This window comes from Aulonocara stuartgranti (assembly GCF_965226115.1).
Source record: "Aulonocara stuartgranti genome assembly, chromosome: 4".
Classification (NCBI taxonomy): domain Eukaryota; kingdom Metazoa; phylum Chordata; class Actinopteri; order Cichliformes; family Cichlidae; genus Aulonocara; species Aulonocara stuartgranti.
The window spans coordinates 33,490,743-33,612,638 of record NC_138942.1 but is presented as its reverse complement, the minus strand read 5'-3'; the positions used below and the strand labels follow the sequence as shown (position 1 = coordinate 33,612,638).

Below are 121,896 nucleotides of genomic sequence, written 5' to 3'. Positions count from 1 at the left end.
TGATGTGTTTTTTGCACAATAGAAAGGGGTTTAAAGCCCCGTCGCATTGGTTTGAAAACTGGAATATGTGTCCATCTTTAATATACAGTCTTTCCCTTGCTGCGTAAAAACCCATTCCTCAGCATTTTTATAAAAACTTGCCACAGAAATGGCCTCGTTGAGGCTCTGCAGCCCCAGTCATTAACGCTCTGCATTAATGACTGGAGGAAACATGTATGTTAAAAATTGTTAAAACATAATTAACAAATGAGACAGTTAATGCTGTGCATTGCTGTTAGAGCTTAATATGCCGTGAAACTTTTCCAAGCGCCGTTTCCCAGCGTAGTACTGAGCGCGACCTGTAGAGGGAGACATTGTTCCAACCCTGTGAACGACCTGACCGGAAAACCACCAGCCAAGTGGAGCGGAGGCAGGCAGAGGAAAGATGGCAGCCGCGGCAGTGGCTGAGTTTCAGAGAGCACAGTCTCTTCTTGGAACAGACCGGAATGCCTCTATTGATATCTTACATTCAATAGGTAAATATATTCCGCAAAACGTGGCGCTAGAGAGAAAGTTATTTCACGAGTAGACACAGAGCCTTTTACTTTGCTCCATCAGTCCTGGAGCAGCTCAGTTAGCCAGGCTTGCTCTTTGCTCGCTAGGTAGCGGCTAAGCTAACGCGAGCTAGCTAGCTCAGTGCTGCCCGTGTCTTTTTGCCGACTGCTTTGCACAGTGAGTCAGCAGCAGCGGGCTAGCCGGCTAGCAATATACCGGCTAGCTTATTAGACAAGCTAATGTTAGCTACCCCGCTCATTCATTTGACAGTGACTTGGGTGACAGCTGGCTAGTTAATGTTAGCTAGCAGCCAGCGTTGTTAGCAGCTATCCCTTGTCTAGTCAGATGACAGGCCGACAAAGAAACTTAAGTGAAAATGAGTTTGTTGCCTAATATCACCGTCTTAATCATAACGCATGTCAGTGCGGGGTTGTGATTCTTTCTGTCGTTTGTAAAGGCTTAGCGGTTTAGTCGCCAATGCCGTTTATTGTTTCACTGTGACAGCTCCGGTATTTCGCAGCGTCTGGAGCCTCTTGGCTGCTCGCCACCCACCTCATTCCGCTCATGATAGCTATATCTTGTAGCGTTAAGAGACGGAGTGGTAATGGGACATCTGCATTTTCACTGTTTGTATATCGCGGTGATTCACGTTAACACGGATCAGATGACATCATCATTATGTGTGTTGTAGTGAAGCGGGACGTCCAGGACAGCGATGAGGAGGCGGTGCGTGTCAAAGAACAGAGCATCCTGGAGCTGGGGGGGCTGCTGGCGAAGACGGGACAGGCCGCAGGTAAACACAACGCAGTGTCCTGATTTTTAACACACTGTTTATGATTTGTTTACATACGTTGTGAATGTTGAGCAGCTAGACCAATAGGAAACCAACTTTAACCAACTCTTGTTTGGGCGTCTTGATGAAACCTTTGAGCAAACTCCTGAAAAACCTGATCAAGTACGATTGTTGTGTGTCCTAGGAGTTTGTTCTGGTCTAGGGGTTTGGTTGAATCATCAGGTTTGCTAAGAAAGGTTCATAAGTGAGTGAATGAAGTGAACCAGAAGTTAGGAAAGGTGTTTCATTGCTTCCTTCATTACCCCCTTTAGTTATGGATTCACTGGACCACTGAAAGGCAAAGAGACTGGATGAAAAATTATATTTTTGCCCTCTCAGTGTGAGCAGGACTGGAATGACCAACATGTTTACAGGCTTCCCGGCTGACATGGGCAGATGCCAGATCTCTGGACATAATGGTGTCACACAGGTCACAGCTAGGTTTGATAAAACTCGCTGTTCAGGGAAGCAAATAGGCAACACTACTGAAGCTTGAGTTAGGCTTCTGCGGGAAACAATTGGGTTCGAATTTTAATGTAAGCTGTGATGTAGATCTGATGCAGAAGTATAATATATAAGTGACGAAGACGATCATGTCAATGAGTTCTGTCACTTCCTAGTATACTGACAGGCCTGTGTCTTGAACACCCACAGCTGAATTCTGAACCTTCGTGAAATCAGCTTGCTATGAAATTGTTTGGTATTGTATTAAATATGATGGTGGTGGGCTCTGTAGTGTAAATGTTTACATTCATCTAACACATGACAGGTCCTGGGTTCGAGACCAGGAGGAGTTATAAATACCTGCGAGGGTTGTGTCAGGAAGTGGGAAGAAAATCACGTCAAGGATGTAGATCCAGCTGCTGTGGACGCAGCAACTGAAAGAAACTTCATTTGAAACGATAAAAGTGAAATTTTTGCCATGTTTTAGGGTGATCATTAATTAACTGACTGCTGAGATAATGAAAGCCTTTATAAGAAAAAAGTTCATGTGGCTAATGGTAGCAGAAAAGAGATTACGTGAGCAGCATTTCTTAATACAGCTGTTTGATTTGACTGCTAATGAAGTGGTATGTTTGAGTTTCCTTGTTTGTGTAACCAGAATAAAACACCGACTATGATAATATAGGCATTGAAACTGTGCTTTTTGTAGTTCGACATTGGGACAAAGTAGTTTGAACACTTCAGACCCACAACATCAAAATTCACTGTCCCCTGTGAGGCTTTCTTTGTCTAAAGCCTTTAAGGAGAACCTAAAATCTCCTTCACATCTGTCATTAACTCCATGACGTTTTCACAATGAGGTCAACATAAGGTGACTGATTTTTGCCATGAAATCTGCCATGACTGATCCAGGGAAGAACATATGGAAGAGGCAAATGAAAGGAAACGTGCCAGGAGCTAGTAGAGAGGTGGGCTGCAGAGGCTTTGCAGGGTGCTCACTCTGCAAAGTCCTAAACCAACTGGGCCTAACAGGAGTGGCTAGGAAGAGCGCCTTCTGGTCTGTAGGTGAAGCCACAGAGAAGGCCACAAGGTGGCTGTGGATAAAGAGGACTGATCCATGGGTGGCTGCTGCTGGGATGCAGGCTGGGGTCTGATCAACCTTTGCTGGGTCGCCTGGGTGTAGGTGTCCGATGTTGAATGACCTGAAAGACCTGAATGCTGACAACTGCTGAGGACTTTAAAGGATCGAGTTTGTATTTTTATTGGCAGCAGTGAATGACACAGGCCATTCTTTTAAGTTGTCGGTTGAGTCCAAAGACAGAAAACATTGAGGTTTGTGACTTACAGATGAATCATAAGACATGTGGCTTTATTGAAATCTAAAAGTAACAGACTTAGCTTTTTCCTCCATTACTGAGAAAACAGTTTGAAGTTGCCTTTTTCTGAAATTGCAGTTTGTTTTTATTTGCCCAGATAAATAATTTTTTTCTATTTATCCTCTTCTCAGAGCTCGGGGGGCTGCTAAAATATGTCCGGCCCTTCCTCAACTCCATCTCCAAGGCCAAGGCAGCCCGGCTGGTCCGCTCCCTGCTGGACCTGTTCCTGGACATGGAGGCTGCCACGGGTCAGGAGGTAGAGCTCTGCCTTGAATGCATAGAGTGGGCCAAGGCTGAGAAGAGGACCTTCCTCAGACAGGCGCTAGAGGTGAGATGTGCTGCCGTTATGCCTCAACTGCACTGATCACTTTGTTCAGTGGCCGGGTCTTTACCTTTCACGTTTATTTGGGCGAGCAGTAACGCTCTGTGAACAGGCGGATGTGTTTAGTTCCCTTTTTTATTATAGTCTAGTCTTTTCTTGTGGGAAAGAAAAAGTGAGAAGGAAAAACGCCCTTTTAACAGGAAGAAGACCAGGATCAGGATTGGAAGACACCCAGAGAGTAATAATAATAACTTAATTTGTACAGCACTTTATTTTTTTACCCATGGGAACCTAATAATAACATATAGCAGAGCTACAAACTAAATCTCAATAATCTGGATTGTGAGCAGCAAAGGAACCCAGCTCATCACCCTTTACATATCCCAGGATGTTCTTATCAGCAGAAATTAACAGTTTTTCAGGTTTACATTCAGGGGGAGAAATAACCTCTCCTCTCTCCTCAGGCTCGACTCATCTCACTGTACTTCGACACAAAGTGCTACCAGGAGGCTCTGCAGCTTGGTGGGTGAAAATCTCCTCACATTTCAGTTTTTAATTTGCCTGACAAGACAAACCTTGTGTGTACAACTTGCAGAAAACATATTAGTGTTCTATAAAACTATTTTTTAAAACAGTTTTAGTCCTTATTTAAGGACTCCAGGTTTTCCGCCTGTCTGAAGAAGAATCTCACGCTGAGATCTGACTCTACTGCATGTCTTCTTTCTCCAGGCTCCCAGTTGCTGCAGGAGCTCAAGAAGATGGATGATAAGGCCCTGCTAGTGGAGGTTCAGCTGCTGGAGAGTAAGACATACCACGCCCTCAGTAACCTGCCCAAGGCCCGCGCAGCCCTCACGTCTGCTAGGACAACCGCCAACGCCATCTACTGCCCGCCCAAACTACAAGCAGCTTTAGACATGCAGTCAGGTACCCTTCGTAAAAGCAAGAAACAAATCAAAATGCGCGTCTGTGCAGCGTTGCCAGCTTGACATTTGTATGTGCTCACGTGTTTCCAGGGATCATTCATGCAGCGGAGGAGAAAGACTGGAAGACGGCTTACTCCTACTTCTACGAGGCCTTCGAGGGCTACGACTCCATCGACAGCCCCCGAGCCATCACAGCCCTCAAATACATGCTGCTCTGCAAAATCATGCTCAATGCGTAAGTGCTCTACATCACTGGGGCCTTTAGAGGTTAATACAGCTACTGGAAATACAAAACTCTGTTTCCAAAGGGGTCGCCATGCTGTGTCTGACATATCTGCTTCTCTGCCTCAGGCCAGAAGATGTCCAGGCCCTCATTAGCGGCAAGCTAGCTCTGCGGTATGCCGGCAGACAGGTATCACTCTTTGTTTCAACTTTTTATTTTACTTAAAATACAATAGACTTTGCCTGGAACTGTTATTTCTATCCTAGCCAGACTTCAAAAAGGATGTGGAGCTTTGGATTGCTCTGTGCATGGTCCTGTAATCCAGATAAAGATGGACTAAGGTCGTGTCCAAATTCATGGGCTGCATCCTCCTGAGGACCCGGCCTTCGCGGTCTACATGGGCCGGGTCCTCAGAAGGTTGGGTAGGCCGGAAGTAAACGGCCGTGAAATTGGACGGTCTAGCCTTCTGATTGGTGTCTTGGTGGAGTTTAATAAACTCCGCCGCCTGCTCCTTGCTGTCTAAAATATAACGGTACACTGGAGTAAATTCTCGACTGTCTCATACTTCTGTTTAATCAGTTTTCTGTTTGACGTTTAGTCAGCTGTGTAAAAACCAAGGAGGAACCCACCCGGGGGATTAATAAAGTTTTATTTAATCTAATCTAATAACTTTAATCTCAGCCAAACCGATTTACTCACAAACAAACAAAACACTGAAAAAAGCCCAACAATAACATTTTTAGGTTGTCTAAGTGACTTATATATTACATTTAACCCGAGCAGCGATAGTCCGCGATGATCTGAAAATGATGTGCCGGGAGTTGTGCCGTTCTCGGCCGCATCAGTGACCCTCGAGCTCCCGGCTAGCTGTCGAGCTGGTGGGTAGCAGACGCCTCCGAAAACGTCGAAGCACTTTTGCAAATATGGGATATCTTGATAAACCGAGCAGATATTTGATGTTTACACAACTACTTTCTCGCCTGAAAATATGTTAAAAGTTTATTTTGTGACCCAGAAAGATTAGTATGAGTAATTTTAAAACTTAGTAGCGACCGCCATTGTTGGAAACTGGAGTTTGGCTGGGCCGCGCTATGAATTCTGGGATATGGTAGGCCACGAAGGACACACCCGACCCATCCTTCAAATTCGGGGAAAAGGAGGACGCATTTGTCGGCTGCATTCGGAGGAGTCTACGAATTTGGACAGCCTTCGGCGCGTCGCTGTGACGTAATCGGTCTACAAATGCGGCCTCAGGAGGCCTCATGAATTTGGACACGACCTTAGTGATGGGCTAGCATTGCTTAAGTCTGCTTTTGAATTACTTTCTTTTGGAGCCAGAAGTGACCCAGTTAACCGTGTTTGTGGTTGTAGCACAAACACATGTAAATAAGCCTGGTATTTGTAGCATCCACATGTTGCTGCTTAATCTCACCCCAGCTGAACACCTGTTGGAGGTTTTGGACCGATGCGTTTGCACAACAGCAAATGAGGGAATGTGTTTTGGAAGCATGACGTTCCATCCCTCCAGTAGAGTTGCAGAGACGTGATCTTCACTTTGCACCATGAGCTGCATAATATGCTGTGTGAGAATGGGCGGCCGTGGCAACAGTAACCATTTTACCCCAAATGGACGGCTTTCTGCAGGATTTACTGTATATTTGTGAACACTTGGTTGTTTTGTGTCCAGTATCTGTCAGTAAAAGCTGTTCGATCATGTTGACTCTACTGTTATCCATCCCTCTCTTTCTCTCCCACAGACAGACTCGCTGAAATGTGTGGCACAAGCCAGCAAGAACCGGTCGCTGGCAGACTTTGAAAAGGTGAGTGTATGTAGAGTTTGATGACTTTTTCCTTGACATTGTGGTTAGTAGACTGGTTTGTGTGGGTTACATTTTCAGTTGTAATAATATTTGAACCCCCTCCTGTCATTTGCCCTCTACTTCCCCTCCCCAGGCACTAACAGAGTACAAAGCAGAGCTGCGGGATGATCCCATCATCAGCACCCACCTGACCAAGCTGTATGATAACCTGCTGGAGCAGAACCTCATCAGGGTCATCGAGCCATTCTCCAGGGTCCAGGTAATCCTCTCCAGTCACTTCTGACAGATATGAACATGGCTCATATAGAATAACAGCTACCTGTGTAGTGCGCTGATTACTGCTTAGTGTTTATAAGCACTCGTATTCTCTTCTCTGACAGATAGCACACATTTCCTCCCTCATCAAACTCTCTAAGGTAAGGTTTTGCTCTTGCTGGTTAGTATTTCATTTTCATTATGCACCAGTTGCCTGCTTTAAGTATTTCCAAAAGGTTTATATTGTGATCGCTGCACTCATGCTGTGTCTGTCTTGCAGGGAGACGTGGAGAGGAAATTATCACAAATGATCTTGGATTCGAAGTTTCATGGTACGTGTGAGCGTTTTTTGTCAATGAATACTTGGGTTGTGTACATGATATGGGTGGTGTAATGTCTTAGGAATGAAAGGATGCCACATGGTTTGATGGAAATAAAAACGATCAACCTACACAGGGCTGAATTCAAAGACACAAGTAATAAATGATGGAGTGGGCTTGTCCATTTTGCCAAAATGCCACAATAGTAGCTCAGAATGGTACTGTAGATGATGGATGGTGTCCAGTAGAATCTCCTCCCAGATCTGGACCAGGGCATCACTGAGCTCCTGGACAGTCTGAGATGTAACCAGAACATAATGTCCCAGAGGTGTTCTGTTGGATTTAAGTCAGGCCAGGATGGAGGCCAGTCAGTGGTATCAATTCCTTTATCTGTCAGGAACTTCCTGCATCCTCTCACCATATAAGGCTGGGCATTTTCGTGCACCAACAATAACCAAGGACCAGCATGGGAGTAGGGTCTTACACTGGGTCCAAGGATTCTATCCTATTGCCTAACAGCAGTCGGGGTGTCTGTAGAACTATGTGTGTCCCTCCATGGATATGCCTCCCCAGACCATCACTGACCCACCAAACTGGTCATGCTGAACGATGTTACAGACGGGATACGTCTCCATGGCTACTCCAGACCCTTTAACGCCTGTCACAGGTGTTCAGGGTAAACCTGCTCTCACCTGTACAGATTGCTATTGTCAGACCTTCCAATTCTGCTGTTCTACAGCAAATGCAAGTCGGAGTCCAGGGTGTCGGGCAGTGAGCACAGGGAAAACTAGAGGATATCGGGCCCTCAGGTCACCCTGACAAAGTCTGTTTCTGATTGTTTGGTCAAACAAATTCACACCTGTGGCTGCTGGAGTTCACTTTGAAGCTCTGGCAGTGCTCATCCTGTTCCTGCTTGCACAAAGGAGCAGGTATTGATCCTGCTGATGTGTTGAGGATCTTCTACGTCCCTGTCCAGCTCTCCCAGAGTAACTGTCTGTGTCCTGCAGCCTCCACAGTCTCATGTTCTTGAGACTGTCCTGGGAGACACAGCAAACCTTCTGACAATGAGGTGGCTGTAGCTCAGGCGGTAGAGCAGGTCATCTACTGATCGGAAGGTTGGTGGTTCGATTCCTGGCTTCCCCTAGTCTGCATGCCAAATATCCTTGGGCAAGGTAGTAACCCCAAATTTCTCTCCGACGCATCCATCGGAGGGTGAATGCTACTTAGAACAATGTGCTTGTGTGAATGGGTGAATGCACAAGTTGTGTAAAGCGCTTTGAGTGCTCAGAAGAGAAGAAAAGCGCTATATAAGAACCAGTCCATTTACCATTTACCATCCTGGAGTAGTTGGACTACCCGTGCAGGGTTCAGGTATCGCCTCATGCTACCAGTGGTGACGGTCACCTTAGCCAAATGCAAAACTAGTGAAAGATGAGAAAGGATAAAATGTCTTCCAGCTGTAAAACCAGTCCTGTTTTGAACGTTGTCTCATTGTTGCTGTTAATCAGCTGAAACTCTGCTACTTCACATCAATGTCCCACAAGTTTAACTGACTTGATGCTACAAGTGTTCTTTGATTCTTGAGCGAGGTATATAAAGTGGATATCTGATACACTAAGTTTTCTTTGCTTAAGCAAAGTCCTTGGGACAATATTTTAAGCTACAGGTAGAGTAGCTCAATAACTGTTGACCTTTGCATATTTTTGCATATATATAACAACTAAAGCAGTTTTACGAAAGTTTAACAAGAAGCCCGCAAATATTCCGATCAGCTGACGGCTGTCTATTTATGTTCAAACATTAATTGTCCCTGATCAAAGGTCTTTTTTAAAAATAGAATTTAATTGTGCAGTATGGTTTATAACGTTCACTCACAGTCCCAGTCCTGATGCAGGTCTTCTATACATCACTGTGTACGAGTGTTTTCCTCTTTAAATAATGATGTTTTGTGGCTCTTTCCTGCTTTCACTCCTTCCTACTCCACAGGTATTTTGGACCAAGGTGAAGGCGTCCTGATTGTGTTTGATGAGCCGGTGGTGGATAAGACGTACGAGGCGGCACTAGAGACCATTCAGAACATGAGCAAAGTGGTGGACTCTCTCTACAACAAAGCCAAGAAGCTTACATAAGGTGAGTCTGATTGAGATCATTCACATGCACTGTAGAAAGATGCTTTTACTTCATTCCAGCAGTCTTGAGCAGTGATGAAGTAACTACACAATAAAGTGATTTACTCTCCAAAGTATGAATTTTATTTTAATTTCTAAATATTTGGAATCCATGAATCAGTAAAATGTGTGTCTGGCTCTGCAGATTTAAAGGAGGCCAAGACCAATCCTGTAAAAATGAAACCTCGGAGCTTATTTGTGGTGACTCTGACCTGTTTACTGTAAGGTATAGAAAACCTCCGTCAGCCTGTTTGTTACTGAATTAAAGATCAGAACCAGGGGTTCAGTTAGATGCCGCTGCCGTCTCTTTCTGTCACATAACTCGTATTCACCTGCCAACTGTGAGTCTGGGTGTGGTGTTTGCCTTCAGCATGATCATTATTGACTCACAGCGAGTTGAAGGTCCTGTAGTTAGCGGTTTAGTGTGAGTGTTTACTGCTTCACCTCCATCTCATCGCTGTAAACTGAGCCTCTTTGGAGTTTTGGACTGATGGACGACGAGATGAGATTTAAAGGTTTTAAAATGTGTTTTGACAGGTAAGATTGGGAATCGTTTGAGTGAATAGTTCTCCAGGATTTAATGATTTCATCAATTATTCTGGTAGCTGATGAAAATTGATTGAATAATTAATTAATGTTTTGCGGGTTTTTCAGTCAATACAGACTGATATGCGACGCAGCAGGAGAAAACACGGCTAAAGTCAAATATTTTTTGATGATTTCCTTTTTTTATGTTTCCTAAAATGAACAAAAAACCAGGTTTCATTTATGCATTTCAAAACACTTTGTACACGACGATGTCAAAATAGTCCATTCTTTGAGTTATTGTAGTTCAGTAATAATACAAACACGTAAATACACACTTATAGAACGATTGTAAATTTTTAAACTTGTCATTAAAAACTGCTGAAAAAGCAAAAGTCACCAGTGTCACTAACTGCAGATTTATGCTTCAGCAGAAAATCTCTACCTCAAGCACCTTGAGACTACTGTTGTTGTGATTTGGTGCTATATAAATAAAGTTTTGCCTCATTGTGAAAACACACAGCGATGCAGACTACAACTATTGTTGTGTTGATTCCTCGTGTGTATTACCGGCTACTTTTTCACTGCAGTTTTTAAATTTATCACAGAGAGAATAAAAATCACTGTCTCAGTATGAAGAATAAGGATCCTAGCACTCATAAAGAATAACAAATGTCAGCAAATTCCTGGAGGGAGATATATGAAGAAGGTACACGGTGGTGTGGCTGCGCTGAGCCAGGGTTTCCTCCTCATGGCGTACAGGTTTGCTGAACAAGGACCTGGGTTACAAACGTGCTTTGTTTATTTGCAGTTTATTCATCAGAAGCTGTTCAAATGATATTTTCAGACATATTTTTGAGAGATTTTTTGCACACAATGAAGTTAAGATTACAAAATATTTGAAGGTCTGCTTGTTCTTGATTGTGTTTTTTTGTGTGTGTTTGTGCAGCCAGGATTCTGGTTCTGTATCTTTAGCTGAGTTTTTGTGTACTGGGTCACGTGTGTGACAGGTTGAGCACAACTCCTGCTGTAACAGGTCCAGAGGTTTTATAAATGACTTTATCACTGGCACAATAGTATGTAGGTGACAGGTTAAAAAGCGTGTGTCCGTCCTCAATCCTTGTAGGTAGCTGTCTGATCCCTCCATCACCCGACGTGCCCAATCCAATGTTCAGCACGTAGCACAGAAAAAAGAAGAGCGGTTTCTGTCTGCTCTGTAAATCAGAAGCAGCTAGCCTGGTCCCGAGTGCGGTGTGTCCTGCTGCCTGTAAGGCAAACATAAACTAACCTCATCCTGGTGTCTGTTGATCATTTTTTCTGTCTTGTTTGTCTTTATGGTTCTTCTCAGAGTGACACCATCTGTCCTCCTGTCTGGAGTGACGTGGGCCAGTCTGACCTTTGTCGATTGCTTCACTTCAACCCGGGAGGGACGAGGGGAGAAGGATGAGGAGATCACAAAACACTCAACAACCCAGCAAGCAAAACAACCAGCTGCCCCACTGAAGATGACCCAACAGAACAGCAAACTGACAGGGTGGACTGCCCGCTCCTCCTGGCCCTCCCTCAGCCCTCTGCTCTCCCGCCCCTCCTGTCACTGTCTCTTCCTTCCAATCTAATTGGGGTTGATCAGACACAAAGTGCTCCTCCCTATGGACAAATCCAGGCACTGCGCCTTTCTTCTTTTCTCCCACCACTGATTTTTACTGTATGTAAAATTGGATGAGCCTCTTTTCCTTTTCCCTTTTGTTTAGTTTTTATTTTGGTTCCTGTTTCTCTCTGCGCTGGCCATCAGGGAATCTTGTAAAATACCAGTAAAGAATACATATACAGCACTTATACATAAATGTATTATAAACAGACACACACGCACACACACACACACACAAATGTTTGATCTGTTCTCAGAGTGTAAAAAAGGGTGAAGGTGGGTTGGTTGGTAGGTAGATCTGAATTCTACCTGCTCTGTTTAATTTTCCAGCCAACCCTGAAACCGAACATTTGAATTTTATCTGTTGTTGTGAAAAATGGACCCCGTGTTGTCCACAGGACATCAAACAGCCCTTCTTTCCTTACCACAACTTTTGCCACCCTCTCCCTTTAACGTTTTCACCCTAAGTGTGCTCATTCGCTCACTCACAAGGCATTCTGGGATTTGTGGACCATACAGGGAATTGCTCTTCTGTCCACTTGGGACCATGCCACAGGAAAAGGGGAGAACAGTCATCACACCATGCTGGGGTCTCCAATACCCCCTCCTCTCTCCTCCCCTCTGCACTCCCACCTCCTGTTTGTATATAACATTGCCAAGCGCCTCTGTTCATCCCAGGCCTGATGATGTATTCACACTGTTCCCCTTTTTTTATAATCCATAAGAACAGAGTATACCTTGCCACTGAGAGCTCGGTCAGTCACATGAAGAGCTTTTGAGGCTTAAGATATGACTTGATGGTGAACTCTGTGTTCTGAGATATGATGAGTCGGTTGTGCAGAAAAGGGCAGGCTTTGCTGAAGAAAATAAAGCTGTACATTTCTGGGAACTTAATTTTGCAAGGACTCAAAGGTTTACCATATATGACATAGAGAAAGAAAAATGCTAATAAAAAAGTCAAACCTGCAAGCGGTGTGCTTTTACAACACTGGGAATAATCACCCATTCACTCTTTATTGTTCCAGCAACTTTGGTAGTATGTTGAAAATGACATTTAACTTGTTTACTTGCCTGTAGTAAACTAACTGTCAACCAATGATATTGATAAGAACACAGTTGTTCAGTTAATTATAAGGGGAGTCTGCTGAGCATCTTCTGGGTGAGCCATGTAAAAGCTAGCATGTGAAGAAGGCTATACAATCAAAGGCAGTGGTTACAAAATCTGCTTTTACTAATTCCAATAAAGAAATGTATAATTAGCTAAAGGTAGCTGATACATTAATAGCAATGAATATGGAAATGACTACAGTAGCTACAATTCAGGTTGAATGTGTTTATGAGCAGTTAGAGAAAACTCGGTGCAAGCTCAAGTATATTTCTGTTACTAAGGAAAACCAGTAAATGGTTAAGATGTTTTCTTTAAAGCAAAGAATGGTTAACCAAGAAACATACGAATAGATACAGTAACAGTTTCAGGTTGGCAAACATGCATTCTAAAGTCGATAGTTAGCTAAAAGTAAAGACTAACTTGCTAACATAGTTAGCTAAAAAGAAACAAGTATGTGGTTTACATGTGTTCCTAAAAGAGGGAGCTTCACAGTTAAAAGTGTTAAACTTGTGAACAAATCCTGCGGTTATTGGTTAGAGGTAAGAACAGTTCTATTACATCAGGCCGGTTGTGAAAGCGTTTTCATTAAAAACCCCTGTAGTCTCAACAGCGACGCCTGGTGGTGAGATTCAGTGTTATTCGATCAAAGAGCCTGTGAGGGAGATGGTAATTTGTGTATGCAAAAAGCCAAATTAGCATTCAGTTTTTAACAAGCTCCCTCTATTACTGCAAACTATAGCACTTTGTACTGTTTCACTTCAAACTGAGGTACTGCAAGGAAGCTTTACCATTATCCTCCTGTATTGTCTCTCGGGAATGTCACATGCACTCAAAACTTGTAGTAGGTTTGTTGCTGGCCGTTTCTCTCCCCCCATCCCAGGCAGAGCAGAAGCCCGGGGCCCCACATTGACACATGTAAAAGAAGAAAACGACGAGCCTTGATTAACTGTAAATAACTCCCAACGTGTTCTTAAACAGCACCTGGCTCTATTTGCATTTAAATGGGAGGCAGCACTATTACGTTAATGCGTTAACACTCCTTATCGCAACACCATTACGCATAGTTTGGTTAGTAGCTACATATTTTATCTGCTCTGCTCACGGTTCTCTATGTTAACTTGAATATATTTCGAGGTAGATAAAATAAGGACTTTTGAGTAAGTCCTGCCAGCTATTTACGCGCTCTGGTGAAGGCCCTAGGAGAGGCTTACTGGAGGTTTATGTGGGGAAAAGAAGGGAGCCAGACAGGCGACAGCGCTGTCTTGGCCTCAGGGCAGAGGCAGGGAACGAGCAGGCGAGCCAATGAGAAGGAGAAATCCACTCCTCTCTGTCCTGCTCGGCTTGGCTCAGTTCGGCGCGCCCTGTAATTAGGGGCTCTAGTTGGGTTGGGCGCCGCCACGGTGGACAGCCTGGCTGCTGCGTCAAGGGAGTTTGGGAACGCAAGCTTCAGACTGTGTGAGGAGTTTCCAAACAGTGCTGCTTCGGAGCTCAGAGCAAACCCGATCTGAGACGACAACAGCGAGATAAACGCCTGAAAATGAACGGGCAGTCCTCACCTGTCTTCGAGGAGAAGAAGCCCTCCATCCCCGTGGCCGGTGGTTCCATCTCGGCTTCCAAGGATTCCCCGACCATGCCGGAGTCCTCCTCCACAGATATGGGCTTCTATAGCGGTCAGAGCGCGCTCCACGGCTCGCAGGATTTCTACCCGGCACAGCAGCCGTACTCCGCTCAGCACATGAACCCGTACGCATACCACCACTACAGCCTCAACGGAATGGGTCCCGGCGGTGCCTACCCCGTTGGGAAGGCAGAGTACCCTTACCCCCATGCAGCATACAGGGAGCACGGAGCATTCAACAGGGAGGTTCAGCCAAGTCTGCAGGACAGCGGTAAGTTCACCCGTAACGGAAAATTTTTAAAAAAATATGAGCATAAATGTGATAAGCACTGTTGCGTAAGCTGCTCTCCATCTTTGTCAAAGCCACACTGACCACCTGAGGCTGATGTATGGCAAGAGCTCATGTCTCGCCACATGAACCCAATAATTGCGCATGAGTTTTACGCACGAGAAAAAAAAGAAAGTTATTTTTGTTTTTCATTTTTCCACTGCGTCCAACTTTCCACACATCACATTTCATAGATATGTGGAAGCATTCAACGGATTCTCAAATAACTTTCTATTGTTCATCACGAGAAAATGATTAGGCAGGAGCAAAATCCCACACACAATGGTGCTGGGCTCCGGGGAGAGGCGCTGGCTATCACTTTGTTGAGAAATAACCTTGTAACGTGTCTGTGTAAAGAAAGAAAGAAGACTCACAAAGATATTATGAAGAGTAGCTGTTCTTCAACTCTACAAAGTAAAAAAAACAAAACAAAACAGCCATGTTCATATGCAGCTGATGGAGTGCTACAGTTTGTGTTACCTTGTTTTAAAAGTCCCAAACGTTTTAAAAAAGGAAAGACAAGTCTATAAAAATCTAAGCTTTAACGTCGATAAACATATCAATGGGAAGCTTGTCTGGGATATCACAAACAATTAAGGCATCAGTGTAGTTTCTATGAGGCAGGATGACGTGATGGGTATATATTCCTCGAAGAAACGGGGATCATCACCGGTGAGCTTCAGTCACTGCGAGCAGAGCCTCGGTGCAAAACGCTCCTGTTTATCATCACTGCTTTGAACCTGATTCAGATCGTATTTTGATAGGGAAATGACGAGCGGGCCGAAGGCCTTTGGATGGGAGCCACGTTCCAGCTCTAATCAGTGACTTTTCAACCTCACCGGTATCAGCAGCGAACGACTCATTTGTTAACACGCAACCGGTTCACAGTGGGCTCAACGTGCTGATCCCGTGTCGGTATTATAGCACAGCAACGTCAACATTTTCAACAACAACCATAAAGGGAGTTCTCTGTAACTTCCCTTTGAGTGCAAAACAAACAAACAAGAAAGATTTCTCTTTGGGCTCCTTTTTAGAGCTTGGAAGGTGTGCCGGCGCAAACTACAGGGAAAAAACAAGCTTGACAGACTGGTGTACTGTTTTTGGCATTCCAGTTGGGAGTTCACTCCTGGAAACGGCCCCGGGGGACTTTGGCCCACAGCCACGTACATCAGGTGTCACGACTTGTCAGTCAGCCTTGGCCTTTGAATCATTCAACGTGCATGGTTCCTTATCACGCAAAGCCTGTCGCCACGCCCAGAAAAATAAATAAATAAACAAAGGTGCAAATATGTAAACCCTATCATCCGTAACCAAACGATTAATGAATTTGAACACAGCCCAGAAATGTAGACCTTTTTTTAAAGTATAAACTGGTTCTTTAAATACATTTTATTCTCCTTTATAAATCCTTTAAATTCTCTTTCAAAAGTACGGAGTCTAGCACATGACTTTTTAAACAACCACAGTGTGTGGGTTTAATATAGAATATAAAAGTTTAGCATAGAATAACTCCCACTTTGGCTACAAAGCCTGCAAGAAAAACACTGGAGTGGAATGTAATGAGTCTCTTTTGGAACTCTTACACGTGAAAAGCAATTTCAAAATGATGTTTTTAAGCCTATTATAATTAAAATAGCTTGTAAAAAAACTGTCAACATAGACTGCTTTGTAAATAGTTGCCTTTCAGATTCAGGCATGCATGCAGTACTTTACTATTGTTAAAAAGCTGCTTTATTCAATGCACCTGTACAAATCACACACACTGATGATGCAATGGGGATTCATTTAGCATTGATTATTACTACTCACTTGTCGAACACTGCAGACCGGAGGAGCCGAAGATCAATTTGCTGACTTTCTTATTACTAAATAACTCACACTATGTCCTGGACCAGAGCCGCCCAATGCGTTCTTCCAATACAAACAACGAGGGGTTGTATATTTAAAGACAGACCCCCAAAAAAGGATACAAGAATAACAACAGGACAAATGAGCGGCGTTGTATACAGTCAGGCCTCCAGGCTACATGAAAAGCACCTATAAATCTCTGTCTCCCTCCCCAGCTGTGGGAGACACTCAGACCAAAATTATAAGCTCAGAGTGCTGGCGGAATTTCTTTGAAATTTCGGGGTTTGCAGTGGCTCTGGCTATTTTTGTGCTAAAACTTCTCTGCACCAACTGCCCTGTAGTAAAACAATGCAAGTTTAGTTCATTGTATGAGAAACGTAGGCGTGAAAGGGTAATACGTCAGTTAAAATATTGCAGTATTTTTACTTCTTTTTTGTTTTCCCTCGCCGCCACTGCAGTGAAAGAAGAACCAGACGTGGAAGTTAGGCTGGTCAACGGGAAGCCCAAGAAGGTACGCAAGCCCCGGACCATCTACTCCAGCTACCAGCTGGCAGTTCTGCAGAGGAGATTCCAGACAGCCCAGTATCTGGCCCTGCCAGAGCGGGCCGAGCTGGCTGCACAGCTGGGCCTCACACAGACGCAGGTGAGACTTTATGGGTGATAACTTTGCAGTTCAGTCATGACTTGCAGAATTTAAAAGCATCGGAAGTACCGGCCAAGTGGAAGCACGGAAAGGATGTGAAGTGTCCTGTGAAATGGATGCACTGATAGTATTTCACATTCAAATTTGGCTTCCTAAGGTCATTTTATATGTAAGCCAGGGTCTAAACTGAAAAGGCCCTAAAGCAGTGGAACTATCAGAGACGTGAGAAATGAAAGCAGCTGAATGGACAGTGATGCTGGCTTTTTAGCAGCGATGTCAGCTGAATGCAAAGATTCACAGCGCAGAAAGCTGAGGTGTTTGAGGTGTACTCTAAAGTTTCAGAGGTCTCAAAACTTGAAGATAAAGATGCTACAATATATAAAATTTACAAAAAACTGAACTGGAATCACTCCGAAATAAAAATGTGAAATGTATAAAAAAATCACGCTTTAAAACTCCCCCAGATGAAAATAGAGGAGAACACAAATACACTACACTGAACGTCTGACCTTGACTGTAGGCAGCGCTGCGAGTTGTTGCAGTGTGTCAGTCTGGTTTTTGCTGTCGTAATCTCCGTGCCCTGATGATTTACTAGCAGACGTATTATCTGTGCTTGAGTGATAAAAGACAAAACTTGAGGTGTGAGTTGTTTTATCACAGCTGTTGTAAATCATTGCACTGCGTCATGCTCGGGTAACATTCCCAAGCTTTAAGCAAACACAGACATGAGCACAGTTCCCTTCAGCTTGAAAAAGCATGAAATATGATTTGAAGCATTCACTGACAAATAAAAGAATAATAGGGTTAACAATCTCTTTAAAGTCCACATTAAACAAGAATTAATATGCCTCATTCTTTTTTTAAAGCTTATTTATTGTTTAAAAATTAGCTGCATCAAGATTTATTTGGTAACAGCTGTTGAATAGGTGTGTTTTAGAAATGACTTTGAGATGAGATTAAGGCAATGATACAGACATTTAAGTAAGGCAGTGAGTTTTCAAAAAAATTATATAAATCTGTATTTCTTTAAAATACTGGTTAATGAAATATAACAAACATTATAATAGACTTGGAATACTTTGTCTTGGCCACATAATGGATATAACTCAGTTTTTGCCTCCTCGGCAGCTAAATGCTACATAGCGTTTACTAGCTAGCTGCTAAACTTGTCTGTAATTCATACAATTAAGACAAATTGCCTGAAATTAGATTATTTAAGCTTTTTACTGCATGTTTTGGCTAGAAAGCCTGAGAAAACTCACATTTATGCAGAGAAATTCTACTTGATTAGCAAAACAGTGCTAAAAAGAAAGAAGAAAATAGGTACATTAAAAACTGACGGTAAGCTAACTAGGTGCTGGCTTTAGCTATAGAGTTAGCATAGAAAGTTGAAGGAAGAATAAGTTTATCTTCAAACTCTCCCCATTCTGCTTGTGGCTTAGATTAACACTATAATGCACCCATATCTCTGACTAATCTTACCAGTCAATTATGCGTAATATAGGCAGCTGGTTTTGAAAAATATGAATAGAAATTTCTCACATAAGTTTTCCAGTAGTCACGTGGAAACCGGTCATGGAGGAACAATGTGTATTCCACAACTGTCACAAGGTGCATGCACTTAAAACCACCTTGTGATTGCCTTGGTCATGAGCAGATTACCACAGTCGCCTGTAGTTCTTGTGGAAGATGCCGACTTGTCTGCAAACATTCACTGCTAGTCGATTGGAAATACAAGTTTCAACATCAAAAGTTGAACCTCCCCGCTACAGCAAACACAAAAACGGCTATTGAGGCAAACTTCAATAGCTCTGTTTCTGTCGTAGTTATTTTGATGCTTTTTTTAAAAAGCATAAAATAGATGATTTTGCATGTGAAGGCAAAAATATACGAAATTCTAAGATGGAAAAAATCCAAACCAAGGTGACACCTTTATGGTATCAATCCTAGTGAAATTCCAAACAAGAAGCCAAATAAGGATATTTTACTATTTCAGACTTTATAGTTACAAACTATGCTCAAACTATATAGTTACAATATGTCACACACTAGTGGCCAAAAAACAAATCCTAATATTTAAGTTGCTTCAACATTTTATCTTCTTCCTCTCAGGTCAAAATCTGGTTCCAGAACCGTCGCTCCAAGTTTAAGAAGCTCTACAAGAACGGAGAGTTTCCGCTCGGTGATATTCCTCTTGAACACAGTCCAGACGCCAGTGACTCCATGGCCTGCAACTCTCCTCCATCCCCAGCTGTGTGGGAAAACAACAACAGTAGCAATGGTAACAATAACAGCAGCAACCACAGCAGCGGGAGCGGCAACAACCCAAACGTCAGCAACGGTAGCGTCAAAAATAGTGCAATGCTGGATCCTACCAGTAGGGGGCAGGTTCCCCATCAGCCTCCGGTGGATTCTCCACCTGCCTATATGGGGGAGTACACACACCAGAACTGGTACCAACAGCAGGGTGCACACTTAGGTCTCTCACAGTCAGGCCAAGTGCACCACGCACCACCAACTGCTCCGTCGGCCACACAGAGTATGGGAGCCGTCTACTGATGTAGAAAAATGGACAACATTTCGACTGGAGTCCTGGGCTTCACCTGGGGCTTTTTTTTTTTTTTTGGATGATTCTGAGCTGTGCTGTGTGCAGAAACACCTGACAGTGATCATCAAATCCGAGTCATAACTGCAAAAACCCGAAACACATGTTGTCACACAGGCTGCAAATGTGGATTGAAAACAAGTGTCGGCCTCATTTACCCTCCACCGCCCACAAGGTGAACTCACAACACTGTGGGAGACCGGGGTGATTCAAATGGGTTTTTTAGTGCAGAGACTGACATTTATATTCAATATCACTGATAACAGTTCATGTTTTGTTTATAAATATTTGAATTCTGAATATATTTATGCAGAAAAATATAGAAATGCTCAGTATTTCCCTCACACGTTTCTTCTTTCTGTAAGGGGGAGTTAGACAGACTTATTCCACTAAAACTGGTAATACTACTGAAAGTCGCCCATCAAAAGAAAGCCTGCCACACTATTTCAGCGCAGGGCTTGGAATTGATATAGAATAAGAATATGACAGCTTGATGACCATTACACGCATAACATATCAACGCAACAGCGAAACAGAGGAGAATAATTACCAGCATGTAATTTCACATTTGCTGGAATGAAACTTGTTTTCCTCTGTGGAACAACAAAGCGGACTTAGCAACACAAGCAAACAGGTGGTTTTGGTTTGTGTGGAAGTGAAGAGCAAAGCTTGTGCTCTCAGTTTAGAGGTTTGGCTTAGACTAAAAGTGATCCCCCCCCCCTTCAGATAGAGCCGCACCTCTTGTTCCAGTATTTACACCAAGGGTTAGGCAGGTTAACCAGCTGCTGGTTGTAGCTACAAAGTCAGCATCTGAACATGAGTATGAGCAGTGTATTAAACTCACCTCTGGGGGCTAGTGGCTAAAAGCCAGAATAGCTGCTTCTAGCCAATATAGTTAGTTAGAAACAAAGCTAAACTAGCTGAAATATGTTTTAAAAACACTTAAAGATGCTCTTTTAAAAAGTGGCTCATATTCAATCCACCCCATAATTTCAGTGCATGGCATGATGCAGTCTGCCATATTGGTTGTGAAAAATATATAATCCCCATCTGGTTGGCGAATGAGTCCTGGAGGTTGCTTGCAGCCAACGGGTGAAATTGGTCACAAAGGGGGTGTTGCATCAAAAACCACTTTGTAATTGCTCCAATCAAAAGCAGAGTGCCACAGCTGCCTGTAGTTTGCATAGGAGACGTGGACTTGTTTGCAAATCATACATGGGATAAAAGATGAGTCAATTTAAAAAATTAAGACAGAAGAGAAAGTAGCTGGAAGCGCAGAGGAGGAATCGGCAATACTGGTCTCAAGTGTCAGTGCAGGTGGCGCTGATCCGAAACATAGTTGTATTTATAAGGAAGCACACATCAGATTATGGCGTAAGTTGCAGTGTAGGGTTTTAAAAAGTTTATAAGAGCATATAAGTAGAACTAATCTAAGTTAAGATAGGCTAAGCTAACTAGCTGCTAACTGTTGCTACACAGTGAACACACATACTTGAGCAGAGTTTGACTCCTCTGCTGGAATCCTCCACTCCCGGTCACAGAATATGCGTTGCATATCCAAAGACAGACATATTATTCAGTTAATCTTTTTTTTAATAATAAATGCCTCCAACAGAGGTTTGGTGCGCAGCTACAAAAAGTTTAAGGGCAGCTGAGCCTGAGCCAAGCTGTAAAAATGCTAATGCTTAAAATACAACCTACAAGTGCCGTAATTCACCACATTGTAGTATAAATTCCCACATCTTTTAAACATCATAGCCCGGCCTTTCTTTAAATCTTAAACCAAGATAACCCTGATTATATCACTTTAGTTATTTCCTCACACTTTTAAAGCCTTTTGGTGTTTTCGCTAGCTCAGTAATACTTTTTTTATTTTAAAAAACAAAGCAAAACAAAATCCCCTGGCCTTTCACTTCCTAGCAAGTTGGTGCTAAAATATTTTTAAAAACAAGCTGTTTATAATCTTTCAGAAGTGTGCTGTGCTCAGGTTTTTTATTTATAGTGTCAAGTGTAGATATGAAGTAGCACAACAGTTTGTGCCTTTGGAGCTTTTTTTTCTGTAAAGTTGAAAAAGCAAACCGAAAATAAAATGTACTATTTTGTGTATTTCAATCTGCTGCTGGTGTTTTCATTTCTACCCGTGTTTACGCGTGAATACACCAAACACACAAAGGCGTAGTGCTGACGGTGCGCTCTTGGTGTGCCTCTCGGAGTGAGTCAGACAGCAGATCCAGGTTGCGCCCATCTATATATTTTACACACACAAACAGGCAGGGTGCGTGTAAAGGAGGCTGTGGGAGGTGACAGCACAGCAGACACTCTGGAGTCTCTGGATGCTAATAACACACCGCTGACACTGAGAGAGACGGGTGTACGCCGCTTTCATGTGGCACACACTTGAAAAGGGGAGGAGAAATGTTTGTGTGGCAGAGTTAGTGTGTGTGTGTGTGTCTGTGACAAACAAGCTACACTTAACCAACCAAACCCATGGGTTAGCTAACAAAAAGAGGGTGTGACAAGGAAGAAGAACACAGACTTGCATGCTTTCAAACAATGTTACTAGGAAGAGTGAAAACATGACATTGTGACTTTGTCTGAAATACCACGACATTAAAAGGAATGGCAAGGAAAGTTATGCAGAGCAATGTAACCTCCCACGAAATAAAATAATCTTCCTCCATTGTTCAACACCATTAGTTCAAATGCATTTCTAGATTTTATGATGCCTGTCTTGCATTCTGTTGTGCTCAGCATTGGCATCTTCATATTTCTGCACTCCTTCCTGGTTACCAAATGCTTAGATTTTACTACTTCTAAAGTCACATGGAGGAAAATGTTAGAACTATTCTTATAGTCTAAAACAGCTCAGTATACATAAAGCCTCAACATATACATTAGGAGCAACTGTGACTACACAATTTCCTCTGGGATTGATAAAGTATTAAAGCAAGACTGGCGACCTGTCCAGGGCGTACCCCGCCTCTCACCCTATGACAGCTGGGATAGGCTCCAGCGCCCCCCGCGACCCTGAAAAGGATAAGCGGAAGCAAATGGATGGATTAATAAAGTATTCTGACTCTGATTTATCACTAGCACCAAGTGCATTCATCAGGACCTGAAGTGGGAGCCCACCATCACCTCCGTCATTAAGAAAGCCCAGCAGAGGATGTACTTCCTGAGGCAGCTGAAGAAATTCAACCTGCCAACACGGACGATGATGCAATTCTACACCGCAATCATCGAGTCCATCCTCACCTCCTCCATCACCGTGTGGTACGCTGGAGCCACTATCAGGGACAAACAGAGACTGCAGCGTGTTGTGCGCTCTGCTGAGAAGGTGATTGGCTGCAGACTCCCATCTCTGCAGGACCTGTACACCTCCAGGACACTGGGGCGTGCAGCTCGGATCACAGCTGACCCTTCTCACCCTGGACACAGTCTGTTTGACCTGCTCCCCTCAGGCAGGAGGCTCCGGTCCATTCGCACCAGAACCTCTCGCCATAAGAACAGTTTCTTCCCCTCTGCTGTTGGACACATGAACAATAAACGTACGACTGTTCCCATCACTAACACATGACCCTACGCTGTGTCACTGCATCATTCCATGTTTGGCACTGATCACCACCTGCACTCATGTATATATCATGTATATATCTATCCACTTAGCACTTTTAATTCTTATTCTTATTTTTATTTTAATGTCTATTTTAGTGTAATTTATGACAGTATGTTTGCACTGAAGCACCGCAGCAATTTCCTGATGTTGTAAACCTGCTCAACATTTGGCAATAAAACCTTTCTGATTCTGATTCTGCATACAGGCCAACCTAACCAAATACAAAAAGTGCTGACTGAAGTAACACACTGAATATATCTGTGGGCTTACAGTTTTGTGTGTGTGTGCATGTGCTTTTAAGTATGGAAGCCCGTTTCTGCCACAAAAAAACCCTATCCATAACTCGAAATTTCGAGTTAGCTCTGCCAATCTGTAATCTACGTAAATGACGTCATTTTCTTGTTACCCGGAAGGATATGGTGCAGAGGAATGCACACTCAAAACCAGACTGCAACAAACTGACGCTTTCGAGAGTACGTGGCTGATAGTAACGCCATGTGATTCAGCTAATAACACAAGGATTTCAGCATTTGTGAAGCCTCACTGAAAATACTCAGCAATCTGTGCATTCATGACTGGCTGTGATACTGGTAGCTTAGCTGTAGCATTTGTAGCTGAGGGCTTCAGCTTCCGGGTAACAAGGAAATGATCTCATTCACTGATTGGAAGCGCTAACTCGAAATTTTGAGTTATGGATACTTTTTTTTCGTGTGTGGCAGAAACGCTCTTCCATAATTATGCCATGTTTAACACATCCCAACGAGTATGTTGTATGTCATTGCTATGTGGATGCTAATCCTGGACACTAAGTCACAGGCTCGTGTCAGCAGTTTTTGGTTATTCTCAATGCTCAAAAACCGCTAATCTGCCCTTCTGTACTTGCTGTTTGTTCTCTAATGTGAACCATTCAAATTTCATGCATTTTATCACATCTTCATGTAAACATATAATAAATGACGCCTGAATTGCTGTAAAGCAACACTGAAAGCTCAAAAACTTGGATCAGGCATTCCTTTGGCCAATAACGTTTGTTTTCAAGATTTTATCTAAGAAATCTCATACCTTGCTAAGGCAGAGGAAAATGTGAGAACTATACTTAGATGTCTACATTTTCTTGACACGTTCCCCTGAATCCATAAGTGTGCAGGGTGTGGACCCTAAACCATAAATCCACTAAAACACCTTCCATGTTTACTGAGGTGCTTACCTTCCTGTGCTGAGCCCTCGGCTTCCAGGTGTCAGGTAGGAATGTACCTGAACATCACAGGGAGACAGACAGTAAGGGCAAACAGAGACTTGTAGCGACCTGTGACTGGTACTCCATTGTGGGTTTTTGCCTGACAGATTACAGTTTTAACAAATAATCTTCAGCTTATATTCATGCAACCAAAGACAACCATGCCAAGTTATGACTCTTTTTTTTTGTCATGAATGAGTTTTACAAGCATGTTCACTCACTTGGAGAAAATGAACATCTTATTTGCGCAGTGTGTTTGGAGGGTTAGCCGAGGTGGCAGTTAAAAAAATTCTTTAACATTTGCAGGAGGGCTGAAAGGGTGAGATGAGGTGAGAAGAGGTGACGGCATAACCTGATGCAAGCCAAGTTGAAAAAATCCGCAGCAGAAGAAAGGTTTATGACAGCTTCTTGACAGACTGGAAGCTGACATTACTTTCCTTTCCCTGCCTCGAGGTGTAATGTGTGTGCTGACCTTGGAAAAATATGTGATTTTGAAATCTGATACTAAAGCCACCATCTTTATTCCGTCTGTGTCCATTTTGAGATATTGCCTTTTATGTTACAACAAAAATAAAATACACGACAAACCAAATAATAACAGAGGGATGTTCTTTTCTGAAGAATGCACTTGCTGAAGAGTCAGTTGACCCATTTGGGGGGGGCGATCGTGGCTCAAGAGTTGGGAGTTCGCCAACAGGAAGGTTGCCGGTTCGAGCCCCGGAGTCTCGGTCGTTGTGTCCTTGGGCAAGACACTTCACCTACTGCCTACTGGTGTTGGCCAGAGGGGCCGATGGCGCGATATGGCAGCCTCGCTTCTGTCAGTCTGCCCCAGGGCAGCTGTGGCTACAACTGTAGCTGCCTCCACCCGTGTGTGAATGGGTGGATGACTGGGTGTGTAAAGCGCTTTGGGGTCCCTAGGGGAGACTAGTAAAAGCGCTATACAAATACAGGCCATTTACCATTTGAGCCCATCAATTTGTTTAAGCCAATTCAGTTTCATTTATATGGCACCAGTTTATATTATAAGCACAAATCCAGTAATATTATAGACAGAACTATCACACCATCCCCTATAAGCAAGGACAAACAGGAAGGAACATACTATAAGTGCAATTTATGTCTCTCAGTAATAACATAATGTAAACAAATGGGTGCTACAGATAATGCCTAATAATCAAAGCTACATGTATCTGCGTATTTCTATAGTAACTAACTGCTTGTGGTTAACAGCTCACGATTTTGCAAGGAGCAAATCACAACAACAGTTGCCTCGAGGCACTTTATATTGTAAGGTTAAGACCCTACAATAATACAAACAAACAGAACAGCAGCAACAGCAAGAAAGTCCTCGGTTTGAATCTGCTAGCCAGCCTGAGTATACATGTTCTCCGTGCCAGTTTGGCTTCCAACAGGTTTTTCCTCCCACATTACAAAGACATGTTTGTTAGTGTTGTTAATGAATATTAATTGAATGCGACTGTGAGAGTGTGTGGTTGCCTCTTTGTGCTAGCTTTCTGATGGACTTGGGTGAAATTCCTTGAAATAGGATAGGCTGACTTGCTCATGTGCCCAGATAACTATAAGTTTTGGAATTTTGATATGGGCCAATGTATTTGGAGGAAAAAAGTGGATAAAACAGTTCTATAAAAATAGGAAACCAATTTGGTTTCCTATTTTTCATGACCAAAACTAATACTGGTTATTTTGGATCCAAAAAATGCATTTAGACTGAAATAAAATGTGTACACTGTATGACAGTTTGCCCATACCTTTACCCAAGCGAGCCTTATTCCAGTGTATGTCACTCAAACAAAGCATATTTGTATTTGGTGTTGTTGTAACACTGCTTCTTGGCAGTAAGGCTTATACTGTTGGAAAGCCTGTTTTAACACTTACTTGCTGCCACATTTGTAACGAAAATGCATTTTTGTGGGTTGAGCAGCAGAGTTGATTATGTGGGTTGCGCCCATGAAAAACTTGTCAAATCTTTTCTTTCGGTGCCAGACAGGTTATTCTGCTACTGACTTGTTTGTTTTTTGTTTACTGGATTAGATGATTTAAGTCTGAAGAAACAAGACATACTGGCTATTTAACAATTTATTCATTTAACAAACAGGGGCTTCAGGAGCAAGCATTATTATCTTGGAGATCAGAGTTTGGTTGCGAACTGTGTTAATATGCCACTGGTTGCAGAATCTCATCTTAATATCTCTGTGCATTGAGATTGCCACAATAATGACAAGTCTGTCTTTCTAATGAGGGAGATGCTCTGCCACACCATCATGTAGCCTCCACCAAAAGCCGTTACCCTATTGGTGCTGCCATCTCCACATCTTCTGCGCTGAGAACTGCCTTAGGCTAAATCTGACCTCAACACTGAGCATAAAGTTCTTCCACATGTTTAGGTTCTAGTGCGCATGTTGGGCCTAATGGTAAAGGGCAGTCATGACAGGCCAGGGATTTGCTGTGTGCATCCTGTTCCAGATTGTCTGGATAAAGGCCGTATAGTCCTGTAAACCTTGTAGAACACTGCATACAGTACAGAGGAAACGGTCTTCTTGTGGTGTCAGCTCCTGGGGATCTTAACTTTGCAGCTTGTCTTTGACATTCGATTATATGAAACTTGGCCTTCAATTTGGTGATGGTACTAGGGCTCACTCTAAAGAATGTTGTTATTGGTTTTGTGGAACTTGTGCAGCTTGAAGTCAACCTGTGGCATGTCTCCTACTCCCTATGGTGTGCTTTGAGCAGACGCAAGTTCAAAACAAGAGTCAGAATAAGCTGTTTGGTCCAAGTCGTTCATTGGCGCTACCCACATGCTCAACTCTGCTACTCAACCCACTAATGCATTTTTTTTGCATAAATGTGGCACCATTTAAGGGGAAATAAAAAGGCATTCCAATAGTATAAGAATTATTGCTAAGAAGTATTGTTACAACAAAGAAAATATCAACCAAACAGAATTACCTTAGTTTTTGTGCTATGTTATTTTTGGGACATTTTTAATATAAATTCAAAGATATGTACTTCACCAGTGAAATCAGAAAAAAGGGATTCTTAGTTCCAAGTATTGCATATCTGTTGATATATCTCATAAATTGCATTATTATTTTTTTTACTATGTTTCTGTAATGAATATGCACTTAGAATGCAAACAGTAGAAATGGCCAGTGCAGGGTTTTACATTGGTTGATTGTGCATTGACCTATTGGTAATTTCTCCAAAAGGTGGAAAGGTAATTATCATAAACAAACTCCTATGCACTTAACATTTTACTCGTAACTGTTAATTCACGGCTGTTCAATGTGATAGAAAGAGGTGGATTATTGACTCTATTGTGTTTGGGAGTTCCTGTCACTGTCTAAGCTAGTGTTGCTTTTGTCTGAGCATATTGTTGTAGCTATTCTGTAGTATTTGCATTCCAATTAGCCATTGAAAGGTTTATAGTGCTTAGAACTTAATTTCATCAGTTTGAAAAGTCAGTTAATGTGTCAGCTAAAATATATAAGTTAAAAAGATCTATTTAGTTCATGTTACATGTAATGATGAAAGTAATGTCACTCAGACCCAAGTTGACTCTAGTGGACGCGGAAAGTAAAATGTAGACTTGGTAGCAATAACTATAACTCGAAGTGAGCACAGACAAATGTAGTCGAGAGCTGTGTCTTCTCTTTATTCATTTCCCGTCATTTTTTTGTTTTTGTTATGTCACCGTTTAAGGTCACAGCACATTAAACAATTAAATTTCCCATCTAACCCCTTCCAGCCTGTCTTCATTGTGTATCCTGCACTGTAAATACATTGTCCTTATGTAACTGATTTTAGTGTCTGTAATTGTATTATTTTATCTGTACATTTTGCCACATCCTGAGCAGTATAGTAAGTAAAGTATATAACACTAATGGTTACCATCAGACCTTAATTTAGTAGAATTTGTGGTCATTATTTCAATAATTTTATGTTTAGAAATGTAATCCTTGTGTATATGAAAGGAATTTTTTAGTGGTTGTCTGGCAAAGAACAGTTGACACTACATTATTGATACAGGAAATGTAGGAGATGATTGAAACCCCTGGATGACGCGATCGTCTGGTATCGGTCGATATCATTGTGCATCAGTGTCAGGCTTATGCATTAGCGCATTACAGAAACCTTGAGATGTGCACACACACACACGAAGCCACATTCTCATACACTTGGGCAAAAACAACCAAGGTTCTGCAGTATCTCCGTTGCACTTAAAATCTAAGCATGCATGTGTTTCTGCACTGCATGGGTCAACTTTAACAAGCAAATAAAAAGTGACCCCTGCTGCTTATTACTTGTTTTAATTAATGTGTTTTTTTCTCATCTCGCTCCCTCAATATGTCTCATTCATGAATCCCCCTCTTTATTTGCTTTCTACTCTCTAAGGGGTCACATGCTGTCATCTGCCCAGTAGCAAGTTGTGAAGGCTTTAGTTTTATAGTTTTTACTTTTTAGTCCTCACGCAAGAAGGAAAATTTCTCCCCTTTATTTCCTATTCATCCTGCACATGCCTGATGTCTTCTTATACCATAATGTACTGTGGAATACCATGTTGTGAATGTATATGAATATTTGGATGGGAAATTACTTAAATATAAAAAAAAGTTGATGATAAAAAGACTTGATAACAAGTCCAGATAACTTAGTAAGTTGCTTGTTAGGCCTTTAGCATCCAGCTAGGAAGTAGCAGTTTATCTAACTTGCTGCTGGCCCATCTGCTTATTTATGGTTCACTCGGTTACAATATTTTGTAGCCACACAAATGGCTGGTGCTAGTTATTAGCTAGGTGAGTCATATATATCCATTAGTAGATATCTTAAGTTCCAACATTTAAGCTTGTGAGAGGACAAGCATACTGAGAATTTAATTGGTTCTTGCAGTACTGATTGTTTTCTGTTCATTCACTGTAAGGTTGTGCTTTACAAGTATTTGCATTCTATATTTATATTGCATCAAAGTCCACAATATACATGGAAAAATGAACTCACCTAAGTATATTATGTAGTAATCTGCCTATTAGGTTTAATTACTCATGTCAGAATTGCAAATCATTCTAGCTCAATTTAACTCAGAGTATACAGAGTATGTATCTTTTTTCATCTTTAAAAATTGTCCTCCCAGGTCTTGGCAATCAGGGGACAGAAAATAATTATTCTAAATAAAATCAAAAATATCAGAGGCTCCTCTCGTTTCCCCCAAAACATACTTTCTGCTCGGCTTCTAAACAGAGTGTAAAGGTACAGAAGAGGATTAGGGCCACTGGGGAAAAAATTGCCGTTTTTTTAAAATCAAGAATTCCAAGATAAAAGAAAAAGCTTTTTTTTCCTTTTTCCAGTGCCCCGAATCCCCTTCTGTATAAATGTCTTTACACACCAGACGCCCTAAAATTCTTTTTCAGACTCATTTGTTCTTACTGTTCCAGTTCACTGGACAAATTTGCAGCATTAATTTTTTTTTAACCAAGTTCAATTGTTTATTTTTTGAGGTTCCAAATGAACTGATTTGACCAGTCAGACAACCGCATTTGGCAACAAGTGCATTTGTAGCTCAACACATCCTCCAGTACTGAATATACAATGAAATGGAAATAATAAGATACACAGACACACAGCCAGATGCTGCTTTGGGTCAATCGGATCTCTGCAATGATTTCTCTGCCTCCTTAGGTGTGGTCCAGACTCTGCCAACAAGAGCTCAAACTGCCTCACTGACATCCGGAAATATGTATGAAATCGATTGTGATACAACTTCAACTCCAGGATCAAACTATGAACTTCTCCCTTTATTGTGGGTATTTTTCAGTTTTCTAAATGAGCAAGGAGGAAACAAAGAATGTCTTTAGGTGTTCCTCCTCCTTTTTTTCTCCCTGAAGAGTGTATTGAGTTTATGTTGGTCTGGACCTGTGTAAGATTACCGTCCTCAGCCCTCCTTTCCTTATAAATGTGACATACCACATTGTAGCTGAAAGTGCTCAGTCATTTAGTCATACAGAAGGTTTGAATCCTCTTGTGTACTGACTGTATTCAAAAACAATGTGAACATACTTTTTAAACATAATCCTCAAAGTTTTGTCTGTTATTAAGGGAATAAGAAAAGGACTTTAGGAAATATCAGAAATGCTCCTGTGTTTCGGGCTCTGTGTTTTATCAACAGCAGCTGGCAGGCTAAGCCTGGAGGCTTGGAGAATAAAAGGCAAAGTCAGCACACAGGATCTGTACCTACATGTTATGAGCAGATAGCAGTTGTTAGTGGTATTGAGGAGTTAGGAAAACAGCAGCATCTCACTGGACCCAAGTGATATTTGCAGGTATGTGGAAGCAAGGCTTCACATGCAGTGCAGGGAATAGACTAGAATTACCAAAGTGAAACTAAGGGGCATTTTAATTAAAATAATTCAAAGAGTGTATATAAAGATCAATCTTAGTCCTTAAAGTCATCATCATCCCCTCAAAAGTGTTCTCTTAATCAACAACCATCATATCCGCATATCTAAATGGCTGAATAGGTCTCCCTCCAGTGACTTCCAACATACTAAATGAGTGTTTGTAGAAATGACACAAAGTTCAGGGACATCTATTTGGCCACAAATGGTAAAGATCTTTACCACAAACAGCAACATGACTATGAAGTATTACGCTAACTGTCCATTGTTGCAGTCCCAGCAATGAGACAAGCATGGCTATGCTCAGAGCTCTTAATGATTGCACTTTTCTTAAAAAGTCAAGGAAAGGCATCCAGCAAACAATCAGGTATCTTTCGTCATGCTAGCATAATGTTTGTTTTGGAACAAATTTTCAACGTGACTTATAAATACATCTTTATTCAGTCAAAATGTTTTTTGGGTTCGTGCTTGCAAACTTTGACGCAAACCTAAATCACCTTTTTGTTAAAAGGTTTTTGGAAAAACAGTGTTGGAAACGCATAACAAACAAATGACTTTTACCCAGGAAACTGGGATTTGTACCTTATACATGACCATTATTTTAGAGTTAGGTAGCTGATTCATTAGGAGATGTGATCAGTAATAGTGACAGCAGCTCAATATAACCACTTCAGTAAATCTGGCTAGTCTCATGTTCAAGTTGATCTTCTCAGGTATATCCACACAGCTTCCACATAGCTGTCTGTTTTTTAGATCACTTGTTGGTAGTCCCCTTTAAGCAGTTTCAAACACACCCAATTTCATGAGGAGAATTATTCAGTATAAGAACTATGTCTTCAGCTGTGACTAAGCAGTTTTTTGCCATTTTTAATTAAAAAGTGCAGAGTTTCGTAGTTCGAAGGCAGCACACCAGATGAGCAGCTAAACCAGAAGAATGCTTCTCCTGTTCTTTTATCCAGCATTCATGAGGTTTTGCACCATGACATCATTCCCCAGGGATACTGTTAATGGAGAGATCTATCGAAAGGTTATCGACATTCTGAGCAAACAATGAAGACCGAGTTGAAGGAGCATAGTTTTGCTATACTGTACTGGTGCAGGGGGACACAATAGAACTTCAGAGGCCCAAAAACAACAGCTGATTAAAGGCAGAGATTAAAGGCATACAAGGCGAAGATGATGGCCAAATTTAAATCAGGTAAGGCATTTGATAAATACAGAGCATTTCTAATTTTTGTAAACACAGACTTCTCTTCCATTTTTTTGGTTACCATGGTGAACTAATAAATGACTGGTTGCCTGAGGATGAGTGGGTTTTATCGACATCTGGTCTTTTTAAGCCCCTAAAGCAATCAACTGAAACAGACTCTTTTTGAAAAATGTGAATGGTTGTTTATGTGTGTCACGTGGAATGATACTTTTCTTTGTTCCCTGATTGCTAAGAACTGAGAGACCAATTTAATCAAAACAAAAATTAAAAAACTACATTTTGATTGCCAGAGGTGAGAGTTAGTGTTGGAGTTGTCACACTTGATGAATTGGTCCTCGGAGGGTTAAAGGTCTCTGCTCCCGCCCTGCTCTATCTGCTATTGTGTATGTGTGGCCCTTTGGTTCGCTCTCAGTTTTTCTTGCCTCCTTCATTTGCCAACACTTCAGCAGACACCGTTATGTTGCCATGGTTCCTCAGCCTCCAGGAGGCTTCCGTCAGTTCATTAGGACAATCCGACATGTCTGAAGTATTCCATAAAACTCTATGGTGTGAACTCTGCCAGGGGCAACAGGATGCTGCTCTTGGTAGCAGATTAAATCAATTGAGGTCTCCTAAAAATTTCCAGTGCGGGCTTTCTTTTGTTCCAACGGCTGTTTGATGGTTGGGAGAAAACTACACAAGAAAATGCTTGTAACTTCCACTCCTCTTCCATACGAATCGAGGGCTTTTAATGTAAATAAGTCCATTAGACTTCTGGCGTGAACAATGCATAATGCTCAGGTACTCATCTAATATGTGTTTACTGTGAAAAAGACAGCAGTCAACTGTCTTGATTTAAGAGGAAGAGGAAGAAAATTGTCCAGTGGTGTAAAATAATTTACTGTTGCAGTTAAATCGCTTCCTGAAAAATCAAGCCCCTTCATGCTCAGGTGCAAATGACTCCTTTCTCTGCTTCTTCATTTAATGGCACGAAGGGTGCAGTGTCATTAATAACGGATTATATTTTCCTGTCCCAACCCAAAATTACACATTTAGAAGCACTATACGAATGATTTCAAGCGTTTGTTATTATCAACCTTAACTCTTTATATGATGTGATATAAACAGATGGTTTACACTGGACGACTCAGTTTAATTCATTTTAATGATTTGAAAGTATTTCTATTGCCTCATTTCACAACAATGGCACTTCACTGTGTTTTCTACTGTAAAGTAAAGACCCTGGGATATTCTAAGGTCTGATGACAGTCTGTGAGGAACAGTAGAAAGGAAGAGCACAGCTCAGTAGGCAGTTTGAATGTGAGGGGGAAAGAGGACAGGATAAAAAAAAAACAGTGGTGGCCTCCATTATGCCACCTTGGCACAACTTTAAATTTCACAGCTAATGTGTCATTTGAACAGAATCTTTGGTTTACATGATAAAAGAAACGAGTAATTTTCTTCTCTACACTATTTATAAAATCACGTTTAAAACACCGGTCAATCTGAAGAACAATCTTCCTCTGAAGCCGCTGGTCTCACCGTGAGAGACCACAGCATTCAGCTTAACTGGACTTTCACCTTATATAAATGCATAAATGTTAGTTTTAGAAGCAAAGTATTGTTATTGTGTGTCATTAATAAAAACAAAAACAATGTCATATTGTTAAAAATCTAGAGAGAAGAATAATGAAGTTCTTTGAAAATGATTTTACATTCACAAACTGTCATGAATCGCTGTGCGGCAGGCAGGAGTTGGACCCAAAATGCAGGCACTCAGGCACGAGGTTTAAACACAAAGAACTCAGCTTTATTCGCTGGCAGGACAAAGTCATACAAAGCAAACTAACCCACAGAGAGACACAGGGAGATCCACACAGCATGAGGGACGACACGACACTGACTCAGAGAAACACAGGGTTTAAATACACTGGGAAGTAACGAGGGGAATGAGACACAGAAGGAGGGCACAGCTGGGAGAAATCAGGACTGACGAGACAAGCAAAGCAGGACACATTCACATAAGACACGGACCATCAAAGTAAAACAGGAAGGATCACACAGAGACGCGAACTTGACACAGTGGAGACAGCAACTAAGAAACAGAGACATAAACCATAAGGCAGAGGACTCTAAGAACCGAAAGACACAGAGGGAAATACTCAGCTGGGAACACAAGAGACTAGACTAGAGGGAGTAACAAAAGACCAACCATGAGAACATAATGCACAATGCAGAGTGACAGAAAACAAGAAACTCAAACATGCAAAGACACACAATTACACAGAACAGAGGGGGCACAGAGAAACATGAAGGGCAAGGGATCAAAACTAGAAGCCATAGAATAAATCACACACAAGTACAATAATCACAAAGAACTAAAAACGCTGGGTCAGGGGACCCAGGACCGTGACACAAACGTTTTTATTTATGTTTTTAATTTTGAGGTAAAAATTGAATGTAATGCATTTTACAATAAAGCTGTAACATGACAAAATGTGGAAGAAGTGAAGCACTGTGAATACTTTGTGGATGTAGTTGCCTCTTCCTGACATGTCTTCCTGTTAATAAAACGGAGTTCTTCTTTCCCACCATCACCAAGTGATCACAGAGGACTGAGAGCTGATTGGAGTTTTCCTACTATAATAATGTTGGCTCTTTACTATAAAACCGTTGAGAGGATTGTTGTTGTGAACAGGCATTTCATACAGTAAATAAACTTGCACTGGATTGAGTTTCACCAATTACTATATTACAACAATGGAATGTACTACCTTATAATGCCCCTTCCTGACTTCTTGTTTTTTTGCATATTGTTTGCAAAAACATTTTTAGTATTTGACAAAAATAATGTACAGATAAAAAGATAGTAAACACAAAATACCATTTTTAAGTGATAATTTAATTTATGAAAGGATAAAACCGTACCTGGCCTTACTGTATGAAAAAAAAAGTAATTGCCCCTTAAATGTAATAACTGCTTGTGACATCCTTGGCGCCAAAAACTGCAATCAAGTGCTTGCGGTAACTGGCAAGGAGTCACATCTCTGTGGAGGAATTTTGGTCCTCTCTTTCTTAATTCAACCACACTGTTTTTTTTTATTTTTATCATGAACAGCCTGTTTAAGGTTATAACATCAAAGCATCTCAATCTAATTTAAGTCCCAACTTTGACAACCAATCAGAGGTGGACTTACTGGTTTGTTTCAGATCAATATCCTGCTGCATAACCTGCGTGCACTTCAGTTTCAGGGCACAAACTGATGGTCGGACATTTTTCTTCAGGGTTTCTGCTACACAGCAGAATTCATAGTTCCATCAATTACGGAAAGTCATCCAGGCACTAAAGCAGCGAAGCAGCTCGAGACCATCACACTACCACCACCATGCTGACTGTTGCAATGATGTTTTTTTTAATGAAATTCTGTGTTTTACAGCAGATGTAACAGGACTCAAGCTTTCCAGTAAGTGCAGCTTTTCTCTCATCAGTCCACGGAATATTTTGCCCCAAAGTCTTGGGAATCATCAAGACTTTGGTCAGCAGTGTTGTTTCCTTGGATCTCTCCCATGGGTGCCATTTTTGCCGTCTCTTTCTTATTGCAGAATCATGAAAACAGACCTTAACTGGGATAAGTGAGACCTGCAGTTCTTTAGATGTTGTTCTGGGTTCTTTTGTGACCTCCTGGATGAATCACCAATGCGCTCTTGGGACTATTTTGGTCGGCCGGCCACTCCTGCGAAGGTTCAGCACTGTTCCAAGTTTTGTCCATAGTTCATAATGACCATAGTTTACTGGAGTCCAAAAGCCTTAGAAATAGCTTTCCAGCTCCTTCCAGAATGATAGATGACTGGCAGACTTTGTTTCTCAGTCGTTCTTAGGTTTCATCTTCTAGATCGTGGAATGATGAGTTGCTTTATGAAATAGTTTAGCCTTTGTCAGACAGGTTTTATTTAAGAGATTTCTTTATTTAGCATATCTGGCAGTAAATAGTGAGGCTAGTGAAATTAAATTCAGCATTCCAATTTTTTTTTATTAATCTCAGTTAATTAATAATTTAACAGAGAAGGGAAGTTTTTCCACACAGGGCCAGATAAGTTTGTATAGTTTATTTCTCGTCATAAATGAAACTGCTTTTGTATTTATTCATCTTACCTTGTCTAACATTAAAATGTATTTGATGATCTAAAACGTGTGAGAAATATGGAAAAAAACTAAGAAATTAGGGAGTTTATCACGGCACTGTAGGGATTTGCTTTTTCTGGTCCGAAGAAAACATGAAACTCATGTTTTCACGCAAATCTTCAAAAACCGTTCAGCAAATCAATTTGATGCGAAAGGATTAAGCCTCAGTAATCCAGTTTGATGCAATCCACTACTTCCTAGACTTCTCCCTCGAGGGCTGGAGGCAGAAGGATATTCCCTTGACTGACAATTACAGATAATTACAGCGTCAGAGTGAAAGCTTTATTTAACAAGCTGTGTCCTAAATTACCTATAATTGACGTGGTCATTTTATAAAATCATTGACAATGTTTGACGACTCTTTTTGCATTTCCAGATGTTTGCAGGGGTGAAAGACGTGACTTGCTTCTTCTGATTTACGACTTTAAAGAAAATGGCTTTGGGCCACAGGGACGCACAAAGAACTTAAACTGAGGAGGGGATGTGTTATTTTAGCAACAAGTTACTGTTGCCAGAATTCGATATTCTATCAAAGGTGCAAAGACAAATTACATCCACCTACGGATTTAGGTTAAATAAACAAAATCAGCGATAGGTTTGATTTATTTCAGATAACAAAGGCTAACCTAAATCTGCTATTGGCAAACTGATAATTTGGGATTTTAAGAGGTCGTTGAGTTGAAAAAAAAGAAGTTTGGAATTTAAAGTTGAAACTTATGGAGACGGTCTTTGTAATTCATTGGTGAAATAAAATGAAAAGTTCATAAAAATGTAAATCAGCCTATTATTTTCCACCAAACACCCCAATCCCACTAAAGCTTTCTGAGGAAAGAAGTGAACAATGAGTTGAATGGAGAGGAGCATGAAGTCCAATTATTTTAATTTAGTCAATTTTTCACTTATGTGGATTATAAAAATGAAAAAACAGTGAGCCAAAAAAAAAGAAAGAAAGAAAGAAATGAAAGGCTTTTACGAAACACCCTAAAATGACTCTTTATACTGACACTATATACTATATAAGTGCTATTAGTACTTTTTTATATTTGCCTTTTGCACTGGATCCTACACAGAACACAAACACACAAATGTCAGCATCACAAGAAAGTTTGTTTTCATCTGTGTTTTAATTTTATCTGTATTTAACATTAAAAAACCAAACTGTTCATTAAAAAATATTTATGAGGACGCCCTCTTTTTACACATGTACCTGCCCGAGTGTAAACCCAAATAAAAGGCAAAGAAAAAAAGAAGCCTCCGGAAAAGTCCGGAAGCAGTGGTGGCATTAGCTTTGAGTTATAGTGTTAACTTGTAGCTTTATCAAAATGTCTTAGCAGGCAGAGCTGCTCTGGAGGCAGAACTAGGCTTTTTTTTTAACTTAGGTAAGGTTATTTAAAAAAAAATATATTTAAAGCTAAATTCCTCCTCATACAAATGAAAAGCTGAGTTCTACTGCTACTGTAAAGCTACATTTGACATTTACCATATTTATACTGTAACTGAGACTTCCTGGACCCGTGGTCACCAGTACAAATGCAGTCTCGCTTTAAATTGGAGTCGGATACGCACAGTTTGATATTAGGCAACTGGCAAAGTAAACACCAAAAACATGACAGTGAAATACTTCAAACAGGTATACACAGTGCTATGGCTTTGTGTAAGTACCGAACACTTACTGCTCAGCCTGGTAGATCTGATGATTCACTCCTCATAGCTGAGTCTCGGAGAAGTTTATCAATATTCATATCTCGCTAGTTATATTTTACAAATGAGACCTGAGCCACTTTGTCGATCCCTTATTCCAAGGCTTATCAGACATCATCAACACACCGCTAACAGCTAATAGTAAATTCAACTCGTCTGAAAATTGTACTGATTGTAGTATTTCTTTCTGTTATAATATTGTGTATTTTACAGCTATTTTAGCAGTTTCCCCTATATCTGTCCACTTTAGTTTTATTGCATAGCTGCTGCTTATATTTTTGCCTCCAGAGTGGCTCAGACTCTAAAAAATGTCCTTGTCTCTTAGAGCTTCAGTTCAGCCTGCCGGAATAATTCCGCAATTTGTCCCAGAAGCGTCGCATCTCCCCGTCTGTCACATCATCTGAGTTCTTGGCATGGGTTCCTGCTGGTGTCCGGGATACCAGTGTCCAAAATTGTTCACATATCCTCCTGAGTGCACCGGTGCACCTTTGGCAGCCATGCTGATATCCCACAAGGAACACGGCGAGGAGGAGGCTGGTGGTGGAGGGGCAAGGTGTTCTCCCTCGGGTCCACAGGGCCCATTCTTCATGATCTTCTTGTATTTAGATCGTTTATTTTGGAACCATATTTTCACCTAGAAAAAGAAAAAGTACAAGAGTTAAGAGTCATACAGGAAACGCTGTGATTGGATTGAGTGATTTATTACAAGATAAAGACCAAAACTATCATAAAGTGACTGTTTTATTTTAAGGTCATGGGCTCAGTAAATAATTTTATTTAAAAGAATTATGCAGCACCGTGTTCTTATTTTGTCCTCTTTTTTTCTTCCTCGAGTTTTTAAAAAATCAGTAACCAACACAACAGTGGGTGAGTCTTTAACCATAAATATACATCTAAAAACACTTTGTTCACAACTAAAATCAAATCAGGTTAAACTCTCATTGCACCCTTGTGGTTGTATACGAATACCAACAAGTCAAGTTGGAGTTTACAACTGTCTTTACCAAGGCACATATAATATGTGCTTTATTAGCATCGTCAACCCAGCAGCCCAAAAGAACTGTACAATCACCTAAAAATCAAGGTGGGTGTTGTCACAATCTCTCCTATAATTTTGTCATTAACCACAAAACTAATCAGTTTTTCCTTGAGTTCAAATGGAGGGTTTTTTTTACCAAATTTGAAGAAATTCCCTCAATGTGTTGCTAACAGTGGATCACAGTAAAATCTAATCCGATCATCCTTAAGCCTGAGTGAACCCTCCTTCACCACAGTTACTGACAAGAAGAAAAGATTTCGATATAGATGACCTGATAACTGAATCATTATAAAGTCATTGCTATCTAGCACTAACAGCTGTGATGACCAAAGGTAAGTGATGTGCATGAGCAGATTAACATTAGCTTTGGGCTCCTTAAATCTAGGTGCTAGCTTAGGTGCTTCCTTTAAGTTGAACTCAGCGAGGAAGCAGTTTTTCTCTGCACAACTGTTTCTGTTTTTAGTTTTTGGAAACATTAAAAGGTTTAGCACATGTTAGCAATGATACCTAATGATGTAGCGGTGATAATGTGATACCTGCGGCAGGCAAAAACAAAGTAAAACAATAAGGCAGTGTAAGGTTACATAAACCAGGCAACAATAGGCAGCACATGTAAGATGTGCCTATACTTCAATGCGGTACTAACAGAGAGTAAGCTTGGAGTAATATTACAGGGAAACTATAGTTAGCTCCTACAGCTAAAAACACCAGCACATGATAAGGTACTTGAATCACACTGTCACACCCACATTACTCTGCATACAGCTCCTTTAGGGTTTTAAAAACTATCTTGGTGTGACACATAAAGCTGTTTATTGGAACGCCTGCATCTTATAGAACGACGGGTTCAATGGAAACTGATGGTCAGCATATTACCCAATCCTGTGAGTATATTAGCCAGCAGGTTCATACAAAAATATTAATATGTGACTACAGGCATCATATAATTAAAATATCTCAAAGTATTTAGATGAATATCACTTCAATCATTTATCAGTGGTTACAGATGATTTAGTTACGTTGTTAATATAATTGGCATTTCTTTGTTTCCAGCATGCTTGCAAATTGAGCATCAAATTACGCAAATATGCCTGTCGGCCAACCTGTCAGCTTAGCGGGAACGAGTGAATCATGTATAATTGTACAGAGCCAGTGAAGGATACTTTTGTCTGAAATGGGTTTTAACTGTGCTGTAAAGGGGAAAAAACCTGCGCCCATAGCACAGTTCTGGCTAGCAACAAAGGAGAAGAAATATAAAAGAGTGAGCAAAAGAAAAGAAAACACTCTTGGCCCTGAAAGTGTTTTCTTCTCCAGTCCTAGGAATTATTACCCGGGGAGTTTATGGGTATTTATGAAGACTGTTGTGAAGTGGTTTTATGGAAGATATTTTAATCTATAAAAATTCTAATTTCAGAGTGCTGTAATTGATTTGGAATATGTGGAAAAAATTATCCCTTTCCCAGTAATCCCAAAATGTCCAGCTTTCACACCCAGCTTTTGAACTGAAACAGCCAGAAATCATGCCGAGTGAAATTTGACATTTAATTTAAACTCTATTGTTCCAATATATCCACTGACGCCAGTCACCAGCTGTGAAAAGCATAGACTCCATAAATATACGATATAATATATGAAAATTAAAGGCGATAATGCTGCTTTTCAGAAATTAAAACTAATTAAATTGTAAATTATCCACTTTGAATTCTTCAAGCTGCAACATTTAGGAAGGTTTTAAATCATATTAAAGTTCAATTATTAAATTAATATAATATTAATCTTAATATAAAAAGTGATAGTCACACACTGCATTGAATACTATATAATAATCCCCTGCAGTATTACACTGTGGATGAAAACCTGAAGGATTGGAGTGTAGCTTAAGAGGCCAGGAGTCAATCAACAGCATCCTCAGTGAGAGCATGTCATCTGTAATTATTGGTTTCATATTCCAGCAGCAACACGGAGCTGACAGTTTTCTGAGTGTGTGGCTAATGACTCTGACTTTAAGGGAAGACGGTGGCTGAAAGGCAGGCAAAAGACCACTGAGGGACACAGAGTGTGTGAAAATTAACAAACTTAATTGTCTGCATATACTAAAGTCCTTGTCAAAAAAGGTTTTTTTGTCCAGATGTCTTCCATTTGGAAGTTGTATAGATGGCGTGTATGTGTGTGTTGGAGAGATGGACAGAGATAGGGAACGTTTCGAGGAAAAACATTAGAACAGTGCTACGTGCCATTTCTCAGCTGCGTTGGGAACATTATTTTTCGATGGAAAGTGGTCAGTCGCTGGCTGGCAGCCTAATGGCATGATCGCTATCTTCAAGTGTGTGCGAGTGTGTGTGTGCGCGTGCATTTACGTGGCCGTGGGTGAATGCGTGCACATAAACTACGTATGTTTTCCATGAGTGTGCCCGTGATCAGAAAAGCTCACCCGTGTACGTGAGGAATGCACAGCAGACGCAGCGGGCCAACACATATAAGCACACAGGCTAGATGCAGCTGACTGTGGGTTTCAGTAGGACTTGTTCTGTGTCTTCTATTAATTATGTCGTAAAGAAGCCTAAAAATATAAAAAGTTGCTTTTTGTTTAAAATTACTGCACATATTTTACCTGCAATTCTCTATATTTACAGCAATACTGGTTAGCCTAGCCTAAAACATCAGAGGTTTTTATGTTTCAAAATCATTTGACCAAGAAAAAGGAGTGGAAAGTAAACAAAATAGAAAGTATTTATTAGAGAAAATGAAAGAAAATAATAAAATTTCAAGGATCGCAGGGTTTTAGTTCTACATGACCAGTACATTAATAATATACATTATTAATATAAGCCAATATTCATCCTCAGTTCCTGATTCAGATAATTTTTCAGTGTATCGTAGTTCGTGCATGACATGATCTGACATATAAGTACAAGGGGAAACAAAGACAATTATTCTAACTGACACAGCAAAAGCTCTTCACTCTTTTCCAGAAAAGTCATTTTTTTCCTCCCTAAAAATATAGGGCTTGGGTTTGGGTTAACACTGAGGATGACTTTGACCTCAGAGTGTTAAAACATTGTACCTAATCTAGTTAATCTCTTGGTTTGTTTAATATATTTGTTCCCATCTGTCTATTTACTGGCTAGTTGGACCCGTTTCCATTACTGTTGCCACATTCCGAAAAATTAAAGTTAAATTTGCTAATAGAACCAAGAATTGGATGAAAAATAAAAATCAAGGTTGAAACGTACAGGCAAGGCAACTCTTGATTAAAGAAGCGGAAGACTGTGTCAAAGCTGAAGGCAGTAAACCTTTTAATTTATGAGTGTCTTGCCCAAATACTTTTGATCCCCTGAAAATAGTGGGCTGTGTATACAAGATGCTGAAGTTCAACAACGCTTAAGTGCAACATTTTTCCCCAACCACATCACCACATCAACTGTACCGTGTACACCAACTGTACTATCAACTGTAAGCTGGATATGAACATTTCACAAAAGGCACCATCATCTTCAACATGTGGCGTTGTGCATAGGGTGTATTTAACGAATGCTGCTTTTTTCGTTCTATTGTGGAATTTCTGAGTGTGTTATAATGGAAACATTTACACATCAGGAACTGGACATTTAAAAAATCCAGATAAAAGGACAAAAAGTAGTGAGTTATTTTGTACCTAGCCTACAGAAATGCAACAAATGTAACAAATGGTATGTGATACTAATAAAAGTAACTTCAGTAACTTTGTGCCGTGTTTCTGAAATGGGAACTCAAAGAAAGAAGACTCCCACACGCTAAACATCACAATCCAACATACAAATGTGCTGCCATTCCTCAAACTACCATCACATGTGCTCTCATTGTACTCCACAATCAGCTGAATCATACTGTGTTGATCCGTACAAACTGACTGCCTTTGATCCAAAACACCTTGAAGAACAAGGAGCGAGTTCAAAAATGGTGCTTCTCAATGAGCATACATGTGAGTATGACTTGTAGCAGACCACAATAAAAAAGCAAACCACTATACCACTACAAAAGATGAAGACAAATGAATGGATCATCTCTTACTTCTAGTGTAAACATAGCTGCTGCAGTTAATTCATATGGGATTAGGACAATTCAGCTGATGACATCAAATGCTGATGGTTGCTGAGTATGCACACACATGCAGGCGAGCATGGATCGTATTTCAAATATTCCAAAACAGTGTCATCTAATGTTTCCCCAGTCGGACACCTGCTTTCTATTCAAACCTTTATTCTTCACCTTTTGGACAGGCGCAATGTATCTGTGATTATTCTACACAGAGCCTACAGTGTCATAAGCCCATGGAAGTAAGGCACTGCTATAATTTGTTGTTATAGATTCCTGTTATCCATAAATAACAACGACTCTGCTGACTGACAGAGTTGGCCACTTTGTCTACAGTCTACATGTACCAGTTACTCACAGGGACAATACTTCCTGTTTTCCAGCTCTGCACTGGTTCTCCCAAGAGAAACAAAATGTTTAATAATATCACTGTCAGACTCTGTCGTTGTTGGCTGTGCTTATGTGAAACTTCCACTTTTTCAGTTTTCATTAACTAGAAAATAGCTGAAACCAACTTATTTATCATATTTAAGAAACTACAGACAATGACTGACTCTCCTCTTGGTAAGTCAGTTTGCTTAGTGCAGATGAATTTGGTAGTAAATACATCCTACCATGAGCTACCATGATGGCAAAAACACTAGCTCAACTCAAATAATACATCACTAGTTCAAGCACTTTAACAAGCGTTTGGACATCACAGTGTTAAACTAAGTTTTAATTGTATCAATTATATGAAATTATAAACAAAGTTATTATTACTTTATTTTGAATTGATGAATGAATTACATTAAGTTGGCAATAGAGGTGCAACAAAAGAGACGACACAGCCATGCCTCTTACACCCTTCTCTTGCACTGAGTCAGTATTACACTAGCTGACAGCAGTGGATCACTGGAGCTAAATATCAACATAAAATTTGTCAGTAATCTGGATTTTCCAGCGTCACTACCTCGTGACTTCTTGGCACCTCTCAAATGAAGTTTTGTGTTGAACAATATCAGGAAAACTGCCCGACAAAGCAAATCAGAATCAGCAATCAGCTTAAATGAGCACATTGCTAATTTAAGCAGGCCCAGTAGTAAACACAGACACTGACAAAATAAAGCAGTTAGTAAAACACGTTCCACTGTTTTTCTTTGTCAGTTACACAGATATAGAGATTTATGGCTGATGAGCCCCAATGAAAAACACAACAGTTTTTCAGTATCATTAAAAAGGATTTATTCAAAGAAAACACGCTGGAATGGAAAGCATCTCTCTGGTCTATGAGTGTGTTTTCTTCATTAGTTCTGTTACGATTATGTCATTTGCATTGGTAAGTTTTAAAAATGTTCATTATGTCTCATAACGAGACCAACCAGGTGTCACACTTTGTTTTTTATCACTTGTCCCATAAAGTTGAGTCTCACAAAAAACACGTGCCTTATAAAGAAATGTGAATCTACCCTCCCCCCCAAAAAAGTAAATAAATAAAATAAGATATATTTGATCCTAAAATGGTCAGTGCCAAATGTATATAGTGCTACATTTTTTGTATTTGTTAAATAAATACTACAAAATCTACCTTTAATCATTAGCAATGTGTTCCACATTGTACTACACAAGCATGCTCCATTCCCCACAATTAGTTTCATGGGGTCCAGTCATAATACTCAAAGCAGTGCATGATGTTAGGTGAAATAATCAGCCTATACACGAATCATTACAACCAACTACACGTTTCTTTGTGGATTCCAACTGTACATAAAATATTTTTGTATTGAATATATAGTTAGGGCTCCTATTTCTAAAGCAGTCCATGTATTTTGCAAAATGTGTAAGTTACTACATTTCGTATTTTGAAGAAAATGCACCTTCATTCACACATTTGCCTGTTTTTCTAACGCTATGATAAAACTGAGGATCGGGGGATTTGATCTGTAACGTAAAGATTCAGAACAGCAGATATCGAAGTGTTGTTGACTGGATAAAAGCTGGATTGCTGCTGGCTAACGTGGTTCAACCTTTATGGACATTTATAAAAAATGTGAATTATAAATAAATGTTAAAATATCCAATTAAATCATTTTTACCTAGACGCCACAACAACACGATGCAGCTTCACAGACAAAACAGCAGCTGTTGGGATTCGTTTGCTGGTGTCTCCACATGTGTATGAGTGCGCACACACATTTCAAAGAGATGCAAAACAGGCAGAAAGTCCCAGTGAACCAATTTTGAACCTGTTCTGGTGACACGTGGAGACAAATCTGCGCAAACGGTTTCCAGCACACTGCTCTGCATTTTCAAATGTTTTCTCCCATCTCATGCATTTGAAGATTTCATGACAGAGTTTATGCCATATTGCACTTATGTTTGGCTACATCAATGTCTAATTCACAGATGAAGGAATGTTGGCATCAGTCGGCATGAATGTACCAGCGCTCGTCTTGTTTGGGCTTAGCAGAGAACAAAGAAAACAATCAGAGGTGTGATTGAGCTCGGTTAAGAAGTAGCTCTAATTTTGTGTCATGCATACTTTGGAAAATAGGGTGAAATTGCAACTCACACCCTCTATTAGAGTCACTTCACACTGGAAATGTTTTCAAATCTTCACATCATAGGCAATAATGTTTTTACCTTAGACAGGTTAATTATATTCCTAAAAGTGTCATTCCATCCTGCTCACATTTTAATGCCTAACATATTACGAATGTTCAAATTTAGGGACCGTCTACACTGCTTTATTGTGCATGCTTTGTCCATGTGTGAATAGCTCATACCAACCTGTGTCTGCGTGAGGCCCAGTTTGGCGGCCAGGTCGGCCCTCTCGGGCAAGGCGAGGTACTGGGTTTGCTGGAAGCGCTGGTTGAGAGCCTGTAGCTGCAGGCTGGAGTAGATGGTCCGAGGCTTCCTGATCTTTTTCCCTTTTCCATTGAGCCTCACTTCTCCATTTTCTATCACCGCTGTGGGCTTCTCATGCTCTGCGTTAGAAGGGAGGACAGAAGGACGGTGTTCAGAAAAATGTTAACAGTGGGATTTCAAGCTGGGCTCTTCTATGTCACAAAAAGACTGTAGAAAATCATTTTAACATTTAAATGATTACGAGATATAAAATATTCATGTGTGAACACTGAAAATTGATGTTGGACAAAAAAAGTGGTTTATACTATAATGTTTTTGACATAAATTCTTTTTTAACCATTTATTATATTAGAAATTGTACAAAAAGTATAAATAACACTGAAAAGTATTTTGTGAAAACTGTCCCAACATCTACAATTCAAAGATAAAAAAAGAAATCTCTACATGTGTTGATTAAAAAATTGGCATTCAAAGATTTTGGATTCAAAATACTAACAACAATTAATAATAAGCTCCCCTCTAAAATTGGATGGTGCTGTTAAAAATGGATATAGCGCAGAAGCAGTAGTTAACTTCACCCAGTACTCAAGGCTAGAAAAATCCAGGAACCTGAAGTAACACTGGAGGAAAATAACCCGCTGATACTGGCTAAAACTACTACAGCTACAGTAAATCAACCCACAGCAGCTCATTTTTACCCAGTGATATTATGTAATGATTAAAGATCAGGTAGCGTCACAACTATGACATGTGCAATGATAGTGAGTGGTGGTCCTTTTCAAACCATGTTGACTTACAGTTATCCAGACATCAAAGCAGCTCAGCTTTTCTTTGTGTTTTTTGTATTTGTGTATTTTTTTCAGGAAAGCTATATTGTGCGTACGTACACCCCCTCTGATCTTTGTTATGACATGAGCTCACAGCTTGCAGTGGCAGGAAAGAACAGTTGTAGAAAAGCCAAGGCCCCACAAGATGCTTGCATTCTGTATCTGAGCTACGCTCTGAGCTGACGCGCAGCAACACCGGGGGACAGAAGCACAGTGGGTGCTTAGAAACGACCTGACAGGGGAAGGTTTCTTTTAGAAAGAAAACGCGCTAGTGTGTAAAACACTTATTAGCTCAATCTGGCTCACATATCCATATATAATAAAACGTATATGTATGTTTTTAAGGTGTGACCCTTGTTCCAAGAAACTGGACATTTCATAAAGGTGACCAAAGTGTCCAAAAAGAACTCCATGTCAACAAGCCCTGCAGAGTCCCTCACAGACCAAGATTTGTACAACACAGTTAACGTGTAAAGTGATGTTTAACTTGTATGTATTGGGTGAGTTAGAGCGTGGTGTAAAACTCCAACAGCAAAAGTCCAAGAAGACAGGTTTTGGGTGAGCACCAATGAAAATCTGTCGTATTTATTTGTGTTTTTGTAACTGATCATTTTCCCTGCCACTGATTCCAAATCTGCTTTAAAAATGTATAAACTGCAGTTGCTGTGAAGGATTGTGAAATGGGCCTTGAGCTGATCCATCTGTTCGTCTGTCGATGCGCATTTACAGAAGCAGAATTTATTTATAAAACCAGTCGAGTAAACCTGATGAAAGTACTGCGTCATGTTCACCTGCGTCATGTTTATGGAGAACTTCTTAATAGCAATGAACTGGTCTGCATTGGTGCATCATATCTTTATTCTCTTCCCCCTCCTGCCCCCCCCCTCTTTCTTAAATAGATAACTATCATATCTGATATCATATCTCACAGTACAATAATATTGAATGGGGTGCATTGTTGTATTTTGTCATGTTTCTCAGGTCTTTGTCTGAATTTCTACGAACATTATTGCTAAGGATTGTCTTATTGCATTGGAGTCACACTGGGTTAAATATGTACACTTGGGTTTTAAGGGGTATTTATTATTTTCTTCTTTTTTTTGGGTTGTATGGAAGCCCCAAACGCAATTTCATTGTTCTTGACAATGACAATAAATAAATAAATACTAAATACTAAATAACTTTTTTTTCTTTTTGAGAAAACATAAAAACATTGTGTACTTTTTCAGAATTTTATTTTCATTTTTAAGCTTTTCTGCCCTTTTTTATGTGTATCTAATACAAGACGGCTGTTTTCTGTCTCTCTGAGAGTCTCTGTCAGCGTTCCTGTCATCTCAATATTTTGTAAACTGGTGAAATAAGTCACCAGATTTTAAGCTGAATATATGCTGAAATGACCGTAAATACTGCATGTGAGGCAAGGACATTTTCAGTATAGACAAAAAAAATAATCCTATGTAAAGATTTAGTTTAAATGAACGTGTTTTTTATGTAATAGTAAATTCTTTAAATAATAATGATGAAAATAAAAATATAAAATTAAGAGCAATTTTTTTTTTTAAAAAGTGAAAATGTGAAAGAAAAGTGATCTGCACTGGGATATTATTTAAAACAAAAGAAACAGTCGTAATCGTCCCGGTATCTGTTAACTGCTCCTGCTGCCAAATTCTGACGAGACGTTTTCATCTTACGTGGAGTTTTATTTTTATTGGCGTTTATTGTTTTTTTCGTAGCTTTAATCTGTCATATTACACAAAATAACTGCACGTCTTTGTCAATGAAGCAAAGACATAAATAAGAATATGAAGTAAATGTATCAGGTTTTCCCTTTGGGTTGGATTTTAGTTTTGTTACACTTTGAAAAAAAAAAGCTCAAATCTATAAAACACTTTTTTTTCGTTTAAAATGACATTTTCGTTTAATTTCGTCCATTTCGTATTTAGTTAATTCTGTTTATTGTGGTAGTGTGATAAGTCAGATCACAGGCTTTGGTGTCTGCTCAGAGGGAAACGTGACGGCTAATATTTGGAGCATGAGGATGAGGCTTTGGGTTTTGGTGGGGAGCGCGGGACACCACAGGGCCTGTGCCGGAGAGTCACACAATCTGCGCAGGCCTTAAACACATCTCCCGGCCAACCCCAAAATACGCTAAACACAACGCTGTGGCCGACCTGTGTGTGGATCCAATTATTGCGTTCCGCTGCGGCTTATTTTCATGTTTCTGTAGACCCACTTCAAGAATTTTAATGGTCCGAGTTCATCCGCTGTGATTATCCTTATTAGTTTTGCATGTTTTATTCTTTTAATGTCCTCTGTGATTAATTTCAGACTGAATTACTATTAAAAATGACACATCGAACTATTAATAATGTATTTTAGCTTGTTGTCGGATTTATTTATTTATGGCATCTTTCAGCACATTTAAACTGACAAATAAATTAAACTAAAATCCCACGAACATATTTAAAGACCAAAGTGTAGAAACAAGGAAATGAGCAAACATTTATTCATTTCTGTGCGTAAACCTACCCGCATCGTCCAGTCTGGTGTGTCCGAGCGCGCCGCTGTGACCACCGTGCTGATAAGGCAGGTAGGCACCGGGGTGATGCGCGCTCACTGGACTGTGGTAGGGTGGGTATCCCAGCGGGCGACCGTAAGAGGAAGCCCCGGAGGAGAAGGGCCCATCGTGCTGCGAGGGTCCGACAGCGTGCAGTCCGTGGACCGGATAATGGTTGTGGGATAAGCCTGGCGAAGGTTGTTGATGTCCAGGGTGTCCAGGGTAGCTGTGTCCACCGAACTCCAAAAACGCGGATTTGGACGGATCGGACGTTACTAAAGTGTCTGATATGGAGCTCATAGTCATCATTGGGGAGAGGGGCAGCGATGTGCAGGGGAGAGAGGACGACGGGTCGGCTATGACCTACAGATGAGGGTCATGATAAGGCAACTGGTTTAAAAAGAAACAAGAAAAACACCCCACAAGAAAACAGAAGACTTTAAGAAGCAGCTCTTTAAAAACAAAGCGTCTCTGTATTCCCGTGGAGTGACTTTAGGTGGGTCTGCCCTCCGCTACATCCCAGCTGAAAGCTCCACAAACATCACGCTCAGTGTTTAAAAGCATTAAGTCCAACAGTAGAAGACTGGACGAATGGCAGGGAAACACGCAGACCAACAGGGGAAGTCAGCGAACAGAGAAAACAAAACAGGAACTCTTAACCAAGCAGCAGGTTTAATTACGAATATCCTTCGACGTCCTCCTACTCTTGGGCCAAAACAACCAGGTTCCCGCTCGATTCCCCGTTTGTTGTAAAGAGACTCCTGGCAGCGGAGAGAACTGGAGAGTGTTCCGAACCTGAGAGCGCACTGCGCGTCTGCTCTGACCCCCTCTCTGCCTCCATTTGGCACAAGCAGCGCGCTCATTGGCTGCAGGGCTTAACCGTGTCACACAAATCACAACCGGCAGCGGCGGGGCAGCCGGCTCTTCCCGGAGCTTGTGGCGGAGAGAGGGCCTTAAGAATGCCGAAAGAAGCCTTCAAGTTAAGAACGGCCATTAAAACATTTTTCCGCAAGTGTGACAACATGTACAAAAATAAATAAATAAAAAACTGCAGACATATTTTCCTTTCATGAGGTCAACAACTGCTTGGATCACAACAGTTTAACGAAGGCATTTTATTAATACTGACTGACGAGCTTATTTTTGGGTTGATGTGTATTTATTACTGTGAAAACGATTCGCTTCTTTAATCTGCGAGGACCTCTGGTGTTTAACGGAATTGGTGCTAAACTTTTTAAAGTACATTGTATTAACAGGAATGTATTGTACAGGATGTTCGAACCCTCTGGCAGAAATAACAATAAAATGTATACATAACCTATTTTAAAGTCATTAGTAATTCTGAGAGCAGCAGACAGATCGCCTCATTAAACTCCTTCCCAAAATAAAATTCTTCCTGTTTGCCAGAAAGCCAAATAAGGCGGATGAGGATGATTGATATTTATAAGATGCTGGCGAAAAGTTGGTGTTTTTAAATGTTTTTATTTTATAATATTTTTTATTAAACACACTGTCAGAGCAAAAAAAAGTTCTCAAGTTATTGCTCTATTTCTTTCATTTTCATTTAAGCAAAACGTTAATGTAGAAACGACACACACACACACACACACACACACACACACACACACACACACACACACACACACACTGACTGCGGCCCCACACCTGGAGGACAATCATAACAAACACTGCCCTTCCAGAGAAACTCAAAACTTGTGATTTTGGCAGAGCAGAAGCTCGGACACTGTAATTTCGCTGAAGTCATGGTCATTATGCTCATCTGCGGTGGAAATCCCGGACTGTGGGCATGCTGCTAATTAAACGAAAAGAAAAAAGTAGAATGACGTGAGATAAAGTCAGCAGGATCGTTCGATTGTGATCAAATTTTAAAAAAGGGGGAATTAAGCGTAATAATGGAAATTAAGACCTACTACTGTATCATGACGTATAATCACAAATTCCAGCTGTTTGCAAGCTCTGATACAACATGCTTTTAGGTTTGAATGAAATTTACTGATATATTGAGAATCATCACTGTATTGATTACATTCTCTTATGATGCAGAAATGAAAGGAAGCCCACGAAGTGTCAGTGATGACAGTACTGGTAATAACAGTGATGTGTCAGCTAAGGTATTTTAAGTAGCTGATTACTCAGGTCATTTGGAGCGCTTCTTATTTGTAAAGGCAGGTTTATAGGGCAGGGACATTACAGGAGAACAATGGTCTTTATTGGGGTTCTAAACATTTTGACTTTGCGCTAATCCCAGCTTTACTGAAAAGTTAAATTTAAATAATCATTTTGAAATCATCAAACTATTCATTGTGTGTTGTGTCTCTATTTTGACACTCAGGAGGTGGAGCAGGAACAAATGTTTTCAGATGATCTCAGTTGCACAGATTACTTACAGTACATTCATATGTGTATTATAAACATTTCATTTTTGATGCGGCCCCACTACTCTCTTTGAGTTTGGAGTTAGGCCATATTAAATGATTCCAGAGGAAGTACTTGGATATTTTACAGCACTCATATATGAGAAGTAGATGTTTCGCAACATCTGAGGCTCAACATTTGAAACATTGTGTAAAAATATTATTATTGGTGAGCTGAATAAAGAAAATGGTTTTTCAAAAGTCCAACACTTTTCTAAAGGAATGGGTTTCTACAGGTGTCACATAAATACTGTAAAATGAAGTAAAATGTAAAACATTTCCTACTGAATTTAATATAGACTAAAAAGTAGCATAAAATTAAAATACTCAAGTAAAGAATTAATGTATGTTAAGTAAATTTACTGGGTTACCGCCTGTGTATACTTTCATTTTGCCCTCCCAAAGCCTCTGTCTCCAAGACAACCAACATATTATTGGCAAAAATATAGGTCGTTATCTGAACCTTTAAGTCAGGTTGAAATATTGACTGTTACTGTAACAGGCTGATCAATATGCTGACAATGGCAAACTTTCAGATACGTCTCCATCAGTCTGAAAAACAAAGGCCATTTGTTAAAGCAGTTATTAGACACCTAACAGTCGTGTGAAAGTGTGTGCTAGTACTGGCAGCTTTACACAGTGAGGATGTTGCACACACTGAACTTGGAAACTGGAGCTTTCTAATGTGTTAACATCACAAAACACATATTTTACTTGATCGTTTTCCCAACTTTAATCAAAATTAAGAGAAAGCGACAGTAAAGTGAACCGTAAAAGTTGACTTGAAGTCAAGGCTCCAGGTTTATACTTTGGCTGTGACTTGCCTTCCTCCAAATGTCGACTCATCTGCCTTTTTGTGTGCTTTACACCTTTGTGTATTTAGGGAGATATCAACATAAATGTCTCAAGATAATTAAACAAAACAAAACAAATAAACAGGATCAGAACAAGATGATTCATTTGGTATAAGCAATGTTTTAATGTGTCTTTTTTATTTGAATGCCAATACAAATATTAATAAAACAAATCTAATCAAATATATCTGTTCTAAGATAACAATATTTAGATTTCTTTGTAAGTAGCCTTAAAATATAATGAGTATAAGTTGCAAAAACGAGCTTCACCTCGAGCAGTTACTGCAGTAAACACAACAGTGTAGTACATCTGCCAGGTCTCTCTTGAAAATGAGATTTTTTACCTGGATAAATAAAGGACTAATAACAATCATGGGCACATGACATTTTCCTTGCTAAAATATACTTCAGCTGGCTGATAAAACTTAGGTCCTTCTATGGAGTTTAAAATGCTAGAATATCTTGTTTAATACAGTAGATTTACTGACACTGATTCTCTGACGTAACACTTAACAGTTAAAGAACTAGAGAATTAGAACGATACCGATAAAAACAATTGAATTCATTTTCTTTTATTGGAAGTTTTTTGTGATACCAATAAAGTTGGCTGAATTGAATGTGAAACATGAACCAACAAATATCAAATAATGTTGTTGAAAAGCTCCCATTAGAATGAAACTGTACTGTTTTGACAATATAGCCTTTGCCGTGCCAGGTGGAAAACGCAATAATTTGAAGGTACTGCAGACAAATACAGAAAGACAGTAAAGAGGAGGAGGAGAGAATGCATCCAACTGAGAGATGTCTTGGCATGTATCTTTCTCTTTTCTCTTCTACTGCCTCTAGGATCCGGCTTATTATACCAACAGGCTGATATGTGGAGACTTATTACACATCCCAGCCTGTGCTCCAGCTTTCATCTACAGCCAACATTCCTCCCTTCCCTGATTTCACCTCTCCGAGCACCAGGCACACCCACCTTCGCTGTGTCAATGCTGTTATTTAGTCGTACAGTCTTGCTAAGTCGTCAAATTTTCTTTCTTTCTTCTTCTTCTTTTTTCTTTGTAATGCAGACTCAAAGGAAAGGTAATGAGTTGCCAGGACTGGATAGAGGTGCAGTTATCCTTTAAAGTCAGTTGTGCAAGTCTGAAAGATAAAAGTTCTTTTAGTCATCTAGTTGATTTCAGTGGAAGTCTAATGAAAATTTTATCATGTAACCCAAAATTGAGCTATGCTTTATTCTGGCCACACTGTATACTATGAAGTAGATGTGAGATGAATTATAACTGATCTACTCTGCCTGCACCTTTTATTCAACAAATAAGACAGACCGATAACAGCTTTCAAGCACCCACATGGATTTGCTGGCCTGAAGGAAGGTAATTTGTCATCGATTGTCAGGGAGAGATGAGTTGCTGTCCGCCAGACAGACAGAGACTCAAATGAGGCAGCTTGTGGGGACATGAGCAGGTCAGTTTACCCCTTCAGGGAGAAAGAAAATCAAGATGAGTGAGATAAACTGACACTATTTTACTACAGCACATCTTCACATCGAAATACAAAAACTGATTGCTTATGACAGTCTGTGAGTGTTTTCAGATTCACAATACTAATACTTCTGTTGAGAGACTAAAATCAGCAACAAAATCACCACTGGAATATAAAGGGTGGGGTGGAACAAACACATGGCTTTCTTCCTGTGTGAGTAATCAGTTGTAGCCACTTGTGGGCAGCAAAATTTCAAACCAAAAATTTCCATACACTTTCCTCATGAAGTTAATCATTCTGTTTTCCCTGGACTAACATTACTATTCATTTGTAGTTCCAGTCGTCCGTTCACTTTCATTGTAATTGTGGTATGGTCTCCAGCAGCTGCTATAATACTGTAAGGCTTTTGGCATTATCCAAGAGAGGTCAAACATCCCAAAGCACACCACATCATTCAATTCAATTCAATTCAATTCAATTCAATTCAATTCAATTCAATTCAATTCAATTCAATTCAATTCAATTCAATTCTTCTTCTTCTAAAATGCCCCTGATTGAGGTACATCTGTTGTTGAAATATGGCTATGTGACAGACAAGTTGTAGAAAAGCTAGAGGCACAGCACAAATGATGATCTAGTTTGAAATGTTGGGTTAAAACTCATGTAAAAGATGTTTACATGAGTGTAGCCCAGTGTTGGAAGTATTTTTCTTTTCAAAATAAGGTTGTCAGTCACTAGGCAGTACAGTCTTCTTGCTGCTTATAGGGTCTACATCACCTTGAGGCGACTGTTGTGATGATTTGACGCAGTATAAATAAAATTACATTGAATCGAATGCTTAGATAAGAACCAAGACTAACTATGTGCTTCCTATTAAGTGTGTACAAGGACAGTGCAAAGATACAAGTGGCATGGATTGTGTTTTTATGAAGAGTGGCTTTTAAAAAAGACTAAGCTTATTTCAGTTCAAGCACATTATTAATATATTTATATATTTAGCCAAATCTCATATTTTTTCAACTGCAAAACAGATGTGCCAAAAATGTTACACAAATGCCATTGTGTGCTGCTGGCATAGTTTGATGTGCTGTAGTGGCTGAGAAGTAGAAATGTAGAAACAGCTAGAACCAAGTTTGTTTCATTACACACTGGCTGTCCCCATTAAGTTGGTTTAAGATGACATCTTACTACCATGTCACTGTTTCAATGAAGAAACCAGAGATTCAATGGCAGAAATGGCTCAGCATATTTCTCATGCCCCCCTATTTCCTGCTTAAGGCATAGACTTCACCAGTTTAAAAATATCCTTCTCTCCTTTAAGTTTTATTTCTTTGAGTCTTTGCAAAATTATTTGTTTTCTTAACATCCACCAGACTAATTCAGAGTTACATTTTTATTTTGAACTTTGAACTTTCTGAATTTGTTTTTGGAAATTTTTAGCAGTTGTGAAGGTCTTTGACCTCTCATCCTAACAAGGCTGAAGAAGTCTATTGGATATTAGATGAAACATCTTACAAACAAGTCTAATTACCTTCTTTTTTAAAGCTCTCAAGATGAGCCGGATCACTGAGAACCCACAAGCATTCTCCACCATTGTCCTCATTTCTACACCGTGCCAAAAAAGTTAAAGGAATAATTTGAAAACACATCAGATCTCAATGGAAAAATGTCATGCTGAATATCCATACTCATACGGAGAGCGTCATGTGTTAGGAATGAAAGGATGTCATGTTGTTTGATGGAAATAAGAATGATCAACCTACAGAGGGCTGAATTCAAAGACAAACCAGAAATCATAGTGAAAAAAAAGTGGCATTCTGGTCTGTTTTGCTGAACTTTCATTGTATCAACTTAAAATGGTACTCCTGACTGTCAGCCCCCACCTGCTTCTAGAGGCATTCAAACCAGTGACCTGATGGAGGCCTATTGTAGCTCCAGCAGTGCTCATCCTGTTCCTCCTTGTACAAAGGAGCAAATACCGGTCTTGCTGGATGTATTCTCCTCCATGCTCTTGATGTCATATGTGATGTCACTGTCATGTGCCATCCTGGAGGAGAATGACTACCTGTGCAAACCTCTGTAGGGTCCAGGTATTTCCCTAATGCTACCAGTGGTGACAGTGATATTAGCAAAATTTAAAACTAGTCAGGAAATGATCAACTACCCAATCTCCTACTTAACTAACCAGATTAATATCCCAGGCGTTGCTTCACTCTGTTTAAGGCTAGGGGGTGGCTGTAGCTCAGGTGGTAGAGCAGGTCATCTACTGATCGGAAGGTTTGTGGTTCGATTCCTGGCTTCCCCTAGTCTGCATGCCAAGTATCCTTGGGCAAGATAGTAACCCCTAATTGCTCTTCAATGCATGCATCGGAGTATGAATGTATGTGAATGCTACTTAGAACAATGTGCTTGTGGGAATGGGTGAATGCACAAGTTGTGTAAAGCGCTTTGAGCTCAGAAGAGTAGAAAAGCGCTATATAAGAACCAGTCCATTTACCATTAAAAAGCATTCCCTTAATCTTTGCGAGCAGTGTTTACTACACTGTAATAACAACTTTTGAGTGTGATTATCTAGATATGTTTCAGCTTTTAAAAATTATTCTGCTTAAATTATTTTGTTCTTGCCAACGTATTTTGGATTTCAGCAACCATCAGAAAAAAAAAATCTGCTTAAAGGTCAATTTAGGGTCAGTTTTTACCAACTCCAAAAAACCAAGACTTGTGGGATCACTGCAGCTAGATTTTGGATGATGTTCATCATGCAACATACATTATTTAAAGGATGCTCTAATCTCCTGGGGCCTTCTATAACAGGGAACATTTAAAGCTTATGTAGACTTCATATCTTGGTGGAGTTGATTTGGCTGCAAAGAAAATATCAACAACGTTGGCAGGTATAGTGCTAAACTTTTAGTTCATCAGTTTAGGTACAATAGATGTCCAGTTTGAATTACAATTGTGATGCCATCATCGATAAGCCAATCATAAAGACGTATCAAGAAAAGACGTATTAGTGATTAGCGTGCTGAATGTTTGAGTAATTTTATCCTTTCATGCCGTGTGACTTCTTTAAAAGACTGTGAGAAAAAAAAGAGCTGGAACAGGACAAGCCTTAGCATTTTCCAATAAGTAAGTGTGAACACATCTCAGTGACACACAACACAAACGTACTTGTTAACAAGAGTTCACACATAATAGAGGCGTTTAACTGCACGTGCCTGTGTTACCCAGCAAGGTGAGGTGAGGCAAGGGGTAAGGTAGACGGTGCCTGCGTATCTTTTCTGCTAAGACTGTAATTATGGCATGCCATTATGGAGTGCAGAACAAAGGCGAGCCCTGCAGCTCTGCAGCAGCCGGAGAGCTGGGGATGTACTGCCGCCTCTATTCACACTGCAGTTAATAACAATACTCCTGAATGCACTGCAGACAGCCCGGCGTCAACCCTCCCACGTGTGTCTCCTTAGGTGTGTGTGTGTATGAGAGACTGGAAAGGGGGGATGCCGTGTGTGAGACAAGGAAAGAGAAAGAGAGACTGTGATGGGTTTGCATGTTTGTACATTGCGTAGGTTGCACATGTATACAAGAGAGTTTGAAGAAGGGTCAAGGTTTCAAGCACACCTGCATGTATCTGCTACTGTGACCATCCAGGTATGGTTTACTGAGCCAGGCTCACCATCGTGATAAACAGAGATAAAAAGGATACATCTCCTTTGTTCAGGTGTGCCAGGGTGGCTGTATGTTTAGTGTGTATTTTGTTGCTGAGTAAGAGGTGGAATGGGTGGCCAATAGATCATTTTCACAGCAGATGTTTTGACTTGTTGTTGCAGAAAAAGAACAGGTGTTCCTGATAACATTAAGGTAACTCTTGTCTTTGCAGGAGTTCCAGTAACTCATGATGGTGTCACAGCGTACAAGAGTGTATAACATGATGATCATAAAACTGAAGCATGTAAAGCCACCATTATTCATCTATAACTGTGCTTTTCCTATTATCACATGCCAGAAAGGCTTAAGAGTATTCTTGAGAGATGAAGCTGTCTGTAAGGGGTACTCCCTACAAACACATTCATAATGGCAATGTTGCATTAGTTAGAATTTGGCAAAATGTAACATAACTGGTGACATGTGGTTACAGATTTTTATTGTATATTATCTCATTTGATCACTTTTGCTCTAAGTGATCATTCCATCATAACGGTATAGATATGGAGGAATAAAAAGGGGCACATCAAATTTTTTTATTATTATTAACCTTTATTTAACCAGGAAAAGTCCCATTGAGATTAAAAACCTCTTTTGCAAGGGAGTCCTGGCCAAGAGGCGACAACACGTTGAAATTACAAAGTTACATACATATTATAAATAACAATTACATTTTAAAAACATTTTTCTCTGGCTCTCTCAATCTGGACTTAAAAGCATTTAATGAAATAAGATCTGCTATTCAATTCAATTTAGGTCTATTTTTATATATAGTGCCACAACTCAAGTTAAGTTGAAGGTAAGACAACAACAATAATAATATAATAATACAGAGAAAACCCCAGCAATTAGACGGCCCCTATGAGCCACCACTTGGCAGCTGTGGGAAGGAAAAACTCCCTTTTAACAGGAAGAAACCTCAGGGAGGTTGCACTGCTAACTGTTTAAGACAACTGCTTGTTGTTGTCTAAATTTTGTATGACCAACTGAAGTGCCAAAAATTAATTGGAAATATGACCTCATTATTTGAAACTTTGGCTACGTGTTGTGTTAATATCTCTAACAGTAACAGTGTATTTAGCAACATATCATATATAATAACAAAGTATCAACCACAGTGGCACAGAAGTTTCAATAGTTACATTTTACTTGCAGTACAGCATTTCCACAATGCTGCATTGTTTTGTTTACTTAAGCAGAGGAACCTCTTTCACCACTGGTTGTCACATTTAATTACACTGACTGTGATTTGGGTGCTGCCATAATGCTTCCTCATGCACTGTAGAGTGAATGGAGAGAGTTGAGCTCTCCAGCTAAAGAGGGACAGACTGACACAATACACAGTTGAATATTGTTATGGTTGGCATATGGCACATTGTTTATATGTGTTTTGCATATTGTTAAAAAGTACTTTCACAATTCACTCCGGTCACACAACAAACCTGTGTGCTGTTTTTTTTTGCGTACTGTAAACATGATGTTGACACTGAAAGAAGTTATCATAAAATTTCAGAACACAGCAGTGAACCAAAGGAATACAGAATATGTTTAACCATCCAAGTATGTTTTTACTAGACGTTTCACCTAAACCACAGCAACAACAGCCCAGAAAAAAGATCTGCTAGAAATCTGCCAACCGCATGAGCTTACATTAAAACTTTCAAAGACATCATCATTATGACAAAATTTAAAGTGAAAACCCTGTGAGGGATTAGATGCTATTACCGAGGGTTTACTTTGTATAGCTGATACTCTGTTTAGATAGCCGGTTAAATTCTTCTGGCATTTAATCCCGTAGAATTGAAACATGAGCTGATGGTGTTCAGGTGCCAAAACAAGTAAGGGCAGTTTGCAGCGTGAGAAATCCATTCCATCTTGTCAAGTCAAACATTTAGACTCTCCATTTAATTAGAATTTACAGTCTACTGTGTACAAAGCCAAAACCTCTACAGTAAGAAAGAAATCCATGATATTTAGCAAAGTCAGTACTGTGACATTACAGTTACTGTACCAAATTTTCATTTGGACTTTCTGAAACAGTTTGACCATTCAATGAACTTAACAGTGCAGACAAAAAAGAATAAAAAAAATACTGATGAAAGAACATATGATAACAGCCTCAGCAGCTGTGTTCTCAGATCTTGCCCCTATCCCCCAGCTGACCCCTGGGTATTTAGGAACCAATTTAAACTAGTCTACTAAGAGTGTTTCTGAGGGAAAGCATGTCTTAATTGACAAATGGACCAGATGCAGGGACTCTTTCACAGAGAAAAGCAGACTTTTCTGATGAACAGCCAACTTTTAACTGCTAGAAGAGCTGTGTGTTGAGCCGAGTAGCCACAGTTCATCTGTAGCATTAGCCTTACATTAAAAATTGTGGGTAGCTGTATAAAATGGAAATATAAACAAAATTATGTGATTTTCAAATCATTTGGATTTATGATTCATTTAAGTTGACAATTCAAATTCAATTTCAAATGAGCTGAGAAAGCAAAGGACTTGAAGATTTATGTAAAGCTAAAAATGTGAAACATTTCAGGGTTAAGATGAGTAATAACATGATTGGGTAAAACAAGAACATTCCACAGTGGACGAGTCAATTTACAAGTATCATTCTTCAAAGTAAACATTTCAAAGATTTGAGACATTTCATAATAACAGATTCAGAGAATCCAGACAATTTACTGTACGAATGACAGCAATATCAGGAAGAAGGAACACGAGAAGCTGGAGAAATACCAAGGGCTCAGAGAAGAGCTCGAGAGGATGTGGAGGGTGAAGGTAACGGTGGTCCCCGTGGTAATCGGAGCACTAGGTGCGGTGACTCCCAAGCTAGGCGAGTGGCTCCAGCAGATCCCGGGAATAACATTGGAGATCTCTGTCCAGAAGAGTGCAGTCCTGGGAACAGCTAAGATACTGCGCAGGACCCTCAAGCTCCCAGGCCTCTGGTAGAGGACCCGAGCTTGAAGGATAAACCGCCCGCAGGGGCGTGCTGGGTGTTTTTTAAAATTATATATATATATTAGGGGTGCAACGATACTTGTATCGATATTGAACCATTCGATACAGTGCGGTACGCATATGTATCGAACAATACAAAATTTTTAATTTATTTTATCGACTTTCCTTCTGACGATGCTGTCTGTGTTGAGCGCTCAGTGGATCTGCGCTCGACAGTGCAGCCTAGGCGGATTAGTCAAATGCAGATTCACTGAGCGCAGGGCAAGCTAGCCAGACAGAAGTTAAGCTCTCGTTGCAAGTCCGGAGGTCCCATTTTGACCTCCGGACTTCCAGGCCATATTCGGCACAGATGTTCCTGTACACTATGCCGGCCACTTGGTTATGGCGTTCCATGTATGCCTTGTCTGCTAGCATCTTACACCCTGCTGTTATGTGCTGGATTGTCTCTGGGGCATCTTTACACAGCCTGGTGTGATAGACCCCAGCCTCTATGGATCTTGTGCTCAGAGCTTGTACCTGTGCTGTCATGATTAGTGCCTCTGTGCTGTCTTTCATCCAGCTTTGTCCAGCCACTGGTAGGATTTCTGGGTATCAGCCACCTCCGCTATCTGCCGGTGGCACATACTGTGCAGGGGCCTGTCCTTCCATAATGGTTCAAGAAAATAGATTTATTAATCACATGGGACAATAAGGACTACAAGCTAGCTGGGGAAACCAATGAGCATTGGTATGTAGGAGAGTAAACGCAATAACTAAACTAAGCTAAAACAGACCTTTGATGGTCTGTCCCCTGGACCTGTCAAATAATCCAAGAAGACGCTAATATTAAAAAAGATCATAGCAAAACTCCAATTACTTTAAAACTTGAATACATGAAACATTCTTAGTCCTGGCTCTCCACATATTAACACTTGGTGAGGGCAGCTTCTAGTGTGATGATTTGACTTCACTAGAAATAGATGTAAAACCCAACATTTGATCAAAAAATACTGATTGAAATTGTCTGTAAGTATCTTTATGTGAAGAGAATTTAATGATTACACATTAGTCAACAAAATACTTTTGACGTTTTCCATTGTGCACGAGTCCATGTTTGTGCTCGTATCACTCAGAAAAAGTTGCCTGTAATTTACCTCGGTTAAACTGCTTTATCACTTCAAAATGAAATACCTCATGATCATAATTATCACTTTTTTGAAGAGGTACTGGGAACAAAGCCAGAACCGTTTGTTAATACAGAAACCCTCAGGCCGGCCTGTATTTACTGTTTTTCTTAATGACACTTCAGTCGACTCGGTGGTAAGTCCGTATATGTTAACATATGTGGTTCAAATCTGAGTCTCCACAACTGGGTGTACAAATATGAGACCACAAGTAAAGAAAATGTCACATACATTTTGAATCTTGTTAAAAAATCTCATTGAAAAGTCCAATATTCTTGGTGTGTGTTGAGGTGTGTTTGGGCATTTTGAATCCTCCTCTGTAAAAATGCAAATCAGAGAAAATAGGCAGTTGCTTTCACTGGGGCAGAAAGAAAATTCAGGAAACAGACTCAAACCTTTTGTGAAACTTTTATCGAGACATCCACAGTGAAATGCTGGTAGTTCTTTGTCCAAATCAAATGTTTCATCACGTTTTCCCTCTGAGGAAATGGTTTAGAGATGCTATTTGTTCTTTAGCTTTACAAGTTTTAATCGCCTGATTTTTTTTTTACTAATCTTCCTTGGGATAATTTGTTTAAAGAGCCTTTAATTCCTCAGTGGGAACCTTGAATCTTATTCTGCTTCAGGTGCAACAGCACCAGTTTCCACATGAGACAGCAGTGTGGGAGCTGCTATCATGTATGCTTTGGAGAGTATTCTGCCCTCACTGCTACACTGGATACAGTTATGCAGATAGATAAACTCCTCGACAACTGACAGGTGTATCGTCCCTTTTATTGACGCTGCCTTCAATTATCAACAGAGTGAAACTACAAACAGAAGAAATAAGCAATATTCAGCCTATATATTCACACGATAATGCAAATCAGTTGGCTAAACTAGCTAACATTGGAAAGAAAGTAAATCTGAATACAGTACACCTTTAACCATAAAAGTGCATAAATAATAGCAAATATAGTTGCATTAACTCTTGTTCAACTTAAATACTCACAAGCGATGCTTTCTGTAAAACAACGAAGAGGATGGATGCAGATGTTTATCTGAACAACATGCTGAGTCAGTCTTTTCTCAAAGTGTGCTGCATTACTAACTCTACAGCTAATAACAAACAAATCTTGGCATGAAAGAACTGTAGCGACTCTTGCTGGTGGGAAGAAGAACTACACCAGCACACTCCCCGTCTGACATCTATTGGATGTCATCACCATCTTTAAGGATCAATGTCTCTATTAGTATTTCGCAGCAGGAGTACAGTCTCTGTCACTGGTCTTAAGAAGGTTTTAGATATTCCTCCAGAAGTGACCTTTACCTCAATCTTTCTGACATGTCCGTCTTGGCTAGGAAAGGTCTCAACAACCACCCCCATGGGCCAGTGGTTTCTTTTAGCTCGACTGTCCTTTAGAAGAACTAGATCTCCCTTTTGAAGGTTTTGACTCACAGATTGCCATTTTCTTCGCTCTTGGAGTGTCGCCAGAAGACATTTGAAAGATGTTGCACTTGTCTCCATTGGCGTCCGAACATATCTTTATTGTCAAAGTGTCCGGGTGGTGTAGGTGGTAATCCAGTTTTCTGCGAAAGGAGGGTAGCAGGCGTAAGAAGAAGGGGGCAATCTGGATCTGATGAGACTGGTAGTAGCGGTCGAGAGTTTACAATAGCGGTTACCTCTGCTAGAAGGGTAACGAGAACCTCATGGGTCAACAGGCAAACTGAGTTGACAGTTAGCATAGAGTCCAGTATGCGCTTCACGATGCCGATCATGCGCTCCCAACTTCCTCCCATATGAGAACTATGAGGAGGGTTGAAGATCCATGTGCATTCAGTCTTGGATAAAAAGTCTTGAATTTCCTGGTTGCCGCAGTGTTTTGAAGTTATTCCGAGCTCCTTGCACGCTCCCAGAAAGTTGGTCCCACAGTCGGACCTCAGCTGCTTTACTGGTCCTCGGATAGAGATGAATCGTCTCAGAGCATTGATAAAACTAGACGACTCCATCGTCTCGATGACCTCAACATGAATGGCCCTGATGCCCAAGCAGGTGAAGATGACGGCCCAGCGTTTGCTGCTAGCAAGGCCTCCTCTTGTTCTCCGAGAGCTTATTGTCCACGGTCCAAAGACGTCAACTCCGACGTAAGTGAACGGGGGGCAGACTGTCACACGATCGATGGGTAAGTCTAACATTTTTTGCGTTTCTGTGTTCCACCTGAGCTTGCGGCAAATTACACAGTGGTGGATGACTGAACTGATGCTCCGTTTCCCACCAACAATCCAGAAGCCAGCGGATCTCATGGCTCCCTCTGTGAAATGGCGCCCCCGGTGCTGCACCTGTTGGTGGTAGTGTCGGATTAGTAAAGTAGTTAAATGGTGGTTGCCTGGGATGATAATGGGGTGTGCTTCGTCGCTTTCCATGCTGGCTTGTGAAAGGCGACCACCAACCCTGAGACAGTCTGCATTGTCTTTGAAAGGAGAGAGTTTTCTGAGAAGGCTCTGTTTTGGAAGGTCTTTTTGGGCTTGAAGACATGTGAAGATGTCAGGGTAAACCTCGTGTTGAAGACCACTCAGAACAACGCTCTTTGCCTTACTGTAATCTTCTGGACTAAGACTTTTGCAGATATGCCAGCCATGACACCCTTTTGGGGGAGTGCTATTCCTGTAACACCTTGCAATATGAATGAGCCTTGCTATTGCTCTTAACAGTGACCCCCAAGTAGAGAAAGACGCAAATCGTCTCGTTTCGAGGAAAGAAGCCACGACATTGGTTGAAAGTGATGTCACTGTTGGACGGATCTCAGGATCTGATTCAGGATTGACTAGTTCAAAGGTATGTTTAGTCACTTCAGGAGTTGCTCTCAGTAGGTAATCTGGTCCTTTGAGCCATGTGCTTGATGAGAGTGCACTAGCTGGGATTGATCTTGAAGCTATGTCGGCTGGGTTAAGCTCTGTTGGAACGCAGTTCCACTGCTCTGGGTTGGACGATTTTCGAATCCTCTGTACGCGATTGCATACATAGACGTAGAATTGTCTGGATTCATTCTGTATGTATCCAAGTACCACTCTGCTGTCTGTGAAAAATCTTGTAGAATGGAAGGGAACATCAATTTCCTCTGTGATAATGTCAGCAATCTCGACAGCAAGAACAGCTGCACATAGCTCGAGCCTGGGGATTGTTATTTCTTGCTGCGGTGTGAGTTTTGCTTTGCCAAACATGAATCCCAGTTCATTGTTGCCTTCTGAGTCTGTTAGCTTGACATAGGCTACTGCAGCGATTGCTTTTGTAGACGCGTCACAGAATATACAGAGCTCCCTTTTTTCTGCACCATTGAAGGATATAGAGGTGTACATTCTCGGTATTCTGACTTCTTCGAGAAGTTTCAGGGACTCTTTCCATGCACTCCACTCTTGGAGCAACTTTTCTGGGAGTGGATCATCCCATTGACATATGTCTGTGGAAAGTTCTCTAAGGAGAGCTCTGCCTTTGATGCTGACCGGAGCTGCAAACCCGAGAGGGTCAAACAGACTGTTGACAACTGAAAGTACCCCTCTGCGGGTATAGGGCTTCTCAGCAGTGGACACTTGAAACGTGAATTTGTCTGTTGCAATGTCCCAGCTTATTCCAAGGCTTCTTTGCATAGGTGGAATGTCAGCTCTTAGGTCGAGGTCTTTTAGACCTTTGGCTAGATCGTTTTTGTGGAATGCCTTCATTACGTCCATGTCATTGGATGCAATCTTGTGTAGCCTCAGATTAGATGAAGCCATAGTGTCTTGAGCGTTTTGCATAACAACAATGGCATCAGTACTTGATTGGAAGGAGGCAAGACAATCATCTACGTAAAAATGTCGTTCCACCAGATGTTGTGTAGTGATGTCTTGCTTGTCTCGGTCCTCTGATGCCCTTCTGAGTCCGTAAGTTGCAACCGCGGGCGACGGGCTGTTGCCAAAGACATGTACAGTCATTCTGTATTCCACGATCAGTTGATCCATGTCATTGTTTTGGTGCCAGAGGAATCTCAAAAAGTTCCGGTGGTCCTCCCTGACCACGAAGCAATGGAACATTTGTTTGATATCGGCTGTGACTGCCACCTTTTCTTCACGGAGTCGCATCAACACACCCAACAAGCTATTGTTGAGGTTGGGCCCAGTAAGAAGAACATCGTTGAGGGATACTCCATTGTGTTGTGCGCTTGAGTCGAAGACAATGCGTATTTGTTCCGGTTTGCGCGGGTGGTACACGCCGAAGAAGGGGAGGTACCAGCACTCTTCTTCTTTAGTGAGTGGTGGCGCTATCTCAGCGTGGCCATTGTCAAACAAAGTTTGCATAAAGTCTGTAAACTGACCTTTTACCTGAGGGCGTTTGTTCAGCATGTGGCGTACCGATGTAAGGCGTTGCATAGCCTGCCGCTTATTGTTCGGCAGCCGTGGCCTGGGTGAACGAAAAGGTAGTGGCGCGACCCAACTGTTAGCACTGTCCTGATAGACTTCCTTATCCATTATCTGTAAAAAGGCCCTTTCCTCCTGTGAGTAGCCGAGGCTCTCGTCCAAACTTGTTTGTTTGAAAACTGTTTCTCCAATCGAAGAGTGCTTTCTTCGCATTGGGGTGTTGACCTTGTTGTAGCCTTGCGAGTTGAAACTTTCCTTTACCTGAATGGCATTTTTGCATGGAAGGAAGTGACTTGGACGACCATTGTCTAAGATGTTCGTTTTGAAAATGTTAGCACGCACGGGTTTGTGAGCTCCACCCAGGCAAACGTTGCCAATGATCACCCATCCAAGAGCTAGCTTCTGTGCAAATGGCGCATTTGGAGGTCCATTGCGCTGGTCGAGAACTTTGTGTGCTTGAATAACGTCCCTTCCAATGAGCAGCAGGATCTGAGCACTCTGGTCGAGAGCCGGGATTTCGGTTGCGATTTCCTGAAGGTGGGTGTGGTTTCGAGCAGCTTCAGCTGTGGGAATCTCACTGCGATTGTCGGGTAGCATATCACACTCGATAAGTGTCTGGAGCTCAAGACGTGACGTGCAATCTGCCGATTCCACAATGAAGTTAAAAGCTCTCCTCCCTGTCACTTCCTCCAATCCAGCACAGGTTCTCAATTTATATGGAAATGAGTTCCTTGTGATGCCAAATGTGTCAAAAACCGATGATTTTGCGAGTGACCTGTTGCTTTGGTCGTCTAGGATGGCATAGGCCTTAAGTTTCTTTTCAGGTGAGTTCTTTGGGTAAATGAACACAAGGCAGATCTTGGCACATGAGTGACTTTCAAATTCACTTCCACATACTTGTGTGCATGTCGAGATAGCTGTGGGCCGTGCTGCATTGCGCTCCCCGCCGTCAACTGTTACCGGCTCTGCAATAGTAGCTGTCGCAGTAGTCGTTGATGCCAGTCCCGGATGAAGAGCTGTAATGTGTAATTTTGAATCACATTCTGTACAATGTATTTCTGACTTACATGTCTTTGCCTGGTGGTTTGTAGAAGCACAGCATCTGAAGCATATCATGTTTTTCTTGAGATAGGCCTTTCGCTCCTCCAGTGGCATTTCCCTGAATGCTCTGCATTTTTTGAGAGCATGAGGTCTTTTGTGGATAGGACATTCCTTATTTGGGTCCTCAATGTTTGTAGGAGTTGATTTCGGCTCCGTACTGACAACTTCGGTTCTGATGACTGAGATAGGTTCTCTTTTAGCGTGTTTTTCGTAAAGTTTATTCGTCTTTGAAAGGGCAGGAGGAGGCGGCACAGACTGCCTAAAGCTGGGGTCGTTGCGCATTTTTGCTTCTCTACTGATGAAGGCCACAAATTCAGAGAATGGTGGAAATGACACACAATGGTCCTTTTTGTATTTAGAACCATAGTTCATCCATTTTTCTTGCATAGCATAGGGGAGTTTTTCCACCACTGGATTAATGCCTCTCGCTGTATCGAGGTAGAGTAGACCTGGAATGTAACCTTCACTCTTTGCGGCATCTATCTCTAGGAGCAGGTCCTGTAGTTCTCTCAACAGTTGTGGATCTTTGTATGAGATTTTTGGGAAACGGTCCAATCTGTCGAGCAGTGCGTTCTCTATAGCTTCGGGGGAGCCGTAGCACTCATTTAATCTTTCCCACACCTTAGCAAGTCCTTCAGAGGGATTGTTAATATGCACAGCTCTTAAACGATATGCATATTGCACTGATTCTGTGCCAAGCCATTTAATCAGCAAATCCAGTTCCTCACTGGCCGTTAGGTTTAAGTCACAAATTGCATTCTCAAACGAAGATTTCCATCCCCAGTAATCTCCTGCCTTGTCACTGAACCTTCGGAGGCCACCGGTGAGTAAGTCGCGTCTTGCAAGAAACCTGGCTATGTCAGAAATGTTTCCTTGTTGCATGCTCACCTTATGTTCAAATCTCGGTGAAGTACCTGGTGACATTTTCTGCATTAATTTCGGAGACTGGGAAACGTTTTCTCCTTTGTCAGTACTCAGAGGTTGAAGGACATATTCCTTTAAGGTGTCCGACCTGGTTGGCTCTTGTTTTGGCGTGAGGAATGTGACATTTGGTGCAGGCATTGAATTATACTCGGTATGGCCAATTGGGCTTGTGCTGTCTTTGATGATGAGCTGGTCTTTCACATAGTTAAAGGTGCGTTCCAAAGTGTCAACCCTTTGAGGTACACTCACGTGTTCTTCTTCAAGATCATTGACTGCTGTTTCAAAAACTATTGCTTCGGCGTGTGCCGCTTCCGCGTCACGTTCTTGTTGGAGGGCTTGTAATGTGGCCTCTAGACGTGTTTCCTCTACTTTAAGCTCTGCTTTCTTAACTTGCATTTCGATTTCCTTTTTAGCATATTCGGCTCTTTTGCGTGCTGCTTCAGCTTTGGCTCGAGCGTTTAGGGCGGCCATACTGGCAGATGACCTACTTGTACCTTTTGACCCATATGATTTCTCTGAACGGACAGATGATGCTTTATCTTGTCTTGCTTCAGACATGGTTGATGTAGCTGAGTTGACGTAACATCCAAAGGTTGTCTTGTAGAAGGACGCTTTTTCACTATTCTGCCCTCACTGCTACACTGGATACAGTTATGCAGATAGATAAACTCCTCGACAACTGACAGGTGTATCGTCCCTTTTATTGACGCTGCCTTCAATTATCAACAGAGTGAAACTACAAACAGAAGAAATAAGCAATATTCAGCCTATATATTCACACGATAATGCAAATCAGTTGGCTAAACTAGCTAACATTGGAAAGAAAGTAAATCTGAATACAGTACACCTTTAACCATAAAAGTGCATAAATAATAGCAAATATAGTTGCATTAACTCTTGTTCAACTTAAATACTCACAAGCGATGCTTTCTGTAAAACAACGAAGAGGATGGATGCAGATGTTTATCTGAACAACATGCTGAGTCAGTCTTTTCTCAAAGTGTGCTGCATTACTAACTCTACAGCCAATAACAAACAAATCTTGGCATGAAAGAACTGTAGCGACTCTTGCTGGTGGGAAGAAGAACTACACCAGCACAGAGAGAGTGGCACTAACAAAACGGAAAGCGCAGGAGTAGAGCTGAAGATGTTAAGACTTTTACTGGGAGTCAGCAGAATGGTCAGGATAAACAATGAGTATATCAGGGGGACAGCTCAGGTCAAGCGGGATAGTAGATGTATTGGGCACAGGATGTTGACTATCGAGCTGCCAGGCAGGAGGAGAAGAGGCCGAGTAAAGAAAAAGAGTTTCAGAGTAGATGTCCTACTAACATAGCCTAATTCTGTAAGGAGAGGTCATTTCGAAGAACTGAACATGATTTATTCAGAAATAGAAGTAAATTTAAAAACTAGACTCCGATTTCCCAACATAGAAGAACAAATGCCCAGCAATGATAGGGATTAGGACAGCACTTCCTGGAGTCCAGTCACTGCTGATAGTGGAGATGAAGATGGAGGCTCTGAACGACCAGGATGAGGCAGAAATGCAGAGCAGGCAGATCACACAAGATCTGAGAGTGAAAAAAAGCAGAATAACAGAAGAGGAAAGAAGGCTGATTGGATTGGGGAAGCTGGTCTAGGATAATTTTGTTAGAACTGAGTTTGACAGTGTGGGAATAAGGAAGAGCAGACTTACAGCTCAAAAATCCAGGAATTCAGCCAGAAGTAAAAAAAAGATCTTCCTTTTTAAGCATAGGCTTTTCTGTTCGTTTTCAGCATCACTTGAGTCGCAAGCAAGCATTGTTGGACAAAATTTATAACGTTAGAAATCAACCCTATCTTTGACACATCTGGTGCTCTGTCTAAAGGTGGGCAGGCACATATTTAGCCTGGTTTTAACCCTGTATTTGCCATCCCCAACTAATTTAAATATATGTAGCTCTATTTAAAATCTGAATGATCACAAATCATGTGAAATTAGTTTTATAAAATCTAAAAGATGTGCATGATTATTTTATGTTATCTGTCCATTAGAGTCCAAACACCCATCACATCATAGCAAACCATCTAAGTGTTGTTTTATTTATTTATATAGCTTTAATACACATAAAAAAACAGTTGCTTGTTTAAGTAAAATAAATGGATTTTTTTTTTTTTGCGCTAGTAAAGTTGTGGAGTTGTATTTTGTCTCGCAGAAATGATATCGTCAGTTATATCGTTATCACAAATTTTCAAATATATATCGTGATAAATATTTTTGGCCATATCGCCCTGCTCTACCTCTGACGGTCGGTTTCTGTTGGAATAAATGTGATCAAATCCATAAAATCAGTGTGGATTCAATTATTACATTCACTGTGAACTGACTTTGTTGACAATAAAATCTTTTCTGTCTCCACCCACACCCACACAATATCACAACAGATGCTACATTGTTTCCTGGCAACAGCAGCAAACTGCTGCACTTTGATGAGAAAGGCATTACTTAGAGCACGACTTGGAACAATTAAAAGCCTTACCAAACATCTTTTTTGTTCACTTTTAAATGTGTGGCAGGTAGGCCATGAGTTATTTTCTCATCATATATAATACTCTGTGACGTCCTTGAAGAAATGTTCTGGAACACAGTGATCTTTGGCTGGATGTCACCTCACGTTTCCCCTGAGGCCAAAAGTCGAGAGATACACTAACCCAGTTTGTTCTGCAGGAATTTCTGTAATTGTCTTTGATGTATTTCAATTTCATTTTCCACACCCTATGTTCTTCTCAAGGTGTGTGAATGCAGGCTGCAGGTGTGTTAGCTTTGATGTTTGTAGGTGTGCGTGTTTCACTGGGTGGGAACGTGTTTCTATTTACAAATTCTGTGAGTATGCGTGGATGTCAGAATCAGGATGGTTTCTGGGTTTGGTGGGCTGGTTCACTTGAAGGTGCATTTAGATAACTGATATCACGGGCAGATTAAAAGAAGAACACAGGTCAGTGTCTTCACACAGAAAGAGGCAATGCACAATAGGGGTATATATTGTGAAGTTACAAATGATCCCCTAGTACCAAGAATATGGAGAGGGAGAAATCCCCTTTTATAGGAAGACTTCTTCCACAATAAAGTTCATGGATTGACGGTGAAGGGATAGAGAAGGCAGAAAAGAGGAGCACAGGGAGACCGCAAACAGCAAACAAGACAAACACAAATTACAGGAAAAAAATCCACCAACGTTAATGGCATGAGAAAGTAGCACATAAAGGAGACGAGACAGGAAGTACTAAGGTAAAGTCCCCCAGCAGGCTGAGCCTGTAGTAGCAGAACTAAAGGATGATTCAGGGCAACCTGAACAAATGTAAAGCTCTTGGAGTCATCTTTTTTATTTATTTATTTATTTTTACATGCATTCATTAACTGGATAGTTAAGTTTGGGAGCTACTAATTCCTGCAGCTGTTCATCAAATGAATAGTTAATGGCTATTAATTTGGGGCATGCTTATGCACATGCATCGTGTATAAAAAAAGAAAACAGTATCTTGTTGGTTGCTTCCAGGTCCTCCTGTCATGTAAGAGCTGTTTTGATGTTTTAATGTGGATGGCATGTTTGACATGTGCCATTATGTCGTCATTACAGCTTGTCAGGGTTTTCCTTGTGATGTCAGCCTGGCACTCCATGTTAGGGATAAAGCAGATTTATGCCAACTTCCTACTAATGTTCTCAGCTTACTTCATTTGTTCATATTGACAGACTTTACTGAAATGTTTAACTGTAAGAACACTTTATAACACCGGGTCCCGTTATGCTCTAAGGGCTGTAAGGAGGACTCAGCCTGTATTCAGCTCCAAAAAATATTCTTGAGCTACTTTTTCAAACAGTTCCATAAGCAGCTTTTTCCCCAAGAAAAACATTCTGCTAGACTTTTCAAATATCAGCTGGATCGCCATTTGGTCTGGGCTTCTGCTCCAACAGGCGTTCTGGCCCATTTCAACCCCTAAACATTACCCTTTGTGTATACACCAGGATGTACCTGATGAATTTGTGATATAGTTTAGTGAAACATGCTAACTAGTTTCTATGAAATGATAAAAATCAACCCGATGTTTCTTCTGGTTTGATCAAATTCGCCTTGGTCACTTTACATATAACACTTGTTTGTAAAACTTTAGTAAAAGTAGTAATTCATTTTTCCCTTAAACATTAAAATTATGAGTATTAACGTTTGTATATTATAATTTCTATGTATTTTCATCATATTTTTTTCTGAATTATAAGTTGTTTTCGACATTGTGTCATTGCTGACATCATTTAGCAGCAATGATGACACTGGCACACAAACACGTTATAGACCCTTTAAACATGTATTTGTGACCTGGCGATAACAATGATCAGAATTCTTCAAATGTACCATTTCACAGCCATATCAGGTTATTACTATTTCTACTGCTAAGTGAGTAAAATCCATGCAACAAATATCTGTAACTGAGTTGGGATTAGTCAAAATAATAAACAAATTTATGATATGACCCCTTTAAAATTTACTTATAAATTTATCTGAGATGTTGTGAATTACTTTTCTTATTCTTTCCAGTTCATACTGGCTCAGCAGTCATAAATGTTGTTTTGAATTTATCCTCCTCTTACTCGTATTTCAGTGGGCTCTGAGAGAAATGCTGAAGCCTTTTAATCCCCAGCAGAGATTTAAAATGCTGAGTAGCTAGTGCTGGATTAGCAACAACTGCAGTATATATCCAGCTAAGTCATTAAAGATCTCACAATTTCATAATTTTACTTTTTGATCACTCCGTTTTTTTTAAATGTTTCTTCTTTCTTCTTATTGTCAGAAGAATTCTAAGCAGCGCTCATCATAGTCTTTATCATTACTACTATGCAGTGAATACATTATGAATGATCAAAAATTCACTATTAGCCTTGAGAAATGTGCTAAATAAAGGTTGAAAAAAAGAAGCAAACATAAAAACAACAACATAAAAGTCTTTGTTGAACTGAAGATCACAACAGACACATTAACAGGTGCGTGTCTGAAATCAAGCAGTGCTTATAACTCCACATGTCCTCCACTGAGACACGAGGCCAAAAGCAACAGACTGAGTCGACATTTGTTTCTTTCTCAGTGTTTCTCGATTTCTTTCTCGTTTTTGGTCTCCTTCTTCCTTTTTCTCTTTTTTAACTGTCCAAACATACACGCACAAGCATAAACAAACACAGCTACATGCATGCGCCCTGCCAAAGAGAGATGATGAATACCCTAGGCGGATGGACCGAATTAAAAACAACATTAATGAAAAAGCTCTAATTGCAGCCATTTATCAGCCTGTCCAGTGTTGAACTCCAAGGCTTACAGATACAAATCAGTGTGACTCCTTAAATTGTGTATGCGACTGAGCAGTGTGAACATTTTCCACACTGGAATTTATGTGCACTCAGTTTTTATGCAGTGCAAAAAACGCCCCCAAAAAACAACAACAAAACCCCACAAAAACTACCAAAAAACACAAGTTTAATTCAATTCAAGCCAGTTCAGTTTTATTTATATAGCACCAAATCACAACAAAAAAAACATATTATATGTACACATTATAAACTTATATTAACTGTGGCCAAATGCTACAAATGCTGAGCATTTACAATGCTCTGTTTCCAACACTTTGCACAGCATGATGTCACCTGTAATGGTCCTCTCAGGGACAGCCAGGTGACGTCTTACCAAATCGAGTCCTGTTACGTGAACTTTGAGTTTCATAGGCTGTCTTCACAAGATTGAATTAATGAGTCACCATAGAGCTGCAGCCAAAAAATATGAATTTTATGCTTTTGTCAACATATTTAATATAATTCAGCTCACTTCAATTCACCAAATCACAACAACAGTTGCCTGAAGGCATTTTATATTGTAAGGTAAAGCTTTAAAAATTCTGTAAGTTAACTCTAAGTTCTCTTTAACTGTCAGACCACTTCTTTGAAAATCAGCAGCTCTTGAAGTCAATGAAAACATTTGAATTGTTGGACAACAATACACTTGCACTTACCACAGCCTGTCTTAGCAATGACAGAACCCTATATCCACCAAATAAATCTAGAAGTTCCCTAAAAATGAGCATCAAAGTTTATCCAACTATTTTAAGGTGAGAAAAATAAGATGACTCCAGCCCATTTTGCAACAAACCAGTTATAAAGTAAAAAACTTAATTAAGAACAAGAAACAAACAATGTGATTGTTTCATGGTTATAAGGTGTTTTAGGTGTTGGTCAAGTTAGATGGTGAAGCAATGCCACTAATTCAGATTGCGCTGATAACTATTTACTTTGCTTTTGGTGATTTCGTGTATGGAAAAGTTTCCTGGTTGTGTCATATGTGGATATTTTTCTTACTGTTTCTTTTCTGTTGGCAGAACACAGAGAAAATGTGTTCTCTGATGAGTTTTCCAGTTTGAAGGTTTGATACAATCAAAGCATCATTTAATCTGGAGTTGAGTTCATCAGATTTTGCTACCATGCCATATAAGTTTTGTTTTTCCAAATTAATCTCAGAATCTTAGACAAAGGCTCAGAGACTGTTTCCTTAAAACGTGTTTATGCGCCCTCGCAAGTAAGTGCATTCACCTTTAAAATTAAAGTAAAGGGTGGGGAAAGGGATACAAGACTAAACTTGCCAGAGCAGCAGTCAGAATAGCCACAATCCATGAGGCTTTTATATATCACTGCTTTCACAAGACATTTCAACATACAAGAACCATGCAGTGTGAAAAGATTTAGTGAAATCTCCTATTCACAAAAATTTCCCTGCTAAGTACAGGAAAAAAACTTATTTTTTTGATGATGCCACTGCAGAGAAGCTATAACATGATGAGATCGTGAAGAAAGATCAAAATTTGGCAGTTGTGCTACTTTAGTAAAACTGTACAATGGGCATAGGTTATCTGTAATCACACACTATATTATTTTATAACCTTGTTCATGAGTGACAGGAGAAGGGAGCGAGAGATCGACAGACGGATTGGTGCTGCGGCCGCAGTGATGTGGACGCTGTGCTGCTCTGTTGTGGTGAAGAGGGAGCTGAGTGTAAAAGCAAAGCTCTCAATTTACCGGTCAATCTACGTTCCTACCCTCACCTATGATCACGAGCTGTTTGTAGTGACCAAAAGAACGAGATCGCAGATACAAGCGGCGTAAATGGGCTTCCTCTGAAGGGTGGCTGACCTCTGGCCATCCGGGAGGGTCTCAGAGTAGAGGTGCTGCTCCTTCACATCGAAAGCATCCAGTTGAGGTGGTTCAGGCATCTGACAAGGATGCCTCCTGGGCGCCTCCTGTCTGAGGTGTTCTGGGCATTTCCCACCGGAAGGAGGCAGACCCAGAACACGCTGGAGAGGTTATATATCTTGGCTGGTCTGGGAACGCCGTGGTGTTGGTTAACTTCAGATGGATGGATATTATTATATAGAATTTTACTATAGGTATTTTGCTTTGCTTTGTTAACTTGTTTAAACCATGTATTTAAAATTGCATCTGATTAATAAAACCAGGTAAATAAAAGTCACAAATTATAAAATCTATTATAACTTATAATATCTAAATCGGTAATGGCTAACCCTGGGGTAGCTGTAGCTCAGGTGGTACATCACCTCATCTGTTATTTGGAAGGTTGGTGGTTTGATCCCTCCCATCTGTACGCAGGATACTAACCCCAAATAAATGAGCAGCATTTTGTAAATCAAGTGACAAACAAATAATGATTCTTACAGACACAAATAAAAAATTATAAATTGGTTGTTTATTTTTTAAAGTCCTTTATTGCTTTTGTCCAAAACATAGGGTTAGAGTGAGTAAGGATTTGGGGTTAGGATGACTTAGACTTCAGGGTTACCCAGATGGACCTATGCAGGCCAAACACTTGATCCCTCAGTAAAAACAAGCTGCACTTGAAATGCATTATAGGGCAAAATGTACTGGAGATACGCGCTACACTGAAGCTCCTGGTGCACAGTTTTTGTGCAGATGTTAATGTCAGGGGAGGTTTGGAAATCTGCACTTACAGAGTCACCAGAGTGTTGGCGACTTTCACACACTTTGTGCCTCTTAACTCGATGACCCTGCTCTGTAATTTCATGTGGTCAGCCCATTCGTGGCTGAGTTGTAGTGGTTCTTAAAGACTTCTGCAATAAAACCCTTTACTACCAGGAGAGAAAAGAATTTACAACTGACTTGTGCAACACTGGCATCCTGTTACAGTACCATCTTTGAATTTGGTGAGCTCTTTTGAACAACCCATTTTTTTCACAAATGTTTGTAAAGGCAGATGTGCTTAGTTTGAACTAGAATTCAAACTGAGCGTTGTGGCCCAGTATATTTGTCCATACAGTGCATTATGTCAGCCAAAGTCAACTTTAGACACAGTATGGTATCGACAACACGAGTTAATGGCGAGCAGTTATCCAAGCTGCTGCTGGTACATGCATTTGTTCAGCTTTGTTCAGAAGAAAAGGAGGCAGAAAAAGGGTTTCTTCATCTAAATAAAGACAAAATTCAGGTAGGAAATGGAAGTTTTCATTTTTACAACGCAGAACAAAGCTGAAACGGTTCCCATAAATGTTGTGCACTTAGCTAGCAGTCATGTTTGAACACCTTAATCCACAGATTCTCTCCGGTAATCTCATCTTGCTTACTTTAATCTCTTAATTAAACAGTCTTTTCGAAGAGAGAGAGTGAAAGACAGAGTGAGAGAGATTTCCTCTCTTAGCCTTTCACCTCTTACTCCCTCAAGCTCTGATTTACACTCTCCTTTAACACAGGTTAGTGATTGGCTCTCAAGTAATAGCTGTGAATGCCAACAAGACTGAAACCCTGATTATAGCTCCTCCTGAATTATATCCTGAAATCTGTCAGGCTCCTGGCTCTTTTTGTTTAACTGCTAAGTCCAGCATTCAAACTGTAATAAGAAATGTGTAATATTTATTTTTTCTATGGGGTGTCATTTGTATATAAAATCTATGTCTTGCTCCTATTTCTTTCATATAAGAAACATTTCTAAATGTGACAGGTGAGACCTGATTCTGGGAACCGCCCCTGGTAGGCGGAGCTGGTCTGTGTCCCTTTTATAAGCTCAGGTGTGGGCAATTAGGTATTCTCTAACAAACCTGAAGCTGCAAGTGCTTGGTCCAAGTCGGGCAAGTTGGCACTTTTAACTTCTTTCTATGAAAGTTTGATGCGGGCCCCCTAGCCTTCTGTTAGAACGGTAGGTTATAGAAAAATGTACCACTTGACTTCTGGCTGTTTGGCAGAGATTTACAGTTATTTGCACCCTTGTAGGTGGGAAACATCGTGTCAGAAACGTGTAGTGGACTTCATCGCCGCTGACCCACATTTATTAGGGTGTGACGCAAACTTGTGGACAGGTACCGAAAACAATACAGTTGGAGGGATACTCCCGCTGCGTTTTACTGTCCAGCGTAAGTCATCTCCTGCCTATATTTACAGAGTACCGAGCTGCTGCTTTGCTGACTGGATTTGTGGCTGCGGGCAAAGGACCCGACACATCAGTGTATTTTAACTTGTGTATTTTAACTTGTGTATTTTAACTTGTTTTAAGTGGTGCGCGGTGGGCCTGAGTGAAGACGGCACTGAAATTTGCCTTTTTTAAAAAAATTTTATAGTGCCCATTTGGTGTTCTGTGTGAGTTGCCATTCTTTGTTAACGTGGTGATATGTGGATTTGTTCTTAACCGGTTCCCCGCAGCGCTTATGCTGTCTCACGGGCAATCATATAATTTTATCGTTGTTTTTTTTTAAAATCATATTTAATAAAGTAGAGTTTTTAATTGTTACACGGTTACTTTTATTTTGTATCAAAATTAAACCCTTTTTAACTGACTGTGCGCCTACGGCTCTGTCCTATTTTAAATAGGTACCTACCACAGGTCACATAAAGTACAACATAGTCTTTGGCTGAAAAAATAGTCATGTAACTGTGTCATGTGTTGTGTTTAGATTCACTTGGAAAAAGCATGAAATGTCTTTCATGAATCCAAGTCATACAAACTCTGCACCGAAACGATTAACATGTTTTTGCAAGAAAGCTCACATCACTTCTATTTTATACTCTTTCCACTAACTCCCAAAAGATTTTAGGATTTGCTTTAAAATTTGTGTTTTAGCACTGACGGAGAGCTAAATGGCCAGGCTCCATTTAGCTTTTGGCACTTTAGCTTTTGGCACTTTTGGCACCACACACTTAGCACTTAGTTCCTCCTACGCTGGCGGCGCATCGGGCAGCTAGTGATCTCCATCGATGTCGGTCAGCAGCGACTGCTTCGAGCTTCGTCCCAGGCAATGTCGACAGTTCTCAGATCGTCCATGAATGTTCGACGCCATGTGGTCTTTGGTCGGCCTTGCTTTCGCTTGCCAGTGTGTGGACGCCATGTCATGGCAATCTTAGCTGGGCGATGAGGGGGTAGGCGTAAAATATGGCCCGCAAAGTGGAAGCGCCTTTCTGCAACAACATCGGCTAATGGGCGGGTGCCTGCTCTTCGTAGGACCTCTTCATTTGTTATTCGGTCCCGGTAGGAAATTCTCAGGATTCGCCGCAGGCCACGTTGTTGAAGCACGTTCAGGTGTTGAATAATTGCACTTGTTGAGCGCCAGATTTCACTAGTGTAAAGTGCAGTAGGGAAGACGATAGAGTTCAGTAGTCTGATCTTGACCCTAACATTCAGGGAGGTCGAGTTCCAAATAGGTTGGAGACGTCGCAGGACATCAACTGCCTTCCCTACTCTGGCGTCGACATCCCGATCAGAGACCCCGTCATTCGAGATGATGCTGCCAAGATATGTAAAATTCTCCACCTCTTCAGCACGTTGTTGGTTGATCATGACAGGAATGCAGGCACGTGCATAGCCAACTCGGAGTACCTTGGTTTTTTGGCGCTGATTCAATTCAATTCAATTCAATTTTATTTATATAGCGCCAAATCACAACAAAAGTCGTCTCAAGGCGCTTCATAGATACAGAGAAAAACCCAACAATCATATGACCCCCTATGAGCAAGCACTTTGGCGACAGTGGGAAGGAAAAACTCCCTTTTAACAGGAAGAAACCTCCGGCAGAACCAGGCTCAGGGAGGGGCGGCCATCTGCTGCGACCGGTTGGGGTGAGAGAAGGAAGACAGGATAAAGACATGCTGTGGAAGAGAGACAGAGGTTAATAACAGATATGATTCAATGCAGAGAGGTCTGTTAATACATAGTGAGTGAGAAAGGTGACTGGAAAGGAAAAACTCAATGCATCATGGGAATCCCCCGGCAGCCTACGTCTATTGCAGCATAACTAAGGGAGGATTCAGGGTCACCTGGTCCAGCCCTAACTATATGCTTTAGCAAAAAGGAAAGTTTTAAGCCTAATCTTGAAAGTAGAGATAGTGTCTGTCTCCCGAATCCAAACTGGAAGCTGGTTCCACAGAAGAGGGGCCTGAAAACTGAAGGCTCTGCCTCCCATTCTACTTTTAAATACTCTAGGAACAACAAGTAGGCCTGCAGAGCGAGAGCGAAGTGCTCTAATAGGGTGATATGGTACTACAAGGTCATTAAGATAAGATGGGGCCTGATTATTTAGTTCTTAATCCAACTTTCGTCGCCTCCCTCTGCAGGGCCGCGGTCAACTTTTGGAGGCCTTCCTTAACTCTGCCATTGCCGGTTGCAAGCCTGGATGAGGGTTGGGCGTGGGGCTAGCAACCTCACCCTGTAAAAACTCCAACTGCTACGGAAACAGCAAGTGAATCTCATTATCGACTGAATCAGGGCGAAGATGATCGGCGACCCTTAATGACGGCAGTGGAGAAAAGCCCTCGGGTCGTCCACTGCCCGATGCGTCGACCAATTTTCGACCCAAAAGAAACTACTCGTTATGGAATATGGAATGTACGGACTCTGTACCAAACAGATAAATTGGCCCAGCTTCTATATGAATTTGACTCGTACCGTATGGACATCTTGGGCATCTCAGAAATGCGATGGGCAGGAAGCAGGAAGATGGTTAGTGATGGAAAGATGGTGCTCTACTCTGGCCATGCCCAAGACCATGCACGCGGCGTGGGCTTCATCCTCTCGCGACATGCAACAACATCATTGCTGGCCTGGAAGCCCATTTCAGACCGCCTAATCTTGTCTCGCTTCCAAGCTAGGCATGTGAAAGTCACAATTCTTCAAGTATACTTTTGGCACCATACTGCCAAAAGTCTTTGCAGCTAACAGCTTCAACTCTGATGTGAAGGCTTCCTACAATATTTAGAAGAAACATATCTGTGAGGTCAGACACTGATGTTGAGCAAAAAGGCCTGGCCACATTCTCTGCTCTAATTTATCCCAAGGGTGTTCTGTCGGGTTGGGGTCAGGACTCTGTGCAGGCCAGTCAAGTTCTTCCACACCAAACTCACTCATCCATGTCTTTATGGACCTTGCTTTTAACACCGATGCACAGTCAAGCTGGAACAAGAAAAGAGCCATACCCAAACTGTTCCAACACAGTTCAGTGCATGAAATTGTCCAAAAATGTCTTGCATACCTAGGTGTTTGATTTTATACACCTGTGGCCAATAATTTGCATTCTCCACTTATACTGTAAAGAGTTGGGGAAACAAGGATTTGAAGCTAGTTAGTTGGCGTTATTTAAGTAGAACAGAAATTTTACCAAGTGCAATTGGGATCTCTATCTGGGTTACTTGCTGTCTGACCTAATAATCCTGCAGCTGATCCGTACAAGCCCAAATTCATATTGTTTTGAGCACCCCTTGACCTATAGAGACCCAGCAGCCATGTTAACATCAGGTTTAACTATACAGGAATTATCCTTTAGTTATTTTGAATTGTCCAGTTGAAGTTCCTCTTAACGGGCTCTTTCCTTGCATGTTCCTGTACATCTACAATTACTTTGCTAGAAACAGCAGGGACAGTTAGGAGTTACTGTATTCCCCCAAGTAAAAGTCCTTTTTTTGTTGCTGAGACGTTGTGATTATTACACTGTGTAGTGTTTTTTCTTTAAAGTTTCTATGGCAATGAGTTATTTTGGAGTAAAACAGAAAAGAATTCAGTGTATCCATGAGGTGGTTCTGCAGCTGACACGGTCATTTTGATGTATCCCTATACAAACAAACATCGGGTTCATGGCTACTGTGCCTCATTAGCTGGTTGTTGTTTACATCTGCATTGCTTAATCTATTGGCTGACCACCCAGATGGAACACACACAGAAACACACATTTCATTACTGACACAAAACCTCATACGGCACAAACACAAATGGTCAGAACGAAGTGAACTCTGAAAAATACAAAACACACACATACAAACACACACATACAAACACACACATCCCTCCAGTCATAAAGTCAACAGACCAAAACTACACCATACAGCAGAGTTGAGATCAGACTCTAGATGTGCCGTGCTGATCCTGCTTCTTGTTTGTGTGTGTCTGTGTGTGTTAGTTTAATCAAATGCTAATTAACCATTCATTTGTGTTTTTACTCTGTTTTACCAAATGTTATTAAACAAGTACAAATTGTGGAACAATGTCAGAATAATGTTCCTCAATGTAAAATTGTGAAGACTCGAGAGAATTTGGAGAAATTTTTGTGCAGAAGGGAGAATCGTGAAAATCTGTATTGTGATCTGCATTAAAAACAGATGTGACTGTGTCATGTAAATCACTTAATGAGCTCAGGAACACTTCTGGGATTCACTGTCTGTGAACGCAGTTCACTGTGCAATCCACAAATAAAGATTAAAGCTCTGTCATGTAAACATGATCCAGAAACACTGGATTGGGCCAAAGCTCATTTAAAATGGACTGAGGCAAAGTGGAAAACTTTGGTCAGAAAAATCTATATTTGATTTAGATTTTTGGAAAACATGGAGAGGGACTTGTTATCAGCACTCAGTTCAAAAACCTGCATTTGCGATGGATGGATGAATGAATGGATCTCAAACCAGACAACACCCCAGGTGCAGGCTGTGTAAAGATACCCCTGGCCAGGTGGCCAGCATTGTATACAGAAACATCTGTGCCAAATATGGCCTGGAAGTCCCGAGGTCAAAATAGGAGACGCCCCCAAGGGTGGTGGAGAATGACCGAGCTAGGATCCTGTGGGACTTTCACTACTTATGGAGGGAGTGAACCTTCAGTCTTGACCTGAGCGTTGAAGTAACCATGTTACTGAGATGTGTCTGTTGCCTTTCAGCCTTGCCAATTACTTACTTGTTCCTCTCTTCTGTGCTGAAGCCCCAGAGTTCCCCTTTTGAGAGAAATCTGTGTGAGAGAGAGCAGCTGAGGAGATTCTGTCCCTGTTCATGTGTGACTGGAACTCTGAGCTCATTAATGGACTTTCCTCTCCTAGGACCTTGTAATTAGAGATGTTGGATTTGTCGCCTCATGAAGATTGTGTAAATAGTCACTTTTCATAAGCACTGTAAATAAACTCACTCAATCTGATCTGCAACATCCTGCATATTGAGTTTGTCTCATTTGTTATGGTAATTTTAACAAATTTTTGAGCTTTTTCCTACTGACGTTGTCATTCATAGAATTATCTATTTTTATGGTGGCTCCACAGTAAAAGAATAAATAACAAAATAACGTAAATGATTAGCCAAAACTTTTATTATTACACTACAGTCTGAGCAATGAGCTACCAGAACTTTTTCTGTAATTTTCCACATTTATTTCTTACAATTACAGTTTAAGTCCACAGTGTCATGCTGATGGATTTCTTCTAGAGTTGAGTGGATTGATCCCAATGTCGGATCCAATACCGATGCTGGTATTGGCATTGGACTGATACTTTGTCGTAGCCCACTGAATTGTGTTAAATAAAGTTTAAATGTTCATTTTGTAGCCTAAAGCACATTTAAGCAAAACAGTGGTTGACCCAAAGCGTTTTAGAGACGGACACATTTACATTCCAGGTGTCCAAAACCCCAGTTTCAAAATAAATAAAAAAGGTGAAAGGTATGTTTTGTTGTGTTAACCCTTTAAAGCCGGTCGGAGCGGACACTCTCCATTTTGCGCAACTTTTTTAAAATCCCGGTAGCACTGCAACCGCTTAAGCTAGCGCAATAATCTTTTTGCATATGAAACCAGAGGAGTTGTACTTACATCTTATGCCATCAGCTTGTCCTCGGTCACGGTTTCCTTCCACATATAGCTTTGCAAAAACTGCATAAAAAGCACTTACAGCAACAAAAACATAATATTCCAGAAACACGCTTTGCCGATCCGATCAGCTGTTTGTAACACTTCCTACGTCCATCAGCGTGAACTATCGCATGACCGCATGACCTGCCCAAAACCGGAAGTGACGTCATTTTGCGGAAATGTAGTTTTTTACCATCGTGGCCTTATGAGCCTATACTGGTGTTTTTAAAAGTTATGTTTGACTTCATGACTTTCTGTGTCGTTTCTGGGATGCTGAGGACTCATATTGCACTGCTGGAAAGTTTATTTTGATGCACATGCTGTTATTTTGCAAATTTGCACTATAATATATTTTTTCGTTTTTCCTGCAGTATATGAAATTTGGTGTATCTCAAAAATAAAACTATGAAGACACTTAAAATAAATTTCCTTTGGTGGGAAACTAGTTTGTGCAACTTTTTTGTATTTACAGTTTCGAGGGATAAGCCTCTTAAATTTCTCTAACTACAAATATATGTTAAAAAAGCAAAAACGATTTTCAATTTTTTTGTAGTTTATTGCACTTTTTTGCAATTTATGTAATTACTATGCACTTAATGCAGACATATTATTAAAATGTGGGCTATAATGGTTGTATTGATGTATAGCAACTTGAAATGCTCCAAAAAATGGCTCCACAGCATGTAAAAATATAATATAAGCTCTGGCGGACTTGGATCTATGGTAGGTCTTAAAGGGTTAACTAAGTATTGTGGAAAATGATTTAGTGATCATTAAAATATGTTCACACTTTGCAAACTGATGTCTCATAAATCATGACACACTGATCTCCCCGCTGCCTCTGTAGGTTGAAAATATCAGTATCACTACTGGCAATATTGGTCTCATATTTACTTGGATTACTACAAACATTTTCAGTATTGCACAGCACAGATTTTTTCCCATTAACTTCGGCAGCATTTCCCAAAAGGTTGATTGTGTTCATCTGGATGTAGCGTTTGTGGGAGAAACGTTTCGTCACTCATCCAAGTGACTTCTTCAGTCTCAGCTGACTGCAGGTTTCCCCAATCTTATAAACGGTATATTTGCATAATACCTGAAACCAGCGCACTGAATGAACAATGGGCTGTGAGGTCAGTTAATCATCATTAATCATCATTAATATGCAAATTCTCATGACCATTGATCAAAGACCATTGGTCAACAGTACCATTCACGGAAAGTTGGGAAATGGCTGCAATCACAGCATTGTAAGATGGTGACAGCTGTACCCTCCTTGATTTAGAGATGGTCTTTCCCTTTTCACATAAATGGCCTCCTTGACTCCAGCGTTCCTCCCTGTCCAGGATGTTACATCCTCATCCTTGGAAGAGTGTCCACTGGCCTGTAGGTGTAAAGACTGCAGAGTCCTGGCCTCACGAGGTAGCTCTTCTGTGTTGTGCCATCCTCTTAGCCAGAGGTTGTTTGGTTTCCCTGATGTATAAATCCTGGCAATCCTCCTGGCACTTAACAGCGTACACTATGTTACTCTGTGTCGGGGGACCCGATCAATGGGGTGGACCAGTTTTTGGCGCAGCGTGTTTTGGGGTTTAAAGGGGCTTATAAGGTTGGGGAAACCTGCAGTCAGCTAAGACCAAAGAAGTCACTTGGATGAGTGATGAAATGTTTCTACCACTGAAAACGCTACGTCCACCTTACCTGGATGATTGTCATCAAGACATTCAGCAACATTTCTTTATCATGAAGAAAAACTGAGAAATACTCCTGTAAGTGCACTTATCTGAAACATTCAGTGTGTAATTAAACACTAACAGAAATGTTTGCTGGTCTGGCCCTTTCAAGGTAAAGAGGGCTGTATGTCACCCACAATGGAAAATAAGTTTGGCTTTCCAGATTTATAGTTTAAAACAGTTTTGTTTTTTTACCATGGTTAGAAAAATAAACATATAGTATCGGTTTAATCGCCCCAATCTCTTCTCGCTTTCCTTTCCATCCACGCTCAGCCCCCTCCTGTAGCTCTAGCTTAATGGCTAGATGCTGAAGATAGTACCACAATGCAGACTTTATTGACATCTCCAATTTATCTTCCCAATACTCAAAGAGCTAGCAATGCCTATGGTTATGCCAAACATTGAAAAGCAGACACGGAAGCAAATGATTTTTGATGATTGCAAACAAAGCTGAAGTGTTGTGGATATTCCACTGACGTAATCTTAGCCTCTGTGACTTGCCAAAACTCCACACTCAATACGCACACATGCACAAACTTCTGCACATGCTTTATATTTTGACTTTTTCCTTCCCTGCCTTGTTTCTCTTTCCTCATAGTCGTCACAAACAACAGTTGCTGATTTTTCACTGTCTGTAATATTGTTCTCCAGCAGCCTTAAAAGACGCGCCTACAGTGTTTGTGTGTGTGTGTGTGTGTGTGTGTCTGTGGTCGTTGTTGGCACAGCATATCTGCAGTGGAAAGAGCTGCGGGGAAATTTTGACACTTTTCCCTCCATAAAAGAGGCTGTGAAACCTGGAAGTCTCTACTCCCTCCTGAGGTTCCACTGAGCATGTCTGTCTTTTATCCCACCTCTGCAGAGTTTCTTCTAGTTCAGCTCTTCCACTGTCAGCACAACAAAAGTGAATACAACTGCCCTTTCTCAATAAAAAATCCTCGGTATGCCAGATAATCCTCACAATATACTTAGATTAGTTTTCACTGAAAATGTTTCTTCAGTGGAAAGTTTAGTTCTAGTTACAGCTGATCCCCCTCAGTACTTAAGTAATTAATTCTGTCGTTACCATTAATCAAAGAGCAGCAAATTGTTAGACAATACACGTTATTTACTATATTAGGTTCAGTCATAAGTTTTTTTGAAATGATTTACCTCATCATTAGTGGTTTTCTCAAACAGACACAAATTCAACAAGGTGCAGGAAGCACTCCTCTGAGATTTTGGTCCATATTGACATAAAAGCATCAAACAGTTGCTGCAGATTTGTCAGCTGAACATCCATGATAGGAATCTCCAATTCCTCTGACTGTGGAGACCATTTGAGTGCAGTGAAGTCACTGTCACGCTAGTTGCTATTTTGAGATGATTTCAGGACTGATTGTGGTCTGTGAGAGTAAGGAGCAGAAGACAGAATGCATGTGTGAATAAGAAGGAGACAGGTGTAACAGTGAAGCTGCAAGGAGTAGAAACTGAGATGGAAGAGTTTAAATATCTGGGGTGAACTACTTCAAGCAACACTACACAGGTGAAGAAGAGAGTGCAGGCAGGGTGAAGCTGGTTTAGTGAAGGGGGTGATAGCAGCAAGAGTGAAAGAGAAGGTTTACTGCAGAGGCCTGCTGTGATGTGTGATTTGGAGACACAGACACACAGCACTGACAAAACAACAGGATTAGAAATGAGTACATCAGATTGACAGCTCAGGTTGAGAGCTTAATAATTTGCAAATCTTCGATATAGTCAGCAGCATGGTGGTTAGCACCGTTGCCTCACAGCAAGAAGGGCCTGAGTTTAATTTCATACTTTTAATGACTTTTAACTTTAGGTTTTACAGGAAGCAAGTGAGTTGGTGATGTGAATCATGTTTTGAAGTTTATTGTAGGTCTTTACCTTCACAATATAAAAAGCTTTGAGGCGACTCTTGTTGTTTATTAGCACTGTGTAAAAAACGAATAAAATTAAATTGAATAAAACTGAATTTTCACTTTTATTTTAGTTTATGATGAGCTAGGAGTAAAACTATAGGTGATCAGTAATACTGATCAGTAATAGAAGGTTTAATACAAAAACAAAATAAAATGAATCATTAATCATATAGTTTAACACAAAGTAACAGATATAATCATATTTTCAGCCCAAAATTATAGCCAACGTCTAATAACAACAGCACAGTGTGCTTGTTTAAGGCGTGCAGGTGGTGAGAAGCAGCGGGGGGACCAGAGTATGTGCTAATGGGCTGCTCTCAGCACAGACAATAATAACAACAACAAAGTGCAGAGCTGAACGGGCCCCCTTCAACCGTTTCCAAATGTCATTCCAGGCCTGGGTGTAATGAGGCTCAGAACAGAGTTGAATGGTTGGTAATTGCTGAACAGGGGAAATGGTTTGTCACCATAGCTTCCTTTAGTTTCCCAGCTTCCTCTGTCTGTGAGTATGTGTGTCTGTAGACATCTGTCCTCTCATGTGTCAGATTTCTATCACCGACCTGTAAGCCTCTTGACCTGATTGTTGGCATGCTACAGGGAATGGGCACAGTGCAGTTCCCCCTAAACGATAGCAAAAAGAAAGAAAAAGAGCTTACGCATAGTTTTGCAGATCAGACCAGCAGATGTCTGAGTTGTCCTGCAGGTGCAGAGGGAAGATATGTTTTTGGCGAGGAATGATGAGGAGGAAAGATAAGAGGAAAGGTTAGAATACTTATAGTAATAAAGTAGTTGGATAAAGCATGGATCACTGCTGCCAGTGGTCACCGATGGTATTGCAGTAAAGGTGACTACAGATACCCAAAGAAAATCTTCCATATAGACCTCTAAACAAGGTCAATATATTATTTTATTTCATGCATCTTCTCTGATAAAAAAAACATTCCCACATTTTCCAGGATGTAAAGTTATGGGATGAGCAGAAACCATCAAATATGTGACGATTAGTCTAAAAAGAGAACCTTCATAACAAATCCCTTCTGCACTGCAGCCTTGTCAGAAAATCTTACATTAAAAAGACGGAAGTTCTGTTCCAAAGAATGAAGACTGCAATACCAGCTCAATGTTAAGTTATTGCTTGTCTTGTTTTTTCCACGTGTGTAACATGACGTTCATCAGCAGAGGTAATTTGCAAAGCATCTCAAGGTCTCAAGGTTCTTTATTTGTCACATGCATAGTTATACAAGTATAACACACAGTGAAATGTAGCCTGACACGCTCCTCGACATGTGCAAAAATTGGGGGGGGGTGTAGAGGAAGAACATTATATATATATATATATATACATATAGTATATACACTGGGTGAATGTGCAGTAGTAGCAGCAAGCAGGTGAATTCTGTACATTAATATGAATAGACATCTGACTATTTTACAGGATAGACAATATAAACATATTTAAAATTAAAGGAATTGAAATGTACATTGTGCCTTGGTTTAGAGTGTCTGGAAGAGTCCTGTCTCAGTCAATTATATGGTAAATGGCCTGTATTTATATAGCGCCTTACTAGTCCCTAAGGACCCCAAAGCGCTTTACATATCCAGTCATCCACCCCTTCACACACACATTCACACACTGGTGATGGCAAGCTACATTGTAACCACAGCCACCCTGGGGCGCACTGACAGAGGCGAGGCTGCCGGACACTGGCGCCACCGGGCCCTCTGACCACCACCAGTAGGCAACAGGTGAAGTGTCTTGCCCAAGGACACTGTCCAAGCCGGGGCTCGAACCGGCAACCTTCCGATTACAAGGCGAACTCCTAACTCTTGAGCCACGATCGCCCTGATAGGTGATGTGAGAGGGCGGGTGTGTGTGTTTAGGGCACGGATGGCTTGGGGATTTTAACATTTGCTTGTACAGTCAAAGGTGGAATTACTGGGACATCCGACTCTCAAAAGGAAAAACCGCACTAATTCAAAAGACTAGCTTGGGGATAGAAGCTCCTCTTGAGTCTCTCTGTCCTTGCCCGGAAGATGCGGAACCTTCTACCAGATTGCAGAAGTTGGAACAGTTTGTTGCCAGGATGGGACGGGTCCTTCAGTATCTGCGCTGCTCTAGTCCGGCATCTCCTGGTGTAGGTGTCCTGAAGCGGGGGGAGAGCAATCCTGCAGCAGCGTTCTGCTGTACGGATCACTCTCTGGAGAGCTTTTTGGTCCTTCACACAGCTGTTCCCAAACCACGATGTCATGTTCTGTGTGAGGATGCTCTCCACAGCGCCTGTATAGAAAATCCTGAGGATCTTTGGAGAGACCCTGAACTTCCTCAGTTGTCGTAGGTGATACAGGCGCTGCCTAGCCTTTTTGGTCTGGACCTGAATGTGGGCAGCCCATGTCAGGTCTGAGGAGATGTGGACACCAAGATACTTGAAGGACTGCACCCTCTCCACTGGAGCTCCATTGATGATGATGGGCTTGTAGTCTCTGTGCTGACCCCTTCTGAAGTCCACCACCAGCTCCTTGGTCTTGCTGACGTTCAGCTGGAGGTGGTTGTCCTGGCACCACGATGCCAGATTCTTCACTTCATCCATGTAGGCCGCCTCATCGTTGTTGGAGATGGCACCCAACACCACTGTGTCGTCAGCAAACTTCACAATGGTGTTGGAGCCATGGGTGGCCACACAGTCTGAAGTGTAGAGGGAGTAGAGCAGTGGCGAGAGGACACATCCCTGAGGTGCTCCTGTGTTGATGGTGATGCTGTTGGAGAAGCACCTGCCCACCCTCACCACCTGAGTTCTGCCAGTGAGGAAGTCCAACACCCATGCACACAGATGGCTGTTAAGTCCCAGATCCCTCAGCTTTGCGAACAGTCTGCAGGGCACTATTGTGTTAAACGCTGAACTGTAATCAACAAACAGCATTCGCACATAGTTACCCTGTTTCTTGTCCACGTGGCTGAGAGTGGTGTGTAGGACGTGGGCGATGGCATCCTCTGTGGATCTGTTGGATCTGTAGGCGAACTGCAGCGGATCTGTGGTGTCTGGGATGGAGGAGGAGATGATGTTCTTCAGCAGCCTCTCAAACACCTTCATTACTACTGAGGTCAGTGCAACTGGCCGGTAATCGTTCCGGGATGAGGGTTTGCTGTTCTTGGGCACAGGGATGATGGTGGATGTTTTGAAGCATGTGGGGACCACAGACTTCGCCAGGGACTCGTTGAAGATGTAAGTGAACACACCTGCTAGCTGGTCAGCACAGCAGCGTAGCAGACGGCCGGTGATGCCGTCTGGCCCCGCCGCTTTCCTTGTGTTCACTCTCCTCAGTGCCGCTCGGACGTCATGCTCCGCGATGCTGGTCACCGGTCTCTCGCTGATGACGTCACTGTCCTCGGTAGTCAGGCGGTAGATAGCATTAGCCGCCTGGCTAACCTCGAAACGGGCGTAGAACTGATTCAGCTCGTTGGTGAATGCAGAGTCGGCGTTGATCGGCGCAGTGTCCCTGGCTTTGTAGTCCGTAATGGTGCGTAGCTCGTGCCACATACTCCGTGTGTCGCCCTGGTGGAAGCGGGACTCCACACGTTCCCGGTACCGGCGTTTGGCATCTCTCACCGCGCGCCGCACGCCGTATGAGGCCGCTTTGTAGGCGCTCATATCGCCAGTGGCGAGACCCGCGTTGTAGGAGGCGGTCCTGGCGTTTACTGCAGTGCGGATCGATCTGTCCATCCACGGTTTCTGGTTTGGGAATGTGGTGACTCTCGCAGTGGGGATAATCTCCTCCGCTAGCATATTGACGAAGCATACTGCTACTTCCGTAAACTCGTTGATGTCGACTGCGCATGCTCTGAACATGTCCCAGTCTACGTCGTTGAGTGCGTCCTGTAGCGTAGCTTCTGATTGGGCAGTCCACCGTTTTACCTCCCTCTTGGTCACGTCTTCCCTCCGTATGCTTTGTTTATACTGGGGAATGAGGAAGATGGCGTTGTGGTCAGACTTCCCAAAAGCCGGGTGTGAGACAGCTTTGTAGCCCTGCTTGTATGGCGTGTAGCAGTGATCCAAAATCCGATCCCCTCTCGTTGGACACGAGACATGCTGGTAAAAGTTTGGCATGACTTGTCTGAGGTTCGCTTTGTTAAAGTCTCCTGCTACAATGAGGGCTGCGCCCAGGTCCTTGTTTTGAAGCGAGCTCAGCACATCATGTAATTCGGACAAAGCCATACCTGTGTCCGCTTGGGGTGGGATGTAGACTGCCGTGGCGATGACTGAGGTGAACTCACGGGGCAGATAGAAAGGGCGGCACTTAATGCTCAGGAACTCCAGATGTGGCGAGCAGCCGCTGGAGAGAGTAGAAATGCTCCTGGCATCACACCACTTTCTGTTTATCATGAAACACACTCCCCCACCTTTGGTTTTGTTCGACTCTGCCGTTCTGTCCATGTGGAGCACAAAGAATGAATCCGACGGAGTTACGGCCTGGTCCGGCACGGTGGGGGTCAGCCATGTCTCCGTGAAGCACAGAATGTTGCAGTCCCTCATGTCACGTTGGAAGGTGACCCTTGCTCTTAGGTCATCGAGCTTGTTCTCCATGGATTGTACATTGGCCAGTAGGATACTGGGCAGTGGTGCGCGATGCGCCTGCTGTCTCAGTCTGTTCCTAATACCAGCGCGTTTTCCCCGGCGCTTCTTTGTTCTGCGCCTCGGATGAGCGGCCCGTCCTTTGTTGTTCTCCGCGCCGCGTAGAATCTCTGGCGGCCAGGAAGGGTCAGGTTTAAAAGTGTCCAAGATTAGATGTGCAACCTTGGCACCGATGTTTACAAGTGATCCACTGTCGTATACTATAAGACTAGAGGATTTTGGGATGTAAACCAGAGCAAAAAATTGGTAAAAAACAAGAAAAGTGGATAGTCGGAGCGGAGCGGTCAGGAAGGCGTCCGGACGTGGCCGCGCCATCTTTCTTCACTTCTCAGCATGCGGTGCTGTGTCACAGTGTTCCCAAATATCCCTGTTTGTGTGAAACCCCCCAAAAAACAACTTCTTCACACTACTAGACTGATTCATTTTCTGAACAGACGTTGTCCCATAGACTTTACAGCAAAATAAAAAAGGTAAATTGTGGTTTGTGTGAGGTGCTGATGTGAAACTGGAGGTTTGTAAAGAAAGGTGATGTAGAATATTTAATCTTAGAGCTTTGGTATTGTAATGAAGTCTCTGCCTGGGTGGTGTGTTTGTAAAGAGCAATTTCCATGTCATATTTGATCAAATGTGATGTTGTTGAAAGAGTGCTTCACTCGCGTCTCGAGTGTCTTGGCTGCCTTACACTCTCTGTAGTAGCTTCCCAGAAGAAAATCAAACAGCTTAAGCACATGTCAGCGACATCAGCACATATAAGAACCATATTTTTTTGAAAATGGATATGCATGTTAAAACTGGCAAGAGAGTTTTGCCTGTGTGAATTGGATGTATGAACTCAACATAGGTGCTTCAGTCTCTACAACATTTGATATGCAGCTTAAAACACCACTGAATACTTTTGTGTAGTAAAATGTAGCCAGGGGGATGTTAATGTTAAGACTTTCTCATAATTCAAAAAGGCCTTCGGATCTCCTCATCCCATCTATCATCTGTCCGTTGTCTTTACTGCTTATCACATTGATTGTGACCGTGGCTGGGCCAAGAGGTGGAGTACACCCTGGTTTTCTCACCTCTTTAAGGAAACAAAGTATTGCTAATTTCACTGAACAGAACCTGCAAATTTACCAAAGTGCAGGCAACAAAGTTAATGTTCAAGATGATAAACAAAGTTGACTAATTAGCACCTAAAAGTGATCTGGTTGAGACCTTCAGGAGACACTTTCAAATTACTGCTTAGTGTCCCCAACTGATTGCTGAAGGTTGCAGGCTGTCACTGTGAAATCAGTCGGTAAACCTATATTTACACAAATCTACAGAACTGGGTCTTATGGTACTATGTATCATTGTATATAAAAAAATATATAATGTCATTGGTTGTTGACAGTTGCATGATTTAATATTATTTATAATAACAAATAAAAACAAAATATATAAATAAAATTACTGCAAAAGGTGAGAAATTGTTTTTGAACTCTACAGTCGAATGAAATGAAGGCATCCACTTGTTTTTCTGATAAGATTAAAGTAGTCACTGTATTTGGAAACGTAGGTTTTGTTTGTTATTAAGAAAATGAGCGCAAGGCCATAATTTCCCATCCAATTGGGTCTATTTCTCTGGTCTTAGTTATTTTGTATCCGTGGCTCTCTTCCACAGCATGTCCTGTTTTGCTCCCCTCACCCCCACCCAGTAGCAGGAGATGGCCCTGCCCCTCCCTGAGCCTGATCCTGCTGGAGGTTTCTTTCTGTTTAAACAGAGTTTTTTCTTCCCACTGTCGCCAAAGTGCCAGATTTTCTCTGTATTACTGTTCGGTCTTTAGCTAACAATATAAAGGTCCTCAAGGCAACTGTTGTTGCGATTTGGTGCTATAGAAATAAAACTGAATTGAATTGTTAGCTTTTTAGCAAGAAATTATACAAACCCACCATGTGCTTTTTTTATATGCAAAACTGAACATTTAAAAGCCAGCTGGAAAGATCCTCTTCAATCATTCTATGCATGTAATGTTTGGATATGAAAAAAGCTTTCTTTCTGTGAAATCTGTTTTCATTTAAAAACTTGTATAAATACACAGAATCTAGCCCCAGTAATACTGTAAACTGTATATGTGCCTGACTAAACATGCAACATCAATTACTTGACTTTCAGTATCCCGAAATTACTGATATGTAGTTTGGTGTAAGATCAGTCTGCATCACGTAGATCTGTCTGTCCAGCATATTGTTATTCTGAGCCCGTGTAAAAGAAGGCAACAACTTGGCGTATGAGAGAGTTGCCCAAGCACATCTGGTCTTGTGTGTTATTGCAGGTTCATACACGTGTTGGGTCTCTGTAGTCATGGCCTGTGTGTGTGTGTCTGGAGCAGAGCTGCAGGTGAACGCCAAAGGCTACCATAATCACAGGTCAGGGTCATTACGTTTTTTGGTGTGTGTGAGAGAGAGGGAAATAGACGAGGGTGTTTTGAGGGTGAACAGGTGGTGAGCTGGTGTTCAAAAGCAAAAGAGAGAGTGTCCAAGAGACAAACGGTGCTTAGCTGCAAGTATACCATGAACTGGATCAGATTTTGGTGGTTCTAATAATAATTAGTCCTTTGCTTTTATGTATTTGTTTTTTTGCTCTTGCCAATGAATTGTGACAATATGTGCTACAGTAAACAGATAAACCTTTTGCAGGTAGCCCCATGAGATCCTACTTTTGTAACACCTCCGCCCCATTCATGCTTTAGCTACCTCAGTGCTATAGTGCCACAGATTAAATCCAATGTTACTTAGAATCAGTCTCACTGGAGACCACAAGTGCAGCTCTTTGCAACACTCCTCAGCAAGCTCTTGAGACCAGAAATACCTGGCACTGTGTCTTATGAAATGATTGTTTTAGTGTTTGGTGCCATCATTCTTTGTTTTCTCTCTTTCATCTAATTCAGTTCATTTTCTCTCACCCTGGATCAAGTACGGCCATTCATCAAAGCAAACTGGTGCATGACTGTCCTTGGAACAATCTGCTCAATAACTAGCAGATATAGAGGCTGGAGCGGTCGCAGTAGAAGGTATAAGTTTGAATTTGTCAGCCAGACGACTCTGCTTCATGTCCTGTTTGGGAACTTTGCTTTTAACTTAGTTTTGTCTCCAGTCATTCTTTTTTTCTGCTTTTACCCACTAGTAAGATAAAGATAAAGGCCCCACAGTAAAACAAAGAAAACCCAACAATCACACGACCCTCTATGATCAAACACTTGGAGACAGTAGGAAGAAAAAACTCCCTTTTAACAGAAGGAAACCCAGCAGAACCAGGAGACATGACAAAAGACACGCTGTTCGAAAGAGCAAGAGATGAATAAAAACTAATGATTAAAAAAACCCTGGGAAACCCTGAGCAGCATAAGCCTAATGCAGTGCAACTAAGGGAGGATTCAGGGTCATCTGATCCAGCCTCAACTATAAGCTTTATTGAAAAGGAAAGCTTTAAGCCTGAAGTAGAGAGGGCGTCTGAACCCAAACTCTAAACTCAGGGCTGGTTCCATGGAAGAGAGGCCTGAAAGCTGAAGGGACTGCTTCCCATTCTACTCTAAAAACCCAGGAGCCACAAGTAAGCCTGAGACTGAAGTGCTCTACTGCTTTTGTAAGTGTGCATACGTGAAGAGTCTTACCATTGTGCATAATTTAGGGATTCCAGGGGATTTGATAAGTATTTACAGTGTTTGACAGTGTTTGACAGTGTCAAATGTTTCAACTAGATGCAATGTGTTTAACAAGAATGAATGATGATGAATCAATGCTTGTCAGTACAGTGAAGTAAAACAGAGCTGTGCTATAAAACTATAAACTGTCTCCTACTCTCCAAGGAATGCTTCTTAAAACGTTAAGGTGGATGGAACCCGTTGTAAATCTACCTAACCTGCTGCATTTCTAAAACAGCGCAGCCCATGCAGATATACTGGTAACATTTGGTAAAGGAATTCCAGTAAGGCCATTTGCAAATATGGCAGTTTACCCTTAAGACCCATATGGAAAAAAAATATTAAAAACTTATATGATTTACTCATGAAAGTGGCCACTTTCTCATTACTTTCATACATTGTTTTAGTAAGTATCCAAAACATACAAGTTTCATTTACATAATTTTTCAAGGGATCTTATATCTGTTTTCACTCTTGTATACGTTTCATACAAGTTTCACACAAGACAGATACAAACTTTATAAGCTTTATATATATCTTTTCCATATGGGGACCTAGCTTGAAAACTGAATTTGATCTGAAAATGAGTGCAAGGCCATAATAAAATTGGTGTATACAAAAAGAAGGCAAGACATATTAGCAGGTTTACCTTGCACATTGTTGTCTATAATATCTAATCCACATGGTTACCTTTGGTTTAATTTTTGTGTTTTTGGATGTTGCTCAAGCATTTTTTTTTCTCTAGGGGAGTAAAATGAACTGCAAATTTACCACCAATCAAATACAATAAAAGATAGTGTGAAAAATACCTAACTGTGCTTTTGCTTGAAACAAAAACAAAACACTCTCTTTAAGATTCAGGTTCAAGGTTGGGGGAAAAAAAGAACCACCTGCTATATTTAGCATCAGGACCAATGCCGCCAAACTTTGACCTTTCTGACCCAGGGCCAGGTGTCAGGGGTCAAATGTCATCAAGCTGAAATGACGGTTTATTTTTAGTGCAAACAAGACTGCTATTTAAGGCTACATAAAGAGGCTGGTCAGATAATTATACCACCGATTGGTCGGCTGCCATTTATCCACCCACCATACAGGTCAATTGCAGCCATATGTGGACAGAGTAGGGGGTCTGCCCCACTGCCACCATCTCTGTGTGTGTGTGTGTTTGCATTAATTTTCTCCTGTGTAAATGTTGACATCTTTCCTGTGTTGCAAATGCACACAATTATCGCATCGTCTCTGGATGTATATATATATATATATATGGCTGCACTGTGTTGATGGAACCATTTCTCTTAGGCAACCTTGTATCACAGTACGTGTGTGTGGTTTATCCGTATAAATCTTAGTATCTCTCAGTTGCTCTGTTGTTATTGCAGCTTCAGCTAACGCTCTTCAATTTGGCTTCAGAACTCAAAACATGCTGTCGACCTTGAGGCAGCTGTCCTCCCACTGTGGTGGAAATCAAATCTCTCTGAAAGGTTTGTTTACGCCGCGCCCTCTCGAACCACCCAGACTCTGGGCTGACGATGACAGTTTACAGTATGTTCCAAGGTAGGATACGGATTAAACTGTCCGCCAGTGTGACTGAAGAGCATGACAGCCACATGAAAGAAAGCACATCAGTATGTCACTCAGTTTTTGAAAAGTGCATTTCATAAGCAAATTCAAAAAGAAATACAGGGATGAGTGAAGAGTTTCAGTATCGATGTAACTGCATAATTTAAGAAAACTTTCTCACCTGTGAAATAACTTGAAACAGCTACAACAGCTATTACTGACAAAATTATGAAATTATGTCACAGTTTCTTTTTACAGGTTTAGTCTTCAATTCAATTTAGACAAAATAAAATTGCTACATGTAACATGTGAAAGGCCACAGCCGGAGAATGATCAGCAGCAGTTTCAGTTCTGTCTCATTACAGTGATTTTTATATAAATGCTCTGATAAAGTCACAAAGTTAGTAACTTAATGTCAAACACAGAATGAGCCTTGCTGAGCTAAAAAACTCTGAAAATGAATCCAAATAAATGGTCACGTTTCTATGCTTTCAAAAAACCCACCTTATTAGTACATTTTAGGTTTGTACATTGCATAGATTGATCTTAACTCTGGTAAGATTTTTTTTAACTTTAATTAATGGTATAAAATGTGACCTTTCCAAAAAGGTGCACAATTAGCTGCATTGTATTGACTAAATTTTCATTCATAAATTTAATAAATAAACCCGTGCCTCAATTTATTGTACTTACAAGTACCTACGAGTTGGAGGAGACACAAACCAAGCCTTAGGGAGTTCTGGTATAAAATTTGCACAAAATCAACATGTGGATCCATCTGCTGTGCAACACCTCGGTAAATAAGTGAACAGCTAAAAGTGCCCACTCTTACTGCCCATGCAGAGTTTGATCTATTTTACATAAAGATGGATTTCAATTCAGTTCCTTTCAACGTTATTTATATAGCACCAAATCAAAACAATTGGTTCAAGGCACTTTGCACTGTAAGAGAAAGACTCTACGATAATACAAGCCCACAGCTAACCAACCAACCATAAATCAAATAGAAAAACTTGTCGATGCATGAAAGGTTTTGCTTCAAGTTGGATTAAACAGTCAAAACATAATAATCAAAGAATAAACTAAATATGTCACACAGTTTCTTTCTTTTTGTTTATTTATTTTATGTTTTTTCTGGATCATCATAGCCCACCTCAAAATCTGCTACGGGTGTTTGAGTTTTACAGCTCGCAAACAATGGCTGTCAAAAAGGCACACACACACGCATTGGCACTAGAGGATACACTGGTTTAGACTTTTACTCACATTTCTGAGATGACATTGGAAGTGTAAATGAGACTACTAGTTAATATTAGCTTGTTTGCTCAGCCAAACTGGCAAATATTTCTACATTTTAGTCTTGTAGCTTGGTCTGCTATATCTAAGTTGCTTCACATCCATTAATGGTGTTGTACCAATCCATCCATTTCATCCTTAAATTGTGCCTCTAGATTAAATATGAAATGGTTGTACTCTCTCCTTCTTAAAGACTTCTTTGTTGAATCACCACAGTTAAAAATCACATATTAGTCAAGCAAGCACAGTTTCTTTATTAAATAAAGTAATGAATAAATAAAAGACATTGTATACACAGTGTAAAAGTAAATAATAAACGGTCATATAACTGAGTATGCTGGAATAATGTGCGCTGGACAAACAACTCTAAGGTAATTTTCCAAGGCAGGAGAACCTTATGCTACCTATGAGGCATGGTGATAGAGGTGTCATAGTTTAGGGTTTGTTCACTATCTCAGGGGCTGGACCGTTAGCACTCATGGATTTAGCTACTGAAAACGCATTTGTAATCCATTCTTTCAGCCGTTTCCATTTACTGAGAATCCGTTCTTGGGCAAGAGAAGGGATACACCCTGGGCAGACTGCCAGTCTAACAGAGGGCTCCATTTAGGATCGGTGCATTAACAAGATAAATATTCTTTAAATAAGCTAGTAAATCAGTGCAAATACGCAGCAGCAATATACTTTTTCCTGAACCATGAATTAAGTTTATATAATAATATAAGTACAACGCATACAAATGATTCGCCATGTGTCCTGGATAAATCTCATCTTGTAATGTATGCTGACAACTCCACCATGTTTTATTCAGCCAGTACCCACTCTCAATTGACAAGCATATTACAACTAGATTTGCTGAACGTGTTTGATTGGATAAGTAAAAACAACATGATTTTAAACGTGTCTAAATCCAAATCCATGTTAATAGGAAGTAGAGTACGCTTAGTCAACAGCCCACAACTAAATCTTTCCATAGCTGGATCGGTATTAGAACAGGTCACCCTGATTAAATTACTTGGTGTTACCATAAACCACCACCTTTCATGGTCTCAGCACATCAACTCTGTTATTAAGAAAATGGGACAGGGCATAGCTATAGCTAGGAAATGCTCTTTTTATATCACTTCTTCAATTATGAAAGATGTCATTAATGCACTAGTATTATCTCATCTAGAGTATTGCTCAATCATTTGGTCAGCAGCTAATAAGACAGATCTGAACAGACTTCAGTTAGTCCAAAATAGGGCGGCCAGATTAGTGTTAAGGTGTTCATATTATACAAGTATTGATAAAATGCACGATAAACTTTCTTGGCTTTCTGTACAAGCTAAATTATACTATGGCTTACTTGTATTTTTAAAGAAAGCAATACTGGTAAACACACCACACTTTTTTTATGCTCAGTTGCAGCATCCAGATGAAATACATAATCATGCTACACGATTCTCAACCACAATTTAGTAATTCCTCGAGTTAAAAGAGACTTTTTGAAAAACTCTGTTATATTTAATGCAATTAGAGAATTGGCTTCTATTCAGAATTTTAAAAATCACCTAAAAGCCTATTTAGGCAGTTTTTAATTTATTTGTAAAAATTGTAGAGGGTAATGTCACTTGTAATGGAAATTGTGTATTTTGTTTGGGTGTTTTTTTATAATTTTTAATATTTACATGTTTACATTTTCAGAATTTTAAAACCTTATTGTGGATGTAAGAGCCAAATTATGTGGACAATTTACATCCAACTCATTGTGTAACATTTTATTTGGTGGTATTTGATGGTTTGGGCCCCAGGAAGACTGGCAACCACTGTTGTGGAAGCTAATGGGGTTCCTTATAAATAAACAAACAAATAAACAAACATTATATATTTTTTAACATATATATACTGGTTTTGTACTAGTTTTTATTTAATCTGATCATGAAATATCCCAAATGGAGTAGAGCTGATTGGGATTCAGTGATACAACAAAAATTTCACCTTTCCAGAAACACTCTTTATTTCTCTGGACAATCCATGGCCTTTGAACCAGAAGTGGACTTTGCTTTTAATGACACTTCTTTCTACTTGTATAATTTTGTAAAGTCTCTGAGCATAAACCTCACTGGACAGCGCCTCTCCCTCCTTATGAATTCCAATGAAATCCCAGAGTTCATCCATAATAAATGTGTAGCTGTATGGTATACTTGCAAAATGTCTTTCCAACTCAGCCAACTTGACTATACTGGTTTCTCGTCACAGCTCAAATTTGCATATTTGCAAACTGCATCATCGACCCTGAGCAGTGAGGCTATATTGGACAAAAAAAAGTATGGAAAACACCTAGAAAACACATAAACACACAGAAACACAGAAACTCCTTAGAATACCAGAAAGAGCTGCCTGACTGAAGTCCCACAACACTCTAGAGTTGAGTCATAATTTTACTTCACAGGCTTTGTAATTTTGGTCTTTCTCTAATTTTGTTTTCTTTGGTCAGTCTTTATTTCATTCTCTTTTCCGTTGTCTCTTTCCCCTTTTAGTTACATCTTATTCATTTGGTTTCTTGATTCTCGGTTTCACTTGTTGCCTTCACTCTCTTTACGACCGTCATTAGCTATAACTGCCATTCTCAGTGTATAAATCAGCAGTCAGTTTCACACCAGAAACACAATAAGAAGAAATGTTGCTCTTATAGTGGCAGTTTAGTGATTCTAAATATAGCGGAGGACTGTCTCTCATTAATGACAATGATGGTTCTTTTGTATTAAAAATATAAACAGATATATGACAGCACAGAATTATATTAAATGGAAAAGACACAAATAAGTGAGTGAAAAGGTTGAAATCAGCTTGTTAGATCTGCTATTATAGACAGAATATTGGCAGCTTCCCCTTTTAAAATATATATAATATAAATCTATATATTTGTAATATTTGACCCCTGCTTTTTAAAAAATACCTGAGTAAAGGTACCTCTCTTTTCTCTAACAACATCTGAACCTGATTACAGTTTGAAAGAATAACTTTTAGCACATGACAGCAGGGTCACTTTCAGCAAGAGTGTCTCTGACATGAAAATGAAAAGCTCATAGCCTTAGTGGTGTGTTTTAATCGTTCTACAACTATGAACCTGATGGTCGAGCCTCGAAAAACTAAATAAACCTCACTGAAACTCAAGTTATCAGCTCTGCCAGCGCTGCAAGTATAACCTCATAGTGGAAGAGATACTGCAGATGAGTCATTTTTTGATACAGAAAGACAGGTTTTGGAAATTACTGTTGTTATTTTAAGGCTCTGACGGTTATGGAAGCAGAACTTTGATCACTGAAGCACTGAACTGAGGGGCTTACACCCTGCCAGCATCAAACAGGGAACAGGGACTCTAAATAGAAATAAGCAGGTGGCCATTGGGTGGAGGTGGTGAAACTTTGTTTGCATGCAGCACAAAAAGGTTTGTCAATAACATCGAGAGTAAAAAGAAAGTCTCTATTACAGATTATGAACATGAAACTTTTTTGTGACACTACACATGGCAACTCCAGTTTAAGCTTTAATATCACAAATGAAACAAATACTTATTCTTTTCTCATGTCAGTACGTACACAACTGATGATTTGTTTTCACACGACTCTGTACAGTCTTTTAAAAAACTAAGTACAGCCTTAATGCTTCAATCAAGGAATCTAAAGTGTCATTAAATCAAATGCACCTGATTGACTGATCATCAGCAACTGAGACCACCTCCACAAAAGCAGAGGTTTTGGAAAGTTGCTGGTCTGACGCATTCAGGCATTTGTATTTGTTAGCACAAAGACATAATATTCCCAAGAGTGGACCTTCTAGCAAATTTACCCAAAGATCAGACTAAGCAATGGTCAATGAAATGGCAAAATTCAGACTTTTAAGTCTTACTTTTATGTTAAAAGTTCCAGACAGTAGGCTACAAATATAAAAACACTGATCAAATCTCTCTAAAATCAACAACAGTCAACAGGATAGCTTTCTCTAACAACCAGAAGTTTTATGGCAATGTACCCAACTATTGGTGAGTAACATTAATTACTCTGTTAGATCAAAGGCACCTCACTTCTTAAATTTCTACCAAATGTTAGCTTTGGGAATAAATTGCACACTGTCCCTGTGGAAAGTGGGCTGCAACTTGAAATGCAGCAGAAAATTAACACATATATGTCTTTAGTATACCATGGCTGCACTTTAGAAATGCTTGACTATACTAACAAAGTATGGAGCCATTCAAACATGTATTTTTGTGCTAGAACTGGCAAAATTGTAAATTGTAGTTTGAACCTAATTTGCAAATGATCGTAGCTTCGTTTTAAAATGGTTTGATTTCAGTGTCAATGTACAGTGTAGATCCTGGCTCTTCAAACTCCATCCACTATGGCTTGTGGTTATGGTTATGTAAACAGTTATAATGACATTAAAAAAAGATCTTTGTTTGTTCATGCTCCATAAACTTTAAAATGACCTCAGTTGCAACAATGAATGCAACAACTTATTGTCATATTAACTGACTCCTTTAGAGGCAGTGCAATGTCGCAAGTTTAGGCCAGGGTGGCAAAAAATGATGTGTTTGTGCAAGTTCAAATGTTTGTGCTTGAATGAAACTTTGGGTGTATCCTTTGGCTTTTGAGAGTTCTGATATTAGTCAGAGGCTGAACTAAAGATAAACGGCTACATGGCTTGCTACAGCTAAAGTTGGTACAGTTGATGGATTGATGGAAGCAAATAAACAAAAATAATCCAGATGCCAAATTCTCACAAATGGTCCAAGGCAAAATAATAATTAAAACTGCCTTCATTGAACAGCTTTCTATTCCATCTTGTACCGAAAGCCTCAATCTGCTGTAGCAGAATCTCCAATAAGAAAAACGAAGTGTTAAGAGGGGAAATACAAGTTTGTAATAGTTCCAAAAATATTTTGAATCAAAGAGGAAACTGTTGTATGTTGTGTTCTAAGGTTGTGCTGAGTTCTACTTTGCCCACTGATCCCTATCAACCAAACAGACGGCTGGCGCTCAGTAGCTCAGCTTCTGCAGTAATTACTGTGTCCCCCGAGACACTGGGAGAAACTCAGAGCATAGGCAGCGTCTCACTGGGTGCACGAATGAGTGAGTAAGAGTGACTGTGCATGGGAGGAGAAGGTTGCTATGTGTAGATAAGATCCATGTACATCCTTACTGTATGCTACAATAGGAATGCGTGCTTGCACTTGTGTGTGTATCAAATGTGCTTCTGCTCTGAAGTGAAACCCCAAAGAGACTGTGCCAGAAAATTGAACCCACGGAAAACTGAAAATACCCATAATTCCCTCATTTGCCCACAGAAGGTATTTAGTTTCCCCTTTACAAACAGCCCCCAGCTCCCTGCCATCTGAACACTGAAAGCTGATACACACTGAGGTTAAGCCAGTGAGACAGTAACCAGTGTGACAAATATCTGATGTGTCATAATTGCGCTTTCTTCCATTAGCCTTGTAAAGTAGGTGGGGACGACCTGAAGGGCAAAGCAGGCCGCGTGATTGGTGGATTAAGGTTAAATAGCTTGTAGAAATATCTGTCATTGGATCTGCATCCAGTCCAGCGTGTCTTAGTGAATTATATTCTGGGGTTTTAATAAATAAATAATGAATGATCAAAATATTTTGCGACATAATACATGGTATGTAGAGTCTGTGGTTTTGTGAATCTAACATAAGTCATTTTCACAGAAGCCCTGAACTTTTCACCTAAAAGAGGTGCACAAGTGAGAAGGCGTATGTGTGATACGGTTGGATTGCACATTAGTCAGTTTTTAACCTGCTGGCTCCTTAGTGAAGAGTCTGTGCCATGTTGTATTGCGCCAGTGTGCAAATAGCACAACTAATCGTCCGTTTCATTCACCACTAGCGTCATGTGCTTTGCTTCCTGCACTTTATCCGGGCAGCTCCCTCGCCTAAATCACACAGAGTACTTCGAACACGTCTGAAGTGAACCATTTCCAGCTGTGTGCTTCATGTGAGAAAAGGACTGCAACAAAAATATCATTACCCGTTTTTCAACAAAATGACCAAGTTCATGCTATAAAGTACTCTGATATTTTATGTAATGTGGAAGCCTCAGTACCTAACAACAGAAATACTCCATTGAAATCAAATGAAGTACTTGTTATTTCCACTGTGAATCAAAAATCACCATCCATCCATTTTTGTAACCATTACTTAACTGGAATTGCAGGAGTCTGGAGCCTTTTCAGTTTACATTAGGCAAGAGGTGGGGTACCTCTTACCTCCAGGAGAGGCTGCCAGTCTATCAGAAGGGCAACACAGACACAGACAGCCATTCTAACTCACATCCACACCTACGGCCAATATAGAAACACCAATTAAACACGGACATCTTTGGACTGTGGACAGAAACTGGAACACCCGGAAAAACAGAAAAAGAACAGACATACACAGTAAAATGTGGCAGCTGTGGCTCAGGAAGTAGAGCGGCTCTGTGGTTTGATCCAAGGCTCCTCCAGTCTGCATGTCAAGGTGTCCTTGGGCAAAAGATTGAACCCCAAATTGTCCCTGATGTATCCACTGGTATGTGACTAAAGAATAAAGTGCCGTATGAGTTTGTGTATGTGAATGGGTGAATGTGGCTTGTACTGTAAAAGTGCTTTGAGGTCACAGAGTCATAAAGCTATTTAAGAAGCAATCCAAAACATACAAAGTGGACACAAAAACTGGCCAGTGCACTCAGATAGATCTTCTAAAAGAGTGTACATCACTACGTAATTAAGGTCTCCGTATAGTTGTAGAGCAACAGCATAATGTGACAGTCAACGCAGACATGAATGAGCCTTCACACTCAGCATAGAAAGTGCTTCAAGAACTGAGGTTTTGGGAAGAAAACGATAATTTGATTTAGCTGGATTAGGACTAAATCACAGGTTATTAATTACCCAAAGCAAAAAATTGTGAAATCATAAAATCTAGTTTTATGTTATGCTAACATTTCTGCTTTATACAGAGTGTCGAGATGGAAAACTAACTTTTCTGTGCCGGCATGCAATACTGAGTGTGTAAAGCCATACGCAGAAACGTGTGTGAAGCGCAACAGTGCATGTGCACTCATCAAAGTGTGTTTCTCTTCAACTAATTGCCGAGAGCTTGGAGTCAAGGCTCAAGGATAAGATAAGATGGCAGAAACCAAATGCTGCTGCTGTCGGTAAATAACCACGCAACTGCAGCTTTCCTTCCTCAGAATCCAAGTTTTCCTGTTGGTCCGTGCATCGAGTGAGCGACCGACTCTGAGCTATTCTGCAAAAAAGAAAGAAAGAAGATACATTATGAAATTTCAAAACTGAATTGGCATAAACTGAAGCAAAAGAAAGCATTTGTGAGGGAAGCATTTCCTTTTCCCAGTCTTGAAAGATAGGCTGACTTTGTGCAGATACAGGGTTTTTTTGGGTCCGACAATGGCGAGAAGCATCTGGTAACACTTCTGTGTAATTGCTGCTGAGAAACCCTGAAGATCTGAGAGGAGAAGAAAATTCCAACATGTTTTTCCTCCGTCCGTCTCCTGCCCCATTCGCCTTGTCTTGGAATTTCACTGGAGTTTGGGCAAAAACAAAAGAGACGGGTGTTCTAAGTGGAAAAAAAAACCTCTTGGATTAAATACAAGGAGGGTGTTTTTCAGCAGCTTTTCAGGGTGTGTGCACTCAGGAGGAGATTTACAAAGTGCAGCCGTGACAAGAATTAAGTTGGTACCAATTTCTTTTGTTGCAGTCACTGCTCCTTCTAGAGCGGCGCTAACTGAAAACAAATGATTTTTAATGAATAATCGCTCAAACTTGAACTGATGTCTTTTTGTGTTTCGGCAGCACTGTGATCAAGCAAAGTTCTGAAGTTTCATTACTACCTACAAATTGGGTACTTTTAAGATTTTTGAGTGTACTTTTCAAAAATATGGTTACATATCTTGACAAATGGACTAAACATAAGAAGTGAAAAAATGTCTGCTACTCTTGTTTAACTGCTCATAAAAACAACAATTTTTAACATTTTTGATCAGTTTTTAAAACATATATAACAGTTTTTTGTCAGTATATTATAATGTTGTTGCATTGCATTAATAGTTGAATTTCACAGAAAGTCTCCTCATCCACAGAATGATAAGTGTTGTGCAAGTTTTGTAATATTATATATGCATTAGATTTTTTTCCCGTTAGTCGTCGTGCAAACCTTGTTTAAAACTAGCAAACTAATTACCTGTTTAAACTAATTACCTGTTTAAACTAATTACTGGTTTAAAGAGCTTCAGTATGAAAAGTCTTCATTATTTATTGCCCATGGTGGCATTTACACATTTAATTAATATTGTACTTTTTTATACTTAAGAATTCATCCTCTGATGCTGATGGGTGTGTTGAAGTCCTCAGACTGAATATTTTCATTTGTTCCCACTGACCCATTTAATCAATCCTGAACCAAAGTACATGGTTTTCACTTCAGTAATATTAATTTTTGTCGTTGTTGTGAAGCACTAATTACTAATGTGCCTGCCTTCCTGGGTGTCGGCTGCTGTACTTCACAGTGCTTTCCCACGCTGTCAATCTCAATACTGACATCATTACTCTAGTCCAATCATCTTCTCGCCCGCCTTCTTTGAGCCAATCAGCCTCTGCTTCACGTGGTTTAAATCTGTGCTCTTCATCATGCTTCCTTTCAGACTCTCAGACTTTCAGACTCTCTGTTCTATCACCGTTGGGATTTTCATTCTGCTGTGATGGGTCATTGGAGTCTAATCGCCAAATACATTCATTTCTCTATCTCAATAAATCATCTTGAATTCTTCCAAGTGATCTCTCCTTATAGAAACTGCTGGTTAGGATAAATATAAATGAACACAGTTGTTCCTTGAATCCTTTCCAATGATGATATACCTGTAGATATAGTAATATTTTGAATTTTTATATATTTATTTATTTTATTTTTATTAATTTCATTAGATATTTTTTTCTTAAAACTCTTATTTTGAAATTAGCCATAAAGCATTTACGAGAAAGTACCGCCAGGTTGTAACTCAGGGGTGGGCAATTCCAGGCCTCGAGGGCCAGTGTCCTGCAGGTTTTGGATCTCACCTTGGGTCAACACACCTGAATCACATGATTAGTTCGTTACCAGGCCTCTGGAGAACTTCAGGACATGTTGAGGAGCTAATTTAGCCATTTAAATCAGCTGTGTTGGTTCAAGGACACATCTAAAACCTGCAGGGACACCGGCCCTCGAGGCCTGGAGTTGCCCACCCCTGTTCTAACTAGTCACTGGTCCATTTTCTTATCCGGGTGCCGGTCACAGGAGCAGTAATCTAAGCATCTAAAATCAGAGACACACAGATTTTCTTTTGCCCTAGCCACCTACTTTAGCTCTTTTGAGCCTAGGACATTCCCAAGCTGGCTGGAAAGACAAATTCATCTAGGAAGCACCCAGATATCATCGTGCTCAACAGATCCCCGTAACTACAGCTCTGCCTGTCAATCTCTCACTCTGTCTCCTACCTTGTGAACAAAAACCTGAGATACTTAAAATTCTCCATGTCCTTCCCTCAGCTCCTTCCTGACACTTTTCCAGCTAAGAGCCATGGCTTCAGACTTTGCTACAAACCACCCCAGTGTGAGACGGGGGTCCAATGAAACTAAAACCTTGTAGACTTGGAGACAACTAGAATAATCCAACTACAAGAACTCAGGATCACAAATGAGTGCGCAAAGAAACAATGTTAAGCTCTAGTTTCCACAATGACAGCGCTAAGACTGTGCAGTGTATCCATGGACTAATGTAATTAGTCCATTGCAATAATGTAATGTAATTACTGAATTTAAGAAAAAGGAAAACTTTAAAGGTCTTGCTTAACAAACTACAGAAAAAACTGTGCATATGTCAGTCAAACATTTCTGCAGTTTTATAGAAAACATGATGTGAAATAAAAGACAGCACACCAAAAGCAAGAAATCGTATTTCAATTTGGATGAGTTCCACTTTAAGGTAATCTTCCCGTGTAATCTGCGCTGCTCCCAGCATGGCTATTTATAGGTCTTGCTGTGGAAGTTCTAATTCACGTCCAGTATGCACGATGGGTAAGGCACAGGAAGAAATGCTATACATTTTTGTATCAATCTTATACCAAGTAAATATTTTGCCAGTACCAAAGCTGATACTTCTAACTTAAAAAGGCAGGTTTAGGGGAGAACAGTGTGTCGTGACTTATGAGATGAACTGTCTGCAAATTGTGAACATATTTAAATGACCCCTAAATCACTGTGATTTTTACTTTCTATAAAAACAGAGTTTTTTGGAGACCTGGACTGTGAATGTGCCTATCTCTAAAGGACTTTGGGTCAACTTTGGTTAGAAAAGCCTCGATCCTATTGTGCTAGTATCACTTCAATAATAATGTCACCATTGGGGTTTTTTTGTTTCTTTGTTTGCCCTCAGTAAAACTTTAAGATCCTAACCGAATACAACCAGTTTATGCAATTTTGGTGTTTTTAAAGAAAAAACATTTATTCCATTGTTTCATTCCATTTCACTAATACCCAACAATAAAACAGAGTGGGGAGATAGGGGTCTTTTTTACTGTGGTGTAAGATATCCTGTGACTCGATCTGACGGGCTGTTTAGCTCACAATCTGCCTCGTAGTGACATTTTAATCATGAGATCACACGGTTGGACAAAGACTAGACCTCCTTTCAACACACACACAGACACTGACCACACACACACAGATACAGCCCGCAAGCACCAAAATAAATACTTTGTGCCCACACCTAACCACATTTCACCAACATAACCAACCACACCAATGAGCCCACCCTGACTCTGCATCCAAATCTGCCAGCCCAACTGACTCTAATTTACTGTTTCATGTCTCTGTGTGGCACCAGGGTGGCAGAGTGGCAGGGTGGCACCACTGGGGATTTGTGGGTGTCTCCGTTGCTGCAGGGGGGGGAGGGCGGCATGTGCCCACAAGCTGTCTGCCAGGCATCAAAGACCGCTTTCATTTTGTTTGGTGAAAAATGCTGATTTTTACACACTGTCACTTCTACTGAGAGCTTTGGGAATTACTGTTTTTAAGATGGGGTTTAACCCGTTATCACTTTTGTTGTACAGTTGCCAGAAATCTGCATGAATGCTGGCAAGAATGTGGATACCTGTTTTTTTCCTTTTCAAAATAGTATTTATAGCAATGGAAATGCTGAGAGATGAAAAGAAAAGGGTGGTCTTTGGAAGAGAGGCCGCGAACCACTCAAAACTAACAAAGAAGTATCTCTAAAGTTCTTATCCAAAATAGTTAGTTTACCAAAATGACAAAAAATGTACCTTATCCTCCAGAGCACTAAAGGGAATTTAGTGCTCCGGCATCCGGCAGGATGTACGATTTAAAACTTCATACAGAAAGAAAAGAGAAAAAAGAAGAAAGCTGCTGTTCATTTCTGATATATGCACATTGTCTCCATTGGTGCTGGTGGCATGATATAGCAGTATAGGATCCCAAGAACATATGGCCATGTTTAAAAATTCAGACAAGACCGCATAAGGAGGTAGAAACTTCCTAAGATTACTAGAAGATTGTAATTTGTGGACCTTTTACTAGCACTTGGGGAAACTTTGAATATACAGTGGGTCGTATATTTGTGACAGGACCAAAAGCTCACCCCATCTGTCAGTTTGACATGTTGTAATGTCAAAATACTAAACCCAAGACAAATAAGGTACTGTATGCATGCTATAAGGAACAGTATGAATGTGTGTTTGAATGCAGCTTGTAGAGAGAATATGCTTTTGAGTCTGTTTACCTTGTGTGTTGCATTTTCTTTGCTTTTAAATACAGTTTGGTTAGATTTAGGAAAAGATCATATCTTTTGTTGACCTTTTTTTTTTTAAACTCTGGTTAAAAATATAAAGATACATAAAGGTGCATTCAGATGACAAGCGTTCCTGATCAAGAGTCCATATGTTACACACTGGGAGTTAGACTGGACTCAATATTGGTGAGGCAGCAATAGTTAGTAAATCTCAGGTCTACTGAATCCCAGATTTACATGTGAATAGTGGAAGTATAGATTGGTATTGGATTTGATCATCACCAGGGCCTCAAAAACTATGAGTTAACTCTGAGATGAGGGAAACTAAGAGTTTTCTCTTCCAGATAGAGACTCGGTGACTGGGGTAAGAGACCCTGTCAAACTAACCTACCTGCTGTTAGTTTCTCTCTGACTCCTCCACTCCTGCTGCACCAGAACAAACTGACAGCCATTTAGCGTTTAATTTCCTCAAACAAACAGTCAATGTCAAATCACATATCTGACTGCATAATTATCTCATACAAACACTATAGTCACACTATTGAAAACGGTGGTTGGAAAGCACAGCATGATCAAAAGTTTTGGAAATATGTGCGATTAACTTGCAGTCTTGTTATCTTCAAAGTGGTAATTCGAGGATGGGGTCTGCGAGACAGCTGCCATCATCAAAGCAACTTATGGATCAGTAATGGATACAATGGATCAGTTTGCAATTGAATGGGGTCAAGTTGGCAATTACATCCAATCTTTTTCCAAATCACAACAAGGTACTTTATATTGTAATGTAAAGACCCTACAATAATCCAAATCCAGGCTAACAGATTAGATGTGATAATCTTCAGAAATCATAACATTTCTCCACAAAGATTGATTGATGTAGTTAGAATGTAACTTCAAAGTAACATGAACACTGTATAATAGACACAATGCAAACACATACAACCAAGCAGCAATTGGCTACTGGCCAAGTTCCCAGTTGCAAAGTGATGCATTGGAGACAAGTTGTGCTCAGTGTTGCAGTCCGACTCAGATTGTTAGCAACATGTTGGCAATCTGTGTTAATACATTAGACAGCAGTTATTTGCAAACTGTCACCAATCCGTGTGAGAACGATTGCAGCCAGTATGAGTTGGATCATAAGTGTTTGAGGACAGTGTGTTCGACCTTTGGGTGACCTTTTAGGACTAACAAGTCCCTAAAAGTACTTGGAAACTGTTGCTGAATGTGAAAAATTCAGTGCAGTCCTATTTTTACTGTAGTGTCACTGAACCATTGGCTTATTATTTCTTAGCATGAATTTTTTTGGGCCATCAATTTGTCCTTAATGTGACAGCAGAGCTGGTGAATATTGCAGATTTTATACTGACTCCAAATAAGATGTATAGATTGTATATTTCTAACTCTGTGACTCTGGAAAGTAAAGCATTCATCAAGTTGTCCACCAGTTCATAAATCACTGATCAGTGAATAATTTATTGGTTAAGTTGTAATCACTTGGATCTCTAGTGATGGAAAAATATGTCACACTGTAAATATATGATGTTGAACAGCATTTAATCAATATCTACAAATGTAAAGTTTCAACGTCATATCTGCAGTTGTTGTCACCTGCCGCCTGTCTCCGTCCAATTACAGCTGAATGGTTTAAATGTAAACCATTCATCTTACTAAACCAAATGAAAATCTGGTTTTTTTAAAGATATGATGGTCAGCACTGATGGAGATTTACATTTCAGTTCAGCTGGATTCAAATTTTGGCTCTGCTCTTTACTTCATTATAAAATCCACGCACAATATGCATGTGCTTAACTGAGAGTAAACTTTCTGTAACAGGGCCCTATATAGTTTGTCAGTTGGTGCTGTAACAGTTTAAACATTAATGTTAGTTTACCATCTTTAGCGTGGGTTGTAATTTTGATATAATTAAGTTAGTTGCCATCTGTTCCACTGTTTAGGTAGCACTAGCTGTGGGAATTTTTTTTTAACCTTTGCTACTGTTACAGTTGTGTTTTAACAACGCTGACCTTCATCTTTTACACAGGGTGACTGAGCAGGAGTTGATAATTCCCTTGATTAGAAAGACGGGTAGGAAGCAAATAGTTTTCACAATAAAAGCATGACTGTACTAATTAATTACTGCTGTATAGCTTAGCTTTGAGTGTATATGCTCTGATGCCAAGCAAAATATTAAAAACAACCTACGAGCAATATGATTCCACAACAAAAACATTACAGACACATATACATTTTCAGTGTTGCTGTCTTATCTCTAAGAAATGTTTTCTGTTAAAATTGTACGAATGTCTTGATTGGTGTGAATTTATCAAAGCACAAATTCACTTAGTTCCAGTGATTTAGAATTATGAATATTCCAAAAATATAAACTGAACTTTAATTATGTTTTTTTCTTTGTTTGTTTTTTGTACCCATTTGTAATTTCCATTAAAAGACCGAAATCTGCTTTTATAACCTGAGAGTAGAACCAGCACCCGATGATTTCAGCTACCGAAAAGTCACAAGTGCATATGTTTTTTTTTTTCCTTTTTCTCGTTTATTAGCAAATGTTCCTTAAACAGGAGCAAATATTTGACTGTTGGATGACTTTCAGGTGTAATTACTAATTATCTTTTGATCACTGATTAGCATTTACAGTACCAGGATGTAGAGTTAAAACAAACTACAGAGTGTGCGTGTGCTGATGGAAATAAAGTAACACGTCACACTGCAAGATCTGGCTTCTTCAAGTGTTTTAATGTTTTTGTGAGCTCAATGGTATATTAAATTATATATTGGTGGAAACCTCAGATTCTCTGAAATTTCAAAACTGTTTTCATGGCTTGATATTAGTAAGGGTAAGAGACAATGTAAGCTGGAAAACTCAACCTGACATTTAAAAATTTTAAGGCACCCAAACTTAGTAGTTTGCTCCATTGACCAGATATTTCAAATTATAAAAACTTTGTCTGTTTTAAGCTGAAATATGTTGATTTTTCTTATTTGTCTGTGCTTTGGATGATACAGTTATTTAACCACGACCGAGTCAAAATTAATACATACTTTTAATTACATTATTTTAAAAGAACTTTATGATCAAAGCTTAAAAAGATATTCAAACTCATTAATAATTACCCCTGACACGAATAAGATTTTAGATCACAATTAGCCATTTAGAATATTAATAATAACACACTTGTGTTAGCTCTATATGTTATACTGGAACATATTTCTCTTGTTTACAGTCTAGTGTGTTTAAGGAACATGAAACTGTAGTACCGAAGAGAAATTGCCTCATTACACCCACTGTTGATGGATCTGTACACACACAAACTGCTGCCTGTCTAATCAGAGATGCTCTAAAGCTCTAATTTTATCTGCCCTCTCGGCCTCAGAAGGATGGAGGACCACTTGCACTCTGTGATTAAATGACTGCCCACACAAACAGACAGACACATGTGCAGTCAGGCAGACAGGTAAGAAACAAGCAGGGTAAGCATGCAGGTGGGCAGAGACAGACAGGTTTGGTCTTCATTACTACAACCGCAGGCTTTTGGGGTAAATTAGTGTTTCTGTGTGCTTGCACAAACAGGAGATCTTTACCTACAGTAACTGGAGGATTGTTGCAGTGAAACGTGTAGGGTTGTACAAAGGTTCAGAAAAACCTTGTTTTCTGGATCAGTGTGTTACAGATAGAAAAGGTGATGCAAATATGGTGTATGGGCAAAAGTACTGGGCCATACCTCTTAATCACTTAATTAAAACAATGCCACTGAAGTTGTTTTTTTGGAGTTGGCCTGATTAATTGGTTTCAAGTTTCAGTGAAGGGAAACTGTAATGCTTCAGCTTACCAAGACACTTGAGATAATTCCACGCTTCCAACTTTTATGGAACAGTTTGGGGAAGGCCTTTTCCTGTTCCAGCATGACTGTTCTCCCGTGCACAAAGCACTTTATAAGATAAGATAAGATAAGATAACCTTTATTAGTCCCACACGTGGGAAATTTGTTTTGTCACAGCAGGAAGTGGACAGTGCAAAAGTTATGAGGCAAAAATTAGAATACAATAAGAATAAATACAGTACACAACTGTACAGAATAGAATAAAATACTATATACAGTAGAATAGAATAAAATAAAATAAATATACAATAAGATAAAAATAGAATACAAATACAAATACTATATACAACTGAGTAAAAATACAACGATGACAGAAAGGATTATTGCACTTAGTATTATTGCATATGTATGGATGTGTGTGCTTGATCAGTTAAAGTCTTTATTATGGAGTCTGACAGCAGTGGGGAGGAAAGACCTGCGAAATCTCTCCGTCCCACACCGTGGGTGCCGCAGTCTCCCACTGAAGGAGCTGCTCAGTGCTGTCACAGTCTGCTGCATGGGGTGGGAGATGTTGTCCATCAGGGATGACAGCTTAGCCGCCGTTCTCCTGTCACTCACCACCTCCACTGGGTCCAGAGGGCATCCTAGAACAGAGCTGGCCCTTCGGATCACCCTGTTCAGTCTCTTCCTGTCCCCAGCAGAGATGCTGCCGCCCCAGCAGACCACGCCATAAAAGATAGCAGAAGCCACAACAGAGTCATAGAAGGTCTTCAGGAGTGGGCCCTCCACTCCAAACGACCTGAGTCTCCGCAGCAGGTACAGCCTGCTCTGCCCTTTCCTGTAGAGGGCGTCTGAGTTATGAGTCCAGTCCAGTCTGTTGTTCAGATGAACACCAAGGTACCTGTAGCTGTCCACAGCCTCAATGTCCATACCTTGGATGTTCAGTGGTTGCAGTGGAGAATGCTTGTGCCTGCGGAAGTCTACCACCAGTTCCTTGGTTTTACTGGCGTTGATCTGGAGGTAGTTCAGCTGGCACCAGTCCACAAAGTCTTGGGTCAGACCTCTGTACTCCTTGTCGTCCCCATCAGTGATGAGGCCGACTATTGCAGAGTCATCAGAGAACTTCTGCAGGAAGCACTGGGTGGAATTGTGGGAGAAGTCTGCAGTGTAGATGGTGAAGAGGAACGGAGCCAGAACCGTTCCCTGTGGGGCCCCCGTACTGCAGGCGACCCTGTCCGACACACAGCCCTGAGTCCTCACATACTGTGGTCGGTCGGTGAGGTAGTCCAGGATCCAGGTAGTGAGGTGATGGTCCACTCCAGAGTTCACCAGCTTGTCCTTTAGAACCGAGGGAAGAATGGTGTTGAAGGCACTGGAGAAATCAAAGAACATGATTCTCACAGTGCTCCAGCGGTCTCCAGGTGAGCGAGGGAACGATGTAGGAGGTGAATGACGGCATCATCCGCTCCAATGCCAGGCTGGTAGGCAAACTGAAGTGGGTCCAGTGATGAGCTTATTAGGCGCCGAAGCTGAGCCAGGACCAACCGCTCCAGGGTCTTCATCAGGTGGGATGTCAGAGCCACCGGCCTGTAGCTGTTGAGGTCCTTGGGGCGTGAAGTCTTTGGCACTGGTACAACACAGGAGGTTTTCCAGAGCTGTGGGACTCTTCCCAACCTCAGGCTCAGGTTGAAGAGGTGCTCCATCACCCCACACAGTTGGTCCGCGCAGGACCTGACGACCCTCGAGCTGATGCCATCTGGACCCGCTGCCTTCTTGCCATTAATCCTCCTCAGTTCCCTCCTAACCTGGGTGGTTGAGTGTGTATTGGATGCTGCAGTTGGGGGTGGGGGGGAGTGAGCAGGGTGAATAGAGGAGGTGTGAAGTGTCTGAGGTGGAACAGCAGCAGTGGGGGTGGGTGAGTCTGCAGCCGATGTTGCAGACTGCCTCATGGCTGAGTCAAATCTGTTGAAGAAATGATTCAGTTCATTTGCCCATCTCACATCCCTCCCAGGCAGAGAGTTCTGCTGTTTGTGGCCCGAGATGGTTCTGAGGCCTCTCCAGACTTAACCAACGTTGTTTTGTTGAAGCTGGTTCTCCATCTTCTGCCTGTAGCTCTCCTTCCCATTCCTTATCAGTCCCCTCAGCTCTCTCTGCACCCTTTTCAACTCCTCTTTGTCTCTGGATTTGAAGGCCCTCCTCTTCTGCTTGAGGACGGTTTTAATTTCTGGGGTAATCCAAGGTTTGTTGTTGGAGAAACACCGTACAGTCCTGGTAGGTACAGTGTTATCCACACAGAAGTTTATATAGTCAGTAATGCATGTAGTAAGGCTGTCGATGTCCTCTCCGTGGTCATCACAAATCACCTCCCACACAGTCGACTCAAAACAATCCTTAAGAGCCTCCTCGCTCTCCTCTGACCATCTCTGTACTGTGCGGGTGGCTGGTGGCTCCCTGCGCACTAAGGGCTCATACACAGGGACAAGGTGCACCAGGTTGTGATCAGATCTGCCCAGGGGAGGGAGAGGTGATGAACTGTATGCCTCTTCTGCATTGGCATACAGTAAGTCCAGTGTTTTATTGACTCTGGTTGGGCAGGTCACATACTGGGTGAAGGTGGGCAGTGTGGAGTCCAGTGAGGCATGATTGAAGTCCCCTGATATTATGAGAAGGGCTCTCGGTGATTGTGTTTGCAGTCTGCTGACCACAGAGTGGAGAGAGTCACAGGCTGCATCCGCGTTGGCCGAGGGGGGGACATACGCTGTTATCGCGATAACATGCGAGAACTCCTGGGGCAGGTAGTACGGACGCATGCTAACGGCTAACAGCTCAATGTCTCTGCTGCAGAGTTGCTCTTTTACAGTGATGTGCCCAGGGTTACACCATCTGTCGTTCACAAAAAACTGCCAGTCCCCCTCCTTTCCTCTTACCGCTGTCTCTGGTCCTGTCCGCTCGCAGCAGCTGGAATCCCGGTAGTGTCACGCTTGTGTCCGGAGTTAGCGATGTTAGCCACGACTCCGTTAGCATCATGATGCTACATTGCCGGTACTCCCTCTGTGACCAGGTTAGCGACGTGAGCTCATCCATCTTATTGGGCAAAGATCTTACGTTTCCAATAATTACAGGAGGAAGAGATGGTCGATATACGCTCTGGAGCCAGCCAGTCAAGTTCTTCCACTTTGGTATAGAATAATGTTGATTGGCCAGCTCAGAGCTCTGACTTAAACCCATCAAATACCCTTGATGTGAGCTAAGACAAAGATTGGTGTCAGTCCCTCCTGGCCAGCATCAATGTCACTCACAATCTCCTGGATGAATGGGCAGATTCCCACAGAATCTTATAGAAGGCCATCATAGAAGAATCCACCTGGAACATATGCAAGAGAGGGGACCAATTCAGACTGGGATGCCAACAAACTCCTGTAGGTGTAATGTCTAGGTGGCCCAATGCATTTTTCCATCTAGTGTATTTTGGATCTTTTTAGGTTATATTCTAGGATTAATCTATTTTCCTCCACAGAGGTTCTCTCACAGTGGGATGAATGTTTAATTGAGTCAGTCTCAGTCTGAATACTCTACATACATGCACATCAAGTCAAAGGGTCAAACTTGTTTGGACATGAACTATTAAGAGGAGAGCTTAAGTACAACTCCCAAGGACCAGTTTAAACAACCTTGGTGCCAATGAAGCAATAATGAGACTTAAAAGTCACTCAACTAAGCTGTTAATAGCAATCTATTGACTCCCTTAGCTGCTATTTTGGGAAGTAACAAAAATGCAGAACATTGTTTAGTTAACTTTTACCCAAGTTCCAGCATTTGCCTCCTGGAGTTTGTGTTTTTTCCCTGTATGCTGATCCCCCAATTATCATCAAATCATCAACAATATATCACAGTGTTTCAACCAATCTGCCAAGTCAAAATAACAGAAGCAGGGGGGAGTTTAAGCCAAAGAAATGGTGAACTTGTTGGTGACTACCAGTATTTCAGGTGGTTTTGCTAGCAGTCCTTTACATGAGTTTTACGTGGGAAGTCTTTACATAAACCTTTATGAACAAAACATCCCCACAAACAGTCCTGATGTAGAATTTTTAAGACCGGTGTTCGACCAATATTTGATGATTTAATCAAATATTGGTTAAATCAATTGGCCAACATATCAATTGGCCAGTTGATATGTTGGCCAATTATTCTTCTCTTTAAGACACACAACATACACACAAATTTCCCTAACATTTCTTATTAGCACATATTTATACGTCCTTACTAGGATATTATGATACTACAGTTTAAAACCAATCCTGTTTCATGGTCACAGCAAGTTGAAGCATAGCATGGTTGAAGCATGGTTGAAGGGTGTTTCGCCAGTCTCTTCCTCACTTTTCTAATTTTCATTTACAGGTAGTTTTAAATATTGATAGCAATATAGAGCTAATGTCGCAAATATCAGTTAATCAGAAATGATGAAGACGTCATTGTTTGTGACAGATTATTCCGTTTTTCTACAGTCAATCATAAAGTTTATGAAAATCCAAAAGAGGGGTGGAGGTGAAATGGGAATATAATTAAGGTGTTAGTTTGTCAAAAAAAAACTTAATGCATAAATGACAAAGAAATCAGAAAATCAGATTTTTCATCTTTACAACAATTAGTTCGTTCAGTTCATATTTTAACAGATTATATATTTATATTACTATATAAAGGTTTTTCTATGGCAATAAAAACACAATTGCTAATCTAGAGGAAGAGCTGAAGGAATATGAAAGTTATTTGACATTAAAAATATTGATCACAAACTCAAAGGGACATTACAAATGATGGGGTCCTATTTATTAATCATTTATTAATGAGGGACTGTTTTATGTACCTAAAAAAACCCCTACATGCACATAACCTTAAAAGTGGTGCACAAGTTCTCCACTGCTAATCAAGTGAAACTAGTTATGATCACATGAGGATTAGTTTATTGGCAGTTTATTAACCAGTTGTTATTATTTTCTTTATTATAGGCTCGTCTGGCTGACGTCTGGCTTTAAAAAAAACTATAAAATAAGAGTTCACAGAGACATCATCACAGTGCTTGTTCTGTTTTCAGCCAACGGCTCACAAACAGCTATCCATAAAAACTCAGATTTATTAAGTTGGAGCAAAAAAAGTTGGCATTTTTGCATCGAAATGAACCAAACCACTCAGGTTATTTTCTGTAATAAACACTTAATAAATTGAAAGATCTACTGACATATTTCTAACATATTATCATACTGTAGAAACTCTTCAAATATTCTGTATCCACAATGGAGGATCCAGCTACCTACAAAATACTAAATAGTAATCTTCCACCAGGAGTTGAAGTATATTTATTTGGCACATTTGTTTGATTGAGCAAGCCTTGGCTACATCCCTGCTGAGCGATTTGAGCTCTGTGAGCTTTAAATTGCTGACAGAACCAAACGTTTGTCATTTTACAATTCTTCAAAAGCAAAACAATTTTATTTTAGCGCAGAAAAAAAAAACACATTACAGTTTTGTAGTTTTATGAAAAGATTTTAATGATTTCAAGATTCTTAGTGAAAACACTCAGCTGTATGAACAATGATGAATAGACTGAGAGTTCCACACTTGCCCTCATCTAGACCTAATTATAACCTAAACCCCAAACTTCAAAGTGCTCCTCAGAGTAAGGGCAGAGATGTGAGAACCAGATAAAAATGCCTTAAATGCCCACAACTTTGTGTCTATTCTATTCTATTCTATTCTATTCTATAACCAGCCACAGTTTTTCTGCCACTGGATTCAGGGTGTTACATTGATTTGCATTCATTTTAAAGTAACTTTACTTCACACAACCTCAAACTTTAAACCTTAGTCTCCATATTAACACTGAAAAGTGGCTCCCCTATGTCCCCATGACAATAACAGAAGTACATATGAACAAAAAATTACACACACACACACACACACACACACACACACACACACACACACACACACACACACACACACACACACGCACATTAATTTTATAGATTTTACTTAGTTCTAACCATAAGCACTATTTGCTCAGACTTAATTTTTACACATCAAGTCTCTAAATGATGGAATATTGATTTCTGCCCAAAAAGGAATTGTGGTCATCAGTGTCTCCATAGCATGTGTAGTACATACACATACTACAGCGCTGGTGTCTACTGCCCTCTACTGTTCATTCCAGTAGTTACATTGAGAAAAGACAACTACCAGTAAGGACAGTTCAATTCAGATGCACATTGTTTTGATGAAGCAGATTCATTTTGTTCAGTATCAGCATGTTTGATGAGTTGGGCATAACTAGTACTGGACTCCATTAGTTTTTGAGTATATGACCCAGTTTCAGTTAATTGTCTTTAACTTATAGCTTTAGTAATTTAAGCTGTTTCTAGCTCCAAGAAAATACTGTACCACGTTAACCGTTATCAAAAAAAACCTTTTAATATGTACGTCGATCTTTGCTGTATGATGCATTTTTTTCACTTAAAATCATGGACGTGGTACTGCAAATAGTAAAATGCAATCCTGTAAGTTCAACTTCTGCTACAGCTCCTCTTGTTTAAGGTTTAAAGCAACAAGTTCTTCACTGTGATCTTCATTTAATCCCAGTGAAGAATCTGATGATATTTGCGCCTTGAGGCAACTGTTGTTCTTTGGGGCTATATAAATAAAACTGAATTGAATTGAGCTGAATTTGGTAGAGGCTAATCCACTATGTAATAGATCAGTGGAATTCAGTGTGTTTTGATTCTTATACCAAAAACAGTGGGAATAATGAAAAACACATTAGTGTCTCATCAGCATAAACGGTCATATAGTCATACGAAACATACTTAGCTGCAATGTAGAAATATGTAGGGATATGGATAGTCCCCATATTATAGAAGATTTTAAAATAAAAAGAAAGATATAAAGGGAAATATAAAAGTCTGATATTTAGCATTTAATATAACTGTATTTTATGGCATTTTATAGTTTTTTTATTTACAAATTTCAACTATTCAGTACAACGTCTATACTCTAAAAAAGTAAGAAAATGTAATACTGCATATAAGCTGCATTCAGTCACACAATGTTCCTATGAATTGTTATAAGGGAAGCATGAAGGAGGCAGAACTGCCCACTTAAAATACAAGTATATTAATACTTGAATACAGTCTTGTAATACACATATTTATTTCCTTTTTTACCCTTTCCAACTGCTACAAAGACACTATATTATAACAACAATGTTTATTTGTAGCAATTTAATGACTGTTCCCTATCAAATTATGTTATCTGTTATAAAAAATGTTTCCAAGCAACATTTTTTAACAAAAACAAGCACATTTTAAAAACAATGTTTAAATCCGGACCTTTTTAAAAAGATGTTTTGGTGTCCGTTGTGTAGAAGAACTAGAAGAGTTACACATGAGGAAACTGTCCATCCTTCACCCTGAGGGGGGACAGAGGAAGGAATGTTTTCCCCTCATACAAAACCTTTGATCTCACACCCCCTAATCACTTCCTGAAGATTATACAGTACGTGCACCTCTGCACTGCCCACACTGTGCTTGTGTGCGCAGCGTGTGTTAATGCCTGAAGGCAACCAGGGCAGATGTAGTCTTCTAGCCTGATGACAGACAGAGATAGGGAAGAAACAGAGACAGAAGAATGATGTCATCGTTCATCAAAGAATGAAAACCAGGAAGAGTTTTAAACACATTTAGCAGCCGCGCTGAAGTGCATAAAATGTGTAAACTAAAACTAAGAAGAGTCAGCACATTTTTAAGCCACAAACACTTGGAAAAGAGTTGGAAGTGCTGGCAAAGTCATTTATCCCAGTCGTCAGTATGACTTTGGCAGGTCTTTGTACTATTATGGTTTGTGGGGGCAGTGAAGGCATCTCAGGAATAGCAGAGTCAGAACTGAGGATGCAAAAGTTAGTAGGACCTTTGCAAACTCCTACTGTGGCTATTATCTGTATTTAATTTAATTTAATTTTAATTACTGTA

The 121,896-nt window shown here is 40.6% G+C and overlaps 3 protein-coding genes and 1 long non-coding RNA gene across 4 annotated transcripts; 2 read left to right on the top strand and 2 right to left on the bottom strand.

Moving 5' to 3' along the window:
• Positions 1 to 374: 374 nt before the first annotated feature.
• LOC309705408 (26S proteasome non-ATPase regulatory subunit 11A) lies at positions 375 to 12,359 on the top strand. The gene is made up of 13 exons (XM_082531221.1): positions 375 to 515; positions 1,226 to 1,327; positions 3,318 to 3,514; positions 3,973 to 4,030; positions 4,238 to 4,432; positions 4,522 to 4,666; positions 4,783 to 4,843; positions 6,412 to 6,474; positions 6,608 to 6,733; positions 6,855 to 6,890; positions 7,010 to 7,061; positions 9,036 to 9,179; positions 11,091 to 12,359. Exons 1-12 carry the CDS (start codon positions 425 to 427, stop codon positions 9,176 to 9,178), a joined length of 1,269 nt encoding a protein of 422 aa, XP_082387347.1. The 5' UTR covers positions 375 to 424; the 3' UTR covers position 9,179; positions 11,091 to 12,359.
• A 103-nt stretch (positions 12,360 to 12,462) lies between these two features.
• On the top strand, positions 12,463 to 21,652 carry LOC309705409 (homeobox protein Dlx3b-like). The gene is made up of 3 exons (XM_082531222.1): positions 12,463 to 14,387; positions 16,751 to 16,935; positions 19,048 to 21,652. The coding sequence occupies exons 1-3, from the start codon at positions 14,036 to 14,038 to the stop codon at positions 19,492 to 19,494; spliced, it is 984 nt and encodes a 327-aa protein (XP_082387348.1). The 5' UTR covers positions 12,463 to 14,035; the 3' UTR covers positions 19,495 to 21,652.
• Positions 21,653 to 37,280: 15,628 nt separating this feature from the next.
• LOC309704551 (homeobox protein Dlx4a-like) lies at positions 37,281 to 50,174 on the bottom strand. Its single transcript, XM_082529771.1, has 3 exons — positions 49,193 to 50,174; positions 45,759 to 45,955; positions 37,281 to 38,510 (listed from the first exon to the last, which is right to left on the bottom strand). Exons 1-3 carry the CDS (start codon positions 49,527 to 49,529, stop codon positions 38,268 to 38,270), a joined length of 777 nt encoding a protein of 258 aa, XP_082385897.1. The 5' UTR covers positions 49,530 to 50,174; the 3' UTR covers positions 37,281 to 38,267.
• Positions 50,175 to 62,576: 12,402 nt separating this feature from the next.
• LOC309704746 lies at positions 62,577 to 63,329 on the bottom strand. The gene is made up of 2 exons (XR_014276364.1): positions 62,815 to 63,329; positions 62,577 to 62,632 (listed from the first exon to the last, which is right to left on the bottom strand). It is a non-coding gene; the product is annotated as an uncharacterized lncRNA (long non-coding RNA).
• Positions 63,330 to 121,896: the final 58,567 nt, after the last annotated feature.

Bases quoted from the DNA above. Each gene is read 5' to 3' on its own strand.
- LOC309704551 (XM_082529771.1), bottom strand. From the start codon at position 49,529: ATGATGACTATGAGCTCCATATCAGACACTTTAGTAACGTCCGATCCG. The intron at 45,956-49,192 runs GTAGGTTTACGC...CTTCTAACGCAG, and splicing joins CACCAGACTGGACGATGCGG to AGCATGAGAAGCCCACAGCG. The intron at 38,511-45,758 runs GTTGGTATGAGC...TTCTTTTTCTAG, and splicing joins TGGGCCTCACGCAGACACAG to GTGAAAATATGGTTCCAAAA.
- LOC309705409 (XM_082531222.1), top strand. From the start codon at position 14,036: ATGAACGGGCAGTCCTCACCTGTCTTCGAGGAGAAGAAGCCCTCCATC. The intron at 14,388-16,750 runs GTAAGTTCACCC...CCGCCACTGCAG, and splicing joins GCCAAGTCTGCAGGACAGCG to TGAAAGAAGAACCAGACGTG. The intron at 16,936-19,047 runs GTGAGACTTTAT...TCTTCCTCTCAG, and splicing joins TGGGCCTCACACAGACGCAG to GTCAAAATCTGGTTCCAGAA.
- LOC309705408 (XM_082531221.1), top strand. From the start codon at position 425: ATGGCAGCCGCGGCAGTGGCTGAGTTTCAGAGAGCACAGTCTCTTCTT. The intron at 3,515-3,972 runs GTGAGATGTGCT...CTCTCTCCTCAG, and splicing joins TCCTCAGACAGGCGCTAGAG to GCTCGACTCATCTCACTGTA. The intron at 4,844-6,411 runs GTATCACTCTTT...TCTCTCCCACAG, and splicing joins TGCGGTATGCCGGCAGACAG to ACAGACTCGCTGAAATGTGT.